At 42.8% G+C, this 144,179-nt stretch overlaps 1 protein-coding gene and 1 non-coding gene across 2 annotated transcripts; one reads left to right on the top strand and one right to left on the bottom strand.

The window, feature by feature from the left end:
• Positions 1–39,229: 39,229 nt before the first annotated feature.
• Trnas-gga lies at positions 39,230–39,313 on the bottom strand. Its single transcript is given in 2 exon segments — positions 39,230–39,264; positions 39,274–39,313. It is a non-coding gene; the product is annotated as a tRNA-Ser (tRNA).
• A 13,505-nt stretch (positions 39,314–52,818) lies between these two features.
• On the top strand, positions 52,819–128,361 carry LOC124595652 (dehydrogenase/reductase SDR family member 11-like). Its single transcript, XM_047134493.1, has 6 exons — positions 52,819–52,989; positions 74,609–74,771; positions 84,278–84,407; positions 104,675–104,804; positions 108,432–108,584; positions 128,038–128,361. The coding sequence occupies exons 1-6, from the start codon at positions 52,852–52,854 to the stop codon at positions 128,077–128,079; spliced, it is 756 nt and encodes a 251-aa protein (XP_046990449.1). The 5' UTR covers positions 52,819–52,851; the 3' UTR covers positions 128,080–128,361.
• Positions 128,362–144,179: the final 15,818 nt, after the last annotated feature.

Here is a 144,179-nt window from a genome sequence, read left to right as displayed (position 1 = left end):
TTCTTCTACTGTATTTCTTTCCCCCATTCCTGTCAACTGTTCCCTTATGCTCTCCCTGAAACTCTGTACAACCTCTGATTCTTTCAGTTTATCCAGGTCCCATCTCCTTAAATTCCCACCTTTTTGCAGTTTCTTCAGTTTTAATCTACAGGTCATAACCAATAGATTGTGGTCAGAGTCCACATCTGCCCCTGGAAATGTCTTACTATTTAAAACCTGGTTCCTAAATCTCTGCCTTACCATTATATAATCTATCTGATACCTTTTAGTATCTCCAGGGTTCTTCCATGTATACAACCTTCTTTCATGGTTCTTAAACCAAGTGTTAGCTATGATTATGTTGTGCTCTGTGCAAAATTCTACCAGGCGGCTTCCTCTTTCATTTCTTAGCCCCAATCCATATTCACCTACTACGTTTCCTTCTCTCCCTTTTCCTACAGTCGAATTCCAGTCACCCATGACTATTAGATTTTCGTCTCCCTTCACCATCTGAATAATTTCTTTTATTTCATCATACATTTCTTCAATTTCTTCGTCATCTGCAGAGCTAGTTGGCATATAAACTTGTACTACTGTAGTAGATGTGGGCTTCGTATCTATCTTGGCCACAATAATGCGTTCACTATATTGTTTGTAGTAGCTTACCCGCATTCCTATTTTCCTATTCATTATTAAACCTTCTCCTGCATTAATCCTATTTGATTTTGTGTTTATAACCCTGTAGTCACCTGACCAGAAGTCTTGTTCCTCCTGCCACCGAACTTCACTAATTCCCACTATATCTAACTTTAACCTATCCATTTCCCTTTCAAATTTTCTAACCTACCTGCCCAATTAAGGGATCTGACATTCCACGCTCCGAGCTGTAGAACGCCAGTTTTCTTTCTCCTGATAACGACATCCTCTTGAGTAGTCCCCGCCCGGAGATCCGAATGGGGGACTATTTTACCTCCGGAATATTTTACCCAAGAGGACGCCATCATCATTTAATCATACAGTAAAGCTGCATGCCCTCGGTAAAAATTAGGGCTGTAGTTTCCCCTTGCTTTCATCCGTTCGCAGTACCAGCACAGCAAGGCCGTTTTGGTTATTCTTACATGGCCAGATCAGTCAATCATCCAGACTGTTGCCCTTGCAACTACTGAAAAGGCTGCTGCCCCTCTTCAGGAACCACACGTTTGTCTGGAATCTCAACAGATACCCCTCCGTTGTGGTTGTACCTACGGTACGGCTATCTGTATCGCTGAGGCACGCAAGCCTCCCCACCAACGGCAAGGTCCATGATTCATGGGGGGGGGGGGGGGGGGGGAGGATTATTTACATAATATCATTTATAATAACATTTCATATCTTAACAGTATACATTTCTTACATATGCTTGTATACATATCTTTCCTTTGAGAAACAATTCTCTGCCCTTCCTTGCACAATCTTTGGCTTATTTTTTCTCTACTCTTTTCTTATTTTACTTTGTTATTAAGACATAAGCATTTATTCGTTGTTTTAGTCAGCTTTACTAATGTTTAGTAATTGTGAGAACTCTTTTTCATTTCTTTAATTTTTTTTCAATCGTAAACTTCAGGTGTTTAGGACACATGAGTAGCCTTTTTTCTATTCTTACCTTCTGTATTACTTTCTCCTAGTATGCACCATTTTCAATGTTTTTAGCTTGGAGGAACTCTGGGAGAAGTGAAAGTGTTCTTTTCACACTCATTCTCTTTCACGAAACATAATAGTGCAAGTCGTTGATAGAATTTACACTTTCCAGAGTAATTCATATAAAATTTGTGACTTTTGTCACGATACTATCCCCTTCTCCTAGGATCAGCTCCTATTCCTTGCTTGTGGATTGACCTTATGAGAGCACTTTCTCTTTTCATTCTGGTAACTATGCCCCTTACAAAACATCTCTATTATTTAGAGCACAGATCATCCTAGCTCCACGTAGATACGTCTGCCACTTATACTCAATGAAAGTCGAGTATGCCCCCCTTATCCTTTCTGAGTACGCTTCACAGTTCATTACCCTAATATACGTTTCTATGTATACCATAATTAAGTATCTTCTGGTAAAGCTATAAATCTGTTTCATACTTCTCATTCATCCTTTAATATACCATTCACTGCCTACAGTCCTCCTCTACTTATCAACTTCTATACTTTCAGTAGATATTATGTCCATATACAGGGTGTTACAAAAAGGTACGGCCAAACTTTCAAGAAAAATTCCTCACACACAAAGAAAGAAAATATGTTATGTGGACATGTGTCCGGAAACGCTTACTTTCCATGTTAGAGCTCATTTTATTACTTCTCTTCAAATCACATTAATCATGGAATGGAAACACTCAGCAACAGAACGTACCAGCGTGACTTCAAACACTTTGTTACAGAAAATGCTCAAAATGTCCTCCGTTAGCGAGGATAAATGCATCCACCCTCCGTCGCATGGAATCCATCGATGCGCTGATGCAGCCCTGGAGAATGGCGTATTGTATCACAGCCGTCCACAATATGAGGGCGAAGAGTCTCTACATTTGCTACCGGGGTTGCGTAGACAAGAGCTTTCAAATGCCCCCATAAATGAAAGTCAAGAGGGTTGAGGTCAGGAGAGCGTGGAGGCCATGGAATTGGTCCACCTCTACCAATCCATCGGTCACCGAATCTGTTGTTGAGAAGCGTACGAACAGTTCGACTGAAATGTGCAGGAGCTCCATCGTGCATGAACCACATGTTGTGTCGTACTTGTAAAGGCACATGTTCTGGCAGCACAGGTAGAGTATCCCGTATGAAATCATGATAACGTGCTCCATTGAGCGTAGGTGGAAGAACATGGGGCCCAATCAAGACACCACCAACAATGCCTGCCCAAATATTCACAGAAAATCTGTGTTGATGACGTGATTGAACAATTGCGTGCGGATTCTCGTCAGCCCACACATGTTGATTGTGAAAATTTATAATTTGATCACGTTGGGATGAAGCCTCATCCGTAAAGAGAACATTTGCACTGAAATGAGGATTGACACGTTGTTGGATGAACCTTTCGCAGAAGCGTACCCGTGGAGGCCAATCAGCTGCTGATAGTGCCTGCACACGCTGTACATGGTACGGAAACAACTGGTTCTCCCGTAGCACTCTCCATACAGTGACGTGGTCAACGTTACCTTGTACAGCAGCAATTTCTCTGACGCTGGCATTAGGGTTATCGTCAACTGCACGAATAATTGCCTCGTCCATTGCAGGTATCCTCGTCGTTCTAGGTCTTCCCCAGTCGCGAGTCATAGGCTGGAAAGTTCCGTGCTCCCAAAGACGCCAATCAATTGCTTCGAACGTCTTCCTGTCGGGACGCCTTCGTTCTAGAAATCTGTCTCGATACAAACGTACCGCGCCACGGCTATTGCCCCGTGCTAATCCATACATCAAATGGGCATCTGCCAACTCGGCATTTGTAAACATTGCACTGACTGCAAAACCTCGTTCGTGATGAACACTAACCTGTTGATGCTACGTACTGATGTGCTTGATGCTAGTGCTGTACAGAAATGGGTCGCATGTCAACACAAGCACCGAAGTCAACATTACCTTCGTTCAATTGGGCCAACTGGCGGTGAATCGAGGAAGTACAGTACATACTGACGAAACTAAAATGAGCTCTAACATGGAAATTAAGCGTTTCCGGACACATGTCCACATAACATCTTTTCTTTATTTGTGTGTGAGGAATGTTTCGTGCAAGTTTGGCCATACCTCTTTGTAACACCTTGTATACTACTTACGTCGTACTATCCTTCAGTTCATCAGAATTTTTATTGCACTGACGTTTCTTAATCATCAACCTGACTAATTCTTCTCCTACTTTCGTCTTCTTTCTTTGCTCACGCCTCTCTCTTATTTATCCATTACTCATTACTACTATACAGTTGTTCGTTATGTATTTGCACCTCTTCTTATGTATATTCGATGTAGAATCGTCATAACTCCCCATATATGTACACATAATTCCCTATGTACACACCTTTTCCCCATAACACATGTCTTCTATAATTTAATGTTTGCATAGAAATGTATATCTGTGTGAATGTGGATGTGTGTTCGTGTAGTCTGATTGTTCGGCCTTCTTATCTAAAGATAAGATGTAGGTTATTAGTAAGACAGGTTCTCAATATGAGAAGTAAGAAAGGAAAAAATAGATGTGCTTGCTAGGAAGAGAAAGAAGATAGCCCCTAAGACAGGAAACCCTTCCCACACCCCTTCCCCAGGATCCCTACTTCTCAGGTACTCGAGTGAGATGCTGGAGGAGGTTTGGTGTTAAATCGTCTCCTACGGAACGGACTTGTCCCACATTCACCCTTTGAAGTCCCTGAAGGAAATCCTAGCAACCCTAAGCAAACGGCAAATGAAGAAGAATCAGGCACACATGTTTGTGACGGTTGCTTGAAAGTTGTGATGTGTGTTTTGTGTTAGTCATGATTTATTTGTTGTTGCAAATGAAGCTTTTAGCTACAATATCCACCCCTTTCAAAATTTATACAAACCCTCCCATCTATATCACATCCATAAAAGATATAAAATACTCTATAGAAAATAGAAAAACTGTACACTTCGGTATAAAAGTTGTTCAGTTAGTCACATCATATTATATTTTCTACAAACATAATACCCTGTTCTATTTATTTCGTCTAGACATCACTTTTTTGTGATTCTCTTTAGTTGTTTATATTCAGTTTCCTTTAAGCAATAAGATTACAGGATAGTTTTAGATTTTAAAGGAATTCGGTGCAGGAAAACTATTTTAGAAGAAACACCGAAAACAACTCCGCCCGTTAACTCAGAATGTTAACGTCCCTGGGGGATATACAATTTTATATTCTGTACATTGTATTTCCCCTTTTCTAATCCAGTTGTGGGATCTACCAAAAATAACGTCTCAGGATGAACCACTGTTTGTACCCAGTATGGTCCCTCATATTTTTGAAAAAACTTATGAGTCTCTTTCTTCAGAGTCAATCTGGGTAGATGTTGTTTTATAAGAACGAGGTCATCGACTTGGTGCTTACTTACTCTTTGTTGCGCCTTTCCAATCAAATTCATAGAAATTATATCCTGATTCACTTCGCAATTGACACTAGGTTGTTCAGGTCAATTAAAATACTTCATTAAATGTTCTCCTACAAAAGGTTTGCCTATAACATCTAAAGGTGTCAGTCGATAAATGGGGTAATTCACTGAGGATAAATTCAAAGTCTTTAATTTTCGTTGCCCACGAAGTATGTTTTTCATGGCAGTATGTACGACATAATTTCCCAATGTCCTTCATTACTTGTTCACGCTGATTTGATGACGTGTTATAACTGGATGTTAACACTTGTCGAATACTTTCCTACACTAGGAATTCTCTAAATTCGTTGCTCACAAATTGTGGTCCGTTATCTGTAACAAACCGTTTTGGTTTACCTACTTCTAGAAAGTATTGTTGTAATCAGTGTGTAACTGTGCATATTTGCTCTCTTAATAGGACATAGTATAACATATTTTGAACATCATTCTATGATAACCAAAATATATGATACTCCTCCCTTTTCTTGTGGAATTGGTCCAAAGAAATCTGCTGCTGTAAGGTCGTGTCATGACTTAGGGATAATAGGATACATTCTGAATTTCACGTATCACTCTCTTTTACTTTCTGGCAAGTTTCACAGGTTCTAATCAAAGATGCTACTTTATGCCCTAGTTTCTTGAAATAATAAAATTGATTCATATGAGATATACATTTTTTGATTCCGAGGTGTCCATACCCTGTGTGAACATACCATACAAGTTCGTCTTCCATTACCTTCGGAATACATAAACGCCAACGCTGTGATGTTACACTGTCTCTCCAAAACAAGTTATGATCTACAATTTTCCGTTTTCCCAAGTAATTAGGAGGTAACGAGTTCTGGATACACATAGAAAATATTTCTGTGAAATAAGGACCATGATGGATATTCTGTGTTATTCTGTGAACCATCTCTTTTATCCCGATGTTCGGATATTCTGCTGACAAAAAATTAACGGCAAAAATGACGCCGGGCCTTTCCGTACGTTTCAAGTCTTCCATTCCTATGGGTAGCCTCCATAATGCATCTGGTACTATATTTTCGGAACCTTTTACGTATCGTATCTCGATATCATGTTCCTGTAGGAAAAGCATTCAGCGCGTCAACCTGACGATCTGTGGAAATATGGATTTCTGATCCCCATACTAGTGTTTGAATACATCACATAGTTACCAATAGTCCTCATACTAGTGTTTGAATACATCACATAGTTACCTATAGTTCGTTTTCGGTAGCTGTGTAGTTTAGATCCTGCTTATTTAGTCTACGACAAGCAAAAGCTATGGTTCTGTGTTCTACATTACTCGGATCCCATTCTTTTTGGAAAGGTTGGGCAGCAAACCCCTAATCAGATGCATCTGTCGAAATTTTAAAAGGTTCGCTCTTAACTGGATGATGTAATATGGGTGCCTCAACAAACACTCTTTTAACGTTTTCAAATACATCATTTGCACCTAGAGCCCAAGTCCACGGTACTGACTTTTTTTAATAAATGTAAAATTCTCGGGACATTTAACTCCTGCCCTCGTACGTACCGTCGATAGTATCCGGCCATACCCCTAAAAATCCTTTAAGTGGTCTTACATTTCTGAGGTGTGGACATTCTTTGATAGCTTTTATGCGTTCAGAGTCTGGTCTAATTCTCTCTACCCCTACAATATGCCCTAAGAACTTAAATTCTTGGCGGGCAAAAAGTGATTTTGACAGCTTCAACGAAATACCTTTCTCTTAAATTTTTTCAGAGTCTTGTACAAAGTTAGACAATGTTTCTTCTACATAGTTATCAAATCCTTCAATAAGTCTCTCCCTCGTGCTTCACTAATGCACATTTAAATACGGACACGGAGATATTAAGTCCAAATGGCAATACATTGAAATGATTTGATTTTCCATCAAACAAAAAGGCTATATACGTTTTTGATTCTGGATGTAATTTTATCTGCAATATCCCACAGTCAAATCCATCGTGCTAAAGAATCTTGCCTTTTCAAATTTGGATAACAATTCGTCGGTATTAATCGTATGGTCCCTCTCCGTCTCTATATGTCGATGCAATGTACGAGTGTCTAAGACTAATGGTATCACGCCTGTAACTTTCTTCACCACTAACAGAGGATTATTCGTTACACTGAAAATTCGTTCTATAATACTGTTATCAATCATTTTGTTAATCTCATCCCGAACTGCTTCCTTCAAACTCACTGGTATTGGATACGGTTTGCAAAAGAATGGAGTGTCATTTTTGATTTTGAAGTTACAAATCTAGTCGCTGATGTTACCTGGACAATCGAAAAATACCACTGCATGCTCCATTAAAATTTTATACAAATCTCGTCTTTGTTGATCAGTTAATATTAGGGATTCATAAACTTCGTCTTGTATATCAGTCCGATGCGTTCCTTGATCAACATTATCGATTTTTTGTGATAATTGTGCTGTAGCTGTTAATCGCAGACACTGGCGCTCTGTAGTTTGTTCCTCAAAGTGACTATTTGTCACAAAAGGTGTCGAACATCTACTGTCCCCTTTACTAAACCAAAGATGTTCGTCAAAGTTTAAGATGACTATGAACTCTAACAACCAATCTAAACCAAACAGTACGTCTCTATTAATATTCTCTACCATGAACAGCGTTTGGCGAAATAACATATTTCCAATACTGCAGTTCACCTGAGTTTCGTATTTTACAAGCTAACATTTTGTTCTCGTGATTCCTATTATGTATACTCCAGTCACTGGCAATAACGGTAAGTGCTGTTAATTCCCTATCGAGTTAAAAAATGCGTTTGAGATGAGTGATACCTCACTTCCCGAATCTATAAATATGTTAACCTTGGAATTTTCCACTGTCTCTGCTATTATAGGTTGTGGATTATTAGTAGTTAAGCTTGGTTCTTCAAGTAACAACCATTCCTTTGTGTGTGTATTTTGTACGTAAAGCTAACATACTTATATGGAATACGGCCACTTAATATATTTCCACGACATGGACCCTGGCTCTGGATCCAGGTCGAACAACGTTTTCCTCATTATACTAATTACGGGTTGGTTACCGTAACGAGGTACTACATTCCTATTTTCTGTTTTTTGGTTACTAGATACAAATTTTTTAGAAGTTACTGGATCTAAATTTGAACGTGGATTCTTCTTTTGATAATTACTGTTACAACTTTTCTTATTGCACTTGTGTACTTTTGCTAAGTTTGCCTCATACCTTTTAAAATTATTCCCTCTAATCGTTTTATAGTTCGAACTTCACTTTGGTGTAAAATTTCGTTGCGGTCCTTACTGATTGCATCAAGTGCATCAACAAAAGGTAAGAACTCTTCTACCGTTTTCCAACAACTACATAAGATGTCTTTTCTCGCATAGGTGGCCAATCGTCTAATTAAAATACGTACTAATCCCTCTTCTTCCATTGGCTTATCTAAATACTTTGCTCGTGTTAATTGCCAATCGAAATATTTCCTCATAGTACACCAAGTATTATTGTAATACTTTGGGCCCCATAGATCTGATATCAACTTTTCTTGAGCACTGGCAGACGAGTATTTCTCTTTAAATTTCTTTTGAAAGTCCTCCCAAGAGGAAAAATTCTCAATATTTGCTGTACCCCATTCTGAGGCTTCCCCTAGAAGGTACCTCACAAAAAATTCGATCATCTTAGAGTCTTCCCAATTTTTTGGTAATACTTGGTTAATCCTTCTTAAGAAATGAGTCGGATGTACATCTCCGTCCGACTTAAATTTAGGGAATTGTCTAGTTAACCCTGAATTAGCTCTCCATTGCAAATCAGTCACAGCTTCACTAGTTAATACAACGTTAGGTGAAGATACATTTTTTTCTACTTTATCTTAGATGCGCTTAATCTCTTTCCACAGGTTGTCCATGCCCTTCCTGTCATCATTAAGTTCAGAAGAAAGAATACGCGATACATTCCCGGATGTTATACACTCGGTAACTTTTCGATCTATAATTTCCCTAAATTGTTCGTCCAAACTAATTGCATTTATAATATCAGAGTTAGCTATTTTCTCTATGAAATTTCTTTCTACATTATCTACCCGTGTATTGACAGCTGTAATTTGCGATTGGATGACTGGCTTTAACTCATTCTGCTTGTCTACACTCTCTTCCAAAGTATACAACCCATGCCTTACAACATTATACTTAATATTGTACACTTTTTCAAAGGATCCTAACTTTTCAATAAGTCCCGATTCTACACTATTATATTTGTTCTCAATGTTAAGTTCTAACCATTTTGACAAGGCCTGAGAGGTATCATTCTGTTTCTTACTAAGTTCGGTAAACATATAATTTATGTGAGTAGTCAAAGAGTTTGTCAACTCATTCTTTAGATCAGCTTTTATATTCTCTACTTTACTGCTTATAGCGTCGAAATCATTCTTCAAAGCGCCCATGCCTTCGTGCAGATTACTAAATTCCTCGCTTTAAGAGTCGACCTTGACACTTAACAAACCTAAATTTGTCTTTTGAATATTTACAGTTTCCTTCTGAGCATTTAAAGCTTCACTCTGGGTATTTAATTGAGAATTTACTAAGCCTAGTTCTTTACTTACGGTCGCACTTTGAGCTTCGATTAAATGAAGGGCTTATTTCAATAGTGGTACAAGTCCATTGTTGTTCATTGTGAGATACAGAGTTCTAACGTTAAATGAGCGCTGAAAAATCTGCAGTTGAGATACCAGAAATATTCAAACATATGGCTTCTTGCTAGAGATGAATCTTTCTTTCTGTTTGTTTCGATCACTAATTGCAGAAACATTATTGGCAGAAAAGTGGAGGTAATGGACTTGTACCACTACTGAAATAAGACTTTCAAATTTACCAACCCAGCCCAGGCAGACACTTCTTTGCTAATTTTTAAGAACATAGCTGCGTCTTGAGTTTCCACAACCTGTTGTATATTTTCCATACTCTTGTATGCTTAGCTCTTCTAAGCATTTAAAACTAACTTTAAATATGATAAAGTTCATTCAACAGTATCTTGTACCACTAAGTCCTAAAGTAAAGAAGTTTTGTTTCACGCTCACCCGGCATTGAATTCGCGTAGCGTAGGTGAGCGGATGTGGAGGCAGGTCAGCACCGGTGAACAGGTGCTGTTGCCGGAGGCGTCGGATGTACGTGTGTTTCCGCGTCTGCGTCCCCGCGACGTGTGGGCGAGAGCTGTATTGTATACTCGCCGCACTGGATCTTCTTGGTTGAAGCGTTCTATCCGTATTTCTTCTTAGACAAATACGTCGAAATCTTCTTTGCTGTTATATCCTCGTGAATTTCTCACGTTTTCACCAAATTTTGCTGCATTAGATACCTGAACATATTCCAATGTCTTAGCTTGTCGTATTATGTTTGGTTGCTATGGCAACACACAACACCACCTTTTCTCGTTTTTGACTGACAATTCCTGGTTTTTTTTTCGGTCCTTTCACACAGGTCGCCACGTTCGAACGTTTTGACGACTTAAAAGTGTGAGTATGGGTCTGGGTTATACTGATTTATTTCCCCAAACCACATTCCACTTCTTTACGAGATGACTTACTTGGGGTTTGCGGCCACTCTCCTTTACTGAACAGCTGGCTCCTGGAAACTCTCTTGGCTTCTTCTCCGTCGAATAACCCTAGGTACAGGAACTTTCAAGCCTCTTTCTACTATTGAAATAAGTAGCCATACAATTTTACACTTCGACAATCAACGTTGTATTTGACTTCCAAGCACAATAAAAATTTTCACTTTCAACATACGAGGTGCATTCAAGTTCTAAGGCCTCCGATTTTTTTTCTAATTAACTACTCACCCGAAATCGATGAAACTGGCGTTACTTCTCGACGTAATCGCCCTGCAGACGTACACATTTTTCACAACGCTGACGCCATGATTCCATGGCAGCGGCGAAGGCTTCGCTGAGGCAATAGCAGCACGGCTGGTGAATGTGCGGCCACGGAGAGGGTCTTTCATTGTTGGAAAAAGCCAAAAGTCACTAGGAGCCCGGTCAGGTGAGTAGGGAGCATGAGGAATCACTTCAAAGTTGTTATCACGAAGAAACTGTTGCGTAACGTTAGCGCGATGTGCGGGTGCATTGTCTTGGTGAAACAGCACACGCGCAGCCCTTCCCGGACGTTTCTGTTGCAGTGCAGGAAGGAATTTGTTCTTCAAAACATTTTCGTAGGATGCACCTGTTACCGTAGTGCCCTTTGGAATGCAATGGGTAAGGATTACGCCCTCGCTGTCCCAGAACATGGACACCATCATTTTTTTCAGCACTGGCGGTTACCTCAAACTTTTTTGGTGGCAGTGAATCTGTGTGCTTCCATTAAGCTGACTGGCGCTTTGTTTCTGGATTGAAAAATGGCATCCACGTCTCATCCATTGTCACAACCGACGAAAACAAAGTCCTGTTCATGCTGTCGTTGTGCGTCAACATTGCTTGGCAACATGCCACATGGGCAGCCATGTGGTCATCTCTCAGCATTCGTGGCACCCACCTGGATGACACTTTTCTCATTTTCAGGTCGTCGTGCGGGATTGTGTGCACAGAACCCACAGAAATGCCAACTCTGGAGGCGATCTGTTCAACAGTCATTCGGCGATCCCCCAAAACAATTCTCTCCACTTTCTCGATCATGTCGTCAGACCAGCTTGTGCGAGCCCGAGGTTGTTTCGGTTTGTTGTCAAACGATGTTCTGCCTTCATTAAACTGTTGCACCCGCGAACGCACTATCGACACATCCATAACTCCATCACCACATGTCTCCAACTGTCGACGAGTTTCAATTGGTTTCACACCACGCAAATTCAGAAAACGAATGAATGCACGCTGTTCAAGTAAGGAAAACGTCGCCATTTTAAGCATTTAAAACAGTTCTCATTCTCGCCGCTGGCGATAAAATTCCATCTGGCGTACGGTGCTGCCATCTCTGGGACGTATTGACAATGAACGCGGCCTCATTTTAAAGCAATGCGCATGTTTCTATCTCTTTCCAGTCCGGAGAAAAAAATCGGAGGCCTTAGAACTTGAATGCACCTCGTAATATGCAACTTCAGTAAGTCTCTCGTACAGTCGTATGTTACAAACAAATTGATTTACATTCGAAAGAAAGTCTGTTTAGACATCATGACTTTCAGAAAAGGAGATTGAAAAAACGTCTTGCCTCTAACAATGCTGAGTAAAGAGTCTATATGAGTACTTTTTCAATTGTTCTTGTTGCACATAACAATAGTCAGTGACACAATAAGCACAAAGCTGTATATAGATTCCATGGTTCTTCCATACACACTCACTACCACATCTGTGGATTGCCCAACAGGTACTTGTTGGTGCCGTTCGACCGTCGCGTCTACTTTCTTCCTGTGACTGGTTTTAAACCTGCACACACAAAGATGTGACGCGCAGTAGGTAGTATTTTACCACCCAACACTAGTATCTAGAATATCGTGTGTTCGAGACGGTAGAGGGCTGAGTGGTTCCAGAATGTACACAGAAATTCTTCAGTCACTACAATGTAAAATGTGGAAAACCACATGATTAATTTTCCTTAACGATTAAAATGAAATATGCCAATCCAGAAAACCTATCTCTACATACCTTCACACTAGCACGATGTAAAAACGTAATTCTTAGATTATACTTACTTCCGTCATCAGTGCCCAATAGACAGCACTCACGAATCTCATTACTACCAATTTTAAATGCAAAACTCAAGAAAATACAAAAATTAAATGGATCCTTTTTTATACTTTCTACACAGATCCTATACTGCAAGAGGTATTACTTGCTATAGCAAACAAATTGTCGGGATGTCAGGTTCAACACTGTTTCTGTTCATTCTTCTAGCATTTATATCATCACATTAAATTTTAAATACAGACTACAGGCAAAGTTTATGTCCATAGGTCACTCTCTCTTACAAAAATATATTACTATCTTTTTGTCACTTATTACTGCTTATATACACTATTGGCCATTAAAATTGCTGCACAAAGAAGAAATGCAAATGATAAAGGGGTATTCATTGGACAGTATATTATACGTGTGATTACATTTTCACGCAATTTGGGAGAATAGATCCTGAGAAATCAGTATCCAGAATAACCACCTCTTGCTACAATAACGGCCTTGATACGCCTGGGCATTGACTCAAGCAGAACTTGAATGGCGTTTACAGGTACAGCTGCTCATGCAGCTTCAACACGATACCACAGTTCATCAAGAGTAGTTCAAATGGTTCAAATGGCTCTGAGCACTATGGGACTTAACAGCTGTGGTCATCAGTCCCCTAGAACTTAGAACTACTTAAACCTAACTAACCTAAGGACACCACACACATCCATGCCCGAGGCAGGATTCGAACCTGCGACCGTAGCAGTCGCACGGTTCCGGACTGCGCGCCTAGAACCGCGAGACCACCGCGGCCGGCTCATAAAGAGTGGTGGCTGGCGTATTGTGATGAGCCAGTTGCTCGGCCGCCATTGACCAGACGTTTTCAATTGGTCAGAGATCTGGAGAATGTGCTGGCCAGGGTAGCAGTCGAACATTTCCTGTATCCATAAAGGCCCGTATAGGACCGGCAACATGCGGTCGTGCATTATCCTGCTGAAATGTAGGGTTTCGCAAGGGTCGAATGAAGGGTAGAGCCACGGGTCGTAACACGTCTGGAATGTGACATCCACTGTTCAAAGTGCCGTCAATGCGAACAAGAGGTGACCGAGACGTGTAACCAGTGGCACCCCATACCATCTCGCCGGGTGATACGCCAATATGGCGATGACGAATATACGCTTCCAATGTGCGTTCACCGCGATGTCCCCAAACACGGATGCGACCATCATGATGCTGTAAACAGAACCTGGATTCATCCGTTGAAATGACGTTTTGCCATTCGTGCACCCAGGTTCGTCGTTGAGTACACCATCGCAGGCGCTCCTGTCTGTGATGCAGCGTCAAGGGTAACCGCAGCCATGGTCCTCGAGCTGATAGTCCATGCTGCTGCAAACGTCGTCGAAGTGTTCGTGCAGATGGTTGTTGTCTTGCAAACGTTCCCATCTGTTGACTCAGGGATCGAAAAGTGGCTGCACGACCCGTTACAGCCATGCGGTTAAGATCCCTGTCATCTCGACTGCTAATGATACGAGGCCGTTGGGATCCAGCACGGCGTTCCGTATTACCCTCCTGAACCCACCGATTCCATATTCCGCTAACAGTCATCGGATCTCGACCAAGGCGAGCAGCAATGTCGCGATACGATAAACGGCAATGAGAAATCGGTTGGAAACTTTCCTCATGTCAGCACGTTGTAGGTGTCGCCACCGGCGCCAACCTTGTGTGAATGCTCTGAAAAGCTAATCATTTGCATATCACAGCGTCTTCTTCCTGTCGATCAAATTTCGTGTCTGTAGCACGTCATCTTTGTGGTGTAGCAATTTTAATGGCCAGTAGTGTACGTTCTCCTTTTACATACGAAAGAAAACAACCATGAGAGAACGAGTATTTTACATTATTGAATCCATATCTTTTCTAGTTGACATTTACGGTCTTCCGCTGCGCGTGAGTAGTACACATTATGCAATTCATAGAGTATTCTTTGAAAATTTATGCCGCATCTTTTTCTTGTTTTCATTATGTCAGACATTTCTCTAAAATTCGCAAGGCCAGAAGTAGATTACGTACGTTTATGGAAATAAATTATACACTTATGTGAGGGCAATTACATTCTTCATTGCATATGACAAAAATCAACGAAACATAAATTTACAACTTTGTATGTTTACCAGTTTGTGTAAATGGACATAGGTTGTTACCACAGGTGTGTCTTCTGCAACATTCGTGCGCCATTCAAAGAGCGAAAATGTGAAAGAAAAAGGCTGGTATCTCAGAAACGCATGTTAACACGTAGTCTTAATGTTTAACGTCTTTTAGTAATAACTTATGAAGTCGAATTTGCGACTGATTAGGTTTTAAATAAAAATCAAAGACTATCGATACCTAGGAGTGAGCGCATGTTGTGAATGTCCCAGGCCTGACTGTATACACATATACTGGATGAAACCTAAACTACTTTATACTAATTTCATCATCCTCTTCATCTTGCTCTTCAAGCTTCCTTCAAGCCATTTCGGGTGTCAGTCCTGTACTCAGTCTTCAAAGGTCTTCTTTTCCAGAAGATCGAAATAGCAAACGTTTTAGTGGTAGCCAGTTTGCGAAATACACGTAATATGATCTCTCCATTGTGTTCTGTGTTCCCTTAATTCGCTCAGCACGTTGTATACGTTTAATTCCTTGCGGATATCCTTGTTTCTGATCATGTCTTTTTCAGAGAATCTCTCACACAGGTCGCAAGAGCCTCAGTCCAGTGGTCTAAGGCTGTAATCGCTATTTTATTCTAAAATTTTGTCATTGTAGCCTTCCTCGAATCGTTTGTCAGGACCTTTTGTGTTGGGCCACACATACGACTGAACTTACTCATTTTGATAGTGGCATCAGTACGTAAAAGTCAAAATTCGAGATATGTCGAAAAAATTCCGGAACTTCGTCCACAAAATTTTTCTGCGCTCACCTTTACGTATTGTGCTTGGTCTCCTTCAAAATACTATCCTCCCCAATTGATGCACCGCTCCTAACGCCGTTTCCACTTGCGGAAGCAGTCTTGGTACGCCTCTTGCTGGCTCGCGCGAAGCGCCATCTGCGAATTGTCTTTTATTTCGTCTATCGTCGCAAATCTTCGTGCTTTCAACGGGGCTTTCAAGGTCTGGAAAGTACGGAGGATGGTGCAGCACAGTGATTTCGTGTTTCGTGCAGTAGTCACGCCCAACACGGATGAATGTGCGGGTGCGTTTTCGTGATTCAAGAGCCATGATTTGTATCGTCACATTTCAGGCCACTTCCTTCTCACATTTTCACGCAGGCGTCGCAACACATCCCTACGATACCATCGATTAACAGTTTGTTCCTGTGGCACGAATTTATGATGAACTGATCCTTCAGATTCAAAGAAAACTATCAGCATGGCTTTGATATTTCAGCTGAAGAGCTTTTCTTGGTTTTAGAGAACCTTTCCCGACCCACTGTGAAGACTGAACCTTGGTCTCAGCATAATAAGCGTTGACCCGCGTCTCATCACCAGCTACGATTCTATTAAGGGACATCTCGTTCTCAGTTGTGCGATCCAAAAGCTCTTCACATATTGCGAGGCGGAGGTTTTTCTGATCTTGACCCATGAGCTATGGAACAAACTTGACAGCAACACGATGCGTTCCATGATGCTGTGTCAGGATTTCATGACATGATCCAACTGAAATGTTACGTTCTTCTGCAATCTCTCGGACAGTCAGTCTTCGATTGGCAGACACAATGCCGTTGACGTTTCCGATATGAGCGTCGTCGGTAGATGTCGAAGGAGGTCCTGAACGAGGGTTAGCTTTAACTTCCGTCTGCCTATTTTTGGACCTTGTGAACACTGAATAAGGCTTAGGCACTCATCGCCACAGACTTCCTGCGCCATTTGACGTGTCTCTGTAAAGGTTTGAGTTTCACGCACAATTCAGTGCAGATGCGTTGTTCCACTAACTCTTTTTATCTCGAAATTGGTGGACTGTGCGACACAATGTTCTACTAATACAGCACTGAACAATAACTAATAAACATACAAAATGAAACTCCCGGCAGTTACACATTAAACACAGGCGTGTGCAGGGATGTCAACCGCATTTCGCCCCAACACACCATTGGCGCGAAATTACGGATGTTCCGGTATTTTTGGAACAGACCTCGTATATTGTAGATATTTGAAACCTGAAATGTTGGTCACTTATGATGCACTAGCACTATTTTTGATTGTACACGATACTTATCAAGGAAGTCTATAATATTTGTTTTGCTTTTCGATATTGATAAGTCATTACCTTGAAACGTCATTTTGAACTCGCTGTATAATTGCCGTATAGTCGGCGTTTAGAGAGAATTTAAGATTGTGTCAATACTAATGCAGAATCCGCTCGTTGTTTCATTGTTTCTGTTATTTGTAGGAATCCTACGTACTTGGTTCGCTAGACATACAATCAAACAATTGGTATTAATCAGTTTTATTACAATATGGCAATTACAATACTTAACTTTGATATGTATCACAAGCAAAGGGCGACATACAAAATAATCAGTCTTCTTCAGAATAGAAAAACATAACTGATGATGGTCGAAGTAGAGAGGATATAAAATGTAGACTGGCAATGGCAAGGAAAGCGTTTCTGAAGAAGAGAAATTTGTTAACATCGAGTATAGACTTAAGTGTCAGGAAGTCGTTTCTGAAAGTATTCGTATGGAGTGTAGCCATGTATAGAAGTGAAACATGGACGATAAACAGTTTGGACAAGAAGAGAATAGAAGCTTTCGAAATGTGGTGCTACAGAAGAATGCTGTAGATTGGATGGGTAGATCACATAACTAATGAGGAGGTATTGAATAGGATTGGGGAGAAGAGGAGTTTGTGGCACAACTTGACTAGAAGAAGGGATCGGTTGGTAGGACACTTTCTGAGGCATCAAGGGATCACCAATTTAATATTGGAGGGCAGCGTGGAGGGTAAATATCGTAGAGGGAGACCAAGAGATGACTACACTGAGCAGATTCAGTAGGATGTAGGCTGCAGTAGGTACTGGGAGATGAAGAAGCTTGCACAGGATAGAGTAGCATGGAGAGCTGCATCAAACCAGTCTCCGGACTGAAGACCATAACAACAACAAGTCGGTGCTACATAGAGATAGTTAACGAAGTGGTTAACAATGAAGCTGCCATCGAAGTGTGGGCTTCACCAGTCAGGTGCGGCGCTTATGTCCTCTTGCGATAGAGGCCGCTGTTGTCGCGTTGTCGTCCTGGAGAGAGGTCGATCAGCGTCCGATTGGCTGACCTTCTCACAGCCGCCTCCTCTCTTTCGTTCCCGACAGGTGTGCCGGCGCTGATTTCACGCCGTAACACTTTCACTGACTGCAGTTAGTCCGCATAAATATTAAAAACTGTGGGACATACAGAGACAGTTACCGTGTCTCATATCTTTGTTAGTAAATAATTTCTTTTGTTATATGCCCGTTTGGATGTAAGTTTGGTAGCGTATTTTGGTAGACTTTTGCAATGCTTCGACAGCTGTATGCGATACCCTCTCCGTTAGATTAATGTCCCCAGTTTAGCTTTCAGTACATTATCGACAGCTTTTCGGAAGTATCACAGCACTTCAGGATGTAAGTTACACACTGTTAAAGCAGACCAAGTAACTATTATTGAATGCTCCACCACACTTCAAAGTGACACAGATACATGACTCTATTTTCTGTTTCTCAACATAGCTACCAAATCTCTGCAAACAACAGTGGGAACGTTCTACATATTGTTCAGCTCCTCAATGATAGAAATCCACTCCTTGGTCACGGAGTCATTCGATAATCGCTGTGTGAATGTCCTTACAGTTGGTCTAATGCTTTCGCATGTCTTAAGGTAGACTGGAATATGTGTCACAATAATTACGTTAAGCCTACATGACTGCATGTAACATATTGTCGATAGCTGCACTGTCAACTGAAATCTAGATCTACAGCAAAAAATATGTGATATTATGCCTGATCCTGACCTTCTTTCTTTCCTGTATTTATAAATATTTTCATAAAAGGCTTTAAGAGGAAAGGCAAAGGGAAATTCGCGAATGAAAATTAAGCGCTTCTTGCGGGAGAACAAATTTCTTCTGTTAATAGTATCGTAAGGGATAAACAGATCCAAGATTATTCGGCGAGATTTTTCAATATGTAGAATGATTGTCATCGTGTAGTATTGAAGTAATTAGCCAAAGTACACTGCCCTACTGCAACCCTAAGATGTCTATTTTTGCCTGTACTTTTCATGCCTTTTATGAAAGTATTAGTAAATACAGTACAATGACCATTGTTTCGGTTTACTTGGAGTAAAAGTAAGTAAAAAGTGAAGATTAACAAAAGAAAAAAAAAAGAATTTCCGCACAAAGACTCAACCCCATGACCCTCGGATTACTATTGTGTACACTTTCCACTTTTTTTTGAAAATTCTGTATACCAGAATTCCAGGACTGGCTAGCGCCTTCCGATTGGCGGAACATCCAAACGTGTTTTCTCGAAATTTTGATGGAGATTCCGTTTGTAGTGAGTTCAGAACATCATGTCGGCAAAAAAGGATCAGCATCTCATGGCATGGACGTTCCAGCTGGAATGCGGGTCATGAAAGGCGCTCCGTAGAAAACTGGTAAGGAACAGCTTGTATCTGGTGTTGCGAACAAGTGTACAGTGTCGATCGTTAAGGACGTCCAATAACCTAGTTCTGATTTCTCGACGGGGCCAAAATGGTAGCGGACCGTATGACCTCTTATCTGATTCACAGCGTTAGTTTTTGTTGCAGGGTAATGAATTACATCTGGGAAAAGCGTCAGGAAAGTGATCTCAGCAGGTGTCTGTCAGGCAAGAAAAGTACGGCGAGCCTCCGTACTTCTGACGACGGTCCACAAGAGAATCAGTGCGCGCCTGTGTCTCCTACACCACAGCGAACACAGAGGGGTATGTCAGGGAGGCAGATGCGGTGCAAACGAAACTGGTTGACATGCTTTTCATTGACGGTGATATAACAGATGGACTGGACGCTGGCGTCGAGATAACCTGCATGCACCGCTTTCCACGCACGACGCCCCAGATGATCTGCAGAAACTTGTGTTCGATGGGGTTGGGGGTTTGACACATTTGTTCAAAAATAGTTCAAATGGCTCTGAGCACTATGGGACTTAACATCTGTGGTCATCAGTCTCCTAGAACTTAGCACTACGTAAACCTAAAAAACCTAAGGACACCACACACATCCATGCCCGAGGCAGGATTCGAACCTGCGACCGTAGCGGTCACGCAGTTCCAGACTGAAGCGCCTAGAACCGCACGGCCACACGGGCCGGCGACACATTTGTAATGTGTCTTGTACAGTCTTCGTCTGGAGTAGACGTGGAAAAGGTAAGGAGTGGAGGTTGTACCTTAATTCAAGAAAGAAGTGCCGAAACCGATAAAAGAGGGGTGGAATGTCTGATAACATGACCGGGGCTGACATGAAGACTGGCGTGTATTCATGCAAAAGCAGTCCGGTCAGGCTCGTCGGCGAGCGACGCCGGACTTCCAGTTGGGAGCTAACAAAAAGTGTCTTAACTCTGCCTGGCACATGGAATAAGCCCACTCCACCACACTCCCGTGGGAGGGCAAGAGACGGATATTGAACTTTAAATAACATTGGCTTGGCAAGACAGCCAACCCACTATGAGAGGAAGCCGAAAGGCACGCGTTTAAGCTCACGCAGGCTGGCGTGAGGTCTGGAACAGGACAAGGTAATTATACTAGCAAAAAAAGTACATAGCTGCGGGAATACTTAACTTTAATCCATAATTGGTGAACATCGCTCTTGACGTTACATGTTTTACAATATCAATAGTAACTGGTAATGGCGCCTTGCTAGGTCGTAGCAAATGACGTAGCTGAAGGCTATGAACTATCGTCTCGGCAAATGAGAGCGTAATTTGTCAGTGAATCATCGCTAGCAAAGTCGGTTGTACAACTGGGGCGGGTGCTACGAAGTGTCTCTAGACCTGCCGTGTGGCGGCGCTCGGTCTGCAATCACACGGGTCCGGCGTATACTAATGGACCGCGGCCGTTTTAACGGCTACCACCTAGCAAGTGTGGTGTCTGGCGGTGACACCACAAGACATCTACTGCTTTTTTCCGCTGAACGACGGAGGTCAATCATAAAATCAGACCCAAAAGGCGAACGCCGGTGACCCCACTTAGAGGAACGACACATCTCTGAGGTAGTCCCCCACCAATGAGCAGAACCTTCGACTTCGAAGTGTTAAGAGAACTACCCGATTGAGCTGTGCGCGGCTAGCGGTCATGGCGGTTGTTGCTCGTCATCTTTTTTAGGTGGTTCCGTGCCTCGTTTTTTCTTTTAATTCGATTTACTGGCGTCACTTGGTTGCTGGTTTGCTTGACCGTGAGTGGCAGCAGCAGCGCTTATCGATAAGTGCACTGTTGTACCAACTCCTGAGCGACCGACAGCATTTCCGGGTCGTCGTATGTGAGAGTTCGGCCCGGACGCCCTGAAGTCGGGGCGGAGCGCCAGTGAGGTGCGGACAGCCAGTGCTCGCCGGCCGCTGGCGACACACGTGAACTGTCCGACGGAAGGAAGGGATACTACAGAGGGATGACCGTTGGTCGGTCGTTCGGTTGGTTGTCTCGTTGGGCGACGTGTATTTGGTCTTTTGACCGTTTCTAGGCCTCGTCACTTGGTCATCTTACCGGACCTGGGTCGGTTCCTTCCTCGTGCAGAGATGTCGTGGCCACTGTGCAAGTGTTACCTCTGCATGATTGGGTCGGAGCCAGGGTGCCCGGGTCGCCGTGTTTCCGAGTTCGGAGCGGACATGGAGTTGAGTTGGCTTAGAGCTGCAGTCAGCTTCGGTCAACCAAGACTCGCCTGACTGTCGCCGACACGTAACCTGAGTGGGAACAAACTGGGTTGGTCGTTCGGTCGTTCCTCTCATCGGACGACGTGTATTTGGTCGCCGACCGCTTGTGGAAACTCTCTGTGCGTCGAACTGATTCGTCCTTGTTGTTCCACAGTGATTGCTTCCACTATTGTGCGAGTTCTTGTGCAAGTGTGTTTACGACGAAGTGTGTGTAGCTTCTGTGATGTCCACTGAGCACATGAATTCTGTCTGCGTACTGGAATAGGCAGTTGGTCGGTAGTGACAGAGGGAATTGATTAGGCTGTTGGTTGGTTCTTCAGCCGTCCCTAGGTCGTGTTGCAACCCGATTGTTTAGCGTTATGCTTGGATGCCTGTCTCACCGAAACTGTGGTTAGAGTTTCCTCCCCAGGCCGACCCTTGGAACACTTCCGAGCACCACTTTGTTGTTTGTGATTGTCATTTTATTTGGTCGCAGGTACTGTGCCAGGCCTTCAGCCGTGTATTAATATTGTATGTTTTATGTTTAGTATATGGCCTTCAGTCGAACTTCATGACAACTATTTTAAGATTAGGCCTTCAGCCGTGTTTTGTTTAAAATTCTTGTTCCTCTGTTTTTAGTCCTTCAGCCGCGTTTGTTTCAGAATCTGTTACTTTAATAAGTAAATCCTTGTGTGTAAGGTTCCTCGTTAATTATCTTGAATTCTTGAAACGGTCTTCATCCCTGTTCTGTAAATCTTTATCTTAAGGTGGTATTTAATTATCCGTCAGTAATTGTTTGGACCTACAGCCGACAAGATGCTTCAAGTTTTATTAAGATGTTTTTCTGTTGTACTGTGTAAAACCTTACCTGTAAAGCCTCTCTTTTATTATGCAAAATTTTTTTAATTGCTCTGTCAGCCAAGGAATTAATTTGAATTTTCCTTAATAAGGCCTTAGCCGAAATTTGTAAATGTATGGCTTTTAAAGTATTTCCTTAGCTGATCTGAAATATTATTTCGGCCCTTAGCCGAGAAGATATTGCAATTTTGCTTAAGTAAGGCCTTCAGCCGTTACACTAAATCCAGCTGTTTTAAAAGTAATCATTTAGACTTATTCTGCAGAAGTTAGTTGGTCCCTCAGCCGTCAATTGATTTTGTTGTTTTAAAGAGGAAACTGTGCATTGGTTTGAGGAATAAAGTTGTGTGTGTTCTTGTATAACTAACAGTAATTGACCTTGGCCCATTTCCACAACCTGATCCGCTCTGTCCTGCGAAACCAGATTTTACCGATGCCTCCTCGTTTGTCGCCACCCAACTCAGAGCCGCGCGAAAATCGTCTGCATTGCGGAGGTACAGGACTAGATCGTCAGCGTCGGTTGTACAAGAGAAGCTCCTGTAGGTGGGGCTCTAATGCCGAAGCATACAGTATCGTGGAAAGTGGGCAAACCTGTCAGCCAGAACGCCCGACCTCTAGAGGCGCTGTGAGGCAACCATTATAGAGTATTCCTGAATCCGCGCTGCACAAGAGCTGCATTGCCACTGTTACTATACCAGCTGGAAAACCCATGTTTAGCGCACCAATTTCAGAAACGTATGGTCGACATGATCGAATGCCTGACTGAAGTCAAGCAGTGCTGATGCGTCAGATAAATGTTGCAATGGCGCGAGCGCGATCATGTCCCTGTAATGGCAAAGGGCCGTATGGATGTTGTTATCACCACCTGGCGAAGTCCGATCAAGGGAGGTGACGTATCTTGCTGCCTTCTTGAGTTGTGAGGCCAACAAACGCGTAAAAATTTTCATGTGCCTGTGATTACCAGCCCATCGCCTTAATCAACAGAGACATGATCACCCTTGTAGCTTAGGGACCAAGATGATGACCCCATCGAGGAAGGTGGCTGGGATCGTCGTTTTGGGTGCCATCAGTTTACGACAGATGGACGTCCAACTAGGTACCAAAAGACAGCTAAAATCCTTGTAAAGCGCGAGTGGAGGCCGTCAGGTCTAGGGGACTTGTTGGCAACTTCCACCTTGATAGCATATAGGACTTCATCGGGGTCACATTTTCCTAAAGTTCTTGAGACACATCCTCTGGCACGGCGTTGACAGTCAGTGCCGCTACCTCCTCAATTAAGGTTGGACAGCAGCATACAGCTGGCGGAAATGAGAATAGAAAGCATGACCAATGTCGCATTGCGTAGTGTATCGTCGTCCTTCCACACTGGTGAGGTCGTGGATGAGAGCTCGACGACGACGTCGGTGTTCTGTGAGGAGTTGCTACGTCGATGGCGTTTCGTGAGGCATATGGTTGTGGGTGCAAGACCTGACAAGGGACCTATCAAAGCGTTGTCTCATGAGCGAAGTAATCTGCACATTAACACGATGCACTGTTGTCGGACAGGAAAGAATGCCGCTGAAGTGCAGTCATCAAGCACCACATAATAAAAAGTCCATGGTGCTCGCTTGCCAAGCTTTGACGTCTTTGCCATATCCCATCAGTGCCCTGTGTAGAGCTGGTTCCACACAGGATAGCCACCAGGATGAGGTGGATGAGTATGCAGGGCTATGTCAACGACAGAGGGCCCACGCATCCTCAACAATCCGTCGGCGATCAGGGACAGTCAGGTGGGAAACGTTTAACTTCCACAGGCTGCAACTGTGCCACACCTGTTGGCAGGCGAGGACGACATCGTAGATGTACGCGTCGCGGTCAGAGAAAGCCAGAGGCCATACTTTGGCATGTCGAGTTTCACCAGCAATGGCATGGATAGGATTGGATTATGGGGGTTGAAGGAACCAGACTACAAAGGCCATTGGTCCCTTTTTCCATGATCATGAAACCCCCCACAAGGAACAAAAACAAGCAACGGAGATGAAAAGGGACAATACAGAACAAGAGAGACATAGACAAAGACCAGAAAAGAGGAATTAAAAAAGCACACAGATTGTTACAGTGGTTGGCCGACCATGGTAACAAAAAAAGGAAAAGCCAACCACCAAGACACACACCAAAAACCCCAACCTAAAACCGTGGGCCAAAGGCCAGACTCAACGCAAAAAAAGACACAAACCCTCAGATCGAGCGATAAAATCCCACTTCACGAATAAAACTCAAAACTAAGCCTGCCATTGTAGCGTCATCTGTTAAAAGTGCAGGGAGCGTATCAGGCAGCGCAAACTGCTGCCTGAGCCCAGTTAAAAGCGGACAGTCCAACAAAGTGTGAACCACCGTCAACGCTGATCCACAGCGACACAGAGATGGGTCCTCACAGCACAATAAATGCCTGTGCGTCGCCAGGTATCTCCAGTGTATAGCTGGCAGAGAACAACTGAGTCCTTGCGAGAAGCTCGCATGGAGGAGTGCCACACACCTTTAGTTTCCTTGATAACCCGCAGTTTGTTGGCTGAAGGCATGGTGCACCATTCATCACTCCAGGTACCAAGGACCTTCTGCCACAAAACTGGAGATCACACTCCGAAAGGCCAATCTCCAGGGCCGGTGCATCGACAGCCTGTTTGGCCAGCACATGAAACCATTACCTGGCATGCCAACATGACCCGTGTGCACACAAAGACAACGGGGAGGCTGCAATGGGCAAGAGTATGGAGGGACTCCTGGATAGCGATCACCAGACGAGAGCGAGGAAAACACGGGTTGATAGCTCATAAGCTGCCGAGGGAGTCACTACGGATAACAAAGGACTCACCCGAGCAGTAGCGGATATACTGTAGGGCGCGAGAGATGGCAACAAGCTCTACAGTGAAAACACTCCAGGCATCCAGCAATGAGCGTTGTTCAGATTGTTGCCCAAGAGTAAAAGCATATCCAATTCGACCAGCAACCATCGAGCCATCTGTGTAGACTGTGGTAGAGACAGAAAATGCGGCAAGGATGGAAAGAAAGCGTCAGCGGAGGGCCTCAGGAGGGGCTGAGTCTTTCAGGACTTGTGCCAAATCCAGGCATGGGTGGGACACACACCACGGGGGTAGACGTAGATGGGCCCAGAAAAGAGGTAGGAGAGGGAAAAACTCAAGCCCAGAGAGAAGAGCCTGGACACGAACCGCGATTGTACACACTGACCGGGGCTGCCTTTCTAGAAGATGGACGACCGAGTTGGGGAATAGGTGATGGTAATTTTGAAGCCCAGGCAAGCTACAAACATGTGCAGCATAAGCGGCCAGTAGTCGTTGGCGCCGGATCCGCAATGGAGGGACACCAGCCTCCATAAGTATGATGGTTACAGGGCATGTGCGGAAAACTCCAGTTGCGAGTCTGATCCGGCAGTGAAGTATGGGGTCAAGCAACTGTAACGCCGAATTCGATGCCGAAACGTAAGCGGGGCTCCCGTAATCAAGAGAGGACTGAATCAACACGTGATAAGTTGTAGAAGGGTAGACCGATCGGCACCGATGCTGGTGTGACAATGAAGACCGTTAAGATGGCGCCATGAGGGACCCAAGTCAACTGGGCATCAAAAACCAAGCCCAAAACCCGATGCGTCTCCACCACGGCAAGAGGTTTTCCATCAAGATAAAGCCGTGGCTCAGACTGAACAGTGCAACGCCAGCAGAAATCCATGACGCAACTCTTGATGGCCAAAAAACTGGAAGCAACGCGATACGGTCCAAGACTGCACCTTGCGGATAGCACCCTGCAGCTGCTGCTCAGCAACGACAATGCCAGTGGAGCTATAGTACAGGCAAAAGTCATCAGCATACAAAGAAGCTGAGACGGATGTTCCCATAGCTGCAGCGAGCCCATTGAGCAGCTAAAAAGAGGCAGACACTCAAGAAAGGGCCTTGCGGGACCCCATTCTCCTGGACTCGGTAGGAACTATGGGAGGGACCAACTTGCATGCGGAAGGAACGAACCAACAGAAAATTTTGAATAAAAATCAGGAGCGGGCCACGAAGACCCCACCCACGAAGTGTGGTGAGGATGTCATGTCCCCATTTTGTATCGTATGCCTTTCGCATTTCAAAAAAGACGGCAACCAGATGCTGTTAGTGGGCAAATGCCGTACAGATGGCAGACTGGAGGCAGATCAGATAATTGGTGGCAGAGCAGCCCTTACAAAACCCACCCTGGGACAGAGCCAGAAGGATCCGAGACTCAAGTAGCCAACTCAGCCTCCAGCTCACCATGCGTTCGAGAAACTTACACAGAACATTGGTGCGGCTAATGGGCCGGTAGCTGCCCACCTCCAGTGGGTTCTTGCCAGGTTTCAACACGGGGAAGACGATGCTTTCTCGCCATTGTGACGGAAACTCACCCTCAACCCAGATAGAGTTGACAAGGTCTAGGAGGCGTCGCTGGAAGTTCGCCGAGAGGTACTTGAGCATCAGGTAGAGGATGCGATCCGGCGCAGGAGCCGTATCGGGACAAGTGGCTAAGGCACTTTGGAATTCCCACTCACTAAATGTACGATTCAGAGTGGTGTATATGGAATGAAAGTCTCTGATGTTCCAACCGCTCTTTCAGGGAGCGGAAGGCCAGCGGGTAATTCGTAGAAGCGCAACTCCGAACATAATGCACCGCTAAGAGTTCTGCAATCGTGTCGGAGTCAGTACAGACTGCTCCATTCAGGGAAAGCCCAGGTATGCCGACAGGGGTCTGATAGCCATAGATTGGCCTAATCTTGGCCCAAAGCTGCCTTGGAGCTTTAGAAAGAACACAGAAAATGTTGTGGCGAAGGCGAAACAGACTGCGTTTTATTGGCAGAAGATTTAGAACATGCAGCAGATCTACTAAAGAGACTGCCTACGCTACGCTTGTCCATTCTCTTTTGGAGTACTGCTGCCCGGTCTGGGATCCGTACCAGATAGGATTAACGGAATACATCAGGGAAGTTCAGAGAAAAGCAGCACGTTTTGTGTAAGTATTATCGCGAAATGGGGAAGAGATAGTCGCTGACATGATATAGGATTTGGGTAGACATAATTAAAACAAAGGCTTTTATCGTTGCGGCGGAACATTCTCAGGAAATTTCAATCAGTAACATCCGTAGCGCAGGAGTAGCATTACTGCCTACCACGCAAGGGGGCCCGGGTTCGATTCCCGGTAAGGTTGGTTCAAATGGCTCTGAGCACTATGCGACTTAACTTCTGAGGTCATCAGTCGCCTAGAACTTAGAACTAATTAAACCTAACTAACCTAAGGACATCACAAACATCCATGCCCGAGGCAGGATTCGAACCTGCGACTGTAGCGGTTGCTCCATTCCAGACTGTAGCGCCTAGAAGCGCACGGCCACTCCGGCCGGCTCCCGGTAAGGGACTTGGTGTTGTGTGTCCTTCATAATCATTTTCATCACCACTGACACGCAAGTCACCGGAGCGGCGTCAACTACAAAGACTTGCAATACGGTGGCCGAACTCTGAAAGGGGTATCCCGGCCAGTAAATACCATACGATCATCTCATTTCATCTTCGAATGCGATGCAGTGGAGGCTATAACAATGGCGTCGGGCGGGGGTGGGAGGGGTGGGGGGGGGGGAGTATGGCGAAGAGGGTAACATTTCAGTCGTTATCGTAATGCGGAAAGGGAACGATTTATCTGACTTCCAGAAGGGCGTGATCATTGGCTTTCGAGCAGGAGTAGAAGCATTTCCGAAATGGCGAAGATTGCAACATTTTCGCTCACCGCTTTGGTGAAAATACACCACGCATGGGAAAATGGTGCTATGAAAAACCGATGATGAGGCAACTGTGATACACCACCAGCCAGAGGTGGCAGGGGGGAACGAACAATACGGATAGAAGTGCAACTGTTGAGCAACTGATCGCCCTCGTGGGCCAAGGGAACACCTACAGTGTCTCCTTCACGACCGTTCAGCGAACGTTGCTGCGTATGGGTCTCCGCAGAAGGCGCCTGGTTCGTGCGCCCACGCTGACGGCTGTTCATCGGCGAAGGAGGCTGTAATTTGGATATACATACAGGAACTGAATGGCGAAAGATGGGCTTTTCAGATAAATCACATGTTACGCTCCAGTGGATAACTGGCCGTCGGCGCGTACGCCCTGGAACAGTTATCGGAAGGGTCCAGGCCGCGGAAGCAAGCTTCAAGGTCTCGGAAATGTTTTCGTGGCATTGCCTGAGTGATTTCGTCGTTCTTGAAGGCACAATGCGTCTATCCCTGGATACCCCTATAAGCAGTTTGTTTTTCCTCAGCTCGATGGCATCCACCACCACGACAATGCAAGATGTCACACAGCTCACAGTCTAGGTGCATGCGTCGAAGGGCACCAGTATGATTATACTGTACTTGCATGGCCACAAAATTCCCTGGATTTAAACCAAACTGAGAACTGTGGGACCACCTCGATCGGGCTGATCGCTCTATGGATCCTCATCGGGGAGGCTTAGCGCAGCTGCCCATGACGCTGGAGTGGACATGGCTCCACGCCCTTGTCAGTACCTTCCAGAACCTCACTGACTCTCTTCTTGCAGGACTCGCAGTGATCCGCGCTGCAATATTTGGTTATTCAGGTCTTCGACAGGTTGGTCACATTAATGTGAATGCACACTGTAGTAGGGACGCCAGAGTTTGTGCGCAATTCAGCCATCGAGAACACATGTTTATATAGATGGCACAATTGTAGAGAAAAAAATATATAAATGCATATTTAGAGAACTGAAAGGTCGAGACGTCAAAAAAATGTTCTACCCCAATAAAGTTTTAACAAATAGCATGACAACTAAGCTAGACTTTTGATGTTGTTAATCCACATTACTTCTTAAAGTTAATGATAAGCAATACAGATAAAAGAAGGTATGAATACTATTAAAATCTACTAATTTTTTCCCTAACTCGCTTCTTAAAGGCGAATGTTCTTAGTAACAGATTCGGAATTAACTGGGGGAGGAGCTAAACAGTAATCATCCAAATCTTCAAAACTTCCGATCGTTCATTGCCAAATATTGAACATGAAAACAAGATGTAGTTCCCATTACCTTCTGACTGAGGATCGTAGTCAGTTGCAGGCGAATCAGAAACATTTATTCTGTACGGTTGTGCAGGAAAAAAGGCATGATCAAGGAGAAGTCTAATGCCGCTGGAAATCGTAGACCGGTCCAGATACACCCCCGCAAACCACGGCCTTGCTGTAATTTGACGTTGCATTGCCGTATGATACCCACCTTTCGTTTGTTGGGACACATTCCGCATCTGTTGCCATTGCTGTTTTCCGTGGCCCTTGATTTCAAGCAAGTAGTATGCATACGGTAGTTTTGAATCGAGAACAGTTCCTGTAGATGCAGCTTGCTTTGCTAAGACATCAACTTACTCATTATATGTTCCCACAGCAGACTGATTGTCTGCCCTCTCCGTTTACGGCGAATATATTCCAACTCCACATCCAAAATATAGCGGTTAGTAGCTTTATTTCATCTTCGGTGTTGAATATTTCGAATAACACTCTGGGTGTCGGATATGATTAATATCTTTAAGAAGGTAGTTGAAGACGCAAAAAATCATTCCTTCCGAAATTGTCAGTCTCCGCCGTAAAAACTAAAGCATTTTGATGAAGATGAAGCCTTTATTGGCCACGATATGAGGACGCAGAATTTCGTATCCAGTATAATCCTCTTGTGTTATTTTGGAGCCATCGGCGTATGTACAGATATAAACAGGCCATCGATTTCAACGAGACGATTAAATCTGCACTTACATTAACTCCCACAAAGCTTGGTGTATTATAATAATGAACTGGAATCTGGCAGCAGATTGTGTCAATATTATATTCAAGCAAAGGCAAATGGGAAGAAAATGACATAGAATATACGATAGGAGACCGGGAGTTAAATTTGGTACAGACGGCCGAAAATTGAGTTCTTTCCTTGGAGCCAATCCGTACTTCGTAAATGCGCTTTCTAATATTGTTGACAGGACTATTCCTGAACGCCACATATGAATGAAAAATTTGTCTGACAGCATCTGACGTCTAATTCTTAATGGCATCTCTCCTGCCTCCAATAAAACGGGTTCTCTAGGTGTCGAACGCATGCCTGCTAAACAGTTGCGAATGGCTTTTTCCCAAAGAGTAATTTGATAAGTCTTAAGCGTACTGTGATACAGTGTGCACCAATAGTCTAATCTAGATGGAATAATCCCTCGGTACGTTATGAGCAGAATACTTTGATGTGCTCTCACGACACACGAAGTGAGAGAGCAAATTACATTTAATCGTTTTTCGCACACATCAACAGTAGATTTCATGCAAGGCGCCCAGCTGAGCCGAGAGTGTAATAGTATTTCGAGGAATCGTGCATTAGATTTTGCGTATCAGGAGAGTATACTTTCTGCATATCGCACGACCAACAACGCGAGTAGCGTTCCGTTTATAAAAAAGGTACGACAACCGATTTTTCAGCTGAAATGTCCACTACAGTGTTACACAACTAGTCATCAATATGATATATAGTTGTAATTCCGTTTGTGTGTGTGTGAGAGAGAGAGAGAGAGAGAGAGAGAGCTATTACTATTAATTAATGAACAAAAATATTTTAATAGTAAGTAGCTATGAATATACTCAGTAATTAATGGGCCTAATCGCAAAACATTAATCTGCTACACTCAGATGATAGCGGTCACATGTCTTTCAGGTTTAGTTCCAGTAATTACGTATACAGAAATGCACGATAATATTTACTGGGAGAGTAAATGTGCGCCCTGCAATATTTGATGAAATGGAGGGGAAAAAATGCAAAGTTATGTCCTAGTCGTTATGAGGAAAGTGTCACATATGTTGTACTTTTCCGGAGAAAGGATACAGGTGACCCATAAAACTCAATCACTTCTATAATCGTGTTTGTATTGTATTGAACATATTACTTTAGAGATTACTTTGGTGTTAATCGTTAGCAACATTTTAACATATTTTATTTTATTGGCAGGTGTATGACATGGTGGTCATCCCAACTGCAAATGCACTATAAAACTGACTGGTCTGCTCAGCACCTTGTCCACAATACGTTTATCAACAAGAAGATATGGTAAAACTGATGTGATAATTATGTGGTATTTGCTTCGTGAAAAAAAAAATAAGAAAGTGGGAGCAAAATATTGCACGTGTTTCCCCTGCTACTAAATGTAACATATCTAAGACAGTTTTCATCTTGCACTGTGCGCGCAATGAAACATTTGTAATAAAAGTGTCTTATGAAGAGATGTTCAGCTGTTCTTTCCAGTTGTATCAAGTTCTCAAATAAAGACGACATGTCGAATTCTCCTGTCTATATTTTAAAAATTTAATAAACCATACTAAAGATGTGACAGCTATGAGATGTAAACACGTTCTTGTACTTATGTTTTCTTTGTAGACCTTCATTACTAACCACCGAATAACGGGCGTGAGTACATATTAATTATTGCTGAGAATATTATAGATCAAAAGATCCTCTATGTGTATGTCGAACCTTGTGTTTAATATCATCTGCTAAGTAGTAACATGATTCCCATGTAAAGAATACCCACAAAAGTTACTGTTACAGCAAAAGATTACGGAGGCGGTTTCTTAGATCAAAAATCATAAGAACTATACTCTTATGAATACAAATATTTGCCATATCTGTTATACATTTGCGTTGTAGCATCACCAACTGCAAACGATATCGCAGTCTCAAGTCTGCCAAACATCAACAGATTGATTAAATTATAATTTTTTATTGTAGTTGGAACCACAGTCATGGTAAATTTTTTAATGGTCCTGCCGCCATTAGGTTGAAATAATTTTTATTTTTTGTTATGCGATTCAGATTTCGGTCTTAGGCCATTTTCAAGTACAAAAATCGATATTCACCTCGGGTATCAGTGGCAAGAGCAGTTCCGTTTTCGTTTCCGTGTTTCTGCGTAATGCTACACTTTTCAGCGCAGACGGCAGTTAATTCAGAGTCCATGGCTCTTCAGAAGTACTGTGCTCCTTGACCAAAGGCTGCAGCATTCCCTTCTTTGCTGTCTGGATAAATCACCAAATTTATCCCTGGCAGCAGTGTACGAAATATGAGTCTGCTCGTATAGCTTAATCCAAGTTTCGCCTCGGTGGTCTTAGAGGTCGTCCACACGGTTGTTTGCGTGCGCCGCATCTAGAACTTAGCAGTTACGCATTATTCGTAACGTCTCACGTAGCGTATTACACAACTGCGTTACGTGATACGTACTTACGATTACAGTTCCTTAAGTATAAACAATGGCAACATACCCTCAGAAATAGGCAGTGAACTGGAATTCGACAAGGACAACGAGCGGCCAATAGATCTCGAAAGTTATAGGTAGGTTACTACTTTCATGAGATTAGCAAACATTGGCAGTTTCAGATTTGTACGCTTGGGGTGCTGATGCAAACTCGTATACGATAAGTGTGTCGTGCAGTACCGGCTTAAGAAGAGGTCAGCTGGAAGTGTGCAAATTAATACTGACAAGTCAACCTACTATTTCAATCTCCACACTACATTTATGTAAGAGATAGTAATCTGTAAAGTAATTTTAGCAACAGACTCTGTCTCAAATTTTACATTTAGTCTAATAGAAGGCAGCTTGACAAAGACGCGGGTTTTTAACATTCTCATGGAAGTTGTAAGTGAAGGAATAAAACTCAGGTTGCTCACCTATGGAAAAGCTCATGCAATTCGAAACTGATTTTTGGTAGACTGTTTACTCGCCCCCTGTCCGAAATGCAATAAGAGCTATAAAAATGTAAGTTAAAGAAACAGATCCCACCACTAATGAGCACTGGGTGCTATCAACCCCACGTTACATAGTGCGGTGACTACCAAAATGCTTCACTTCGAGTCGAGATAAGATGACGACACTGAGCAGCGAGAGTCGGGGGAGTGTGACCCGGAAGACGACTACGACAACGCGGGACAACTACAACAAGCAAAACCGAGCTATTCATCTCCCGCGCTACGATTTTATAATCAAAATTGAGTAGCGTTACAAGGCGGATCTAATCCAAGAACAGACGTTCGGTCTATTTGGGAATTAAAACAACTATTTCGACCTTAGATGTTATCGTATCTCCTATCAGAGGCCAAAACCGAACATAAAATTCTATGGGAGGCCCATCCAAATACGGCGATTTGCAGGAAGCGGAGTGAACTACGGTGTCAGACACCTTAGCGCGGTTAAAAGCTGCCAAAATTCCTCGTGGAGAGGTGGCGTAACAACACCATCAAGGAGGGAAGTAAAAGCAGGTTGTGGTGATAACTCACGTCATTCAATAGAACGAATGGCACTGACACACGTCCTTTGAGATTGCGTTCGAAGCTGAATTAGATGATACAGAGACGCCAACTCACCGGGGAGAACCGAACGTGGCTGGCATCGCAAACGAAGACCCTTTAATTCTAATCTTTTAATGTCGTTGTAGGTGACAGATAAGCTGAAAAGCTGGTTCCCTTCTTTTACACCAAAAGCTGTCTATCCCCGTTTTTTGTGCCATTGTGGGGCATTTTTACTCTGTTTCCCATCTTTTACTCTACCATAATTTTGACATTAGATCGCGAACGATGTAGATTTGTATTTACTTGGGCGACGACTGACCTTGTATCTGTTTACTGTATTGTCCATGGATCTATTTTGTTTATATCGTGTCAATGGATAAAACTTTCACAAGGGAACAAGGCGACCATTAATTACATGTATTTTCCTATCTTACTACAAATTTTTAACCGATTTGCACATGTCTGAAATATATAAGTGGCGCGCACATAAAAACTCACAAAAAAGTGTTTATTGCAGGCAACATCCGAGTGAAACTGAATTTTTGAGCAACTTTTCCATTTTATGGTAAGAATGCATTTTAAACTGTTTCCGCGTAATCAGTCCAAATTAGAATGGTTTCTTTATGTTACATTTAGCTCGACTTTTTAGCATAGTATCTCCGCAACCGATAAAGATTGCTGGATACGAAGAATATTGGATTAAAAAATTTTCGTTTTGGGCTTATCTATTTATCTACCTACAAAGTTTGACCCGATTCGTACAAGTTTAAAGTATAGAACTAGCGCGCTTCAAAAACCACCCAGAAGATGGTTCTTTCACGTAAAATCCAAACGGAGGAAAATTTTTTTTTTCAAACTGTGAAACCTTATATTCGGCCGAGATCCGATGCGTTGGTGGACCAAATTTGAACCATCAGTCTCGCTCTAGTCCGGACATATATAAGGCTGACTGTTTTCACACGTAAAATCCGAACGGCGCACATACAAGTAGTGCCATTAACTGAGCATTAATTTCAACCCAATTAACATCTTTTCCAAAAGCGCACAGTTTGCCTAGACCCCAGCTCCGCTTCCTCGTCCAACGGAACGGTTGCGGTGTAGTAGTGACGGAAACGCGGCGGCCCGCGGACAACAACATAACGGGAGAGGACGGACACGACCAATCAAGGACCTTACAACACAACAAGAACAGACAACACAGTAACGAACCAAACAAGACAACCACGTCCATTGGAATAGAAACACTAAAGTAAATACGCTGAGGCGATATGTCCTGAGACGCACGCGATGTTAAGACTGCTGGCTGGGCGCGAGGCAGGCGCCTAAGTATGTTATCGGGGGCGCCGCTATTGGCCGCAGGGACCACGTGTTCCACTGTGCCGCCGTCACAAAGCGGGCCGAGAGACGCGCGCCGCCACAGCTTATCGCGCGATGGTGCAGAGACCTCTATGGGTCTTCGATGTCCATGACGCCTCGCGCGGATTCAAATTCCGCGGCGCGCAGTACCAGAGTTAGTACGCTGGACTCGCAAGCAGGAGGACGACGGTTCAAACCCGTCTCCTGCCATCATGATTTAGGTTTTCCATGATCTCCCTAAATCGCTTCAGGTACATGCCCAGATGGTTCTTACTCCGATGGGACCGACGACCTCGCTGTTGGGTTCCCTCCTTCAAATCAACCAACGAACCAAGACAGCTGTTCGAATGGCGACACAACAGGGCGCTTGTCCGGGCCAAATCAAAAACATATTACCCCATGTTCGTAGTTCAAACAGGAATCGAGCACCAAGGTCCTCCCCTCCACCACCACCGCCCCTCACCCCTGCAAAAGCACTATTCTGTGTGTGGTCTTCTCAAACGTACTTGTGACAGTGTTCAAGTCCCGCCAGTGACACAAAATGTGATTGCTATCTGTTTCGAAAATAATGCTGAGACTCACATGTCGCTAGCAAAATGTAATTCCATTAGATATCAAATGCGTTGTGCCAAAAAATCTTTAAAATATAACATAGTAAATACACTAATGGCCATTAAAATTGCTATACCAAGAAGAAATGCGGATGATAAACGGGTACTCATTGGACAAATATATTATACTAGAACTGACATGTGATTTCATTTTCACGCAATTCGGGTGTGTAGATCCTAACAAAAATCAGTACCCAGAACAACCACCTCTGGCCGTAATAACGGCCTTGATACTCCTGGGCGTTGTGTCAAACAGAGCTTGGGTGGCGTGTACGGATACAGCTGCCCATGCAGCTTCAACACGATACCACAGTTCATCAAGAATAGTAACTGGCTTACTGTGACGAGCCAGTTGCTCCGCCACCAATGACCAGACGTTTTCTATTGGTGAGAGATCTGGAGAATGTGCTGGCCAGGGCAGCAGTCGAACATTTTCTGTATCCAGAAAGGCCCGTACAGGACCTGCAACATACGTTCGTGCATTATCCTGTTGAAATGTAGTGTTCCGCAGGGATCGAATGAAGGGTAGAGCCACGGGTCGTAACACATCTGAAATGTAACGTGCACTGTTCAAATTGCCGTCAATGCAAACAAGAGGTGACCGAGACGTGTAACCAATGCCACCCCATACCATTATGCGTGTGATACGCCAGTATGGCGATGACGAATACTTGCTTCCAATGTGCGTTCACAGAGATGTCGCCAAACACGGATGTGACCATCATGATGCTGTAAACAGAACCTGGATTCATCCGAAAAAATGACGTTTTGCCATTCGTGCACCCAGGATCGTCGTCGGGTACACCATCGCAGGCGCTCTTGTCTGTGATGCAGCGTCGAGGGTAACCGCAGCCATGGTCTCCTAGCTGATAGTCCATGCTGCTGCAAACGTCATCGACCTGTTCATGCAGGAAGTAGTTGTCTTGCAAACGTCCCCATCCGTTGACTCAGGGATCGAGACGTGGCTGCACGATCCGTTACAGCCATGCAGATAAGATGTCTGTCATCTCGACTGCTAGTGATACGAGGCCGTTGGGATCCAGCACGGCGTTCCGTATTGCCCTCCTGAACCCATCGATTTCATATTCTGCTAACAGTCGTTGGATCTCTACCAACGCAAGCAGCAATGTCGCGATACGATAAACTGCAATCGCGATAGGCTACCTTTATCAAAGCCGGAAACGTGATAGTGCGCATTTCTCCTCCTTACGCGAGGTATCGCAACAACGTTTCACCAGACAACGCCGGTCAACTGCTGGTTGTGTATGAGAAATCGGTTGGAAACTTTCCTCACGTCAGCACGTTGTAGGTGTCGCAACCGGCGCCAACCTTGTGTGAATGCTCTGAAAAGCTAATCATTTGCATATCACAGCATCTTCTTTCTGTCGATTAAATTTCGCGTCTGTAGCACGTCATCTTCGTGGTGTAGCAATTTTAATCACCAGTAGTGTAAAACATATTACCACTTGTACCTGTTTTACTCTAAAAACTTTTAAAAGGTGTATAAGTATTTTTAATACGAGGTTTGTTCAAAAAATTTCTGAACTTTCTCCGCCAAATTTATCTACAGTTACTTTCTACTTCCTTTGCGTGATCTCCTTCGAATTCTCTCCTCCACAACTGACTCACCGCTCCCATCACCTCTCCCAGTCTTGGCACGCCTCTTGCTGGATTGCGCGATGTGCCGTCTGCGAATTTTATCTCGTCTATCGTTCCAAATCTTCGTGCTTTCAACGGGGATTTCAACTTTGGAAAGCAGTAAAAGTCCGCAGGGCCAGGTCTGGAGAGTATGGAGGATGAGGCAGGTTGGTGATTTCGTTTCTTGTACAATAGAGCGGCACCAAAAGGGAAGAATGTAAGGATGTCTTGTCATGATCCAGGATCCATGAATTATCTCACCATATTTCGGGCCCTTTCCTTCTCACATTTTCTCGCAAGCATCGCAACACATCCTCATACTACCGTCGATTAACAGTTTGTCGCTGTGGCACGAATTCATGGTAATCTAATCATTCAAAGTCACAGAAAACTGTCAGCATGGCTTTGACATTTGACCTGATGAGCTTTTTTTGGTCTTGGAGAACCTTTCCCGCACCATTGCGAAGATTAAATCTTGGTCTCATCATCATAACTGTAGACCCACGTCAATTCATCAGGTTGTTGTTGTTGTGATCTTCAGTCCAGAGACAGGTTTGATGCAGCTCTCCATGCTACTCTATCCTGTGCAAGCTTCTTGATTTCCCAGTACCTACTGCAAACCCACATCCTTCTGCATCAGTTTAGTGTACTCATCCCTTGGTCTCCCTCTACGGTTTTTACACTCCATGCTGCCCTCCAATACTAAATTGGTGATCCATTGACGCCTCAGTATATGCCCTACCAGCCGATCCCTTCTTCTAGTCAAGTTGTGCTATAAATTTCTCTTCTCTCCAATTCTATTTAAGAAACATAGCGTTCTCACTTGCGCGATCCAAAAGCTCTTCACTGATTGCGGGGCGGAGGTATATCTGATCTTGACTCTTGTGGGACGAACTTGGCAGCAACACGATGCATTCCAAGATGCTGTGTCAGGATTTCATGACACGATCCAACTGAATTGTTACATTCTTCTGAAATCTCTCGGACAGTCAGTCTTCGATTGGCACGCACAATTTCGTCGGAGTTCCTGACATGCGCGTCGCCAGCAGACGTCGAAGGGCGTCCTATACGAGGGTCACCTTTGGCTTCCGTCCGACCATTTTTAAACTGTGTGGACGATTCGTAACACCGAATATGTCTTAAGCACTCGTCACTCTAGGCTTCCTACATCATTTGGTGTGTCTCTGTCAAGATTTTCTTGAGTTTCACGCAAAATGTAATGCAAACGCGTTGCTCTCTAACTCTGGCGTCTCGAAATTCGTAAATTGTGCGACGCCGCTTTCTACGCAATTCAGCACTGACTAACATAACTACGACAATTAAACTCCGGGAGTCACACGTTAAACACAGGCGGATGCAGGGGTGCGAATAAAATTTCGCTCCAACTCGCCATTGGCACGAAATTACGAATGTTCCGGAATTTCTTGAACACATCTCTTATATTATAAAAAATAATGCCGGCTCACTACAATCTCTAACTATATGTAGAACTATGGACAGATTAACTGACCATTAGAAAAAAATATGTTTCTATAGTAAGTCATACATTTATAACTAGCCATCTAACTTTGACAGTCATTACTGAATTTGCTTCGTCAAGCACTTGTATCATTTGCACTCTCAGCCCCTCAGTTATCTTTTACACCCTGTATTATAGCCTTTTAATTTATTACTACTCTGTACTGATGCCCTCATAGTTCAAATGGGTCTGAGCACTATGAGACTTAATTCTGAGGTCATCAGTCCCCTAGAACTTAGAACTACTTAAACCTAACTAACCTAAGGACATCACACACATCCATGCCCGAGGCAGGATTCGAACCTGCGACCATAGCGGTCGCGCGGTTCCAGACTGTAGCGCCTATAACCACTCGGCCACCCGGGCCGGCGATGCACTCATGACTTAGTTATGCCACGCGAGTGGCCGCGCGGTTTGAGGCGCCATGTCACGGACTGCGCGGCCTCTCCCTCCGGAGGTTCGAGTCCTCCATCGGGAATGGGTGTGTCTGTTGTACATAGCGTGAGATAGTGTCTGCCCCACGTATCTGAGTGCTTAGCGCGACGGAATGTCATGGCTAACGGCCCGGGTTCGATACCCGGCTGGGTTGGAGATATTCTCCGCTCAGACACCGGGTCTTGTGTTGTCCTTATCATCGTCATTTCATCCCCATCGACACGCAAGTTGCCGGACTGGCGTCAACTGCAAAGACTTGCACCAGACGAACGGTCTACCCGACGGGAGGCCCTAGCCACACAGCGTTTCCATTTTAGCGTAAGTTAGTTTAAGTAGTATGTAAGTCTAGGGACCGATGACCTCGGCAGTTTGGTCCCTTAGGAATTCACACACATTTGAATTTAGCTATGATACCTAGTATGTGATTCAACTGTACAGCAGGATAGTAAGTGTGGCTTACACATCGTCTTGTGATCTAGATTGTATGTCAGTTAGCCGCAAAGCAAAGCGGGAAAGAACTTGTGGTGGTAATTTTAGATTACGCAACTGTTTCGCCATGTGACGCACCGTGAATTACCACGGTGAGTCAGCAGTAATGCCCGGAACATAGCTGTAGAGACTGTAGATAGCGTATCAATGATCTGATGGGTCACCTCTCACGTCTAATCGGCCGCAGGAACACAGTGGAAGGCAGCCGTCACAAATGCGTTAACGATACTCATTTTCTTCTTGTCACCGATATCCATATTTATGCTCTGTAAATGTCGTACGTCGCAGAAAGTGCGCTTCGTCATACCTACACCAAATTTCTTCCTGTACGTATTGATGGATGGAAGCTGAAGAGAATCATTCCGTATACTATATCACCACAAAAGAAATTCAGTTAACTCACTGGACTAGGAGACTACTTTGCAATATGTGGTGCGTGGCTTTATTTCCACCTCGATATGCGTCGTTATGCTGTAATACGTTTCATCAAAAACTGATCTATTAAGTGACAACGGACGGACAGACTGCTACATGTTTCTATAATTTTCCGGAAAATGTGTGACATACACACAGACGACAAAAGCACTGACAGGATTCATGCTGCAAATCTGATGTTAGTCGTGTTCCGTCGTAACGGCAAGCGCCCGGACGAAGATTAAGAACGTAACCACAGAGAAGGCTGCGAGACGACGCCAGCCAATAGCACGCTGGCTAGGCCGTCACCACGACAGTTGCGACCTCTACAAGAAGACAATACAAGCGCCGCTGCTGCTAACCTCGGCAGGACAGTAGTAGACCGGGACTAGCAAAAAAAATGTTCAAAAGTGTGTGAAATCTTATGGGACTTAACTGCTAAGGTCATCAGTCCCTAAGTTTACACACTACTGAACCTAAATTATCCTAAGGACAAACACACACGTATGCCCTATGAAAGACTCGAATCTCCGCCGGGCCCAGCTGCACAGTTCATCACTGCAGTGCCCAAGACCGCTCGGCTAATCCCGCGCGGCCCGGGACTAGCAGATCCAGACTAGAAACCACACAGTAGAACAGTCGTCATCCTAACTGTTATACTGAGACAAGTGCCTTATATTAATTTCTTGCATGGACATTGTCTATAGCGAAGCATATTGATTATTTGCATGTCGCCCATAGCTTGCGACAACTCCTTGTAGCCGGCCGCTGTGACCGAGCGGTTTTAGGCGCTTCGGTCTGGAACCGCGCTGTTGCTACGGTCTCAGGTTCGAATCCTGCCTCGGGCATGGATGTATGTGACGTCCTTAGGTTAGTTAGGTTTAAGTAGTTCTAAGTCTAGGGGACTGAAGACCTCAGACGTTAAGTCCCATAGTGCTCAGAGCCATTTGAACCAACTCGTTGTAAACCAAAGTTAAGCATTGTCAATCTACTTTATTGTAATAAAAACCATTAGCGTGATTTGCTTGAATTGTTGTATAGCTATCCGAGAAAGCAGCATCCTTTAGGCATCCTTTAAAAGGCGAATGGGCATTCACTGTGGGCCCTATTTGATTCACAAACTGCAGTGTTCATTCTTTCCGCCCCTCGGAATATTCCTGCGTTAATCCAGAGGTTGATCACGAGTTCTAGTGCGTTTGCCTTTCGTCGGCAGTAAACTAATCGTCAACTTGCAAGAACCGCCCACTCATAGTATACCTCCAGAAATGTCTCAGTTTAGCCGGTGAGTCTGTAGATGGTGATATAAGGGCCGCACAGTAACACCGGCCACGCTTTCCCACACTTTCCTGCGATAATTAAGCCACTCCGCCCTTGAATTGACTTTGTGAGCAGCCGCGCAGGAATTCTTCTTTCCTGTTATGTGGAGGTGCTCTCGTAGTTTTATGACTCCTTGCAGAGGCGTAGCAGCACCGTCGGATTCAGAAAGGACAACGCTACTGTGTATGTTGTTACGGCGAAGTCAAGCGCCGGCACGCCAGTAGGGAACAAAGAGAAGAGAAGGCTGTGAGGTGAAGTCAGCCAGTCGCACGCTGACCGACCTACCTTCCAGGACGACAACGCGACACCAGCGGCCCCTACGTGAAGAGGACATAAGCCCAGCGCCCGACTGGTGGCGGCCCACTTGGATAGCAGCGTCAGTGTTAGGACTTCGGTAGCAGTTCAGGACAGACATATGTGAGTTAGAGATCAGCAGTCACTGCAGTTCAGTTTCTTTTGTATGTCGCCCTTTGCTTGCGACTCATTTATCAAAGTTAAGTATTGTATTTGTTCTGGTTGTAATGAAACTCATTAATACTATGGCAAGGTAGAAAGAATGAACTGATTGTTGGTTTGAATAACGATCATCCTCCTTTACCTCCTCTGCAATACTGCAGATGACGTTTCACTGAGCACATTTGTTCTGTGCATGCAGTACACAAGAGGTGCCTAGTTGTTTCCACTGCACTGTGTGGAATACGAAGGTTCTGTTATAGTTCACTAACCTGCTGTCTTCAAGTTGATGTCCCCAGCGCAGAAAACAGCACGCAGGTCGTAGGTTCTGTATCGTGAGGCTGAAACTGACTTTTGGCGAGGTTCTGTTCTGAAATAACGTATCACTTCTTTGGGATGCCACTCGCGTATTTTAGTGTAGCCACACGAGAAGACTACACGATCCTAATACAAGACCTTCCGATACAGTAAAGTACATGGTCAAACACAATGTTTACGAAAATGTATCTTTACACTATTTGTGGCACGTGTCTTTGCCTCATGACTACCGGAGTGAATCTTTTAATACTGAATACTGGCAAACACATCCAGCCACAGACAGCATGACTGTACATCTCGACTGTCTAATCCAGAGTGACGAACAGGAACTTAAATAAAAATTGGAAACACATCCTACGACAGGCAACATGTCTGTTCTTCTCGACTGCCTAATTCAGAGTGACGAACAGCCCGAAACACTTCGCGCGCCATACCAGAAAAGGCGTGACCCGAACGCTTCCGAAGTTCTTCGTCTGTAATTTCGTCAGTCTTTTGTTTTTGATTTAAATTGTTTTTAATCATTCTAAAATGGCCGATTGATAGTCAGCTGTTGAGAGTTATTTATATTAAAAAGTGAAGTCTTTCCAGTGAGTAGTTGAACTAATAATAATAACTATACTTGTAACGTTTTGGCGCCCTTGCTCCGAACACAGCAGCCAATCACAGAGCAGTAGCATTATGCAGGCGGTCTTTCTCACGGGAATGGTACCGAATCTAACATCTGTCACAAGTACCTCACACCACATTTCGTCATCTATATACTTCTTGCGTCTCCACTGCTCTGGGAACAGCTTCTTGGAGCCGATTATGATGGCTGACTAAGCCAGAGATATTACAATACGAATTGTTTCATTGTTTGTCTAGCAAACGAATAGGCAGGATTCCTAGACACAATACATGTTTTACATAATGAAGCGAGAATGAGTCTGTTTGTCCAAAATATTTTTTAGACGGGATGCTGTTACGGTGCGTTTATTTAAGAAACACCATAAAATGAACTTGTTCACTCTGATTATAAGCTAAATATTAACGGTACGAAAGAATGGTCTACTGCAGGACTAGACCGAAAGGTATCTTAACGGCGAACTCGGCGACTACCGACTATGGCGCACAGTCTGTAACTCGAGCATATAGTCGGTATAGTTCGTATAAGACCGTACAACTTCGGTTATGCCAAAGCTATTCGTTAAATATCGACGTTTCCTGGAATTGTAAAGTTTGTTTTTATCACCCATAGACTCTTCCTAATGCCTGAGTGACAAAAGGCAACATTTGTTAGCAAATATTTATTAATAACAATTACTTGATTCGCTCCAGAATAAATGTACTTTTCCTACGCATTTCTTAGCTGACATCACGAGCGATTTCTGCATCGGCACCTCATCCCACTGGCTCTGAGAGCGCCAGATGGCCAACGACTGCTAGCCTGTGCGGGAAACTACCGCTCGCTCCTCACTCCCCACGTATTAGATTCACTTCACATACGTCAAACAGCAAAATGGGAAATAAAGGAAAATGCTCTCCTATTTGCAAATAAGGAGTACCTTACATACCGTCACTGGTTTGAACGATTCTGAAGAAAAGTCTTGCAACGTACAGGTACAGTCTTGTAACTGTTATATTTGAAACGTCCCCTTTTGAAAAATTATACATGACTGTGCTTAAACTGACACACAATATTTTTAGCGCAACGCAATCTGACTTTCAATAATCCCTACAAAAGAATGGCCCTGACTAACATTAACCTATACCTTTCACAAATCACTTACCTGCTGTTAACATCCAGCTGCCCAACACTACAATGGCAGACAACAATGCTAACTAACCACAGACTGCACACAGCACAGCCATTGATTTTCATACAGAGCGCTACGTAACGTTGCCAATAAGAAAATATAAACAGCCTACTTACATATTTTACTTTGTCCGTCTTGTATGTTGATGTTGTACTCTGATCTCCTGTTCTTAGCTTTCATGTATGGCTGTGTTGAACGTTAACCTGAACAACTGAAATGGCGTGCCTACGCAAACGATATGTGTTAAAAGGGCAGCCAGAGCCATCTGAAACTGTACAACTATATTACAATTAACTTTTAGAAAATGTAAAACTGAACCCTAAAGGAGTTGTCCTGTGCAGTTCTGTACTGCACAGTGCAATGAACAGTGGTACAACGTGTGACGTCACAGTACGCGACTTGCGGTTGTGACACACAAAATCAACAGAATATAAATTGTACAGAAAATAGGAATAGAATTCTAAAAGAATAAATGTCCAAAATGCTTTTATAATAATTCCACAAATAAAATTCCCGAAATTAAATAACGCTCCCACTAGCGTAACTCTGCACTGTAACAACAAGACTGTCTGACAGAGAGGACGAGATCTGGAGTGAACTTTACCTAAGCTGACTGCAGCCCCGGATCAACGATATTTGGGAACCGGAGCAAGAACTCGACAGTGGCGCCTCCCCTCCCTTCCCCTCGTACGTTTGAGATAGGACGTAAAAATCCATAAAATCGATTTTTCAAAAATGTTAATTTTGTAGCGCACATCTTTCTGAACAGTTTGATGTGTGAAACATGTATTTTCGAGGAAATGTAAAGATGTTATACAGTCCTACGTGTGCTAAAGTGCAGTGCCATGTCTCTTCACATAGAATTCTTCTATCACACGTCACTGTATTTTGGTATGTGGAATTCAAACGTGTACATTGTAATGGAAGCTATCAAACATATATTCAGGACAGTGGAAATTAAAATGTCTTGTGGTGCCTGTCCTGCGCCGATTTGATATCCTAATATCCTTAAAAAAAACACAATTAGTAGTGGGTCGGATTATCTTTGACCGAGGGAATAAGAACTCATCAATAAATTTCCACTCTTCATTGCGTATTAGCTAATAACTTCCCCTTTTGTGAGTTATAAAATTAAACATAGTAAATATAAAACGAGTAAAGACAAGAGACAAGCAAGACAGTACACATTTATTCAACCTTTAGGTAAAAGAATTTTTTTTCTCTAATCTTGCCACAGCTTTGCACGGCGTGCTTTCCTTTCTGCGAAAGAATCTATTACCTCATCTAAGTTGGTCATACGTTTTGCTACACGAAAAATCAAAATGCCGTTGTCTAATACTGAAAAAGCTGTTAATACGAATAGTACCCAAGACTGGTGTGGTTTCTCGATTTGATTACGTCTATTTCGTCACTGTTAAATAAAACTAAATAGACCGTTCTAATATTGCACACCAAATAAGCAAGACTGTTTTGGCACAAGTCGTTATTTTTATGTACCTCATTTGAATAAATGACACGACAGAACGTAATTCACCAACTACCGACATCAAATGCCTCTATTAGGCTTACTACAAGGAAAAACGTTTTACTTTAGGAAATGGTTTCACATTTCGTTCATATGCTCAAGCATGAGATCGAAAAATAGTAGTAAGAAATTTTTATATAAATTTGCAATCGTCATATTCTTCCATATAACTTGTGTGATGTCCTCGTTTCTTCCCCATCCTCGTTCTAACAAACAATCTTGTCATCACTAATTCTTTAACTATTCCTGCCATTGTCAAAACTTTTTCTCCGGTTAACTTCACTAACCCTGCCAGAATCAGTAGTTCAGTTATCCCGCATTCATTCTTCGGTTAGGCGTTATTACGTGCTCATACAACGCGTTTTCCGCGCTGTTCTGAGACAAGTACTTAAGCACCTGCTAAGCGAGGACTGTACAACTGGTAGGTGTAGGTGTATACGCCAGCTTTGTGGTATTTCTAAAGCCTGGAATTTCTGTACGAACATTATATACCACGAAATAGCGTGGCAACACCATTATCGTCATCCACGCCATCATTCAAGCACAGTTGTTTTCAGGTTTGAATATTTAGTTGACACCGACTTTTTCCCAGTGCTAGATATTCTGAAAACCACTTTTAAGTGCATGGGAAAATTTTCGGGTGAATTTTGTCATTATATTCGAATTTCTGACTATTTGTAGCCATTTGAAATAAATGTCTGCTATGCTGTGTACCGTTACTTTGCTATTCTACCAGTAACATGATGGTTAAATAGTGCGTGAATTTGCATAGTAGCATCACACTTAACGTCTATAGGGCGGATAAAACAAGCCACCAGTTTTGACAGTTGAGTATGGAATGAGTGGAAGCAAGCGTAGTTAGTGACGTTAAAATCTTCTGGAGTGTTAGGCCACGTCGTATTTCCTCTAAAATAAACGACGTTTCGACCCCTCTGCCTGGATCTTTTTCAGGATCTTCCGATGTTGACTATTGCTAGAACACAGATCTTCCAATGTCCACTATTGCTATAACACCGATCTTCCAGTGTCCACGATTGCTAGAACACAGATCCTCCAGTGTCCACTATTGCTAGAACGCAGTGTTCTAGCAATAGTGGACACCGGAAGATCCTGAAGAAGATTCCAGCAGAGGGGTCGCAACGTCGGTTATTTTAGAGGAAATATGACACTGCCTAACACCGCAGAAGATTTTAACTTTAGTGATAACGGCCACGAAAGCCTGCAGCCTTACATGGAAGCGTAGTTGCCAGCGTGTGCTGGACGCGCCAGCAAGTAAGTGTAAATGTCGTGTGACGGGTACACCGTTCACTGGGTGCAAGTCTTTCGATTTGAAGCCACTTCGGCGACTTGCACGTCGATGGGGATGAAACGATGATGATTAGCACAACACAACACCCAGTCCCTCAGCTGAGAAAATCTCCGACCCAGCCGGAAATCGAACCCGGGTCCTTAGGACTGACATTCTGTCGCGCTGACCACTCAGCTACCGGTGGCGGACGCGCCTGCAAGTACAATGCGGAACCTGTCAGGCTCGCTCGACCGCCGACAAAGCCGGCCGATCTGCGAGATTTCCCAAAAGATTTAAAAGACACTGTCCGGTACAAAACTCGCAATCTCACACATTTCATAGTTTAATTCGTCAGCTTAACGATGAACCGCCTATCATTTCGTTAATGGTCATAGTAGTTGCGATATTTCCGTACTAGGTAAAATGCTGCAAGAAACTCTTAGTTTGAGGTGAAATATAGGTATCGCTGTGCGTTTATGTTTGGTGCATGTTAGGTTACATGTTACTGCGTATTAAATGTAGTAATATATTGAATTATTCTTTAAACTTGGAAGGATATCGCTGTCTGTTTCCAGTATCGAGAAAATGTAAAGCCCGCCATCACGAACTCTTCCGTCAGTGAAAAAATTAGAATGAAATATTCATAAATTCCTCATATCTCATAAATGATTTGAGATATCCAAATAAGATTCTGGCAAATGATAGCGCACAAAGACAAGAGTGTTTTTTCACACGATTAATGTGCGAAACTTCCATATCTACCGCGATATTCAAGTGACTATAAACTTTTTTCAATGAAATAATGTTATTATTAAGAACCATCGATAGCTGGTGACAAGAACAGCTGTGGGTTTCGTAACAATATAAATCAAGAAGTTACACGTTTATTTTTTTGCCTCGAAGGGGCTTTTTCAGAAACTATTGACCTGTCTTGCCCTCAGTTATTAGTTTAATAACACACTCTTTCAGGGTTCTGTAGCAGTTTCAACTGCATTAGAATGTCCTTGTGACGCATATTTGTAAACCCTGCTGTGTTTTGGTAGAAGCAGCAGATTTTAACAAACTTGTCAACAAGAGAAATAAAGTATTCCTCAGAACTCATCAGAATCCTTGGCAAATCAATGTCTCCTAAACTACCTTCTTGGTATGTCTGACAACTCAAGACCAGTGCTGTCGTGTAACATATGCACTGGCTTCTTTTGTCAGCATTTCAAGCTACTCTATTGCTATCAGGATCAACGGAACTCGCAATAAAATAAAATAAGTAAGCGTAAACTTTTTTTTGTCACATTACTTTTCACCTAGGCCCATATACTCTGTCGGATTCAAACGAACATGAAACGGAGGAAGCCTGATAAAATTAATCCCTTTACCGTTAGCCAGTTCGCCGACCTGGTAGCATGATGTCTTGGCTTCTACAGCGGTACAAGTTCCATTAACTTCGCCTAATACATACTAGGTTGAACTTTATCTCATGGAAGATTTCTTTGTACCCAGAGCAAAATATCAGCTTTCTTTCACTGCGTTGTTGGAGTTAAATGCATCACAACAGAGTGCTATGGCGTTTTGCCTTTAATATTGCCAAATTCTGGAGAATGTTTCGCAGCAGAACGTTATATTCTCAACCGGTGTCTGTGTCTTGGACGACACTTTCATTGCAAATCTTCTATTCAGATGTATTGCACTGTTGATACGAATGCAATGCCAGCACAAAAGCCGGTCGAAGTGGCCGTGCGGTTAAAGGCGCTGCAGTCTGGAACCGCAAGACTGCTATGGTCGCAGGTTCGAATCCTGCCTCGGGCATGGATGTTTGTGATGTCCTTAGGTTAGTTAGGTTTAACTAGTTCTAAGTTCTAGGGGACTAATGACCTCAGCAGTTGAGTCCCATAGTGCTCAGAGCCATTTGAACCATTTGAACCTCACAAAACACTTGTTCACAATACCTGCCGGCTAAAGAACACTTCAACGCCAGAAAGTACGACTTCACAACGGGAGATGGCGATCACTGATGTATCTATTGCGTGACACCACGTGGTACTGTTTATCCACGTAGTGGCAACAGGGGCGCTTTACCAGACGAAACGCTGGTGGCGTGGTAGGGAAAGTCAGCTCGCCATTGGTGTTACCAGGGCCGCGGCGTCATTCCCCCCTCCAACCAAACGCCAAAAGTCGCAACTAATTGTAAACGTACTATAATTGAAACATTTTGTGATTTATTTCAAGCAGAGTGCAGAAGTGAGGATGGGAGTATTACTTTCTCGAGAAATTTCACCTTTGTGAATCTGCGCTTACGTAAAAGTGAAGACTTCGTTTATCACTTCTACTGTCTCTCTCTGTATTTCATTTACAAGCATGCATGGTTCTCATTTTTTTATGTTAAGTAATACTGCAATTAACTGATTGAATTCAATACTCACCAGCAGCAGGAGTGTACAGGTTACTTCATAAGTAATCTTGATTTGGACTTTCCATCTCCACATTCTTTTAAATCCTATGTGGATGTTCTTTGGCAATATATGTAACCCATCCAGATGCATTTTTTGCATCTTCTGATGCAAACGCTACCACTACTACTACTACTTAGTGTTATAAGTGTGCATTTATTGTCACATACTAATAGAACCGCCGGCCGCGGTGGTCTCGCGGTTCTAGACGCTCAGTCCGGAACCGCGCGACTGCTACGGTCGCAGGTTCGAATCCTGCCTCGGGCATGGATGTGGGTGATGTCCTTAGGTTAGTTAGGTTTCAGTAGTTCTAAGTTCTAGGCGACTGATGACCACACATGTTAAGTCCCGTAGTGCTCAGAGCCAATTGAACCATTTGCACTTATACAAACAAAACAACCGTCACAACACCGCAGAAAGGTACAGGGGAATTTCCGATCGTCGGGGCGGTTTATTTAAGTTGGCCAGTCACGTTTAATTTTACGTCATTGTTGGCTCCGTGCAGAACTGTGAACTGCGCCAAACTAATAAGCAATTGGGCATTCTAGCCAGTCATCATGCTTCGATTTTTTTCGAAATAAATTTGTTTTTTCAGTAATAAATGTCGGTTACCGTTTGGGGATCTGGGAGGAACTGAGGAGGCGCCTATCGATCTCGGGGTCCTGGGCTCGTGCCCAGAATGTCCAATGGGGAACAGGGAGCTGAGACTCTCCCTACAATGCACGACTGCTCTCGTTCTGATTATTTTCGGTCACATTGTGAGCGTGTGGGTGCTATTCTGTTATTCTGCGCAACAGATTAATCTGAGATGTACCCTTTACCCTGCGGCTCCTGCAAGATGTAATTTCCTCCCCGACATTACTACACAAGTCAGACAGACGCTCCTAACGTTCTAAAGAGAAATGCCTGAAAAACTTTCAGCAATAAATATCTTCTGGAGTCGTCCGCTGTAAGGAAATGACACAAAAATTCACAAAATTTCTTACGTACCTAGTGGGATACTTGGGTACTGGAATAGTGTTAGTTAGTGTAAGAAAAACATGAAGCTAACGAAAATTATTATTCATTCTGAGAAATCACAATGGCACTTTTAGTTATGAACTGAATAAGTTATTTCTGGGTTCTTTTCGGAATGTGAAGTTACCTCTTAAAGATAGGATTCGCTAATGAAATTTCTATACAAAGTTTAAGATTGTTATTGACTTGACAGAATGGCTGAGAGCCACGCCTATTCAACCTGAATAATTATCCGTTAGAACGTTGCTAGGTACGGTCGAGGCTCTCGTGTATGAAATGCTGTGAAGTGTATTGCAGTGGAGGAAATATGGGGCTCGCAAGAGCTGTAGTGCACAATACCGTAAGCTGCGATGACTGCTGTCTGCGCCGCTTCCTGCTGACAGATAAGATAACTCTCGTTCTATCTGGTTTGACCTTCGCCAATCAAACTCTCCCTACGCCTTGATGAAGTCAAGTAGTCCTATTCGTCCCTAGTCTAACTATTGGCGTGGTACAGTGGTCAGACAACCAGTCCACCGCAATGCCACTCAAAAATTCGCTCGCAGGCGTTTAACTGTAACTATGTCCGTTCACACCGCACAATAAGTGTGGAGACCAACACAGTGAACAATGCTTAATCGCAAGCACTCGATATAGAGTCGCACTCTGATTCGCTCTCGACAGAGGTGCTCTCCCAGTGAAGTACTGAGGAGAGACTTGTTCCTCGCTCTTTGAGTATACGTACAAGCGCACACACTCTCGTTACGTGTTCTCGCTCCAAGAGCGACAAAGGAACAGCCCCTCTCCACACGAGATGTGAAGGGGTATATCTTTCAGTCTCTTCCATTACTCCTTCTGCTCAAAGCGTCAGGAATATCGTCTGCCAATCAGCATTGCTCTTCTAAAACGGGAGAATGACGTTTCGTTTAAGGCGACCAACCTGGAAATCTGTAGCATCAGCCTTTGGCGTTTGCTGTCTCCCCGTGAAAACCTCTAAAACTGCGTGCTATGTTTGTAAAGAATGCGTAGGCTGGGCGCTCCCACGCAATGTAGCGGAATTTCTCTTTTAAGCCGAACACGGGGTCGTCCTCCCCTTTCACTCGGGCAAAAGCTGTCCACTCCACGGGCGGTGGCCGTCCGATGTAGATAGGCTGAATCGTCCTCTGAAGGGACCGGCCTCTAGGCGTGCAGTCCGCCTCTTCCGAACTAAATGCTCTTGTGGCCATCGTGTCTTGAATGTGTATGTGTACGCCAGCCTCGAGTAAGCAGAAAGCTTAACCCAAGAACTTGAGCATTTGATGACTGTTTTTAAGTAATGCGGATATACCGAGAAGCAGATTCGTCGGGCTATGGAGTTTGGACCATCTCCGGAGGTGTACGAAGAGGAACATAGATCTGTAGCCTTTCTTCCTTATCCTGGAGGCTTATGGTCTAAGATTGGACGAATTTCAAGGAATTTTAACATTAAGAGTGTGTTCCATCCACCTTCTAAGATTAAGGTTCTGCTCAGCTCTGTGAAGGATGATTTGGGGCTTAGGAAACCCGGTGTGTACAAATTTTCGTGTCAATGTGGGAAAGCTTACGTTGGCCGTTCTATTCGCACAGTGCATGACAGGTGTGTGGAACACCGCCTTCATACGAGGCTACGACAGCCGGAAAAATCGGCGGTAGCAGAACGCTGCCTAAATGAGGAACAGAAAATGAAATTTGAGGAAACTGTTGTGGTTGCCAACATTTTCGGTTTTTGGAACAATGTCTATAAAGAGGCGATTGAAATTCGGTTGGCTGATTATTTAATCAACAGAGACAATGGATTTCCTCTTAGCAAAACGTGGAATCCTGTACTATCTCACATCAAAACTGAACGGTCTTCGGTGCGGCCTTGATTGCGATATATCGTTGCCAGCAGTGTTTCACTAAGGGCGGCGCCACCTCCCTGTTTTGGAAGGCAGAAACCGTGATTGGTGACGCATGTGCCGTGTACTGAACGGTGGCCTATATAGAACGTCGATTTGCAACTCGGCGTCAGTTCTCAGCGGGACTCATCAGCAGAAGCAGCATTTTCCTGAAGATGGCGACCAGTTGGATCGCCGAAATATCGAGTCAAGTTGATTTTAAGATTCGGCAGCAAACCCGAAGAGACTTTCATGACTTATTACGCCGGGAAAGCCTACGTAATCACAAGTTTGTCTCTTCTCCATATCTTATCCAGGATGAACACCGCTAAAAATACTGGGTTTTTCTGCTGCAGTTGTTTATGAAGACGATAACATATCAGCAATTATGTAAAGTGTTATGTCGCGACAGTGCAGCTAATTTTGCTGATAGCTTATCATGTGCATGTGCGCATATATAAGACAGTGTGGTCGTAGTCACTCTGTTCGTTGTGCCTGAGATACTGACTATCTAACCGCTGTGTCCACATAGCCATGGGTATCGAGAAGTACAAGGGACGTGTCGCATTGGTTACTGGCGCCAGTGCGGGCATCGGCGCCGCTATCGCGCAGGCGCTGCTGAAAGAAGGACTCACCGTCGTGGGAATGGCAAGGAGGGTTGAAAAGATCAAGGTACACATACATACACCATGTGTCCTAACTTATATTTCTAGATACAGTGTTACAAGGAGACCATATACCAATCACATGTTTTATTTTATGGAATTTGAGAACTGAAAGTCTTTCCACATCGGCAAGTCTTGTGTGTCTCGCCTTGTGATGCACATAAACTTGGCAGCACGTTCAAGTCTTGCCAGCATGTGTCCCGTGGACCTGCAACGATAGGGTGGGAGTGGTATTGTTGTGTATATGTTTGCAGCTCTTAGTTTTGCTATTGTCTAATTCTTGTGTTACGTGAGTGTGGTCTGAATGCTTACTGTTGCCGAGAGAGTGTTTTAGTGAAAGCGGTTTTCCGTGCAGGAGAAAACTTTATGGAGCATGTGAGGCAGCAAATTAGATTGCGTTTTCCTCCTTCGAAGTGTCCACATCGTGACAATGCGGGTGATTTAATTCGCAAATTCCCGACAACAGGATCAGTTCATGAAGCACCACGAACTAGTAGTCCCAAAATTTTAACAGAATGGAAGATTGACGACATTTCTGACATCATGTTGCGGAGTCTAACAAATCCGTGAAGTGATTGTCGCAATAGGCTGAAATCTCTCCTATGGCAGCACAAAACGCCGTAACCAAAGAGACAGGGATGTATCTGTATAAAATTACTGCTGCACAACAGTTATGTTATATGGAACATGGAAGAGGAATAGCATATTGTGAATCGTATAATTTATCTGTTAACCGTCATTAAGCCCGTTTTAGTTCGAAACTTTTTGCCTGATGAGGCTTTGTCTCACATATCGGGGTGCATTTCTTCTTTTTTTTATCATCAATCATCTGACTGGTTTTATGCGGTCCTCCACGACTTCTTTTCCTGTGCTAACCTCTTCATCTCACACTAGCATTTGCAACCTACGTCCTCAATTATTTGCCGGACGTATTCCAATCTCTGACTTCCTCTATAGTGTTTGCCTTCTACAGCTCCCTCCAGTATCATGGAACTCATTCCCTCATGTTTTAACAGATGTCCTATCATCCTGTGCCATCTCCTTCTCAGCATTTTCCACATATTCCTTTCCTCTCCGATTCTGCACAGAACCTCCTCATTCCTTACCTTATCAGTCCACCCAATTTTCAACATTCGTCTGTAGCACCACATCTCAAACGCATAAATTCTCTTATGTTCCGGTTTTCGCACAATCCATCTTTCACTACCATACAATGCTGTACTCCAGATGAACATTCTCAGAAATTTCTTCCTCAAATCAAGGCCGATATTTGATGTTAGTAGACTCAATTCTCTTATGTTCCGGTTTTCGCACAATCCATCTTTCACTACCATACAATGCTGTACTTCAGATGTACATTCTCAGAAATTTCTTCCTCAACTTAAGGCCGATATTTGATGTTAGTAGAATCAATTCTCTTATGTTCCGGTTTTCGCACAATCCATCTTTTACTACCATACAATGCTGTACTCCAGATGTACATTCTCAGAAATTTCTTCCTCAAATTAAGGCCGATATTTGATATTAGTAGACTTCTCTCGGCCAGGAATGCCTTTTTTGTTGTAGCTAGTCTGCTTTTAATGTCCTCCTTGCTCTGTCCGTCATTGGTTATTCTACTGCCTACGTAGCACAATTACTTAACTTCATCTACTTCGTGACCATCAATCCTCATCTTAAGTTTTTCGCTGTTCTCATTTTTGCTACTTCTCATTACCTTCGTCTTTCTTCGGTTTACTCTCAGTCCATACTCTGACCTCATTACACTGTTCATTCCGTTCAGCAGATCATGTAATTCTTCTTCGCTTTCACTTGAGACAGTAATGTCATCAGCAAATCGCATCATTTGATATCCTTTAACCTTGAATTTCAATTCCACTCCTGAACCTTTCTTTTATTTCCATCATTGCTTCCTCGACGTACAGATTGAACAGCAGGGGCGAAAGGCTACATCCTTGTCTCACCCTTTTCAATACGAGCACTTCGTTCTTGGTCGTCCACTAATTATTCCCTCTTGGATGTTGTACATATTCTATATGACCCGTCTCTCCCTATAGCTTATCCCTGCTTTTCTCAGAATTTCGAACATCTTGCACCATTTTACTTGTCGAATGCTTTTTCCAAGTCGACAAATCCTATGGAAGTGTCTTAATTTTAAAATGGGATGAGAAGTTCCGCTTTATGCGAGACACCTTTTTTCTTTTGTTTCACCCATACATGTTTCAGCACTTTTGTGCTATCGTCAGTGGGTCCTATTTTTTTATTTTTAACTGTAAATTTGTTGTTAATATATTAACGTTTGTGTTGTTTGCAACATAATGTAGAAGTTGCATTTATAACTTAATTGGCGAAAAGCGGGTGTAAGCATTAGTTAACATACCTTAAATGATGTTATTGTCCATTTCTTTTGGTAGCTGTTCTTCAAAATAAATGGACAATAACATCATGTAAGGTATGTTAACTAATGCTTACACCCACTTTTCGCCAATTAAGTTATAAATGCAACTTCTACATAATGTTGCAAACAACACAAATGTTAATATGTTAACAACAAATTTACAGTTAAAAATTTAAAAAAATATAAAAAAATAGAACCCACTGACGTTAGCACAAAAGTACTGAAACATGTATGGGTGAAACAAAAGTAAAAAGGTGTCCTGCATAAGGCAGAACTTCTCATCCCATTTTCTTAGCAAGCACGGAGACAACAAGAAGAACTGCACCACAAGATGATTAAGTCTTGATTTTACTTTAGTCTTGCTTCCATTATTAACCGCAACGTCAGAATTGCCTCTCTCATGCCTTCACCTTTCGTAAGGCCAAACTGATCGTCATCTAGAACATCCTCAATTTTCTTTTCCATTCTTCTGTATATTATTCTTCTAAACAAGTTGAATGCATGAACTGTTGAGCTGATTGTGCGATAATTCTCGCACTTGTCAGGTCTTGCCGTCTTTGGAATTGTGTGGATGATGCTTTTCCGAAAGTCAAATGGCATGTCGCCAGACTCATACATTCTATACACCAACGTGAATAGTCGTTTTGTTGACACTTCTCCCAATGATTTTAGAAATTCTGATGGAATGCAATCTATCCCTTTTGCCTTATGTGACTTTAAGTCTTCCAAAGCTCTTTTAAATCCTGATTCTAATTCTGAATTCCCTACCTCTTCTAAATCGAATTCTGTTTCTTCTTCTATCACATCAGACAAATCTTCCCTGTCAAAAACGCTTTCAGTGTATTCTTTCCACCCATCCGCTCTCTCCTCTGCATTTGACAGTGGAATTCCGGTTGCATTCGTAATGTTACTACCCTTGGTTTTAATGTCACCGAATGTTGTTTTTACTTTCCTGTATGCTGAGTCTGTCCTTCCGACAATCATTTCTTTTTCGATGTCTTCACATTTTTCCTGCAGCCATTTCGTCTGCATTTCCTATTTATTTCATTCCTCAGCGACTTGTATTTCTGTATTTCTGAGTTTCCCGGAACATTTTTGTACTTCCTTTTTTCATGAATCAACTGAAGTATTTCGTCTGTTATCCATCGTTTCTTCGCCATTATCTTCTTTGTTCTTATGTTAGCCTTCCCAACTTCTGTGATGGCCCTTTTTAGAGATGTCCATTCCTCTACATCTGTACTGCCTACGGAGCTATACCTTATTGCTGTATCTATAGCCTTGGAGAACTTCAAGCGTACCTCTTCACTCCTTACTACTTTCGTACCCCTCTTCTTTGCGTATTGATTCTTCCTGACTAATGTCTTAAACTTTAGCCTGCTCTTTATCACTACTATACTGTAACCTGAGTCTGTATCTGCTCCTGGATAAGCCATACAATCCAGTATCCGATTTGGGAATCTCTGTCTGAACATGGTATAATGTAACTGAAATCTTCCCGTATCACCCGGCCTTTTCCAAGTATACCTCCTCCTTTTGTGATTCTTGAACAGGGTATTCGCTATTACTAGCTGAAACTTGTTACAGAACTCAATTAGTCTTTCCCTTCTCTCATTCCTTGTCCCAAGCCCATATTCTCCTGTAACCTTTTCTTCTACTCCTTCCCCTACAACTGCATTCCAGTCCCCCATGACTACTAGATTTTCATCCCCCTTTACATACTGTATTACCCTTTCAATATCCTCGTACACTTTCTCTACCTCCTTATCTTCAGCTTGCGACGTCGGCAGGCATACATGAACTATCGTTGTCGGTGTTGGTTTGCTGTCGATTCTGGTAAGAACGACCCTTTCACTGAACTGTTCACAGAAACACACTCTCCGCCTTACCTTCATATTCATAACGAATCCTACACCTGTCACACCATTTTCTGCTGCTATTGATATTACCCTATACTCATCTGACCACAAATCCTTGTTTTCTTTCCACTTCGCTTCATTGACTCCTACATTATCTAGTTGAGCCTGCGCACTTCCGTTTTCAGATTTTCTAGTTTCCCTACCACGTTCTGGGTTCTGACATTCCACGCCCCCACTCGTAGAACGTTATCCTTCCGTTGATTATCAGATCTATTTCTCATGGTAACCTCCCCCTTGGCAGTCCCCTCCCGGAGATCAGAATGGGGGACTATTCCGGAATCTTTTGCCAATGGAGAGATTATCATAATACTTCTTCGATGACAGGCCATACGTCCAAAATTCACGAATTTTGTCGTAAAAAAATCCACGTGCTTTAAGAGAAACGCGATTGTGCGCAAAGAATATCGAAGTGTGGGTTGCCATAATGCGATCGCGAATTAGAGGACCGATCTTTTCCGATACTACGGTCACTTCCGATGTCTATTGTTCCCATAAAATTTATCCATATATTGCCCTGCTGAATGAAAATCTCCTCATACAGCACACCATTCCCTACGACTGTTAGATGAAATCTTTGGAGACAGAGTAACTATGAAAGGTCTTTGACCCCCACACTCACCTGACCTGTCTCCGCTCGACTATTCGCTTCAGGGTGTGACTAAAAGAGAATATAGGAACTGGAGACACCGATAATTGATTACCTGCATGCGATTACATGTGAAACATTGGTAAAGGTGTTCGCAAATAAATGTAAATGTGCCGAAATGTGCCTTCAAGAAAGAGGAAAACGTTTTCAGCACTGATTGTGATATTTGTGAGAACAGTGTATTTAACTGTAATTAATTAATTAATTAATTTTATTGTAATCATGTTGAATCCCTTCTCTCAACATAGCTGCTGCCACCATCAGTGAATCCTGGATAGTAGCTTATACAGTGATATGAATGTGCTGAAAACCTTAGCGTCCTGTGGAGAGACTTTACGAATACACTGTATCAATTAACCAAAGCAGGACTAGGCGACTCTCAGATATTCCTGAAAGAATCGACTCTGAAGTTTTCCGACCGTCAATACTATCGTCAAGCAGGGTCGATTTTCCTCGAAAGGGAGCTTGGCTCTGTAATAGAATGCCCATCTTTCTTGTGCAGATACTGGGTGCGATTCTTCGCCGACGCAAGCTTTTAAATACAGCTGCACGTTGTGTTAGCATTTTCGTGAAGCGTAAAATACGTATACATGAAAAGAAGTCAGTAGTGCGAGTGACAGGTAATCGCGATTTCTAATCTAGTTTGGGTCATTGCTTTTCTTCCCTGCGGTTCGAATACCTACGTCATTTAAAAATGATATTCATCAGATATATGCAAATTAGCACGTATGTAATTATCATTTTTAAGAGAATGCATGCCTTCCTTATTTATAACTACATATCACACACAAAATTTCAATTTAATTGCAAATAAAGATTTCTAGTTTCCACACTTTTAAAAGATCTTTATTATAGATAGTTCGAATTAAAAAAGACATTACAATTTTTTTTCATCTCCACATGTTCGACGCTTAACGGAAATGGACATGGAACATGCACCTCTCTTTAATATTTTACCTCACGCAGAAATCGAACCTTGGCCACCTACATGTTACGCCGTTATTCCAACGAAGAGCCATAGGGCTCGCCGGAAACGTGAACCCACAGTCTGGAACGATAGTCCTATCACAGCCCCCCCCCCCTCTTATTTGGTCATGATGTGCATTTATTTATTGCGAACATGTCGTAGTAGATGCGTACCAAACGTCGATTCTCTACGTTCCAGCCTGTTTAGAGATCCAGAACGTCAGTATTGGCACCACCATTGTCGCGCCACAAAATGAAGCGGCACTATGTCTTGTGTGAAATTTTCCAAAGTATAGGCATTGTGATTTCCTTGAATGCATCCTTGACAGCTTGCTTCAATTCGTCAGTTGTCTGGTCTCATTGTTTCGCGACACGGTCTTCATTATTCCCCACATGGAATTGTTGCATGGCGTCAGGTCTGACTCCTAAGAGGTCACTCAATTTGCGCTGGCAGATGCACTGATGTGTGTCAGCATAGTCGTTTTTGGAATTCCAAGTTCAGCAGATCTTCCCTACATCGATTTTATGGGTGGTCTAATCATAGAGTCCGCCACTGCTGCACGCGTTTGTTGTCGAATTGATGGTCGACCTGTCCTCTTTCGATCCAAAATGGATCCGATTCTGAAGAGAGTCTCTTGCCATCGTAGTATCTTTCGCTTTCTTACACCTTCTTTGTGCAGTCGTGCCTCAAAATGCTACTGCTCGTCTCTTACAGTTTTGCCGGTGCGTGTACATTCATGAGTCTATACACATGGCGGAACACCTTCTTCCACATTCCAGGTACTTGTGTCCGCCATCAGAAAAAAAGAAAAGACTTACGGTGCATAAATGTACACCATAACCAAAAAAGAGGAGTGTGACAGCACTTTCGGGCCTTACTGTACTTTAAGATGTCAAGAACGCTCGGAAATCTTCAACGCCGATTTACTCGAGAATTTTTGGGAGTAACCTTGAACTGCTTTGGTTAAATGATGTTTGGGATCATAAGTGCATGTACCATAAATAGAAGTATAAAAAAAATACTTTAGTCCGTTTACCATGTGGCCTCCTTCTTAGTTAAAACACTTGTTTCCTCGTCTGCCGGTTGCGGCAAGGCTCTTAAACGGAGGTTGTGCTTGGTTTAAAACACCAGACTATCTTGCTACACTGGATTTACTAACGAAGTAGCGCTGAACTGCTGCTACACTTCAAATATAATCTTCTATTGATTCCAGTCCCTGGCTGGGTCTATTTAGAACACAAATCTCACACACTTTTGCTTTTCTCTATCCACTCCGACCAATTATTCTCCCCTCTTCATCACATATGCCTTCACTCCAGGGATCCACCTGTCTCTCGGGCTCTCTCTAAAACTCTTGTCTGCTACTTTCATTTTCAAGGCCTGTCGTGGTGTCCTACCAACTTCCTAACCCAGGGATGCCCAACCGGGGGCGCGTGGGTCCCATGCGGCCCAAACCAAGGACCAGTTCTCCCCAAGAATCTATCATACGACCGGTAAAAAAAGAAATTGTATAGCGCTGATGACCTCGATGTTGAGCGCCCATCAACCCCCCCCCCCCCCCCCCCCCCAGAACCTGTATAAAATTTCGTTACTGTAAAGTTACGATAAATATTTTCAATCTGCAACTCCTGCCATACGATGCTATTCTCTCATTGTTCTGTCCTGTATTTTTTTCCTCTGCCTTTTCTTCAGCAGTTATCACTAGTAGTGCAAAGTATATTATGTGCGTTCCAAATATACTCGTCTTCTTCCAATGCGGTCAGGGTCGTTTGCAAAGTAATCAGACGCTTAAAGCTGTTTTTTACATGAATTAGGTTCCTTAAGGAACCGTGCAATAACTTGGAATTCTAGTTGTGCAGGAATGAGGTCGCAGGTGTTGGTAGCTCTCGACGATACACAGCAGTGATGCGCACTAACACACACACACACACACACACACACACACGCATGCATGCAGACACCGCGGGCGGCAGTTAGCCTGATGGCAACCGACCCTCAGGATCTTTCTCGCAATTATTTTCATTCAGCTTATCTTCTTCCCTAAAAGGAGAGGACTTTCTCTTGTGAAACATTTGTGTTGATAATACATTATTGGAACTACATTTGTTTATTAAAGTGAATATTTGTCTAACAAATAACTTTTTCTCTCTCCTCTTGCTGCTCTTTACGTAGTCACAGTCAGGAGTTTGCGGCCTGTTGTACTACGGGCTCTGTGCACCCCTGCTACACGGTATACAGCCGCCATAGCTGGGCATGAGACCGTTAATCCGTTAACCATTAATTAACGAAGTTAACTTTTTCGAATAATGGATTAACATTTAAGTTAAATTTAGAGAACACACACACCACTGTTGTAATATTATACAGCATTTGTTACTTATACCGCAAACCGGTTTTCGGCTGTTACGTCATCATCAGGTACAAAGATAACTATGTGGTGCGGTGAAATTTTATTGGATAATAGATTTTAAACTAGTGCATCTACAGAGCAACTTCTTTTCCGGAGTTGAAAAATGTCCGTGTTAGATTCAGGAACAAAGCAAGATGGATTGTTTCACTGTAAACGCGATGTAAGGTTAATGAACCAAGGTAAAATATCTGACACATTGACTAATGAACTACATATAAATTACAAAAGTTGTTAATAGAACAAAACAAACTGAACAATAAACTATGGTGACATGCTGCAAAGATGTGGCTGATCAAAATAATCTTGACTTTAATACGTCTTAAATTACAAACAGATAATAGATACTAGCGTTATTAAGCAGATATGTGAAGCAGCTGTGATTATACAAAGCAAAATTTTTTAACACATCAGAAGAAGCCAGACTAAAATAATAGATTTTTCTGATACATAATAATTTGTAATACATGAAGCGGGCAGTGGTCACGGGTGTGGTCCACGGGGCCAACGAACTGTGCGGGTCCTGCAACGAAATTGTGACGTCACACCAGTAGACTTGTTCGCCATACTTTGGGAACGCTCGGCTGCGTGCAGGGATATCAATATTTAATTGAAAATGAAGCGACTGAAGGTCTTAATTTAGTCGTGTGCTGTCGAGAACTTGCATGCATTCCAATGCGCAGTCAAGACTTACTAAAGTCGTCTGAAATAGTTACTCGCTCGCCACCAGAGACGGCTGATGGCACTCCTGCAGTTTCACGTGCTGTGACTTATGTGCCACGGCCTGTCTTTCTCCTGGGCCTCGTGTGACGCGACCACTGACCGAAAGACAAAATCTGGACTTCTCACTGTCCGGTCATCTTCGCAGAAATCCACTGTGTCATCGGTGAGGGGGTGGGGGAGTGGGGAGCGGGCGAGCTACCCTAGGTGGCCGCAATACAGCGGAATGGGGAAAGGGTGGTAGGCAAGAGAACGACAAATCACACTGACTTGTTCCGTGGCTGTCTGTTCCAAGGGTCACTTGCCACAATGCATCTTAATGATGTGGAACGAGTCATTTTACGGAATATTATGTGATAGCGTGCCGCTCATTTGCAGACTGGTACCATAACAGGAAACAGTTTTCAGTCTTTGAGCACCAGTATCATCTTTGCACTAAACAGTCGTCTGTAGAACAGCAACAACTGCCCAGAAGAAATAATATCGGACTACTTTCAAATATACCATCTTAGGACGGGGGCAGACAGCCGCAATCCGTTCTTGGGAAACGTGCCATTCAGCTATGGAAGTCGATCTACAATCTACATCTACATCTACATGAATACTCTGCAAATCACATTTAAGTGCCTGGTAGAGGGTTCATCGAACCACCTTCACAATTCTCTATTACTCCAATGTCGTATAGCGTGCGGGAAGAATGAACACCTATATCTTTCCGTATGAGCTCCGATTTTCCTTATTTTATCTTTGTGGTCGTTCCTTCTTATGTAAGTCGGTGTCAACTAAATATTTTCGATTCGGAGGAGAAAGATGGTGATTGGAATTTCGTGAGAAGAATCCGTCGCACCGAAAAACGCCTTTCTTTTAATGATGTTCATCCCAAATCCTGTATCATTTCTGTGACACTCTCTCCCACATTTCGCGATAATACAAAACGTGGTGCCTTTCTTTGAACTTTTTCGATGTACTCAGTCAGTCCTATCTGGTAAATGGCAAATTAATCATTCGGAAAATGACTCATTAGGCAGCCCACTATACATTTTCCAAACAGTTTGTGCACAGAATGTGGAAAAAAAAAATATTCCTGCACCAACCAAAATCTAAGCACGTTTCTCATTAATAGTTGTTTCTGTTTGGCGGACATCGGTTCTGATAGTTTGCTTAGCAATTGTATTCTTCAAAATATGACGTTATAGTCAGAGATGAAACTATATAAGAATGTAGATATTCAATTGGCAATAAGACAGCCATGCTTATGTATTGAGGATAAATGCATGTTACCGCCCGAAGCACTTTTTCTTGCTCCTTTAAAGTATGGTTACAAAATACCAGACGAAATCGAAATAATTAGGCCCGGATATTAGGGGTTGGGGGGGGGGGGGGGGAGGTGGTTCTAACATTCTGCGTGGTGTCGTGTCTCCCTACCAGTTTCGCGCAACGACGCTCTGAGCGTGTTTTTTAGGGAATTGACTAGTTTGAACCTGGGACCTGTTGCTGGTAAGGAGAGGCCAGACCACACATGACATGTAGAGTTCAGAAGAGTTCAGTGAGACTAGCGATGATATAACCAAATACTTAATGATTTCAGCGTCAGCTCCACTGCACTCCCTGTAAAAGAATCTTAATACTAACTAAATTTAGTGGAAGGGGTTCAAGGCTTTCCTATTTTTAGTTAGCTGGTAAAATAACGTCTAAAAACCAGTTAAGTTTACCATTGGAAATTTTATTCTACTCACAAAACATTGTTTATAAATTGCACTATTGATAAAAGGAAATATTTTAATACAGGATGATAAAAACCAACTGCGTCCAACAAAAATGTGAACGAATATTCCCTGAATGGGTTTCCAAGTTCTACAATGAATCGAAGGATGACCTATGCCATATCACATCTATAATCTAGGTTTAAATTAAGTTTCTCAAAAGAGAAAACTATCAAAATGGTCTACAGTGGTCCTCAATTATCTTTAATTACTTATCTAACTTGTAAATTACAGTGGCTGATGTGGCTTCTCAATAATTATACACTCCTGGAAATGGAAAAAAGAACACATTGACACCGGTGTGTCAGACCCACCATACTTGCTCCGGACACTGCGAGAGGGCTGTACAAGCAATGATCACACGCACGGCACAGCGGACACACCAGGAACCGCGGTGTTGGCAGTCGAATGGCGCTAGCTGCGCAGCATTTGTGCACCGCCGCCGTCAGTGTCAGCCAGTTTGCCGTGGCATACGGAGCTCCATCGCAGTCTTTAACACTGGTAGCATGCCGCGACAGCGTGGACGTGAACCGTATGTGCAGTTGACGGACTTTGAGCGAGGGCGTATAGTGGGCATGCGGGAGGCCGGGTGGACGTACCGCCGAATTGCTCAACACGTGGGGCGTGAGGTCTCCACAGAACATCGATGTTGTCGCCAGTGGTCGGCGGAAGGTGCACGTGCCCGTCGACCTGGGACCGGACCGCAGCGACGCACGGATGCACGCCAAGACCGTAGGATCCTACGCAGTGCCGTAGGGGACCGCACCGCCACTTCCCAGCAAATTAGGGACACTGTTGCTCCTGGGGTATCGGCGAGGACCATTCGCAACCGTCTCCATGAAGCTGGGCTACGGTCCCGCACACCGTTAGGCCGTCTTCCGCTCACGCCCCAACATCGTGCAGCCCGCCTCCAGTGGTGTCGCGACAGGCGTGAATGGAGGGACGAATGGAGACGTGTCGTCTTCAGCGATGAGAGTCGCTTCTGCCTTGGTGCCAATGATGGTCGTATGCGTGTTTGGCGCCGTGCAGGTGAGCGCCACAATCAGGACTGCATACGACCGAGGCACACAGGGCCAACACCCGGCATCATGGTGTGGGGAGCGATCTCCTACACTGGCCGTACACCACTGGTGATCGTCGATGGGACACTGAATAGTGCACGGTACATCCAAACCGTCATCGAACCCATCGTTCTACCATTCCTAGACCGGCAAGGGAACTTGCTGTTCCAACAGGACAATGCACGTCCGCATGTATCACGCGCCACCCAACGTGCTCTAGAAGGTGTACGTCAACTACCCTGGCCAGCAAGATCTCCGGATCTGTCCCCCATTGAGCATGTTTGGGACTGGATGAAGCGTCGTCTCAGGCGGTCTGCACGTCCAGCACGAACGCTGGTCCAACTGAGGCGCCAGGTGGAAATGGCATGGCAAGCCGTTCCACAGGACTACATCCAGCATCTCTACGATCGTCTCCATGGGAGAATAGCAGCCTGCATTGCTGCGAAAGGTGGATATACACTGTACTAGTGCCGACATTGTACATGCTCTGTTGCCTGTGTCTATGTGCCTGTGGTTCTGTCAGTGTGATCATGTGATGTATCTGACCCCAGGAATGTGTCAATAAAGTTTCCCCTTCCTGGGACAATGAATTCACGGTGTTCTTATTTCAATTTCCAGGAGTGTGTAACAGTAAAATCATCGCGTTTCAGATTTTAACTTACGTAGCAAATGTGAATACCATGAGCTTTAATTGACGATCGACACTAGTATTACGCAAAATGGGTGAGTAACAGATGAGACTTCTGCACTTCTGAGTGAAGCTTTATGCGCTGTTATGCGGGGCAGCGGGCGGCGCAGCTCCACCTTCGCCGTCTCGGAAGCAACTCTCTCCTAACTTCTCGTTACTACAATTTACCGAAGTTTGTTTAAAAAAAAACTATCTGGCTGTGTTTTCATCTGACCAATCAGGGTCTCAATGTTAACCTTAAGCTCCGCCTACAAAAATTCTGTCTATCCAATAGGAAACGTTATACTTTTCGTGGTGGGACAATGTTTTTAAGGTTTGCAACGTAACAGAGACGCGAAAAAGTCTCACGCTAAAACTTGCAGCTGGTGTGGCCCTTTTAGTGTTATCGTAAGATCTATACTGTTCTTCTGGAGGGCTCTATTTTTTAAGATGGGCTGGGGGGTGGTCCTGTCGGTTACTTTTCGTGGTGGGGCAATGTTTTTAACGTTTGCAACGTAACAGAGACGCGAAAAAGTCTCACGCTAAAACTTGCAGCTGGTGTGGCCCTTTTAGTGTTATCGTAAGATCTATACTGTTCTTCTGGAGGGCTCTATTTTTTAACATGGGCTGGGGGGTGGTCCTGTCGGTTACTTTTCGTGGTGGGGCAATGTTTTTAACGTTTGCAACGTAACAGAGACGCGAAAAAGTCTCACGCTAAAACTTGCAGCTGGTGTGGCCCTTTTAGTGTTATCGTAAGATCTATACTGTTCTTCTGGAGGGCTCTAGCTTTTAACATGGGCTGGGGGGTGGTCCTAGCGGTTAGCTGGAGACGTGGGTGTCCGTCCCTTATCGTAGGGCCTTCTAGCTTAACACGGTTCTGCTCGCGGCTTCTGTTCTCGTTTCTCCCCTCGGAACTGCGTCTGTCTCACGGTGCGAAGGTATGACATGCATTTAGGCATTCTTGTGTTAGTCTGTGGTATTCCATTTGCTCACTCGTTACTCGTATTACTTTGGTTAATTTAATGTCACGATTTATTCGGAGCTATGCGACATACTACTGGATTTGCTTATCATGTCAGGGTTTTCATGGAAGGTGTTGGATTTGTTTGACACCTTACAGGGTAAACAGCCATATCTGCTCCGGCGGCAATTTCAGGGGGCACCAAATTCATATTAAAACTAAACTCCGTGTGAACAGGCCTTGGAAGGCTCAACGGTACCGACCGGCTGACGTGTCATCCTCTGTCCACATGCATCACTGGATGGGGATATGGAGGGGCATGTTGTCAGAACACCGCTCTCCCGTCCGTATGCCAGTTTACGACAACGGAGCCGCCACTTCTCAATGAAATAGCTCCATAGTTTGCCTCACAAGGACTGAGTGCACTCCGCTTGCCAACAGCGCTCGACAGCCCGACAGCGCTTAACCTGTGTGATTGTGGGGTGCATACTGTAAGACCTTCGGTACACACACCATAGATTATTTGACTTGTCGCTCTAACGAAGTAAGCGAGTGTCAGCAATATGTCTCGTGGTCTTATCGTGGCGTGTTTATCTTCTCCCGTTAGGTCAGATGATAGAAATGCCACTTGCATGCTTAGAGTAGCAGATTCACGGTGACCAACTTTAAACAGAACTTTATTAATTTTCAGACACATCTATTAAAATAATAAAAATCATAGATATTATGTAACTTGATTCTGGATGCTGTTTACAATTGACAATCTGAAGTTCCTTTGGTCTTGGCACGTTAATCTTATTCTCACGTATCTCTGATACTTGACACAGTGTCTATATAGTTATCTTCATGGCTACGTACAGGAATATGATAATCTTATTAGGCGCAGACTGAAACTTGACTACAGACTAATGCAGACTAATGCAGACTGACTAATCAGAGGTCTGTACACTCGTTATAATACCTCGCGCGTTCAGGAATCACTGCGCGAGTGTGACCCGTGAGGAGGAAAGGTTCTACGTTAGCAGCAGTCTCATTGGCTGCGTTACATATTAATGCGCGGATCGGCGGAAGCAGGATTTGGTCCGTCTCTAAGACAGCGCGATCTCGAAGTACGGAGACGGACGAGCGCTGCGCCTGCGCTGTTGTGCTTAGCAGGGCGCGCTCTAGTGGGAAAGTTGTCTACACGCTGACTACGCGGAACTATGTACACAACAGTGATCTTGAAGAAAAAAACTTGTTTCATAAAGCGCCTAGTGATGTGGACTGCTAAGGCAGCCAGTCCACAGTGACGGGTAGCCGAAAGAAAGGCACGCGTACACACACGCCGACTGGCGTGAAGTCTGGAACAGGATAAGTATTGAATGCTAATAAGAAAAGTATGCAGCTCCTCGAATACTTAACTTCATTCTTTGTTGGTTTACAACGTTCTTCTTGAGACATTTATACGATAACTATCAAACTATGTAAGGCTAATGGCGCCTTGCTAGGTCGTAGCCATGGACTTAGCAGAAGGCTATTCTAACTGTCTCTCGGCAAATGAGAGCAAAGCTTCGTCCGTATAGTCGCTAGCAAAGTCGTCGTACAACTGGGGCGAGTGCTATTCCGTATCTCGAGACCTGCCTTGAGGTGGCGCTCGGTCTGCGATCACACTGTGGCGACACGCGGGTCCGACATGTACTAAATGGACCGCGGCCGATTTAAGCTACCACCTAGCAAGTGTGGTGTCTGGCGGTGACACCACACCTAGCATCAAGCGCACATTGATGTGTCGATTGTTCATATGATTTTGAAACGCAGCCCTGTTGGCTTTGAATATTTTAATAAAGTCTAAGTTGAGTTCTGAACTAATCGTAAGTTGGTTTTCCAATACGTGCATAGTGTAGGTGATTTGTCTGCCAGGGGAATCTCTGTCACACCAAGAAATAAAAAAAACTTTCTTGCGCACAAAAGAGGCTGAGCCGAATAAACCCAAACGGATGCTTCTTTATGTGGTTGATTGGGTGAGCGAATGAGAAGCGTTGTTATAACTATTAGCGAAATCCATTGATTCATACTACCAGAGTGGAAATAAATGACTGACAGGAATAGCACGTAAGAAAGATTACAAAATGTCTTATCGCTCTATCCAAGAAAATGAATTTTGACAGAAAATGTTTGCCAGAACGTACACTACTAAGGGCCAGTTGTACAGTACATGAAACAACTGTTGCTTAAATTCTATTCTCGGAACAGCGCGGAAAATGCTTTGTACGAACAAGTAATAATACCTAACCAGAGAATGAACGCGGAGTAATGTTTGTTTGAACGAGGAAGGAAAAGACACGGGGATATCACACATATTACATGGAAGAATAAGAAGATTCCAGATTTAAATAAATATTTCGTACTAATAGTACTTTTGGATCTCATGCTTGAGAAACTAGTGTTTGTAGTGGACATGTGAAACTGTTTCCTAAAATAAAACTTCTTGCTTGTAATAGGCCTAATAGGCATTTGATATTGGTACTTCGTGAATTATGTTCTGTCGTGTTATTTATGCAAATGGGGAACATAAAAACTACGATTTGTGCCACAATAGTCTCGCTGATTTGGCGTTTGTTACAACTGCTGCAATATTAGGAACGCCTATTTCGTTTTATCTAGCAGACAGTGACAAAACTGACGTAATCAAATCGAGAAACCACACCAGTCTTGGGTGCTATTCGTATCAATAACATTTTCAGTATTAGACGACAACATTTTGAATTGTCACATAGGAAAACGTTTGACGAACTTTGATGAGGTAACAGATTCTTTCCAAAACGGAAAGCACGCCGTGTAAACCTTTCGCAAGGGACGTAAGGATTGAAGAAATGTGTACTGTCTTCCTTGTGTCTTGTCTTTACTGCTTTTATGTTTCCTATATTTAATTTTGTGTCAAGCAAAAGAGAAAGTTATTAGCTAACAGACAATAAAGAGTGGAAATTTTCTAAAGAGTTCTTATTCTCCCGGTCACAAATAATCTCACCCAGTATTCACTGTGGGTTTTTTTAAGGGTGCTTGGACGTCAAACCTGCCGATTGGGCGTTAGAGAGGCACCACAGAACATTTTAATTTCCACTGTCCTGAATATGGGTTTGATGGCTTCCATTACAAAATATACACTTTGAATCCCACACAGCGAAATACAGTGACGTGCGATAGAAGAATGCTGTGTGAACTTTTCCAACCTAAGACCAAACAGTATGTCTTACGTTTTCTCAGACACATATATTTTATACATTAATCACTTTAGAGAGACTAGCTCTACAAAATGAACATATTTTTCGAAAGTTGTGTCTTTTAATTTTTTTACGTTCTATCTCAATCGCTCGAGTGGGAGGGAGGGATATGGGGGATGGATCCAGTTTTTGCCCCGTTTCGGAAATATTGTAGATCCGGGGCCTGGAAATAACTGAACAACTCCTAACTAACCTCTGAAATAGAAGCACGTGAGTAGGAAGAGGAATTTTGTTTGATCATTATTCTTTATATGCTTTCATTAATGTTGTGTTGGCAGAAGAGCCAACACCGTGTTACTAGTGGAGGCCGAAATGCACGCGTTTTAGCTCACGCAGGCTGGCGTGAGGAGGGAAGGACTAGACTGACGTGAGGTCTGGAACATGACAAGGCATGAGAATTCAGAAAGCGGACGTAATTAGTTTGATACTTAACTTTAATCCATTAATCATGAACGTCGCTCTTGACGGTACATGATTCACAATATTATCTGTTCAGAATACATTCATAGTAACTGAATATGGCGCCTTGCTAGGTCGTAGCAAATGACGTAGCTGAAGGCTATGCTAATCTGTCGTCTCTGCAAATGAGAGCGTATGCAGACAGTGAACCATCGCTAGCAAAGTCGGCTGTACGAGGGAGTCCTAGGGAGTCTCTCTAGACTAGACCTGCTGTGTGGCGGCGCTCGGTCTGCAATCACTGATAGTGGCGACACGCGGGTCCGACGTATACTAACGGACCGCGGCTGATTTAAAGGCTACCACCTAGCAAGTGTGGTGTCTGGCGGTGAAACCACAATTAACATTGTCGGTACTTCAGTTTGACGATATACCGAAGAAAACTGTTAAGATTCACTTAACATCTCACAAGTTTCCCCCAGTCAACCATCTGTTGAGTACGAAGTGACTTTTTACTACGCCATCAATGTTGCAGATTCACCTCGACGTCAAGTCTCAGAGGTCGCAGCCGCTCACCTGCCACGGGTCTGCACGTTAGTCCACGTGTCTTCCCCCCCTCCCCCCCCCCCCCCCCTGGCCACAGCCACAATTTCCCCTTCACCACTCTCCACGCTGCAGCTTCAGGAAGAATTCAGCAGAGTCGGCCTGCGCCATTTGACAATCGGAGCTCTATTACATTTTTAATAAGCTTTCATATCGGGCGGGCCACAGAGATCATTCACTGCTATTCGATCGATAGTGCTGTAGTAGTCGTCAGGAAAGTAGGCAGCTCATCTCTGCCACTTACAATATTGCCAGTTAGTGCTAACTTCAAATGTTAGCACTTTTTTTTTAATTGTACATCTTTATTTTTAGTCCAGAATGTAGTGCAGTACTTTTCAAATGAAACTTCTTACGAGTCACTACGAGAAAAAGTAGAAACTGACTTTACACTATATATATATATATATATATATATATATATATATATATATATATATATATATATATATATATATATTCTTCAGTCTGTGGAAATAGCCAGAAACAGTAACGTATTTGAGGTCAAAAAATATAAGAAATTTCTAAAAAATTATAGTCACTAAGACATATTTTACCGTGAAAACGTAACACTATTCAGGGATAAAAAATAAAATACCGTGATGGGTGTCAAACCGTGGCGCCCATGTAACGAAAATCGTTGTCGCTGATAAATTTTTGTGGTCTGTTTGACATTGTACAAAACTTCCGGCGAGAAACTTGTTAAGAAAACTAGAAAATTAATTTTGATACCATCTGAGAAATTAATACTGTATCGAACGCAATTTATTTACGAGAGTCTCCACACTTTACAGCGTGTAAGGACTTGCTAGGTGTGTCGACCATTCTGGTTCCGGCGGTTCGCCCTCATGCGGCCCAGAATATTTCCCAGCTACCAGAGAGATTGTGTATATGGATCCGTATTACAATGAGGTGATATAACTCACGGGACAGCGATATCTACATATGCAGGTGGCGGTAGTATAGCGTACACAAGGTAATGTATGGAAGGGGAGAGCATTGGAGGAGCTGGCGTTTGAACTCACGTGATTCATGGGTAAAAGTTTCCGACGTTATTACGTCCGCACGACGCGAATTAACAACTTTGAACGTAGCATGGCAGCTGCAGATAGACGCATGGGACACTGCATTTCGGAAATCGTTAGGGAATTTAATATTCCGAGACCCACTGCGTCAATGAGAATACCAGATTTCAGGCATTGCCTCCCAGCATGGACAACGCACTGACCGTCGGCCTTCACTTAACGAGCGAGGGCAGCGGCGTTTGCGTAAAGGGTGGTTGACTCAGGGGAGGGGACCAAACAGCGAAGTCATCGATCCCTACGGCTTAGGGAGGGCTGGGGAAAGAAATCGGCCGTTCCATTTCAAAAGAACCATCCTGGCATTTGCCTGAAGCTGTTTAGAGAAATCACGGAAAAACTAAATCAGGATGGCCGGAAGCGGGTTTGAACTGTCGTCCTGCAGAATGCGAGTCCAGTGTGCTAACCACCTCGCCACCTCTCTCGGTTTTGCGAAGAGTTGTCAGTGCTAACAGACAAGCAACACTGCATGAAATAGCTGCAGGAATCAATGTGGGCCGTACAACGAAAGTATCCGTGAGGACAGTGAAACCTTCCCTTAGAAAAATTTTATAAATGACAGTGCTGGAAAACCTCTTACGTTATTTGATTTTCAAACAGCTGAGCAAAGCTGAACGTACTCAGACATTTCTCTCTTTACTTATTCTGATCATCACTAAACTGACACACAATATTTTTTTAGCGCAACGCATTCTGACTTTCAATAATCCCTAAAAAAGAATGGCCCTGATTAACAATAACCTATACCTTTCATGAATCAGTTACCTTACAAAAAATCTTCGTTACTCAAACTACTGCAATACAGCGTGCGCCTATACTGCCAGCTGAATAAAAGATTCTAACTACTGAAGGCACGAACTACTGATAGGCATAGTTAGCAAATGAAAGATTTTGATGGAGAACAAACAATGTATTTACCCTAATAATGTTCAAAAGTCATCATATTTATATCAGTTCATGATATCCAGTATTACAAATTTACTCTTTCTGATGGATCGTCCGCTCTCAAAATTCTGCCATCTCTCTCCCCACATCCACCACTGCTGGCGGCTCACCTCCAACTGCGCAACGCAACGCGCTGATCACATCCAAATGCCCAACACCACAATAGCAAATATTCCAACAATGCCACCCAGCCACAGACTGCACACAGCGCAGTCAGCGATTTTCATACAGAGCGCTACGTGGCGTTACCAACATAAAAACCTAAACAGCCTACTTACAACAGTAGGGCGAAATTTGGCGTGGATGGGCTGTGGCAGCAGCCGACAGACGCGAGTGCATCTGCTAGCAGCACGACATGGCCTCCAGAGGGGCTCGTGACCACATGGATTGGACCCTAGACTACTGGAAAATCGTGGCCATATCGGATGAGTCCCGATTTCAGTTGATGGTAGGAATCAAGTGAGGCGTAGACCCGACGAGACCGTGGACCCAAGTTGTCAGCTAGAAACTCGAGAAGCTGGTGATGGCTACATAGAGGAGTAGGCTGAGTTTACGTGGAATGGACTGGGTGCAATGGTTCAGTTTAGCCGATCACAGACTGGAGATTGTTATGCTTCGGTACTTGGAGACGATTTCCAGCTATTCACGGACTTCATGTTCCCATGACAATGCGCCATGTCATCGCACCGTAATTGTTCTCGATTGGTTTGAATAATATACTGGACAATTCGAGAGAACAGTTTGGCCACCCAGATCACGCGACATGAATCGAATCTAACATTTGTGTGGACGTAATCGAGAGATCAGTTCGTGTCCGAAATCCAGCACCGGCAACACTTCCGCAATTATGGACGGCTGTAGAGGCAGAATGGCTCAGCGCTGAGGACTTCCAACGACTTGTTGAGTTCATGCCACGTCGAGCTCCTTCGCTATACTGGGCAAAAGGAGATCCGACCCGTTTTTGGGAGGTATTCCATGACTTTTGTCACCACAGGGTATGTTAAAAATGTTCTGTGGGTACCCCACACTCAGTTTTGTGCCTTCTAGATCTATGTTTTTCAGATCCGAAACCGGTACTATGAATGAATGCTCTACCAAAGCGATGGTGGCTACGTTGATCTGTTACCTCTCTTTTCGTATCAGTCATGCCCCCCCCCCCCCCCTCCCCTCCCCCAGAGCGAAATAATGTCACTGACAATTTGCGTACAATAGTAGAAGTAAAACGTTAAAACATATTTTTGTAGGAGGACACCAAGCATTGGACTCAATGAGTGCCGCTCTGCATTAGCTGTATCACTGCATTCAAAATCAGTGACATGAGTGCGGAAACGGAAAATACTCAATCGAATCAAAACCAGCTTTTGATGTAAACTCGATACTGCATTCATTCTCTTTCGGTATGTGATACACACTGCAACTCAGTGATGTTGGAAATAGCCACGTCAACCCGTTCTCTTCCGAGAGTATCTGGTGAAAATTTGTAATCGAGCATTTGCCTCACTCACCTTTGTCGAATATTTGCTGGCGGCCTGTCCTTCACGACCTAGTGTAGAGAGGCAGTTGACATCCAGCTACTCCACAATCCACACTGAGACAGTGGAAAGAGACTGAGGGTTTGAACACAAAGTGGTGAGAATTAAACGTGTTAAACTCACTGCCAGTTTCAGGATATGAAATTTTGAATCTGTCAGTATTCGAGCTGGCTAATGTTGAGTGGATCGTTTCAATGTATGAGTAGTGGGCTAAAGAGGCAGATACGCTCGCCGTCAACAAACACAGGTAAGAAGCGTCTCGCGAGTTCTCCGTAATCTCTGTCATGACTCTGCTGTTTCTCTTTTGACAGGAACTTGAGGTGAAGGGCGCTCCCGGTAAACTTCACGCCATCGCCGGAGATGTGGGTGACGAAGGTAGCATCCTGTCTGTCTTCAAGTGGATTAAGGACAACCTAGGAGGCGTCGACGTCCTGATTAACAATGCTGCTTCTTTTCCACACAACCAACCGACCGGTAAGGAAAATTTATTATTAATACGAGGGTTGGAACTTAAATAGTGGCAACTATTTATTCACAACCGATACGAAAGAGTTTCATATTTGCACCTGTTACTGTCCTTCAAAGTAGTCACCGATGTGGAAGGGGCAGTATACCGTTAGCACAGCCTGTTCTGTTGATGGTGGAATTGCAGCGATCTACTGCCTGTCGAATCTAAGGAACAGTTCTGAAGCGAATGCCACGAAGTGGTTCCATCTTCTTCGGAATCAAATCAAAGTCACAAGGACTTAAGTCCGGGGAGTATGGTGGATGGCACAGTACTCCCCAGTCCCATCGAATGAACAGAGCAGCCACAGCTTGCGCTGTATGCGGCCGCGCATTGTCGTGCAAAATGAGGGGTGGGTTGCGCAGAAAGTGTCGCCGCTTCTTTCGCAAAGCTGGTCGTAGGTGATGCTTCAAAACCGAACAGTAGTACTGTGCATTGACGATCTGCCGTGGGGGAACGTAATGCGTTAGGATAACACCATCACAGTCGTACACGAGAATCACCTTAACTTTCACCATACTAGGGCTCTGATGCACTTTCGACTTTCGCGACGCCCCATAATGACACCATTCGTTGGATTGGCGTTTCGGTTTTGGCTCGTACGATGTGGCCCATGTCTCATCCAGTGTTACGATACGGCATAAGAAAGCTTCTCCTTCGCTCCAAGTGCGTCTGAGCAGCGTCGTAACACATCCGTTTCTGCATTTCCGTCAAGTCATGCGGCATACCCAGGCGTTCCTTCAGGATGTGAAGCACAGTCGTATGCGCTAATCCGCTTTCGTGGGCGGGCTCACGAATCTTATGGCGTCGATCACTGTCCACTAACGCGGCAACAGCATGCACTTCTTCTGCAGAGACGCTAGGAGGTCCTGCCCGATGCATCTCTGCCACTGTTTGCCGACCTTCGTTGAAGGGTTTTACCCAACGTGCCACTGTTCTGTACGGCAATGCCGATTCCCCGCACGCCTCTTGAAGACATTGATGACACTGTCGTGCTGTACGACAGTCAATCTTGATCCAACTCCGTTGTTCCTGTTTCGGAAACATAGTGGCACGGTTACGTTAGACCGCTCGCTCACAAGTGACTGTGTTTCCCTCGATTGTGCGCACGCCGGTGACGTGGGACGGGCGAGTTCATTTGGTCGGAGGTAAGGTAGGTATGTTAACAATGTGCGTTGTCAGTGACAGTAGTAGATTCCATGGAGTAGTATCTCCACAGTTGTGTTGCCACTATTTAAGTCCCAACTTACGTATTATATATTTCTTGAAATATTGGTGTAAATAGCTGTATGCACTTATATTAGTGGATAAGAAACGGTACGGCACATCGGAATTTCTGTACACACTGCCAAACATTTAAAAGGACTGATCTAGTCCCAAATTGTGCAATGAATATCTGTCAAACAACACAACAAGTACCGAGACATGTTGTGGACCTGTCAGTTAATGGTCGGGCGACTGATGTCAGTTAAAACAGTTACTCAGACATTACCCGCAAAGACAAAATTGCGAGATCGAACGGTAGATTCGTTGGTTGATTCGCGGGAGGGGGTCCGAACAGCGAGGTCATCGGTCCCATAGGATTAGGAGAGGGTGCGGAAGGATGTCGGCCGTTCCTTTTCAAACGAATCACCCAGGAATTTGCATGAAAAGTATGGAATGGAATTCAGTGCAGATCTACCAGAATAAATGAGCAGTCGTAAAATACGATCCTAGTTTTTGAGACGGTCGCAATTTTGTACTGTCTGTTTAACAGGAAGGAATTTTTCATCGACGTTATCATGCTCACTTAAGATGAGGAAGTTAACTCAGTAAGACCTTCCCAGTTGCCGTGGGACCAATTCAAGCAGAAATGGCGTGGATTCCCGGCGGGGTCAGGGATTTTCTCTGCCTCGAGATGACTGGGTGTTGTGTGTCTTTCATCATCATTTCATCCTCATTCACTCGCAAGTCGCCGTGGTGGCGTTAAAGAACTTGTGGAGCGGCGGCCGAACCACCCCGCGAGGAGTCTCCCGGCCACCAATGCCACACGCTCATCATCATCATCAGACGAAGAGATTGATGCTCCGTAAGTTTTGAAAATCGTGAATGCTGAGTACATCCATACTGTGTTCACCCATTCTGGATTTTAAAAAAAAGGAAAGAAATATGGTACATCCGAAGTAATGACAGAATCGAACATGTGTGCCCGACCATTTGCAGAAATTTTACAGTACTTCTCAAAGGCGTTTCTATACTGTGCTACACACAATGATGTAAAGCATTCAGAGAAAGCAACGAAACTGGAATGTTTTTGTCATAATACCAGCTTTTCATTTGATTTTCATTTGAACGAAAGCCTAAACGTTGCTGATTTTCTGAGAGATGTTCGAAATATTAGGACACTTTTCCAAAATCTGGTCATCCGTAAATATTTCACTACTGTAGACCAGAAACTGCTAGCTACAGGTCATAGTTTTCTACCACATGATAGTGATATTGCCCTTATAGAGAGGTACAAAATATTCTTTCACGCACAAAACTGAATTCCAGTCAATGTCAAGCCAAAGGACAACGGATTTCTTCCGTGTAAGATGTAATCAGAGGATATCAGCGGTCTTAGCACACTAGACGACGGGATACATAGAGGTCATTCAAAATAACACCGTATGTCTGGCTACACATTTCAACTGACAACTCTAGAAAAGTCATGTCATCCAGCGACCGCAGGTTTGTCAAAGCATTGTACAGAAGCCGAGAGCCACTAGGAAAATAAATCTGCCGATACATAACACATCAGTTTTTCCTATCTCCTGCGATAAAATACTGCCAGTAAAAATTAGGTTTCCTAGAAGAAGCCTTACTTGACATGTGACAGTATACTCCAGCTGAAAAACGGAATTTCTATCAGTAACTACCAAGTTAACAGTGGATTTTCACGTCTGTCTGCCAAAAGCAAATTGATCGAGGACAGAAAATGTAATGGTGTCAGTACATGTTTAGTGTAGTTGCAAGAAGAATAGTGTTAAATGTTTCCGTATCTGCTGCTGCTGCTCGTGCAGATTTGTATTGCAGTAAACAATATGTGTTTTGACCTGTGTTATTCTACTTTCCCAAAGAAAGGCTTCTATTTCTGCAGTAAGTAACAGAGAAAAAGTTGACTGTATCATCAGCACAATGTTGTAGCTGCACAGATTCAACGTCCTTCGTCCAGGAAAATAAAAAAGAGTGCTATTTTCAAAGATAACGTAATTAATTGTGTAATGAATCTCACATAAATATCCGAAATTGCGTTTTACCTCAAATACACTGCCTGCAGCAAGGAAGCCCACCTATGTCAGCATAAAATCTGTACACTAATTGGTAAGCATAAAACATCCAGAATACAGAATACTTTGGCTATAGCAATATCAAAATCCCATTTCTCATCCGTTGTTCGCTGGAACACACGCCAAACACGAACGAAAACAGTCATTGAATGTTTCATGAATGAAACTGTTAGAGTAGACGAGAAAAAATTATGTATTTAGGATACAGAGTCTTCGGAAATTGCTGTTACAAACTTCTGCGCCTTGTAGAATTAGAACTGAATTAGAAACCATGTCAGGAAACATATATATACGTTCTTTAATAGTGGACAGGTGGGTCATTCTGGAGACGAAACTGTATAATGTTTTATATAAAAATAACCTACTGCTGTGTAGTAGGTCAGCATTAAATGTGTGTTCCAACGGATCAAGTGCCTCGAAACGATTATCATCATGTGGATGCCGGTGTACTGCAAGAATCTGCGAGATTTTTCTGTTTTTCGTTAACTGAGAACGTGAAATATGAATACAGGATGTTCAGGCCTGGGTTCGACTCCCGGTCAGGTGGAAATTTTCTCCACCCTGGGACTGGGTATTGTGATATCCTTCTCTTCATTTGTACTTTTTTAAGCTTTTTGAGCTTTGTAAGCTACATTTGATAGCCAGTTGTTCCCGCAGTATGTTAAACGGCGTTTTATATTTATTTATTTTAACTATTGTGTTACTTAGTATGTCTCATAAAAGAACTTCATTATTGGGACACAGAATTTGAACTGGAAATTACACTGTACTTAGAGGTTCTCAGCAAGAATAGGCGAGATACATTACTATGATATGGCACTGATGTAGATTTTACTACGAAGTAAGAATACTTACAATACCATCAAACAAGTCATCATGCAAATCAGATCGTCGTCTACTGGACGTGTTGACGTCACAGTCCAAATGATGAAGATTATTACTGGTCCACTAATTCCCTAAGGCCTGGAAAACGGATTAGTTAAACCACTACTAAAACAAGACATTGTCACTGCACCTTCTGATTACCGAACTATTTGCTTACTTCCTGCACCTTAGAGTATACAGTCCACTACCAGCTAACAAACTTACTGACTACAAACAATGTACTAGGTGAATACCAGTCGCCTTTCTGTGAACATGGTAGCACAAAATCTGCCTTAATGAAGGCAACAGATCATCTGAAGCTTGATATGGATGCACCAGAGGTGCCCCTTATAGTTTAGCAAAGCCTCTGACATTATCGACTTCGACATTTTACTTGCCAAACTTAGCAGCCGAAATTTCTCAGTAAGTGCAGTGCAATGGTTTCGCTCGTACCTGACTTCTCACAGTACCATAAAGTCACAATGGAGGCAGCGTCTATCAAGCGTACCCCTGGGTTCAGTATTAGCTCCTGTACTCTTTTTATTGTATGTAAATGATGTGTTACCAGTTTTCTCCTGTAAAATTTGAAAATTTCCCGGCGAATCAACTGTTCAAAAAGCCTTGTTCGGCTCAACTGAAGAAGGCTGGCAGTTTTCCAGCCGAAATATCGTGCAATGAAGTTTTCGACGACTGGCTGCAGGCCTGAAATCATTTTGAACAGTTTTGTCTTATTGCATTTACCACAAGGACCCTGATGACGTGGAATTGTATCTAAGTGCAAAACCGACATACCTTAAGACATCCATTGAGAATCACAGTACTGACCTATTTTCACTTTCAAAATGACAACAGGATCAAAGGTCAAAACACAGCCCATCCAAAACCCAAGTGGTACTGGTTGGTCTTTCTAGGCTCATTAGCCTGAAATGTCGGGAATCTCTTCCATCTTGAGCCCCAAAATGTGACAAATATCAGATTGTCCCATTAGGAAGTGTCGAGGAGTACTAGTAGATGGGAATATACATTGAACTGAGCACATAACTGCAGTGTCCAATGTGCAAGAGGGCATCAGCATCTCTCCATACCTTACAAAAATATAAAAAGCTGTTCCCTCTTGATCTGAAAAAGAAGCTTGTACAAACACTTATACTTCCGATGACAGATTACCGCAATGTTATCCTCCAAGGCCTTTCTCACGAAAGCTTACAGGGTCTGGAATTGGTTATGAATGCTTGCGTTCGTTATGTATGTGATGTTCGACTCTTTGATTATATTTAATTGGCTTATGTACAGATATCCTAGCTGTGGGCGGACAAACGCAGAGATTTCCATACCCTCTGTCTCTTCTAATGTCTTATCAACGGACACTGTCCTCTTATCCTTCCTTGACATTAACGCTCTTACTTGAACAATATGGCGTGAATACTCGTTCGCATTAGATAAAAATCTTTTCTGGCCCACTCCATCGTTCTGCCACTCTCTCGAAATCCTTCTCAGAAGCAGGAACCCGACTCTGAAACGACCTCTCCAAATGGTTCAAATGGCTCTGAGCACTATGGGACTAAACTTCTGAGGTCATCAGTCCCCTAGAACTTGGAACTACTTAAACCTAACCAACCTAAGGACATCACACATATCCATGCCCGAGGCAGGATTCGAACCTGCGACCGTAGCGGTCACGCGGTTCCAAACTGAAGCGCCTAGAACCGCACGGCCACACCGGCCGGCTAACGACCTCTCGCGTTGTATTACAGAACTGAATCACATCTTCAGCTTCAGAAGACAGTTAATGACGTATCCACTAGAGCAACAATAAGGATTACCATTGTTCTTGTACAGCCGGGCGTTGTGGCTGAGCGGTTCTAGGCGCTTCAGTCCGGAACCGCGCTGCTGCTACGGTCGCAGGTTCGAATCCTGCCTCGGGCATGAATGTGTGTGATGTCCTTAGGTTATTTAGGTTTAAGTATCTCTAAGTGTAGAGGACTGATGACCTCAGATGTTAAGTCCCTTAGTGCTCAGTGCCATTTGAACCATTTTGTTCTTGTACACACCCGGTATTCCCTTACATTCTTCTTCCCAACCAGATCTTTCTCTTTTCAGTGTCTTCCACATTTCGGCCGACAGTCTCAAGGCGCACACCCTGAAATCTTTCTAAAACTATTTTACGGATACTATTCGGTAAAAAATTTCAGTTTTGCTTTAGCTTTGTATGTCAGTTTCATGATGTGTAACCTTTATTTCGTTAAAGATTGTAGTTATTGCGATATTTACATGGAAGTAGGATACTATGAGAAATTCGAAAAAAATTTCTATGAAAATTGGGGGTTGTTACAATTTTGCTTTCGGCGCATGTTACATAATATGTTGCTGCATTTGAAATTTATATAAGGTATAAATTTTTCTTTAGACTTGGATGGAGGTCTGAATATGCAACCAATATCAAGAAAATTGATCTTATGTAGCATACTCATTTGCTGTCGCGCAGCGCCATCGATAAAACCAGCTTGAAATATCCATACATTCCTCATATTTCGTCAACCATTTGAGATATCGAAAAGAGAGTATGGTAAATTATAGCACTCAAAGAGGAGAGTATTTTACCGCAAGTTTATTATACAAAACTTAATTGTCTATTGTGTTATTTCATGAACACAGACTTATTTAATGGTTATTTGCTTTTAAGGGCCATTGGCAGCTGATGAAAGAAGTGCAATAGGTTTGGGAATGACATAACTGAAGACAGAGCACATTTATTTTGAACCGAGGATGTGGTTTTATATAATATACTGGCCTCACTTTTCCTCAGTTCCTCATGTAATAAACTGAATAAGCCAGTGTTTCAGTGTTTCTCTCGCAGTTGCACAACATGTTAGTGAGGTGACATTCTGTAAACTCGGCTGTGTTTTGATAAAGAAGAAATTTTAACACGACAGCTAGAGAAAAGTGTAGATTTTAATCAAGATTCGCCACTCATGGCGTTTGTCTGAAAGTTACAAATGGTTAATGAGCCAAGCGAAAACAAATCGCTGTATTTTCAGCGGAATTTTATTTAGTTACTAGCCGAAGAGGAGGTGACAGATCTTTTTGAATGACCACCATGCAAGTGTGGATGTGCAGAAACCGCGCTTAATATTTACAAAAAATGTGAGTTTCAGTTGAGAATGTCCCCACCTCTCCAGCAATCAGCATTTCCCCTACCACAACTGCTCTCCCCACGCCTGTGTTGCCGACTGCGCATCTGTCAGCCACGTTATTCTGTGCGGTCTACACCTTTCCCTAGAACGCTGTATTTCAGAAAACATCTATCTCGAACATCTAAAAATTCTTTCTACAAGGGGCGTTTAAAAAGTCCATGCAAAAATTAAAACTACTTATGTGTTTGGGGTAAACCTTTTTTATTTTTCAACATAGTCTCCTTTTAGACTTATACACTTCGTCCAACACTGTTCTAATTTGTTGATCCCTTCTGAATAATAGGAATTGTCCAAGTCTGCAAAATAGCTATTAGTGGCAGCAATCAGCTCCTCGTTTGAATAAAATCTTTATCCCGCCAGCCATTTCTTTAAAGTGTGGAACAAGTAGTATTCTGAGGGAACCATGTCTGGAGAATAGGGGGGATGTGAAACGAGTTGGAATCCTATTTCCATTATTTTTGCGACCACAACTGCTGAGGTGTGTGAGGAGTAATTGTCGTGATGGAAAAGGATTTTTTGCGGTCCAATCGCCGGCGTTTTTCTTGCAGCTCGGTTTTCAGACGGTCCAATAACTATGAATAATATGCACCTGTAATAGTTTTACCCTTTAGCAGATACGTGTTGAGGATTATCCCTTGCGAATCCCAAAAGACAGTTGCCATAGCCTTTCCGGCTGAAGGAATGGTCTTCGCCTTTTTTGGTGCAGATTCTCCCTTGGTAACCCATTGTTTAGATTGTTGTTTGGTCTCAGGACTATAGTAACGTATCCATGTTTCATCCACAGTGACGAAACGACGCTTAAAGTCCTGCGGATTCTTCCTGAACAGCATGCAAACCATCCTTGCAGCACTTCACACGATTCCGTTTTTGGTCAAGCGTGAGCAATCGCAGAACCCATCTTGCAGATAGCTTTCTCATGTCCAAATGTTTATGCAAAATATTATGTTCTCGTTCATTCGAGATGTCCACAGCACTAGCAATCGCACTCACCTTAACTCTTCTGTCATCCATTATCGTATCATGGATTTCATCAATGATTTCCGACGTCGTAACCTCCACAGGGCGTCCAGAACGTTCAGCATTACTTGTACCCATATAGCCACTCCGAAAATTTTGAAACCACTTATAAACTGTTCTCATCGAAGGTGCAGAATCACCGTAATGTTTATCAAGCTTCTCTTTAGTCTCCTGAGGTGCTTTGCCTTTCATAGCGTAGTATTTAATCACCACACGAAATTCTTTTTCGTCCATTTTTTGACAATCACTCGACTTCCTTTATTCACAAAAGTGCCAAACACAAAGAAATCGACCAATATGGCTGAAACTTGGTGTGCGTTCATTCCAAAGATGCTAGTAGCTAAACATGACCGCGATACGCGCCGGTGGTGCCATCTCTCGGACGTATATCTGAAACTATCATCATTGTTATTATTGTCATTATTATAATTATTATATTATTATTATCACTGAAGTGGCAGCAGCTGAAGCATTAATTTCATTAGTCGTAGCCTGTAATATTTGCTTAAATTGTCACTTCAGACACTCAAATCATTTTAATCCTGTCATATCAAAATTGTTTTTTCTTAGGGAACTGTGATTTAAAAAATGTACTCTGTGTGTCAAACCCAGGTTCGAAGTAAGAATCGGCTTGATAGCCCTAATCAGAAAAGGTTAAGTAAACAAATACAAGGATTATGAAGGGTGGAGGGATGTGCAGTCAAGTGAACAGTCGAATGACCAACGACTTACTCTACTGCATTCCAAGACATAAGAATGGACTGAGAAGACAATCTTATGGAAATCGCGTTTACGAAACCAGATCTTACAGAAGGCGCCTTTACGATGCCAGAAAACACTACTTAACAACATGCATGTACACAGCTGAAGCCTGTAATGCATGAAGAAATCATGGCAGTTGTTTACTGCATTGTCATCACGACAGGTTTTGTAGTATATTTTAAAAAATAACTGCGCAACAGCAACAAAATATGAGGAAAATTTTAAATGGGTGGAGGGTACATCTAAAACTCTCTACATATTCGTATTTAATAAAAATTATTCCATAAATATACCGTTTACCAACGTTTAATTTCTTTTCCTGACAATCAGATGGCAAGACAGAAGACTGGAAGAGTATCCTGGACGTGAATGTGCTGGGTCTGAGTATCTGCACCAGAGAGGCCGTGCAGGACATGCTGGGCAGGGGCGTCGATGACGGCTTCATCATCCACATCAACAGGTGGGTTACTCCCACCCTACTGGAAAAATGGAATCACCTCCATTCCCCATCACTTAGTATCACCTGTCCATAGTGATATAGCCTGTTAACAGCCATTAAACATCAAGTGTATCCAACATCCATATCTGTTGTTGTTGTTGTTGTTGTTGGGGATCTTCATTCCTTACACTGAATTGCATCTCTGCGTGGTAGTCTATTCTGTGCAAGCCCCATCATCTCTGAGTAACTATTACAGCATGTATCTCTTTGTACCTGCTTACTGTAGTCTGGTGTTTGTCCCCCTGTACATTTTTTCTGTTTACAATTCCTTCTGTTACCACACTGACAATTCCTTGGCGCATAAAGATGTGGCCTAGCAAACAATCCCTCCCTTTACTCAATTCGTGTTATGCGCTGATTAATTATCCCAGTGCCATCAATCGTCCTTGCGCAAGAACCAATAGAGACATTGTGGGGTGACACCTGGAGTCGCTTATGTACCGATATTATTAATTAGTGATAACCTACATAAAGTAGTATGTTATGAACCCCCAATTGACTAGCTATGGAATGGACATGACATGCTGGCCACCGGCCCTCTAGGACAGACCGTAAAAAGTCTGCAGCATTCGGAAAACTTCGTGTCGACTGTTCTCCTTTTCATATTGCTGCGAGCCTAAGACACCTGAAAGCTGTCACTCTATAATTCCTTGTTGTGGTGTTGTTTTTGTTATGGTGTTGTCTGTGTGAGTGAATGACTAATTGGTTATTGATAGTAATTTTACTTATATATAAAAGCATTATGCAGTTTGATACCAGATGATAAATGTTTACTGAATGTTCTGAATGTCTTTTTTTTCTACTCCTTGCGTTGTCCTATAACAGCCATAATTTAATTTCATATTCCTTGCTACAAACATGTACCACATTTAAAGATGATTGTCTCTATAACGGTCAATCACAAACCCATGTTACTTGCGTTTGAAATTCATACACCCACGTTCAGAAAAAACGGAACACCGTGAACGATGAGAGATAGGATGTTGATATTCACAGGACATATACATTAGAACGTTCTGCAGAAATGATTAGCATCTCAGGGGCAGTTTCAAGGTCAATATCGTCAATGCAGTGCAACACGACTCACCAGGAAAATACGCATGTGGCTCTTGTTGCCGCTATAAACTGAAGGTAATGGATCGGTGTGACTTGACCAGACGTGCAGGATGTATCTCACACGTATGCGCGAACTGTACCGCCAAATTAGTGAGTTTGGTGGAGCGCGCATTATTGGCATGAGAGATGTGATGCATCCATCCAGGAAATTTCTGTTCTTGTAGGACAAAGTCTTTCGGCAGTTAAGCGGATGTGTGCACAGCTGTTCGTGGAAGGCTGTAGAACACAACGAGATGCGTCAGGTCGTACCATGCAGACCATACCCCGAGAAGATCAATGCTTCATCTGAATGTCAATGCAGGACATACCTGTGTCCTACTCGGCTCTGGCGCAACAGTGGAACAGTGTAACACATAGTACACTATCAGGGGTGACAGTCTGTCACCGTATGTTATGGCATGGGTTTACGAGCACGTCGTCCGCTTCTCCACCTAACATTGACGAATGTGCGGGAACATGCTAGGCGGCAATGGTGTATGGAATGACGTCACTGGGGACGGAAAGGGGATCAGATAGTGTTTTCGGACAAGTCCAGCTTCTGTTTGTGTGATAATGATGGCCGCATTTTGGTTCGCGGAAGACGGGGGAGCTGCATTTGCACAAGACATACAGTGCCATTTTAAGGCTTTATGGTGTAGGGTACTATTGGTTACAACCACAAATCACAGTTGGTGCATATCCAAAGCACTGTGACCAATGTGACGTACGTGAACGACACCCAGTGACTCGTAGGTGTACCCTTTCTGCACAACACCCCAGACGCCATTTTTCAGCAAGAAAATGAACAGCCACTTGTTGCTCTATATGTGTCTTTTTGGTGTCGCAGGATGTTAGTCTATAGCTCTGGCCCAGCTGGTCACCCGACTTGTTGCCAATCGAAAATGTGTGGGATATGGTGAAACGACATGTGCAGAACTGTGACACAGTGCCAACCATCACAGATGATCTCTGGAAGTAGGTGAACGCACCATGGATGGCTATACCATAGGGCGCCATTCGCCCATTATATGCATTGATGCCATCACATATGGTACAAGTTATCAGGGTGCATAGCCGACTATGTGCCTACTAGACAACAGGACACATGCTGAACCTGAAATGCTAACTCTTTCTGCAGAACCTACTAATGTACATGTCCTGTGAATATGAACATCCTATCTCTAGATGCTCAAGGCGTTCTGCTTTTTCTGAACGTGGGTGTACCATAGCAGCTGATCGGTATGAGTTGCGAACACCCATGACTTGTCAGTACTGGAAGGCAAACAGTAAAACATTTCCCCTTGCACATCGTCTAACCCCAAAGTGGCAGCGCTACCTACCCATCTGCCCCTGACGTGAGCAATCAACTGTTCTTACTGTTAGCTCTCAGACAACTTGGTCAACGTCAACTACAATAAAGCACACCTTAAAAATTACTGTCTATTTAAGTATTTTTGTTTGTTGCTGAGCAGGAAAACAACGCTCTGAAGAACCGCTTAACAGTAGTAGACATTTCTGAATTCGGCTGTTAATTGCTAGATGCATTACATTATTAAGTATAGCTAACGACTGTGGACCACACTAACACTCGATTCGGATCACGTGCAGCCCATCGGCTACAGTTTGATGACCACTAAATTATCTCTTTTACCCATCCACAACTTACCCATTTATGTAGCACAACATTTTAAAAGCTTTTATTCTCTTCATGTCTACACTGTTTATCATCCATGTTTTACATCTGTACAATGCTGCACTCAAGACAAATACAGTAACGAAAGATTCGTATAAACATTTCTGTTTTTCAGGAACGCATGGTTTCCGGACCTATGCAGTGTGTAATGGGTATAAATGCAAATATTCTAACATGTGGTACCTTAACATGTACATACATCAGTGTGATGCTTACTTTTTTCTGTGTCGAACATTAATCCCACAAACATGTCACAAAATTACTTCGTGATGCTTTCTGCATTGAAATACTGCATCATTAATGAACAACGCCTATCAGTATAGACTAACCGTTTTGCATCCACGTGTCCACACTTCAAGACCTGACCTGCTGTCCAGGGGAAGAAAAGCATTAATGGTTTGCTCTTGCTACATGTGCTTGGAGGTACTAACCAACCTAAAAACATATGAGTTCTAATGGCTATAATTATTGGTCTGAAAATGATTTAAATACTGATGTAATGATGTTCAATATACTTACCTCATCCGCCAATAAAAATATCAGCACTTACACACGTTACACCATGCATTTATTAAGATTTTTTGTTTGGTGCGTTGTCCTGTACTAGCTGCACTCTTCTCTACCTATAATAGTCAAACCCTCATACACGTGGACTACTGTAATGGGCCTGTCTTGGTTGTGATAACACGTACACTATCCAGTTCACATACAAGTGGTCTACTAGAGTAATATCTGTGGATGGCTTTTAGAGTATGGAACTCAAATCAGAAGTTAGTTGGAGGCTCTAGTGAAACATAAGAAGCCTACATCAGTATTGTTTCTGAGCAGTCACAATAATGCCGAAGTCTCAGATCACTGCAAAAGCTATAAAAATGAGCACTTGTTGATTTTGTTCGAATAGCAAGCCATCAGGCAGCAATAACACGCACATTCATTGTCAGTCACCCCTTAGATATAAATTAGAATGAGCATTTACTTTACAATGGCGTCAGAAGTGTAAAGTAACATATTTAATTCTCAGGAATACGTAGTTCAATCGAGAGATTTTGTCTCACATACACGTTTTTTAAGACATATCTGATTCAAAATCATCATCATATTGTACAGTTTCCTTCCACTCGCAGAGTATCTTAGATTACAACTCCTTCCATTTTCTGCAGTCTTCCGACCACCTCTCAGTTCTTACACTGAATTCGTTTTTTTCCTCTCTGCTGAATGCTGTCCTCCATTGTTTTAATTACATTATCCCTAGGCCTTCCTCTTCATCTCTTGCCAGGGGTAATATTTGCCATATGTGTCTTCCCACCACTCCTCAGTTCTTACCCTGGCCTCGTTTTCTCCTCTCCCATAATACTTTCTTCAACCAGAAGTCACATTTTCGATAATGGCACCCCTCCCTCCCCACTCGTTCTAAACGGTGAACACCTCAGGGAGATCAGCATTCGCTTGCTGGGTGTGGACTTGGCAGACCTGGGTTTCCTGAGCTGGGAACTGGTGAGCTCCACCCGTCCTCTGGAACTGTAAGCTCTGGATATGATTCAGCTGTCACCGTGCAGCGTTACGCTGGAACGTTGTATATCACAGAAAGTGAGGATCTCGGTTTTGCCGCACTTATCACGAGGATGTTACACACCTCGACAAGAGAAGCCTCAGTCGCAAGGTGTGCTGCACGCTGATGAGATGCATGGTTGTTGAGGTGGAACAGACATTAGCGGGCAACGTCTAGGAAACATGCCGCATCTCAGTTGTGTAAGGCTTACACAAGTATGTAGAGCTCTGTCTGCGTGAGCCTATATGGTAGAGGAAATCAGTGTAAAGGCATGGACGTTTATAGGAAAATTAACGTAGTCAAATCAAATGTTCAAATGTGCGTGAAATCTTATGGGACTTAACTGCTAAGGTCATCAGTCCCTACGCTTACACACTACTTAACCTAAATTAACCTAAGGACAAACACACACACCCATGCCCAAGGGAGGACTCGAACCTCCGCCGAGACCAGCCGCGCAGTTAATGTAATCGGTTGGAATAATTGTTATTTATTATTTATCGAATGGCAATACAGACACATAATAAAGAAACAGACAAATCACTAATATAACAGACGTTAATAGTTGCAAACCAACATTACTAATATAACAAAGTTTACGGATTACAAACAAACATCAAGTCTATTAATGTAATCTATCGACTCTGGAGTTGCGAGCAGGAAGTCGTCTGGTCTCCCATTATAGGCTCTTCTGGAACACTCTTCAACATTGTGGCTGACGGTCTGACTTTCTCCGCAGTCACACTGAGGGGATGGTATTTTACCCCATTTATACAAGGAGTAAGCACATCTGCCATGACGAGTTCTAATCCTGTTTAGAGTGGACCACGTTTTGCGTGGTAGGTCAAGACCAGGTGGCTTTTGTGTGATGCAAGGCATGTTTTGATTTTGCCATGCGTTCCATTTTTCAGACCGTGCGTTTGTGATACTGAAACCGTCTTGTACACAGTTCCTTGCTGTTCTTGTTGGCGGGTTCCTAGATCGAAGCCTGTTAGTGTTTGCAGCCTCAATGTCTTGGTGGATTGGCAGGCTTCGATTTCCCATGATGTTTTTGTATTCACGTACAAGGGCGTCAGTACGTCGCAGGTGTGGCGACGGGATGTGGCTTAATACTGGGAGCCATTGCGCTGGAGTGGGTTTAATTACTCCATAAATCATCCTTAGAGTGTTATGCAACTGGACATCCACCTTTTTTACATGTGGGCTGTTTAGCCAGATCGGAGCACAGTATTCGGCAGCTAAAGCAGAGGTGCAGAGAGTGGAGGCCGTTGCTCCCCAGGTAGTACCACAGAGCTTTTGAATAATGTTGTTTCTTGTCTTTAATTTTTCGGCAGTCTTTGTTAGGTGCTCTTTAAAAGATAGTGTTCTGTCCAGCGTCATGCCCAAGTACTTCAGCGTTTTATTATGCCTGAGATCGGTGTTTTCAAATCGAATGTTGAGTTCCTTTCCAGCGAGTTTGTTGTTGAGATGGAAGCAACTAACCTCTGTTTTGGAAGCATTTGGTTGAAGTGTCCACTTACGGAAATATTCACCCATTATCTTCAGGTCTTTCGTTAGGATATCCTCAGATGCTTCAATTGTGTTGCATCTTGTAGCGAGGGCCCAATCGTCAGCATACCCGAACTTTATTGATTGTGTTTCCAGCAGCTCTGCAATATAGAGGCTAAACAGCAGTGGTGCAAGCAATGATCCTTGTGGTAAGCCATTCTTTAGTTTTTTGATGGAGCTGTAGTCAGGGTCCATACTTATTTGGAACACCCTATCATTGAGCATGCTGTCTATTAAGCGTGCTATAGATTTGCTAGGAATTACTCGAAGAATTTTGTACATGGTGCCTTCTCTCCACACTGTGTCGTAAGCTGCTGAGAGGTCAATAAAGGAGACTGATGTTTTCAATATTCTCTGGAATCCCTCCTCAATGTAAGTAGTGAGTGACAACGCCTGGTCAGTACAACTTCTTCCTGGCCGAAAGCCTGCCTGTTCAACTGGGATTGCCCTGAACAATTCTGGGCTAATTCTGTCTCTAGTTATTTGTAAATTACAAACAGCAGGGCAATTGGTCTGTAGCTTTTTGGGTTGTCAGCTGGCTTCCCAGGCTTTAGAATAGCTATTACCTTAGATCGTTTGAGTTCTTGTGGGATACTGCCAGTTTGCATTATGTTTGTGAAAAATTGAGCCAGCCATACTTTTGTATACTTGCCACAGTTTATTATGAATTCAGGGTGAACGTTGTCGAAACCTGGTGCCTTTGTTGGTTTGACATCTTTCAGTTGTGCACTGTGTATACGTAGCAGTACGAGATCCAAAATACTGACAAATGCAGTCCAGTGGTAACGCATTTGATATCAGTAGTACAGACAACAACGATTCAGATGGTAGAGGGTAGAACTCAGTACAAAGGCAGTCTACTCCGTCAATGTTAGTGTAGGAAACAGACACTAATAACGACAGCCCGTGTTGTGAACATAAACCACAATTGTGGCAATGTCACGTGGAAAGCAGTTATCATGAGACGAAAGTGCAGAAATTGGTGCGTACAAGGAAATGGAACTCTCTCATTGCCAAACCGCGAAGAAGTAGAACTGCACATGTACAGTGAGCGATAATTTCGTTAGATTGGCGGGCCACGGTATAAACAGAACGTAAAATACCGGCAAAGTGGAGATTTATCTGAGCCATCGAAACGGTCCCTTTTGCGCATAGCGAGGGCCACAAACCGTTATTGTTCTCAACTTGTTTCTGGCTTAAACTTGTTTGACTTGTTTCCGACTTAAAATTTTCGGTAACTGCCAGACGCGAACAACAAATTTTATCAAATGAAAACATGTTCCGTTCAGGAGACTGCAGAAACCTGTTCTAACATTCAAAGATAAGCAGGCTGGATTGAAGTTTCCTGAGAAACGTTTGTCAGGGACTTCAAAATAGGATAAAGTGATCTTCAGTGATGACTAGAAGTTTAATTTACATGGGCTGGATGGATTTCAGCATTATTGGAATGAACTGAGAACAGATCAGCAGGTAAGAGTGAGCAAAAATTTTGGTGGCACAAGTGTTATGATTTGGGCGGCCTTCTGCGCTAAAGATAAATCACTCACTGCTTGACTCAACAGAACGGTGAACTCTTACATGAACAGTTGGATTCTAGAGGCAGAATCGATTAGAATGTATGAGTTCATGGGGAACGAAAGCGTAATGTTTCCACAAGATAGTGCATCTGTGCATGTTTGTGCTACATCTAAAAGCGGTTTGAAGATAAAGATACGGATGTCTTGCCGTGGCGTGCATGTAGCCTGGATATGCATACTATAGAAAACCGTTGCGGAATACTTGAAACGCGTATTTATCGCAATTCAAAGGCAATATGAGGCTGTATGTGGGCTGAAAAGTTCGATACGAGAAGGGTGTGCGACAGATTCACTACAAGAACTACAAACCCTAACGAAATCGATGCCGAAAAGAATTTTAGAGGTAAATAGGAAGAGCGGAGGTTCCACAGAGTACTAACAACACAATAACACAACAAGCAAGTGAGAGTCTTTATACCAGTCTCCACCCAGGAAATGCATACACCTTATTTTGCTACTCGTTTTATGAAAGAAGCTATGTAATTCCGTCGTGCCTGTTTATGTCTTATTTTATCTACTACTTTCATAATAAATACGATACAGGATGCTACAGACATTGGCTATTACTTTAGTAGGAACACCCCCCCCCTATAAACTGATTTTCACTACTGTATCTCCCTAACTGTTCGTGGGAACATCATGGCAAATCATTTTATTACCTTCACTCCTAATGAAATTCAAATTACCGTCTGGGAGTATTCACATCCACTAATCAAAACAAATGAGGGAGGCTTGTGAAAAATAAGATTGTATTTACCAACGGGGCTGAAGGCGTCATTAATCAGAATGTATCTGTAGCGCTGAAGAGGAAGAATGTGACATTTGAAAATGTGTCCCCTTTCTACAAGTGCATTCATAAACGCTTAAAAGACGATTAAACGGTTACGAAATAGTACATTATTGTTTGAGACTAACTGGCTAAACCTGCTGGAACTTCTTAGGAAGTCACAAAAATTGGGTGACTATGATAAGGTTTAGCATCTTTTACTAGTAATCTAAACGTTCTCGTTCTCAGGTTGAATCTTGCCACTGTTTACATTATGAATAAAATCACCAGAAATGGCGGCTGATGACTTCCAGCGCGAGATGTCACCCTCGTTCTGCTACCGGTTTTGCCAAAGAAGGCAGACAAGCGGACAGAGGTTCGGAGCACTTTCTTGCCCTTGGAGTGGGAAACAGTCCGTAAGAGGCGGAAGAATCAGCAATGATCTATGGCATGAGAATATAGAAGGCAATGGAAACTACTGCATTAAGGACGTGTAATGTGCACCCACATAGTACGTGGACTGTAATAGGAAAAGTGTCACGACGATGTCTCCATTGGCAAAAGATCCCGTACTATTCTTTCACTCAGACAGCCAATGGGGAAGTGATCATGAGAAAACTATTGAATTACCAGCAAAACGATAACGTTGTACAAGTCGGAGCTTGGAATGTCAGAATTTTTAATGTGGTAGCGACCCAAAAAATCTGAACGGGAAATGTAAATATAGTGACGGTCAGAGAAATGAAGTGGAAACTAGATAAGGATTTCTTGTCGGAAAAGTATGGGGTAATATTAACAGCAACAGAAAATGGTGTAAAGGGAGTAGGAAACACTGTGAATAGGAAGGTAACTTTGGTGCCTCTTCTGAATTTAAGCCTATTACTTCAAAATCATTCTTAACCGAATACAGGTACTTTCTCCTTGGTCTACCCCGACTCCTCCTACCCTCTACTGCTGAACCCATGAGTCTCTTGGGTAACCTTGCTTCTCCCATGCGTGTAACATGACCCCACCTTCTAAGCCTGTTCACCCTGACTGCTACATCTATAGAGTTCATTCCCAGTTTTTCTTTGATTTCCCCATTGTGGACACCCTCCTGCCATTGTTCCCATCTACTAGCACCTGCATTCATCCAAGCTACTTTCATATCCGTAACTTCAACCTTATTGATAAGGTAACCTGAATCCAACCAGCTTTCGCTCCCATACAACAAAGTTGGTCGAAAGATTGAACGGTGTACAGATAACTTAGTCTTGGTACTGACTTCCTACTTGCAGAAGAGAGTAGATCGTAGCTGAGCGCTCACTGCATTAGCTTTGCTACACCTCGCTTCCAGTTCTTTCACTATGTTGCCATCCTGTGAGAATATGCATCCTAAGTACTTGAAACCGTCCACCTGTTCTAACTTTGTTCCTCCTATTTGGCACTCAATCCGTTTATATCTCTTTCCCACTGACATTACTTTCGTTTTGGAGATGCTAATCTTCATACCATAGTCCTTACATTTCTGATCTAGCTTTGAAATATTACTTTGCAAACTTTCAATCGAATCTGCCATCACAACTAAGTTATCTGCATATGCGAGACTGCTTATTTTGTGTTCGCATATCTTAATCTCACCCAGACAGTCTATTGTTTTCAACATATGATCTACAAATAATATGAACAACAGTGGAGACAGGTTGCAACCTTGTCTTACCCCTGAAACTACTCTGAACCATGAACTCAATTTACCATCAACTCTAACTGCTGTCTAACTATCTATGTAAAGACCTTTATTTGCTTGCAAAAGTTTGCTTCCTATTCCATAATCTCGTAGAACAGACAATAACTTCCTCCTATGAACCCGGTCATATGCCCTTTTCTGGATTTATAAAGCAGAGATACAATTCCCTGCTCCACTCGTAACACTTCTCCATTATTTGCCGTAAGCTAAAGATCTGGTCCTGACAACCTCTAAGAGGCCTAAGCTCACACTGACTTTCATCCAATTTGTCCTCAACTAATACTCGAACTTTCCTTTCAACAGTACCCGAGAAGATTTTACCCACAACGCTGATTAAGGAGATACCTCTGTAGTTGTTATAATCTTTTCTGTTTCCTTGTTTAAAGATTGGTGTGATTACTGCTTTCGTCCAGTCTGATGGAACCTGTCCCGACTCCCACGCCCTTTCAATAATCGTGAGTAGCCATTTAAGACCTGACATTCCACTGATTTGATGAGTTCCGACTTAATTTCATCCACCTCAGCCCCTTTATTGCACTGCAATCTATTGACCATTTTCTCCACTTCCTCAAATGTGATCCTATTTCCATCATCAATCCTATCCCATTGCACATCGAAATCTGAAACATTACTGATCGTATTTTCACCTACATTGAGCAACTCTTCAAAATATTCCCTCCATCTGCCCAAGGCATCAACAGGATTCACCAGCAGTTTTCCTGACCTGTCCAAAATACTTGTCATTTCCTTCTTACCTCCCTTTGGAAGACTGCTAATTACACTCCAGAATGGTTTTCCAGAAGCTTGACACAAAGTCTCCAACCTGTTTCCAAAGTCTTCCCAAGATTTCTTCTTGGATGCTGCAATTATCTGTTTGACTTTGTTTCTTTCTTCAACATAACTTTCTCTGTCTACCTGAGTTCTAGTATGTAGCCATTTTTGATACGCCTTCTTTTTCCTTTTACAGGCTGCCTTGATTGTGTCATTGCACCAAGCTGTTTGCTTCATCCTACCTTTACACACTACTGTTCCAAGAAATTCTTTAGCCACTTCTAGTACTGTGTCCCTGTACCTTGTCTATTCCTTTTCCAATGACTGTAATTGACTACATTCAACTAACTGGTACCTTTCTGAGATCACTGTTATGTACTTGTACCTGATTTCCTTATCCTGAAGTTTCTCCACTCTTATCTTCCTACATATGGACATGACCTCGTGCACTTTCAGCCTCACAATGCCAATTTCAGTGCAGATTAAATAGTGATCAGTGTCATCAAAGAATCCCCTGAATACAAGTGTGTCCCTCACAGCCTTCCTGAATTCCTGATCTGTTATTATATAGTCAATGACAGATCTGGTTCCCCCGATCACTAAGCTCATACTCGCACAGAGTTGTTTCCCGTTCCTGTTGGCCTCCATATCCTCTACAAATTTACTCATAACCTTTTCAAACCCTTCTGTTCGATTTCCAATCCTGGCATTAAAATCACCCATGAGAAGCACACTGTACTTGTCCTTTACTTTAAGAACTACATCACTGAGTGCGTCGTAAAAACTATCCATCTTATCTAGACCTGTCCCTTCACAATGCGAATATACTGACACAATCCTAATTTTCTTGCTAGACACTGTCAAATCTATCCACATCAGTCGTTCGTTTTCATACCTTATTGCAACTAAGCTGGGTTCCATTTCTTTCCTGATGTAAAGCCCTGCACCCCATTGTGCTATACCTGCTTTGACTCCTGACGGGTAGACCTTGTATTCTCCCACTTCCTCTTCTTTCTCACCCCTTACCCGAATGTCACTAGCTGCTAAAACGTCCAACCCCATCTTACTTGCAGCCTCTGCCAGCTTTACCTTCTTCTCAGAGTAGCCCCCATTGATATTAATAGCTCCCCATCTCGTTACCTTTCGTTTGCCGAGTTGTATCTTAGGGGTCCCTGGTTTGTCAGAGGTGGGACTCCGTCAGCTCCAATGGTTCGAGGCATTTTGCTCCGATTGTTGCCAGCATCATATTTAAAGTACCAGGGAAGAAGGTTGCTAGCCTTACTTGCCCTGGGTCCCATTGAGTTTTACCCCTAACAGTTGATGGACTAACAGGTGAATTTGGTAGTCTTTGCCGTCTGAGCACAAAGGTGACCACGACTTAGAATATGTCCGAGATGCCAGCCTTATTCCAAAGTAACTGATATCCCGACTGTCAGGACCACTTACTTGGTCACTCATACGTTGCCTGTGGGTCATGAACTACAACATGACAACAGGAACCCACATCCTGAACCAAGATGCCGATACAAATTCAGATCACAATTTAGTAGTGATGAAGAATAGGCTGAAGTTCAAGAGACTAGTAAGGAATAGTCACTGTGCACAGAAGTAGGATGTGGTAGCACTAAGAAATGAAGACTATGCTTCACATTCTCTGAGGCTATAGGCACTGTGATAATGAAGAGCCCAGGAGGTAGTTCAGTTGAAGAGTAATGACATTTTTAAAAGGAGAAATCACAGATGTTGGAAAGAAAACCATTTGTAAAAGCAAGGCAACTGCGAGGAAACCATTGGTAATAGAAGAAATACTTCAGCTGATAGATGAAAGAAGGAAGTACAAAAATGTTCAGGGAAATTCAGGAATACAGATGTACAAGTCACTTAGGAATGAAATAAATAAGAAGTACAGGGAAGCTAAGGCAAAATGGATGAATGAAAAATGTAAAGAAATAGAAAAATAAATAATTATCAGAAGGACTGACTCAGTATGTAGAAAAGTGAAAAAATTATTCGATAAAATTATAAGCAAGGGCGGTAACGTTAAGAGTGCAATGGGAATTCTACGGTTAAATGCCGAGGAAGGAGCGTATAGGTGAAAACAGTACACTGAAATTCTCTTTGAGGGGGAGGACTTATCTCATGACATGATAGAAGAAGAAACAGGAGTCGACAGAGAAGGGATAGGTGATAAATATTAGCATCAGAATTTGAAAGACTTTCGGTCAAGTTAAGGTCAAATAAGGCATAAGTAATAAATAATATTCCACTGCAATTTGAGAAATCATCGGGACAATTGGCAACAAAACAACTATTCACATTGGTGTGTAGAATGTTTGAGACTGGCGATATACCATAAGAATTTCAGAAAGACATCACCCAGAAAGTTCTGATGATAGCAAGAGCCGACAAGTGCGAGAATTATCGCAGAATCAGCTTAAAAGAGCTGTTGACAAGAATAATATACGTCAGGATATAAAAGAAAATTTAGCGCCTGTTAGATGACCATCAGTTTGGCCTGGTGAAGACACGAGACAGTAGTTGTGATACTGCAGTTGATAATGGAGGCAAGAATGAAGAAAAATCAAGACACATTCATAGGATTTGACGACCTGGAAAAGGCGTTTGACGACATAGAATTGTGCATGATGTTCGTAATTCTGAGAAAAATAGGCATAAGCTACTGTGATAGACGGGTAATATACAGTATGTACAAGAACTACCAAGGAATAATAAGTCTGGAAGACGAAGAACGAAGAGTTCATATTAAAAAGGGTGTAAGACAGGGGTGTAGCCTTTCGCCCCTACTTTTTAATCTGTATGTCATAGAAACATTTAAAGAAATAAAAGAAATAAAAATTTGGGGTTAAAGGATATCAGTGACGAGTTTCGCTGATGAACTTAGTATCTTTTGTCGAATGAGTATGGAATATGGATTGAGAGTAAATCGAAGAAACGAAAGTAATGAGAAGTAGTAGAAATGAGGACAGTGACAAGGCTAGTATCATAATTGGGGATCATAGAGTGGACAGAGTTCAGGAACTCAGGTACCTGGGCAGAGGGCTGGACGAAGAAAGAGGGACAAAAAATCGGACTAGCAGTGGCGTAGGGAAGTATGCTAGGATGAAACAGACCTACATCTGAGGAAGGAATTTCTGAGAAAGTACGTTTGGAGTGTAGCAGTATATGGGAGTGAAACGTGGACTGCTGGAATGCTGTAACAAAAGACAAAAGTAGCATCTGAGATGTGCTGGTAGAGTAGAAAGTTGAAAATTAGGTGGACTGATAAGGTAAGGAACCAGGAGATTCTCGACAGAATCGGCGTGGACAGAAATGTGTGGAAAATACTGACAAGAAGAAGGGACCGGATGATAGGATATCTGTTAAGGCACCAGGGACTAACTTCCATGGTACTCGAGGGAGCTACAGAGATTAAAAGCTATATAGGAAGACAGAGAATGGAAGAAATCCAACAAATAGTTGATGACGACTAAGAAAGAAATGACGTAATTTTTTAGATGCGTAACTCCCTCATTTCAAGCAAGGCTGTGATCGCATACCATGATATTATAGACATCTCAGAACTCAATCACGAATAGTCATTACAGAGGATAGTAGAAGTGAAACAATGGAACCAATGGAATAATAGAGAGATAAAAAAAATAGAAAGATGAGAAGACTGCCACTTTCGTTGTGACCTCAGTTCTCTGAGATGACCTGAATACACAATGGCAGGGCTCCTCTGGCTTATAGCTAGCCCTGATATATGTACCCAGCCCCATGAGGCGTTTCAAATGCCAGTGATCTGGCGACACAATGCTGAGTTGGGGAGGGGAAGCAGCTTGCAGAAAATGTGAAAAGGTAGCCAATGACTGACACTGACTGATCATCTCCAGCAATATGCATTAACTGTGGTGGGAATCACCCTGTCTGAAGCTGAGATGGGCAGATTTTCGCTCAGAAACGAAAAATTCCCGAAATGAAGGATGGAGTACATCCCTTCGCTGAAGCCAAAAAAGAATATAAAGCAAAGAAACCTCCGCTCCTGCTGTTCTTCAATTATTTTATGAAGAAACCTGTGTGCAAGTTAGATACTATGACACAGATGGTGTCGAATGAACTATAAACCACTGCCAGCACTTGTAGTTGCACCTGTACATGCCAAAGTAAACATCACCACTATTACACATAAATGTTATGAACTGCCTCACATATTGAATGTTACACCAAAATTATAACAGAGAGCCCAATACATTGCCATTTTACAGCAAAATTGTAACAAATTGCTCTATACATAATGATGTTACAGCAAAACTGTAAGAAATTGCCCCATATGTCACTATGTTAGAGCAAAATTGTAACAAATTATATGCTATATAACTATGTTACAGAATAATTGTAACAAAATGTCCTCCTACACCACTGTTTTACAGCAAAATTGTAACAAAGTGCCTGACATTTCGCTATGTTCCAGCAAAATTGTAACAAATTACCTTGTACAGACCAATGTTAACAAAGTTGTAATAGATTGCTCCTTACAATGAAGATGGTAGTATGTACTACTGGGTCAATGATTGTCATTATAACCTTGGCAATAGGACTACACTTCACTGGATGCTTGGTGGATACAGTTCTGGTGGCAATGATGGTCAGTTGATGTAGTGACTGTCATTAGCCCAGATGCAATTGGGACAATTATTGTCAGCTGATATGGGGAGTCACAGCACTTCACATACTATTGGCTGCAACAGTGAAGGTCAGTTAACATAGTTACAACAGTTACCCCACTGAATGTGACTACCATTATCACAAATGCATTGTGATGTGTGCCATAACCAGACAGTGGGTATCTGCTATTGGAGCTCAGTCAAACAAAATCTATACATCACTTGAGAGCTTGGTGACTAAACATATATACACATCTTAGCACACAATCTCTCTTACAAAATCATGTCATTTCCAGATACACCTCCTACATTTAGAACACATCTCAACTTGTGTTGAAAGTGTGCTGGCTAATTATACTCCCATTTGAATTAGTAGTTTTTTCTGTATCACCGTTACGAATTTGATACGAAGTCATTGAGGAGAGGGTGTTTCTCACATTCACTTATTTTTTAACTATATGATTATGTTAGTATGTACTAGATTTTATAGGGTAGGAGCCTATAAAAACACACACACATAGCTTCTGAACTCCTTTTTTTTACAAAGTATTACATGTCCAATATATATGATTCATAGTGTAAGAAGATGCACATTACTTAGCGATTTCGTTTTGTTTATGAACTATCACATATTGCAGGACACATGAATAATCTTAAGTATGATTGCAGTTCCAGACCCACATTTGGTATGGTGAGTTCACACGTATAAGCATGAATTAATGCACTGCATTTTTCATTATAATCCCTTGTGTGTTCAGATGTAGGTTGTACAGTTTGATGTGTAAGTTTCGTCCATTTGGTCCATAAAGTTCCAAAAAAACTAGACATTTATGGCTACCTGCTTAGTCTTTCGTCTGTAAATCTTTTTATGGGATAGCAAGTACACATTACATTCTTAAATATTCATTGTTGCAGATGTTTGGGCTCTGTTTCATTGAAGTTTTCACCATACAAAAAACATTGCAAGTGCAAATTGTATATTGTTATAATTCCTCTGAGGAGGGTTGTGTATTTCTGCTAAGCATTAGGACTGAATTATCATGTAATGGCTGCCATTTAGAGACAAACATAGTCACCATACCAAGTGACCATCCTTGCCCAATCAATAGTATCTAGTGTAATAGTTGCAACTATTTCAATTGACAATAATTGAACCACCATACATAATTGAGGTTTATGGTGAATACCATTACCAACTGACCATAACTGCCCCATCCACTAGTTTGCTAGTCACCATATCAGCTGACCAGCATTGCCCCAAAAATGAATTGAGGTTAGTGTCAGTCACCATATCAACTGACCATTGCTGATCCCAAAATGGTATCCACCATACTATTGGAGTAATGCCTCTCACTATTATATTGGCAATGGTGTCCATCATTTCACCAGTTTTATCCAGTATATGTCTGTGATGATTGGTGTAAATGTTAAAAATTAGTGTACGCAACGTTGATGTATGGGATATAACATTTTGTAGGGCTACTCGTTACAACTTTGCTGTAACATGACAATGTATGCAGCAATTTGTTACAATTTATTTTGATGTTTATCTGTAACCAAATATAAAATAGGAAAATTCTTACAAATTTGCTGTAACATGGTGATGCATAGGGCAATTTCTAACACAGTGATGTACAAGGACAAATTGTCTTGGTGTTTACATTGTGCAATAGCACTAATTGTCACTATCAGCAGAAGCTGACAAACGTTTCTTAGTTAAGATATAGAATAATATCATAGCATGGGGATCATTACAATGTTTATTGAATTTGATAAACATTTTCACTAAACAAAGACGCATTTTTTACTAACAACATACACGATTTAGACATGGGAATGACATTATTATCATTTATACAAACAGAAAATCATTCTAACTGTAAGTTCGCATTAAGCCATATGTTAGATTATTAGAAGTTTAATATGTGTTTTGTAATGTTACAAAACAATTCTGTATGTATTTTGACAAGTAAGAGAGTTAAGTTTTTTTTGGAGCAAGAATGAATTTTCGTTCATGATTATAAATCTGTAAATACCCTTGCATATTAAGATAAGCAACCTGCATTTGTTTTGTACTTGAAATCTTAATATATTATAATAAATTATTTTTTGTGCAAAGTTAATGCTTTTTAGATCTCGTCTTTTCCTCTCTGTATGTAGAAGCTTGCTCCATAATTCTCTTTGGCCATGTTATGTTATGGCTACAACCTATATTTTGTGTATCGTACTACGAGAATATAAAGTTTAAGTGATATAACGAATTAAACACTTTGTCAAAATGCATCATTTTTAGTACAGTTTCTTGTGATAAAGTGTTGGGAAACGTGACGTCATTGCACTGAACACCAGTAGAACAAAACTTCAGATATGCCCAAGTGAAAAAGTCATCAGAAATATGAATTAACTAGTCAACAATGTTGGTTATATTTTCTAGTGTAGAACATGATGCAGTCTTTTCTTTCCCCCTAAAAGAGTGCTTGTTGGAGTGAAGCATTATTGAAAAACACCTACAAATGTTTATCCACAGTAACATAGCATCACATGTACCTCAGATTAAATGTTAACACTCTTTACGTTTTTCACGGATATTTTGGCACTCAGTTTAAACTATCTGTTGCCAGTTTATTTTCACATACATTGTAGAAGTGGTATTACTGGATGTTACATCATTTACATACTGTAAATGTGGTAATAACAGTATGAAAAATAAAAGGTGTGTACATACCTGATGTGTCTTTTACATACCTTCCTTTTAGATGTAGAATTAATGTTGATCACCAGATGTAATGTGTCTGTGTGCATGAGTGTGTGTGTGTGCATGTGTGTGTGTGTCTGTATACATCTGTGGCTACATACTTTTAATAAATCATACAGACAGTCTGGATATAGATATATTTAACTTATGGGCTCCATTATACTTTACACCAAGCGTCGTACAAAGATCCAATAAGCTCTTTGACAAGTGCTGCTTAATTTGCCAAGTTACACTGGTTTTAACTATATCTTTATATTTTTTCATAATTAATCGATTGATTTTAAACATGATGCTGTATTCATTTTGGGTGAGTACGTTTCAACAAGGCGAAGGTGGAGGTTCAACAGCTATGTTGTGATTAGCTGCTTCCTTTTAATGGTCAGTAGGATACTGTAATGTCATTGTCTGTTTCGTTTGATTTGCCACAGTTGTTCCAAGATAAAAGGTGTGATTTCTTCGGTTGTAACATCATAGAAATGGATTATAGCTTGTGACATAATGGATACGGTAAATGACCTGTACATATGGCTGCAGGTTTGTAAAAAAAGTGCTGCAGAAATCCCATATACATCCTACTTGGATCTATTGTTGGTTTTGTGGGTGTATTACAGTTTCACCAGATCTCTGATTTGCTGGCACTCTTCAAGGATCCTTTGAGCTACCATAGCAGTTATAAGTCATGACTCCAACTGCACATGACTGGAATGAGAAGTTGGACTTTGGAAGACATATGTGATAAAAAGTGCAGAAATCCATCATGAATAAGACGTATACAACGTCTAACAACAAGTATTGGCTTATATATTCGCTTGTTAATCGATATCTCGAAATACCGATAGGAGGAAGTAAATCTTCTGTTGTCATTAACGAGACAAATTGCGAACCAGTGGGAGAATAATACTTCTCATAAGGGTACATTACTGCATAGTTGGAGCGATAATTTATAGACCACTGCAATATTATTTACAGCAACGATAACACAGACAAAGTCGTATCGAGCAGGAGCTTCGATCTTGCATTTAATTTTGTGTTCAATAGTATGTGTTACGCATGTGAGTCCTGTGAGAGATACGTTAGAGACAAATTGTACAAACACCAGAATGCAGTTCCAAGAGTCCAAGTTCATGAAAAGCACAGTAATTGAGAAAAGAATAAAATAGGTTTGGAACTCATCTCTTATGCCACTCAGTCTGAACGTTGCGGTCACACGAAAGGAAACTAGGGAGAAATGAAGGGAATTAAAGTTCAGACAGAAGTAATCCACGTTTACCGTTGGAACTGTAATTCGGTTGGAGACGATAATGGGAGATGAGTTAAAGTGAATGGTTTAGTGTCCTCAAAAAGATTACAAGGTAAAAAGAAATGAAAGTAAAACATGGGTAATTGAGGGTATTCGAATTAAGTAAAACGATACAGAGGGAGTTAGGTGATAAAACAAGACACTAAAAGTAGTGGACAAGTTTTGGTCTCTGTGCATTCAAATAGCTGATGACGGCAAGGAAAAAAAACTCTTTTTAAAAAGAGAAATATGTTGACATAAAGGCATAAATTTGGGCGACAGGAAGCTTTTTATGAAAGTATTAGTTTGGAATGTAGCCTCTTGTGTACGAGAAATGTGGGGAACAAACGGATAAACGATGATGGTTAGTCGAATTTTGGAGAAAAGAGGTTATTGGAATTGCTTGACCGAAAGAAGGGATAGATTTATAGGAAGCATCGTGAATTAGTAATTTAGTATTTCAGCACAGAGTAGGGGAATCAACATTGTAGAGCAATCAAAGGACTGAATATAGTAAGCAGGTTCAAGTGGATATCCACTTTAGATTTAGCAGTTACCCTGCTATGAAACTACTTATATAATGTAGAGTAAAATGGAGAACTGCATTAAGCATTCTTCAAAGTGATGACTACAACAACACCTGATATACAAAACTGGAATATCAGGCCTATGACTCTTTATTTGAGAAATGTTTTAGTTGTCTGTACAGGTCGCTCTAGAGTAAAGTATCAGAGTGCAGCTTTTCTCCTCATAAGGCAGTCAGCTACTATGTCAGAGTCCTGCAACTATCTGTTCAATTTTCCAGCATCGCAGGACACATGCCGCCGTTCTTAGCCGCAGGAGCGATGTACAGTGCCAGCAAGCATGCAGTGAAAGTCTTGCTGGAAGGGTTGAGGAAGGACCTCACGGCCAGGGGTAGCAAGATACGAGTAGGGGTAAGTCACCTAATATAGTCACAACAATGCAGCAGATGGGTACAGACCCTGCTATTGCACTGAGTGAACCTGCATAACGCCAGGGCAGTCTGAATTGTCATAGTAATATTCGTTCCACTTGCTGGGACGGATCTGAACTGGTTGTACACACTAGTTTGTAAGACAGAGAGGTGAACTGGCGCCCCAAGGATATGTTGGGAACAGTTATTCATTCTTTCCCTTAATTTTTTTCCTGAATAATACAGTGAATCCAGGAATGATGCCTCTAACATAAAAATAGAAAATAAATCAATAATGTAATTTCTTTAAGACAGATATTGCCAAAAATCTGATGAGCAACGCCACTGCAAGAGGAAGCACTCTCAATATGAATCCCAGAAATTGAGGAGGAAGAACGTGATGAAGGAAAGAGCAAAAGGAAGAGACAAGCAATTAATGTTTGTTTTACACCACAAACAGTCGTGGGGGCCACAATCACTCAAACAACTAAATTTTTAAAAGATTACGTAACTAGTTTCGTCACACTGAGTTATCATTTTAAAATGTAATCACAAACCTGGAAAACTGACTTAATAATTGCAACCACACTTCTTTGAAATATTACGAAGAATACATTAAAACCTTAAACCGAAGCAAAGCCTTCTTTGAAATATGATGAAGAATACATCAAAACCAGTAAACTTACGCAAAGTCAGCAGAAACGGGTCGCGAGACGTCACGACAATTTTTGGTCGATAAGTCATTTCACACTTTAATGCAGTGTAGATGAAAACTGCATCTGGACGAAAGGTATTATATGAGTAGCCCCGATGCAAAAATAGGTTTCAGTGCGCGAAACCCGCTATAAACCTTTGAAATTGGCTGTAGAAGATGTTGTTTGGTTTGCAAAAGCCGCTAACTGCACGATGTCTTCTGGTGCAAAGTCTGATAAATGTCCAAAATTTGTAAAACCTGCGAAGTTCAATAGGCGTCGCAGTTGCTGTACCAGATCCTGATGCAAGGAACGCGAACTGACACCAGTGTTACCAATCTAGACATTCAAAGCTACGTTTCAGTTTGTTACGATTCGAAGGGACATTTTTCTCATTCAGAGTTAGGGTGGCTACGCTGTAACGAACGTGTACGCAACAATGAAGCTCTCGCTGCCGATTACTTGTTGAAATATGCACTAGTGAGCACAGTTCAGCTGGTCAGTAGGATGTTTGTTGATGTATTTGCGTGAGTCTTTTGAAGAAAACAAGTTATTTTGTGGGCGGCTTAAATGCAGCAGATGGTACAAACAAAGTTTGCATAATTGAAACAGTAGGAATTCCACAAGAGGTCGAACCTGTCGTAGCAGTTGCAAATGACCAGAAGGAGGGCGAAAGCCCCTCATGGAAAAGCAAGAGGCAGCCTGATCAGTGAGAGAGAAATGTTACCAGAAGAAAAATGTAAGAACATGAAAAGTATTACTAAAGCAATATTATGCAAAGAGTACTCTGTTTACACTAATTGTTATGACATACGTGGAAGGATTAGAGAAAGGTATTGATAAGTGACATTTACAGATTCAGAAAGCCAAAAAAATGGTGTTCACGAAAAGCATAAACAAGATGATTTCTCTAGTTCGTGGAGAGCCCTTCTACAACTTTGAGACTGGAGACGGGAAGAGTATCCTGAAAAGGAAAAGACCAACACCAATCACAGCTGGAATAAAACTTTCAGAAGTCAAACTCGGAAACATCAAAAAGCTTTTATAGCTTTTATAGCTAGTCTTCACGACTAGGCGACCAACAGCAAACTCAAATTCTAATCGAGGTTTTACACGAGCAGGCAGGGACACCGCTGCACCTGAAGATGCGGCAAGCGATTTTGAATTAATGGGTAGTGTTGAGGACGATGTCACTTGAAAGCAATTTTCAGCTGATTTCATTTTGTAGAACTTTTTGTTGCTATTTTAACTAAGATGCAAATTCCCGCCAATTTTATTATTTTCCAAATCGATTTCGGTGGTTTACTAAGATGCAATTACAAGCTTATTTTATTTTCTGTTATATCTTTTGATGTGAAAAACGGAATGGTATATTTTTTTGTAAAAAACCACAATGTTGAGCATTCATGTCTGTTCTCTTTCTGACATTAAATAAGTCAGTTTTTCCCGGTAAAATAATGTTCCCTTCGTATTTTTATATGCCAGTTTCGTAGAATTTTCAGATTTTTCTTTGATATAAAACGTGTTGCTTTTATACTCGCAATAAGTGAATTCCACCTTACGTCATTCGTAACTAACACCGAGTAGCGGATTTTGCAGCCGAATATTTTTTAATACGTAACTAGATCGATACATTTGCAAAATCCACTAACTGGATAAATCTGGTGAAAAAAACAGCTAAGTCAATAATTCACTTACGATTTTAACGTATAAAACACAGTTACAGATTTCAACCATTAATACCGTGTATCTAATTATTTTTCACCTATTTTTAGAAAAGAATTGAAGTCTTTAACTTCAATAGTTTGGGTGAGATGAGTTTTTCGGGATATTTCAGTTTCGCTTATCATGCCGTTAGCGGCTTTCGCATCTGGGTTACACATATACAGTACTATTGTATTACGTCCTGCAGTGATGCAACGATCATTTTTGTGTTAGCCCAAATGGGAGTGCATCGTCTTTGTAAGATTTCACTAGGAGAACACAGTACGATTGCGTGCTGTGTTCTAGTTTTGGACTTGCTGCACGTTATAGGAGTGGGACGTGTGATCCTACGTTTGCAAAATGATTGTTGTATCGCTGCAGGATCGTATCGTAATGCAAGAGTATATAATGTCTTTCTTCCTGATGCAGTTTTCATCTACAATGCATAAAGTGTGAAATGACTGATCAACCAAAAATTGTCATTGCGTAACCCGTTTCTGCTGCCTTCGGTTCAGTTTACTGGTTTTATTGTATTTTCCGTAATATTCTAAAGAAGTGTGGTTGCAATTATTAATGCCGTTTTCCAGGTTTGTGATTACAATTTGAAAATGACGACTGACTGCGCCAGAAGTAGTTACGCAGCCTTTTAAAAATTTCATTGCTTTAGTAACTCTGGCTTGACGACCGTTTATGATGTCAAATGAACATTTTAAATTTGAATAGATTTGTTTAGGTCCCTCCAATTGTAAACCTGAAAATTATAGTTGACGCTCTTCTATTGCCATACATACACGAGTAAAATTAATGTCTTCTCATTATAAACCTGTGACATGAATATCTTTTATACACTGGGCAAAAATATGTTATAACCAATATCACATCGTAAAATGCCAAAAGCAAATTAAAACGATAATCGTGGGTCAAGGTTTCACGTAGAGCGGGCGCTGTATGAAAATGTCAATGGACGCCTTGGGGGGGGGGGGGGGGGGGGAGGGGAAGTGATATTTTTGTCACATAAGAGAATCATCCATCCTATCTCCTGTAAAAACTCAAAAATTTTGCGTATGTAGTTTTGTTACACCTGTATTTTGCACTCATTTTTATTGTAAAATTGCATCATTCTTCAGCTTCATGTTATAATTAGAATCGTATTCCACCGATTTTCGTTCAAAGACCAAATTTTAGTACATGACTATGCTAGTTGTAACTAAGTAATGAACATTTCATTGCAGCAAATTTCCCCTGGTATGGTGGATACCGAAGGACTGAGGAGATCGTTGCCGAAGTTCGACTTTCCCAAAGAGGTAAAAGAGTCGCCTGCCTTGCATCCAGAGGACATCGCTGACGCTGTTGTTTACATGCTGTCGCGACATCCGCGCGTACAGGTCAGTAGTGGTGTTTCCTACGACCCGCAATCCTGGTATCACATTCCGAGTAACTGAATGAAGCTATCAGGGAACAGCTCTGGTATCAAGACGAGTCGCATAAGAGGGAACACACAACATTGCGGCAGGCGGACATCGCACTATTCCGCTACCAGACACTTGTATTGCATGGCGAATAATCCCCTGTTAATTTCTTCCCCTTCACTGTTAACGAACGTGACTCTATTTACCATTTACTGCTGTGACATTGCTAATTTCGGATCGAACATGAGCAGGACTTTTTTGACTGAAATTAAAGCCAGTCTTGCAGATGATACACTCTGAATATTTTCACAAAGATCGTACGAATTTAGCATGTATTTAAAAGATTTACTCCATGTACCAATAACCATCGTCATTCCGTTTCATACTCAGCCCTAGCAGTTCCACGAACAGACTCGTACTGCACTGTACTGCCAGCCGTTACATCCAGCTCGCCTTTCGTCATCATCAATGTCACCCTATCCCCGTTATTATTAGACAAAAGTCTGCCAGATATGACGGAAGACGCTATTTTCATTCTAAGCTTACTGGAAAGTGACGTCAAAATGGCGTATACTCGTCCAGCCAATTTGTCGACAGCTGTCAGGTTTCTTTGTCACATCGAGTTTTCTGGAAGTCGTCATTTTGACGTCACCTTTCAATAAGCTGTATAAGCTTTGAGAGCTGCTAATAGATATGGCACTTCACTCAGTAGAGCTAAAAATAAAATAAAAAAGATGTCATAGCCCGACGTGTAAGGATACGGGATCCACATAATGCATCTTGTTTAGGATCGCGTCAGTGGCCGGCACTAGAGCAAACCGCAATCTGGGGTGCTGTTTTAATATTTCGAAGGTTGTCGCTTAGACGTCAAGCTATGGAATACTACGAAAAACTGAAAGCGGTCACGACACATCGAATGCACTAACAACGTCAATAGGAAAGTTGCCTACCGTTTATCGATAAACGAATTCGTTATTAATTAAATGGCTTCAATACAGTGCTGAGTTGCGAATGACATTTGATAATACAACATCGCCAGATCAGGCACTCCTATTTGAAAGTTATCTCTACATGACGCCAGAGAGTATCGTATATTAAATTCATGTACAGAAAGATAATATTTTGTTTGTATTCGATGACCAACAAGTGTTGCCGGCCGGTGTGGCCGTGCGGGTCTAGGCGCTTCAGTCTGGAACCGCGTGGCCGCTACGGTCGCAGGTTCGAATCCTGCGTCGGGCAGGGATGTGTGTGATGTCCTTAGGTTAGTTAGGTTTAAGTAGCTCTAAGTTCTAGGGGACTGATGACCACAGATGTTGAGTCCCATAGTCCTCAGAGTCATTTGAACCATTTTTTTTTTGTGTTTTTATCAAATTAATGTTTGACATAAACCTGATGCTGTGCCAGATATGTAAAATGTAATAAGGCACTTGATTAATTTTTTTACCGATTAAAATGAAATTCGTCAATCCAGAACTATGTCTAGATATCTTCACATTATCACGATATCAAAACGTGATTCTTAGATTATAGTTAGTTTCCTGATCGGTACCTAACAGATAACACTCACGAACCTCCATACTACCAATTTTAAATGCAAAATTCAAGAAAACTGTGTTCTTTGAAATACAAAAAAGTAAATGGATCCTTTTTTATACTTCCTACACAGCATCCTATACTGCAGACAGTATTACTTGCAATAGGGGTGTTAGGTTCAACACCACATCCAATAGATGTAGTGGTCTTATAGATGTAGTGATTCCAGTTATTAGCAACATAAAAAATTGCATTCCATCATTCTCTTTTTTTTTTATTTCATCAAAACAAAGTTGTGACGTCACTGGTTGTAACATAAGTGACTGGTCACATACCTTCTCCTTCTATATTAAAAAAAAAACTATCATGAGAGAGCATTATTAAATCCATATCTTACAATATTACAGATAGACGTTATCTAGTTCATATTTATGGCATTCCATCGCACATTAGTAATGCATATTATACAATTCATCGGATAGTCTTTGAATATTTAGCCCGGAATTTATTCTTATTTTCTTTGGTTTACAGCTTGAAAAGTGTTACCATCTGTTGCACTACAGCAGTACTCAATCCTCTCAGCTTCCATAATGAATTCCATTTCTTGTGCGTGTCAGTACTTTTCTCTAGAATTCGCTTGGCCAGACGGATATTACGTAGCATTTACGAAAATAAATTATACGCGGTTACATTCTGCACTGCGTAGACAAAAGACAACGAAACATAAATTTACAACTTTGTATATGTACGCATTCGTGTGCACGGCTGTAGGTTGTTACCACATGTGTGTTTCCCGCAACATTCAGGACGCCTTAGACGAACAAAAGAAAAAAACTGGTCCCTCAGAAACGATGTTATCACGTACACTTAATGTTTAACATCTTTTAGTATTAACTTACGGATTCGAATTTCAACATACCTACTGCTTGGATTTTTAATAAAAATCAGTCTTTCGATACCTGCAAGTAGTGAACACATGTTGCGAACATCTCAGGCCTGACTCCATACTTAGGACGTACACTGGATGAAAGCTAAACTGCTTTCAAAATTTGATCGTCTTTCGTCTTGTTATTCAAGCATTCCTCGAGCGACTTCTGGCGTCAATCTTGTACTCAGTCTTCCAAGGTCTTCTTTGATAGAGGGTCGCAATCTCGACGTTTTCAGAGTCAGCCAGCTTTCGAAATACATGTAATATGATCACTCCATTGTCTCCTGTATTCTATTAATTCGTTCAGCACGTTGTAAACGTTTAATTCCATGCGGATATCCTTGCTTCTGATCACGTCTTTTCTAGAGAAACTCTCACACAGCTCGCAAGTGCCTCAGTCTAGTGGTCTAGGGCTGCAATCGCTATTCTTTTGTAAAATTTTGTTGTTGTAGCCTTCCTCGAATTGTTTCTCAGGAATTTTTGTGTTGGGCCACACATGTGACTGAACTTTCTGTTTTGATGATGGCGTCAGTACCGAAAAGTCAAAATACGTTGTAGATATCTGAAACCTGAAAAGTGTGGCACTTATGATTTATTAGCACTGTTTTGGCTGCTACAAAATTTTTATCCGCGAAGTATTTGTTTTGCTTTTCAATATTGATAATTCATTACCTTGAAACGTCATTTTGAATTCGTCGTATTATTACCAAATCGTCGGCATTCAAAGGAGAATTTAAGATTGTGTCAATATTAGAACAGAATATGGTTGTTGAAAGTCTTTTCGGGTTTGCTGCCGGATCCTAAAATCACCTTGACTCGATATTTCGGCGATCCAACTGTTCGCCATCTTCAGGAAATGCTGCTTCTGCTGATGAGTCCCGCTGAGAACTGACGCAAGATTGCAATTCGACGTCCTATATAGGCCACCGTTCAATACACGGCGCATGCGCCGCCCATCACGGTTTATGACTTCCAAAACAGGGAGGTGGCGCCGCCCTTAGTGAAACACTGCTGGCAACGATATATCGCAATCAAGGCCGCATCGAAGAACGTTCAGTTTTCATGCGAGATAATACAGGATTCCACGTTTTGCTAAGAGGAAACACATGGAGGACTTCGAGGCTATGGCACTGAGGACTTCAGCTTTGCAACCAACGTGCTTCTGGAGATACGTGGACGATACCTTCTTCGTATGGCCGCATGGACGTGATGCTCTTAACAGGTTTTTGGACCACTTCAACTGTCTTCATCCCCGTATCAAATTTACTATGGAGGTTGAAAATGATGGGATGCTTCCATTTTTAGACGTTATGGTTTATAAAAAACCAGATGGAACTTTGGGACACAGCGTTCACCGAAAGCCGACACACACAGATTTGTATCTGCACCCTAAGAGTTGTCATCCACCACACCAACGTAGTGGCGTCCTTAGGACTTTGGTACGGAGAGCATATGCCATTTCCGATGCAGACAGCTTAACCCAAGAACTTGAGCATTTGATGACTGTTTTTAAGGAAAATGGATACACCGAGAAACGGATTCGTCGGGCTATGGAATGTGGACCGTCTCCGGAGGTGTCCGAAGAGGAACATAGATCTGTGGCCTTTCTTCCTTATGCTGGAGGCTTATCGTTTAAGATTGGACGAATTTTAAGGAGTTTTAACATTAAGAGTGTGTTCCGTCCACCCTCTAAGATTAGGGCTCTGCTCGGCTCTGTGAAGGATGATTTGGGACTTAAGAAACCCGGGGTGTACAAAATCCCGTGTCAATGTGCAGAAAGCTTACGTTGGCCGTTCTATTCGCACAGTGAATGACAGGTGTGTGGAACATCGCCGTCACACGAGGCTACAACAGCCGGAAAAATCGTCCGTAGGAGAACACTGCCTGAATGAGAGACATAAAATGAAATTTGAGGAAACTGTTATAATTGCCAACATTTCCGGTTTTTCGAATAGTGTGTATAAAGAGGCGATCGAAATTAGGTTGGCTGATAATTTAATCAACAGGGACAATGGGTTTCCTCTTAGCAAAACGTGGAATCCCGTATTATCTCGCATCAAAACTGAACGTTCTTCGATGCGGCCTTGATTGCGATATATCGTTGCCAGCAGTGTTTCACTAAGGGCGGCGCCACCTCCCTGTTTTGGAAGTCAGAAACCGTGATGGCCGGCGCATGCGCCGTGTATTGAACGGTGGCCTATATAGGACGTCAAATTGCAATCTTGCGTCAGTTCTCAGCGGGACTCATCAGCAGAAGCAGCATTTCCTGAAGATGGCGAACAGTTGGATCGCCGAAATATCGAGTCAAGTTGATTTTAGGATCCGGCAGCAAACCCGAAAAGACTTTCAAGACTTATTACGCCGGGAAAGCCTACGTAGTCACAGAATATGGTTGTTGTTTGGTTGTTTCACTCTCGTCCGTATAAATATTAAAAACAGTGGGAGTTACACAGCTACCTTGTCTCATCTCTGTTAGTCACAATTACTTTTGTTATATGACGGTTTAGGTGTACGTTCGGTAACGTATTTTGGTAGACATAACTGCAGTGCTCCTACTGGTGTATGTGATACCCTCTCCATCACATTACTGTCCCCAGTTTAGCTTTAGATATATTGTCGACATATTTTCGGAAGTATCACGGGACTTCAGAAAGTAAGTGAGTTTACAGTATCACTGCTCAAAACATTTGTGGACTATTACGACAGTTATTTCGGAAGATCTCCATTTTAAAGTACGGCTACGTTGTCCTGACGTATGTATAACATCCGGTGTGACTATATCTGGTGACTGTCCTCGTTATATTTCAAGTGAAATTCTAAAATATCAATGTTACGCACATTTTGAACTGTTTTATACAGTGTGGCGTAATATTTTCATATAATATTGTAGACATTTCCTATAATTTTTGACAGTTCATACCATACATGTGAACTAGATGACTACATATGACACACTGCGCCTAAAATCTAGATCTGTAGTAAGAGAGACAGATGGTATTATGCTCGGTGCTGACCTTCTTCCTCTCATTCATTTATTACTGTTTTCATAAAAGAGATAAAATGTTAATAGAAAGGAAAATTTGCGACTGAAATTTAAGTCCTGAGTGCAGGAGAACAAATTTCTCCTGTTAACTATCTCATGGAAGGGGAGGGGGGAGGGGGGGCTCACAGATCCACTATTGTTCGGCGAGAGTTTTCAATATGAAGAAAGACTGCCATCGTATGGCATTAAAGTAATTACCCCAAGCACACTCCGCTACTGCAACCTGTAACATTGCCCTCCCACACATCACTATTAAAATTCTCCGTCTTTGTATAAATTTTGAAAGCTTTGCGAGGCGTAACATATACAAAAGAATAACTTTTTACGTATCTTCATTGTCTCTTTGTATAGTCTTGTATAGTCTTGTATAGGGGTACATTCTTGCAACTGAAATTTCGAATTTGTAGATTCTTGATGATTAAATAACAGAATATGATCTGCCTGTATTATTCTTGAAATTTATTCTTCATCACACCTTTCAACATCTCACCGGTTTTACATTATCCACATTAAGATAAAACCAATAATTACATTGTTGATGACAAACTTAGAAAACGTCCGCTTCCATCAGAGGCATTTCCACCACCACTTACATTCGGCGGTACTCACATTATTCCAAAGAGTTTACAAAGCAAAAGAGTTTACAAACTTTCTTTGCAAAAGAAGAACCTTCACAAAATTATATCTTTAGTTTATAAGTAAATCCAGAAATAAATTTCGTAATTAGAGATAGATTGTACAATTAATAACATGAGTATTAGGTATTCCAGAAATTTCGTGATTTCAAATATTTTTAAAAGAAGAGTAATTTTATCTGTTAGTACATATCGACTGTAACACATTTATTGCTTTTTTATAGATTTTAGCCGGAAATATAATACATCGTATATAAAATCATAACAAATCTTTTAATGAAACAGCTGAGATAATCTCCACCTACGCAAGAATCGATTGTATAGATAGTACCCGTTATCCCCATAAAAAAAAGATAATGTTAGAGGAGAGTGATTCATTATAAACCCTAAGATCTCTATTTTTGCCTTTAATTTTCATATCTTTTATGAAAATATTAATAAATAACGTTTACTAAGCATTTTTACGGTTTACTTGCAATACAAGTAAAATAGAGCCTGAAGATTAAAAAGGAAGGTTCCACGCACGCTCTCAACCCCACGATCCTCGGATTACCAGAAATTTTCCACTACGAAAACAGCTTCATAGGACGTGGCGCTTACATAAATGGCTCATGGCTCGCCATACCCACGCCAGTAATACCGGTTTCAAGGTTCTGTACCTCAGTCGGTACAAACCTGTCTCTTACAGGCTTACCTTGTCGTCGGTCTCTCTATCTTTCTGTCTGTCCGACTGTTAAAAACCATTTTTCTTAGGAACGGGTAGACGCATCAAGTTGAAAGTCATGACACATATTAGGAGCTACAGGGCCTTGGCGGTGTAAGACAATTGGATCTACCACGTGAATGCAGTCAAAAGTTACGGCCATTTATGTCACATATTATGATGGTTGCCAATTCACTCATCAAAACCTAAACGCGTTGACCTAGAATCATGAAATTTACAAAAAAAAAAAAAAAAGAAATCTCAGTAGACGTAAAGGAAAATATCAGAAAACTTTTAATCTATAATTACATTACGTGAAGAAAATATATTTTAATAATTTGTTATCCACCTGTCTGCCTGACTGTTAAGAATCCTTTTTCTCAGGAATGCGTGGACGTATATAGCTGAAATTGACATCACTTGCTAAGGTCTCTGATCCCTTGGCGTTATAAGAAATTTATCCTTGTAAGTCAACATAATCAGAGGATAAGGCTATTTATGTCACTTATTTATATATTCGCAAACTCAATTGAACCGTACAGGGTACTTCTCGTTGACCTACATTCAAGAAATTTGGCGTGTAGCAATATTTCACAGCAGAAGTGAGGAAATAAATCCGACAATTTTTAATTTGTAATTGTATCACATGAAAACAAAACTTTTGTCATCTGTTTTCCAACTGCCTGTCCTGTTGAGGAATAGGTAAACGTATATCGAGCCTGTATCGATATCGGTAACGGGCAAAAATCGCCGAAATTCTCGATTCCCGGAATGGATGAATTGTCTACAGGATGTTCCCGTAAGAGCGTGCAAAAATGTAACAGGACATAGAGAATGCACCACTGAATAATTTGAGGTAGGGAACCTGGGATGGGAGAAACCATTTTACGGAGATACTGAAGTAAACTTGTCTGCCGTTTTGTCCAGATTTACTGTTTTCTAGCTTATTTGCAACTAACGTGCGTACAAGTTTACGCGGTACTATGCTGTTTGCTTAGATGTACATTCTTTATTTCCGAAAGGAAACAAGGAGGACGAGCCTGAATACTAGGAAGTCGTGATACAGGTTTTGTTTACCTTACTTGTCCATAAGGTGGCTCTGTTGTATCGTATTTACATTGTATCATGATGGAACGTTCTATGACTCATCGACATACCCAGTCATTACCCAGTGCTATTCAGGGACGTACTTCACTACATGATGGAGCAGTACCGGAACAGTTTCGCAGAACTCACTGACATGCACTTTCTGTGTATGGGGAAGTATTTTGCAATACTTTAGCTGCTGAAAGGCTCTGCAGGGAAAGGTTCCTTAACAGGCATCTCTCGACCGACAAATGCGGGAGACTGGTTCATTGAACAGAAGAAACGAGGGACCTGGCAACATGAGGAGCACTCGCACACCCGATTTTGAAGCGGAGGTGCTGAAACGTGTTACAGCGGACTCCGCTACAAGTGCTCGTCCTATCGCACGCCAAATGGGCGACGCACCTTCTAGCGTGTGCCGAGCACTCCACGAACAACAATTACACCCATATAACCCACAATGGATCCATGCACTAAGGGTCGCGTTGTGTCAGTGGATGCACCAACAGTGGATTGATCGACCAGATTTCCTCCAAATCGTGCTGTTTACTGACGAGACCTCATGCGACCATGATGGTGTTTCGAACAGCAGGAACAACCATGTGTAGGATGAGGGAAACGTCCACGCTGTAGTAGGGTCACATAATCATGAAGGTTTGGTGTGAACATCCGGACCGGCATTGCAGGCGACAATCTGGCCGTGTGAATGGCCACCTGTACTGGAGGTTTGTGCAAAGAGTTCTACCTGAGTTGTTGGAGAACGTACACTTGGCTGTTCGTGAGAGGATGTTGATACCACATGACGGTGCATCGCCTTGCTTCAATGTGGGTGTCCGCAACCATATCAGTGCTGCATTTTCTAGTCGCTGGATTGGAAGGGGAGGTCCTGTCCGATGGCCTGAGAGGGCACCTAACCTGAATCCCCTTGCTTATTTCTTATGGGGATATCTAATGTCATTTGTCTGTGAGACCCCAGTCGGTACGGGGAAGGAATTAACTGCCATAATTGTAGCTACCTGTGATGTGATTCTAAACAGACCAGGGATGTTTGTTAGGCTACGCCAGAATCTTGTTCGCCGATGTCATAGTTGCATTGAGGTTGATGGCTGTCAGTTTCAGCTCATTTAGTGAGATAGAGTACAAATGGTACACACATCAAAAACAGTCTTGCATCACCCGGTTCCCAGAATTCCCGAAGATAGGCGATGACTGTGCACATTGTATCAGAGACACAGTTCCTTTGACTGTTCAGAGATGCCAGTAAATCCGCCCAAAGATGTAAACAACCACGCATCAGCAGCGCCTATTAGAAGGAGGGGATCCGAAAGCCAATCAATCCCTGTCATTCCACCAGAACAGAGGTACACGGCACATGTTGTCTGTCGTTCAACCCTGCCTAGATGATCAATACCGCAGTTCGATCGCGTCCGCATTGTTGCTTTGTGCCAAGAAGGGCTCTCCAGGCGTTTCGGACATGGGGGACATACAGAGAGACAGGAACAGTAGATGATATACCTCGCTCACGCCGCCCAAGGACTACTACTGCAGTGGATGACCGCTACCGACGGATTTTGGCTCGGAGGAACTCTGACAGCGACGCCACCATGCTGAATAATTCTTTTCGTGCAGCCACAGGACGTCGTGTTACGACTCAAACTGTGCGCGATAGGCTTCACGATGCGCAACTTCACTCCCGACGTCCATGGTGAGGTCCACCTTTGCAACCACGACACCATGCAGCGCGGTACAGATGGGCCCAACAACATGCCGAATAGACCGTTCAGGATTGGCATCACCTTCTCTTCACCGATGAGTCTCCCATATGACTTCAAACAGACAGTCGTCATAGACGTTTTTGGAGGCAACCCGGTCAGGCTGAACGCCTTAGACACACGAGTGAAGCAAGGTGGAGGTTCCCTACTGTTTTAGGGTGGCATTATGTGGGGCCGGCGTACGCCGCTGCTGGTCATGGAAGGCGCCGTAACGGCTGTACGATACGTGAAAGCCATCCTCCGACCGTTAGTGCAACCATATCGGCAGCATATTGGTGAGGCATTCGTCTTCATGGGCGACAATTCGCTCCCCCATCGTGCACATCTTGTGATTGACTTCTTTCAGGGTAACGCCATCGCTCGACTAGAGTGGCCAGCATGTTCTCCAGACATGAACCCTATCGAACATGCCTAGGATAAATTGAAAAGGGCTGTTTATGGGCGACGTTACCCACCAACCACTCTGAGGGATCTACGCCGGATCGCCGTTGAGGAGTGGGACAATCTGGACCAATAGTGCCTTGATGAACTTGTGAATAGTATGCCACGAGGAATATAAGTAAGAGGACGTGCTATAGGTATTTAAGGTACCGGTGTGTACAGCAATGTGTGGTTTTCATGAGCAATAAAAAGGGCGGGAACGATTTTTATGTTGATCTCTATTCCAATTTTCTGTACAGTTTCCGGAACTCTCGGAACCGAAGTGATGCAAAACTTGTTTTGATGTGTGTAGATTCATTGTGTTAATGATGGTATCTGCAGTTAACTATAACTAACGTACATAAAAAATAGACATATTATTTTATTCCCATTATCTCCTTAAGCTGATCCTAAGACCCCAGGTTCGCTACGTCAAATTGTTCAGTAGAGCATCCTCTATGTCCTGATAAATTTTTGCACGCTCTTCCTGAAACTCCCTGTAGGTAGGCCTACATAATTAAATTTGTACGGAACCCTTGGCGCGTGAGTCCTGCTTGCCCTTACTTGGATTTTTTTTTGTAGACTCTTGTCCGTCTGGAGCTCCCACTTGTGTCACTTTCATCTCTGGCCAAACATTACATGTACCATAAATGCGGACGAAACCGGTTATAACGACCACACACGTTTCCCTTGTAAGTAGGATTTCAAGGGTTATTTAGCGTCTATGTTCAGGCGTTTGCCAGTTAGTTCTGGTCTTGCAGCATCTCCCGAACGCTCTACAATGGGTCAAGCAAACCTGTCACTTAATATGGAAAGGCTTTTTTTTTTAGTTACCGCTACCAGTCACAAATTTTGTCAACCACTGTATTACTTATTTATTTAGCGACATGTTTCGAGGGTTAAACCTCACCTTGAGGCTAAATGGCACTGCAAAAACAACTTTACAATAAGGTCATACTGACACTACATAGTCTTTTCGTAAATGCTCTGGACATCTTTGTTCTTCTGGCGTGGCGGTCTCGTGATGCGTTGCGGTGTATCCATTTCCGTGGCTCTCTTAGTGATAATTTGTGAACAGTGACCAACATAGCAGTAACTTAGGAACACGATCACAAGCAGTTCTGCAGTGCAGTGATGTTTTACTGCAGCTCGAAACCTAGCGTGGATTTTAGTAAGAGATGCCTTTAATAGCTGCCACAATGAAACTCTGCCTCTAAAACTGAGAGAAAATTGATAGAGTCGTAAGTAAAGAACAACCACGGCAAGGGACAAACAACACCTTCACTGCGCAACAGCAATGTTAATATTACCGATGACAGGGCCACTAAGGTGACTTTATTTCACAGTTTTCCGAGATTCCATCACCAAAGAAGACGAAGTAAATGTTCTAGAATTCAAATGAAGAATAACTTAGAAGTACACTACTGGCCATTAAAATTGCTACACCACGAAGATAACGTGCTACAGACGCGAAATTTAACCGACAGGAAGAAGATGCGGTGATATGCGAATAATTAGCTTCTCAGAGCATTTACACAAGGTTGGCGCCGGTGGCGACACCTACAACGTGCTGACATGAGGAAAGTTTCTCATACACAAACAGCAGGTCATCGGCGTTGCCTGCTGAAACGTTGTTGTGATGCCTCGAGTAAGGAGGAGAAATGCGTACCATCATGTTTCCGACTTTGATAAAGGTCGGATTGTAGCCTATAGCGATTGCGGTTTATCGTATCGCGACATTGCTGCTCGCGTTGGTCGAGATCCAATGACTGTTAACAGAATATGGAATCGGTGGGTTCAGGAGGGTATTACGGAACGCCGTGCTGGATCCCAATGGCCTCGTATCACGAGTAGTCTAGATGACAGGCATCTTATCCGCATGGCTGTAACGGATCGTGCAGCCACGTCTAGATCCCTGAGTCAGCACATGGGGACGTCTGCAAGACAACAACCATCTGCACAAACAGTTCGACGATGTTTGCAGCAGCATGGACTATCAGCTCTGAGACCATGGTTGAGGTTACCCTTGACGCTGCATCACAGACAGGAGCGCCCGCGATGGTGTACTCAACGACGAATCTGGGTGCACGAATGGCAAAACGTCATTTTTTTGATGAATCCAGGTTCTGTTTACAGCATCATGATGGTCGCATCCGTGTTTGGCGACATCGCGGGACACGCACATTGGAAACGTGTATTGTCATCGCCATACTGGCGTATCACCTGGCGTGATGGTATGGGGTGCCATTGGTTACACGTCTCGGTCACCTCTTGTTCGCATTGACGGCACTTTGAACAGTGGACGTTACATTTCAGATGTGTTACGACCCGTGGCTCTACCCTACATTCGATCCCTGCGAAACCCTACATTTCAGCAGGATAATGCACGACCGCATGTTGCAGGTCTTGCATGGGCCTTTCTGGATACAGAAAATGTTCGACTGCTGCCCTGGCCAACACATTCACCAGATCTCTCACCAATTGAAAACGTTGGTCAATGGTGGCCGAGCAACTGGCTCGTCACAATACGCCAGTCACTACTCTTGATTAACTGTGGTATCGTGTTGAAGCTGCATGGGCAGCTGTATCTGTACACTCCATCCAAGCTCTGTTTGACTCAATGCCCAGGCGTATCAAGGCCGTTATTACGGCCAGAGGTGGTTGTTCTGGGTACTGATTTTTCAGGATGTATGCACCCAAATTGCGTGAAAATGTAATCACATGTCAGTTCTAGTATAATATATTTGTCCAATGAATACCCGTTTATCATCTTCATTTCTTCTTGGTGTAGCAATTTTTGTGGCCAGTAGTGTAGATACCTTCAGCATGGTGTATCAGCTTAAATCAATCAAGGAAAGACGTTCGGTCTGAATTTTGTATCAGGCAGGTTGCTGTCAGAATATACTGATACAATAGCTCCATATTTAGCAATCAAAGACAACCGCTCGCTCGACTAAAGATCCCTACTTGAAGTCTGAAAACCTGTACAGATCACACCAATACTCAAGAAAGAAAATAGGAGTAACCAGCTGAATTACAGATACATATCACTAACGTCGATTTATAGTAGGGGTTTGGAACACATACTGTTTTCGATCATTGTGAATTACCTCCAAGAAAACGATTTATTGACTAAACAGATGTAGAAGTTAATTCCTGCATACCCTCGAGTAATGTGGTAGTACCCTTGTTGTGCATTAGTGACCTAACAGGCTATATTAATTCTAAGCTCAAACTTTTAGCAGATACTGCAGTTACCTATATTGCAGTACTTCTACAATAAAAGGATTTATTGACAATAACTCGTTTTCTTGGAGGAATACTTCATTATAGATAACTGCATCGTCTGCGAAAAGGGTGAGGCTACAATTTGTATTGTCTGCTATGACACTGATACACAACGTAACAGCACGTAACGCAACACATTACTCGCGGGCTCGCAGGGAGTAAATTAAACATCTGTTGATGACCCTCCATACAATATAAAATAAGGCGTACTCCCTACCAAGAAATATCCCAGATAATATCGTTCTTGTGAAACAAGACTAGTTCTCATTCACACGAAGCAGTGAGTGCTATCGGCAGTGTACGGAAGTTAATTCCATATTTCTATATGTCCAGAAAGCTTTTGACACCGTCCCTCACAAGCAGCTTAAAATCAAAGTGAGTACCTGTGGAGTATCGTCTCAGTTATGAGACTGGATTCGTGATTCCTGTCAGAAAGGTCACACGGTTCGCAGTAATTGCTGGGAAGTCACCAAGAAAAACAGAAGTGAAATCTGGCTTTCTCCAAGGCAGTGTTATAGGTCCTCTGCTGTTTCTAATCTGTATGAACCATTTAGGAGGAAATCTGAGAAGCCCTCTTAGATTGTTTTCAGATAATGCTGCCATTTTCTATCTTGTAAAGTGATCAGAACCAATTGCAGAATGATTTAGGTATCTGTATGACGCGAAAAATGGCAGTTAAATCTAGATAATGAGAAAATGGAAGTCATCCACATGAGCACTAAAAGGAATCTGCTAAATTTCGGTTATGCGATAATTAACACAGATCTAAAGTTTGTGAATTCTATTAAATACTTATGGATTACAGTTACGAATAATTTCAATTGGAGCTATCACACACACTATGGGATGAATAGTAGCCGATTGAAAATGACTTACAAGTTCGTGGCGCCCTCCATCGGAAATGCTGGAATTCAGTATGGTGTTGGCCCACCCTTAGCCTTGATGACAGCTTCCAATCTCACAGGCATACGTTCAATCAGGCGCTGGAAGGTTTCTTGCGGAAAGGTAGCCCATTCTTCACGGACTGCTGCACCAAGGAGAGGTATCGATGTCGGTCGGTGAGGCCTGGCACAAAGTCAGCGTTCCAAAACGTCCCAAAGATGTGCTACAGGATTCAGGTCAGGATTCGTGCAGGCCAGTCCATTACAGGGATGTTATTCTCGTGTAACTACTCTGTCAAAGGCCGTGCATTATGAACTGGTGCTTGATCGTGCTGAAAGATGCAGTCGCCAGCCCCGAATTGCTCTTCAACAGTGAGAGGCAAGAAGATGCTCAAAACATCAGTGTAGGCTTGTACTGTGATAGTGCAAAGCAAAGCAACAAGGTGTGCAAGCCCCCTCCATGAGAAGTACGACCACACCATAACACCACGGCCTCTGAATTTTGCTGTTGGCACTACGCACGCTGGCAGATGACGTTTACCGGACATTCGCCTTACTCACACTCTGCCATCGGATCGCCACATTGTGTGCCGTGATTCGTCACTCCACACAACGTGTTTCCACTGTTCAGTCGTCCAATGTTTACGCTCCATACACCAAGCGAGGTGTCCTTAGGCATTTACCCGCGTGATGTGTGGCTTTTGAGCATCCGCTCGACCATGAAATTCAAGTTTTCTCAACTTCCGCCAAACTGTCACAGTACTTGCAGTGGATCCTGAGGCAGTCTGGAATTCTCGTGTGATGGTCTGGATAGATGTCTGCCTATCACACATTACGACCCTCTTCAAATGTCGGCGGCCTCTGTCAGACAACAGACGAGGTCGACCTGTACGCTTTTGTGCTGTACGTGTCCCTTCACGTTTCCACTTCACTATCACATCGGAAACAGTGGACCTAGGGATGTTTAGGAGTGTGGAGAACTCGCGTACAGACGTATGATACAAGTGTCACTGAAGCATCTGACCACGTTCGAAGTCTGAGTTCCGCGGACCATTCTGCTCTCTCACGATGACTACTGAGGTCGCTGATATAGAGTACCTGGCAGTACATGGCAGCACTATGCACCTAATATGAAAAAAGCATGTTTTTGGGACTTTCCGGATACTTTTGATCCCATAGTGTAGATAATGTTCCAAGGAAAGCTAACCAAAGACTCCGATTTATTGACAGGACACTTAGAAGATGCAATAGGTCTACTGAAGAGATTGCCTACCCTATTCTTGTCCTTCCTCTTTTGGAGCACAGCCGCGCGGTGTGCGATCCGTATCAGATAAGATTGACGGGCAACATCGAAAAAGTTCAAAGAATGGCAACTCGTTTTGTATTATCGTGAAGGAGAGAGTGTCACGGATATGAGAAGCAAACTGTGGTGGCATTCATTAAAACAAGGACGTTTTTGTTGGGATAGGATCTTTTTACAAAATCTCAATCACCAACTTCCTCTTCAGAGTGTGAAAATATTTTGTGGCGTCCACCTGCATACGGAGAAATGGTCGTTGTAATAAGATAAGGCAAGTCAGAGCTTGCCCGGAAAGATTTAAGCGTTCGTTTTTCTCGCACGCATTCGAGAGTGGAACGATAGAGAGATATCTTGAAGATAATTCGATGAACCCTCTCATAATTTATGGTGTATTGCAGATTTATCATTTATATGTAAATTACGCCTCCCTAGTATTCAACCAATCAAACGAAGTATCCCATTTTGTTTACCATCGACTGAGTCTACAAGGTCGTTACATTTCATATCTTCGCAAATTGTTACGCCCAGATATGAGTTGACCGGTTCCATCAGTAACTCACTAATATTGTAGTCACCCATTACGTTTTTTCGTTTTGTGAAGCCCCAAATTTTACATTTGTGAACATTTAAATCAAGTTACCAATCTTTGTACGACTTTGAAATCTTATCAATATCCGACTGAATATTTGTGCAGCTGTTTTCAGACAGAACTTCATTACAGATAACAGCATTATCTGCGGGATGTGTGAGGTTACAATTAATACTGTCTGTTACGTCACTGGTATAAAACTTGAACAGTAAGGGTCCCAGTACATCACTCTGGCGCGTGCCGGAAGTAACTACTACATCCAAGATAAAATGAGGCCTCCTCCCTACCAATAAATCCCTAATCCACTCATTAATTTCTTCCGATAACACAAACGATCGCATTTTGGATAAAAAGAGTATATGTGGTACTGAGTCAAATGATTTTCGAAATCAGAGAAAACTTAATCTACCTCACTGCCTCGATCCACGGCTTTCAGTGTCTCGTACGTGATAAGGGCGAGTTCGGTTCCACTTCGTACGTTGTAAGAGTCACCCTGAGACACAGGGATCTCACAAGTGCTGAACACTTCATCCACTTCCTGATCGATTTTTCTTATAGTGGAGAATACACTTTTGCGTTGGATATTTGTCGTTGCCTCTACACCAGAACTATGACGTATTCCTTCAAAGCGTTAGGGGATATATTATAGTTGACACCCTGGCGTCAAATTTCTCGTAATATCAATTTATACTACAAAGACAAGTCATCGTTTTACTTTATAAACAAAAGTCTCGAAATGTGCTTGACAGTTAACTTAAAATTTTTACGCAATACCCTAATGAACATTCGACCGGTCTATAGGCTATATATTTTTCAACATTTAAATATAAGTGTAATATATATTTGGGAAAAGTTTTTACCAAAAATGAGAAACGTTTTTGATCGATTTACTTCAAATTTCACACGATACTCTAAAGAAGATTCAGACGGAGATATGTTACATATTTTTAATGTACATAATATATAAATATATATTTAATATAGAAAGGGGAAATGTTGGATGCAAAAATCCTGAAAAGTTGTTGACAGACTTACTACAAATTTCACGACAGTGATATAAATTCAGATGGGCATGTGCTATATGTCTTGTTGTAAACGACAATAACGACAATTTACAGGTTTTCTATTTCAACTGATTGCATGAAGAAAAATGCTGTGCTGTGTGCTACATTGATCGTGACCAGGCCAAATATCTCACGAAATAAGTATCAAACGAGAGAACTGCAAAGAACGAAACTTGTCTACCTTGAAGGGGGAAACAAGATGGCGCTATGGTTGGCCTGCTAGATGGCGCTGCCATAGGTCAAACGGATATAAACTGCGTTTTTTTAAAATAGGAACCCCCATTTTTTATTGCATATTCGTGTAGTACGTAAAGAAATATGAATGTTTTAGTTGGACTACTTTTTTCGCTTTGTGATAGATGGCGCTGTAATAGTCATAAACATATGGCTCACAATTTTATACGAACAGTTGGTAACAGGTAGGTTGTTTAAATTAAAATACAGAACGTAGGTACGTTTGACATTTTATTTCGGTTGTTCCAATGTGATACATGTACCTTTGTGAACTTATCATTTCTGAGAACGAATGCTGTTACAGCGTGATTATCTGTAAATACCACATTAATGCAATAAATACTCAAAATCATGTCCGTCAACCTCAATGCATTTGGCAATACGTGTAACGACATTCCTCTCAACAGCGAGTAGTTCGCCTTCCGTAATGTTCGCACATGCACTGACAACGCGCTGACGCACGTTGTCAGGCGTTGTCGGTGGATCACTATAGCAAATATCCTTCAACTTTCCCCACAGAAAGAAATCCGGGGACGTCATCCGGTGAACGTGCGGACCATGGTACGGTGCCTCGACGACCAATCCACCTGTCATGAAATATGCTATTCAATACCGCTTCAACCGCACGCGAGCTATGTGCCGGACATCCCTTATGCTGGAACTACATCGCCATTCTGTAATTCAGGGAAACATCTTGTAGTAACATCAGTAGAACATCACGTAGGAAATCAGCATACACTGCACCTTTTAGATTGCCATCGATAAAATGGGGGCCAATTATCCTTCCTCCCATAATGCCGCACCATGCATACCATACATTAATCCGCCAAGGTCGCTGATGTTCCACTTGTCGCAGCCATCGTGGATTTTCCGTTGCCCAATAGTGCATATTATGCCGGTTTACGTTACCGCTGTTGGTAAATGACGCTTCATCGCTAAATAGAACGCGTGCAAAAAATCTGTCATCGTCCCGTAATTTCTCTTGTTCCCAGTGGCAGAACTGTACACAACGTTCAAAGTCGTCGCCATACAATTCCTGGTGCATAGAAATATGGTACGGGTGCAATCGATGTTGATGTAGCAACCTCAACACCGACGTTTTTGAGATTCCCGATTCTCGCGCAATTTGTCTGCTACTGATGTACGGATTAGCCACGACAGCAGCTAAAACACCTACTTGGGCATCATCATTTGTTGCAGGTCGTCGTTGACGTTTCAACTGCGGTTGAACACTTCCGGTTTCCTTAAATAACGTAACTATCTGGCGAACGGTCCGGACACTTGGATGATGTCGTCCAGGATACCGAGCAGCATACATAGCACATACCAGTTGGGCATTTTGATCACGATAGCCATACATCAACACGATATCGACCTTTCCCGCAAGTGGTAAACAGTTCATTTTAACACGGGTAATGTATCACGAAGCAAATACCGTTCGCACTGGCGGAATGTTACGTGGTACCCCGTACTTATACGTTTGTGACTATTACAGCGCCATCTATCACAAAGCGATAAAAGTGGGCCAACTAAAACATTCATATTTCTTTACGTACTAGACAAATATGTAATAAAAATGGGGTTTTCTATTTAAAAAACGCAGTTGATATCCGTTTGACCTATGACTGCGCCATCTAGCGGGCCAACCATGGCGCCATCTGGTTTCCCCCTTCAAGCTAGACGAGTTTCGCTCTTTGTAGTTTTTTCGTTTGATGCTTATTTCGTGAGATATTTGGCCCGCTCACTATCAATGGACCACCCTGTATATATGTGTGTGTATGTGTGTGTGTGTGTCTGTGTGTGTGTGTGTGTGTGTGTGTGTGTGTGTGTGTTTGTTTGTTTCAGAAGTGATGGTCAGTAATTCATACATAGAAAGTACAGACCAATTTTTTGTAGAAATTACTTTGTTGATGATTGTTAGTAATATTTCAATTTATTTTGTTTTATTTGCAGGTCTATGAAATGCTGGTCATCCCGACTGCAAGTCCACTATAAAACGAACTCGCCTTCTCATCACCTCCTGCATAATACGTACATCAACCAGAAGATATGGTAAAACTGACGTGATAATTGTGTGGAATTTGCTTCGCGAAACAAAATGAGAAAGTGGGAGCAAAATATTGCTAGTAAATAAAACATGCCTAAGACAGTTCTCGTCTTGCACTTTGCACGTAATGAGACATTTGTAATAGAAGGGTCTCATGAAGAGATATCGATTAGTTGTTCTTTCGAGTTGTATCAAGCTCTCAAATAAAGACGGCATGTTGAAACCTCCTGTCTGCGTGTTATAAATTTAATAAACCACACTAAGTGTTCACGTGTGTGCACGTTCTTGTGCGTGATTGGTAGTTTACTGACGAGTGAACCAGTAACCGACTACTTATCAAAAAGTGATTCTAAATGCTAACTTAAATATTCTTTGTAGAACGTCAGTACTAACCCCTAAATAGCAGGCGCAAGTATGTATTGATTATTGTTGAGAATATTTTAGATCAAAAGATCGTCGACACGCGCGTATAACATTCTATTTAATTTCGTTTGCTACGTAATAAATGTGATTCCCATGTATGGATAACCATAAAAGTTATCGTTATAGCAAATGGTTACGATGGCGTTTTTTTAGATAAAAAAATATAAAAATACTCTTATGAATGTAAACATTTGCTATATGTTTATATGTCTGCGTTGAAGCTTCACCAACTGCAAACGACATCACGGTCTCAAGTCTGCAAAACATCAACAGATTGGCCAAATGATAATTTTTATTTGGACTGTAGCCACACTCACGGTAAATTTTTTGAATGATGCTGCCGTCATTTGGTTGCAATAATTTTTGTTTTATTGTTATACAATTTAAATTTCTGTGTTAGGACATTTTCAAGTACAAAAATGTATTTATACGTCAAAAGACATCAGACTTGCATGAAATAGCAAGTCCTTGTCGGAAAAGCATGTCTGGTAATGTAGGCCAGTTTTGTCATTAGTAAAAGTGAGACTATATCTAAAACTTCTAAATACAGCGCAAACTTTCATTTCTATACCCTGTAGGACAGCTGTTATATGAAACTGCTAAACAATAAACAGGTATATGTGACACTGTTGTGTCGCCCCCACTTCTATTCTGATCGAAGAGCTGCTCCACAGTGCTTTGTCAGTGGATCCTTGCGTGTCGCTGCAATCGATGCTCACCTCGGATGTCAGTGGCAACAGCAGTTCCGTATTCATTTCCGCGTTCCCACGCAATGATCCACTTTTCAGATCAGACGAACGTTAATTCGCAGTCCATGGACCTTCAGAAGTACGTCGGCCGGTGTGGTCGAGCGGTTCTAGGCACTTCAGTCTGGAACCGTGCGACCGCTACTCGCAGGTTCGAATCCTGCCTCGGGCATGGATGTGTGTGATGTCCTTAGGTTAGTTAGGTTGAAGTAGTTCTAACTTCTAGGGGACCGATGACCTCAGATGTTAGGTCCCATAGTGCTCAGAGCCATTTCTTCAGAAGTCCTGTCCTCCTTGGCAAAAGACTGTGGGGGCTGACGATGCTGTAGTTTGTCCCTTCATATCCCAAAGCAAGCAACCAACCAACCAAAGACTGTGGCATTTCCTTCTTTGCTATCTAGACAAATCACCAAATTTGTCCTTGGAAGCAGTATAAGAAATATGGACCTGCTCGTATAGCGTAATCCACAAGTTTCGTCTCAGTGCTCTTACCGTTCGGCCACAGGGTTGTTTATTTGTGTGCGCCGCATCCAGTATTTAGAAGTCGCGCATTATTTGTGACGTTTCGCGTAACATATTACACAGCTGCGTTACGTGAAAAGTCCTATGATTTACACTTCCTCAAGTGTGTAAAAAAAGTGTAAACAATGGAAACGTATCCTCAGAAAAATACTGTTAAACTAGAATTCGACAAGGACCTCGCTCGAGCGGTTAATACCTCTCAAAATTTACAAGTTTAACTACTTTCATGATATTAGAAAACGTTCGCACTTCCAGACTTGCACGCTTGGAGCGCCATTGCAGACTTGTATACGATACGTGTGTGATGTAATACCTGCTTAAGAAGAGATAAGCAGATAGTGTCTAAATTAATACTAACGGAACAGCCTACTATTTCAATCTCAGCTCTACGTTAATGTAAGAGCTAGTAATCTGTGAGTGGACTGGTATCTTTGAGTTAACTTTAACATCAGACTCTGTCTTAAAATCACAGTTAGTCTAGTCGAAGGCAACCTGATAGATTTGCGAGTTTTTAACATTACTGTAGAAGTTCTGAAGAAAGGAATAAAACTCAAATTGCTCAATTATAGAAAAGTTCTTGCAATTCGGAGTTAATTTTTGATAGATTTTTATCCGCTTCCTGTCCAAAATAGAATACGATCTATACAAATGGAAGTTAGAAAAACGAATACCACCAGTAATGAGTATTGGGGGCTATCAACCACACTTCGCAAACGTGCGGTAACTACCAGCATGCTTCACATGTAATGAAAAAGATCATATTGAACAACAGTGTCCCAGAAGAAAGTTTCGTCTTCAACTCGACCTAACTAAACGCACACCCTTGTTTGCCCACCTCGTGGTGGGAATGACCTATCAAAATTATGAAATTCGTTCTATAAATCTGCAACATGGGTATACAACAATGATACAATACGATATAATTGCTACAACAGAGCAGAATTATTTTTAACAAGAAGCAAGAATTTCAGTTTCTACAGTAGGTAAGTGATTGGAGTTACGCAGAACAACAGAATGCTTTGTTTTTTATAGAACAGAGCGTGACATAGACATAAAGAATTTCAGAAGAAGGCGAGATTACTTTAAATTGTAAGAGTAAACGCGTCCACAGTCTCTTTTTTCTTCCATTTTCACGAAATGAACAACTTCCCTTACGATTTAATTTTCTATTAAGATGACCTTTAATTTAAACAAAATATAAAAAATAGCATTTGATAAAAAATAAATTATCACATCAGACAATTTGTTAATCAATTATTTTCTGCCTTACTTCAGAAAAACTATGATTTTTAAGAAACAAGATGAAATAAAGCAGTCTTGTCACTTAACAAGAAGTACCCGTAATAAAATGGCACAGATGCTAGAACGAGACGGCAACTAGAGGTGAGCGAAAGGAAACGGAGGTAAAAGCCTCCTACCCGCTAAAAAAATAAAGAAATAAAAAGCACACCGCAGTGGATGAATGACCGTTGTTCTGATACTCCGGCCAGCCTGCGTGTGGTTTTTGGCGTTTTTTTAACGCTCTGCTTGGGAAATGCTGGGGTGGTTCCCAATCTCTGCCACAGAAAACACGACAACGAAACAGCTACAGTACGATAAGACAAGGAAAAAAAAACTTTTTGCACGATTTTCAGACGGTTGGCGTACGTTACTTTCGTCCTGGAAATTTCACTGAACTATGCAGCTACTCCGTATCCTAGGTATAAAAGAGTGTGTCTAATTGAAACTTACATCCATACTGGTAAAATGTCGAAGATGAAAGTGGTCCCACTCCGAAAGGAATACGTTGTAAAACTACTGTTTAGAAAGACAAACAGTAGGGTACGGAGTGCGTACAGTGACTAAGTGTCTATTGTTATAAACATTGATCGCCAGTACACAGCTACACCTGCAGGTACATGATTACTCTGTACATTGCACTTAAGTGTTGGCAGAAGATGCATAGTACCACTTTCACAATATTTATCACGTTGTGAAGGTGAATACCTAAATGTTTCCGTGCGAGATCTGGTTTCTCTTATTTTATCATGGTTGTCACTTTTATCTGTATAGGTGGTAGTGAACAAAATATTTTGCCGTTCAGGATGGAAATTTAGCAATCAAAAATTTGTGACTGGATCTCATTGCAACGGAAAGGTGATTTCAAACCAGACTCGCATATCCTATCCGTGACACTCTCTTCCCCATTAGGTGATAATACAAAACGAGCCGCTCTTCTGTTAACTTTGCCGGTATCCCTCGTCAGTGCTACATGGTAAGGATCTCATACGGCGCAGCAGTACACTAGAAAAGGACGGACAAGTATGGTTCGAGTGTTAACCGTGGAATTGCCCCAACCTGCGGGGTGCACGTTCCTGACACTCTTGGTTGTTCTCTGGTATCTAGAATAGGAATTGGTTCTTGAGGAGTTACTGTAGTTGTCTGCAAAAAACCGTACTCCAGTGATTTCAGTGATTTCTGCCTCTTCCTTGGTGTAGCCTCCCGTAATCCAAAAAGCCGTACCACGTTAATAATCATATCTGCAATTACCCTTTCAAAATAATTTGCAGAAGTGTTCATGACTGGAACTGTCCATGAGAAGTTTGATTACGGAGCACTGACACTTACGAAGGTGATGTATTTCCTGAGCCTCATTAATTCTTTTCGGAGATAGAGAATTCTCGGTATTGTAGAACACTCAGTATAATGTCGTCTATTGAAACTGAACTACACTTCTCGAACAATCACTATATACACACAAAACAAATAACTTGTAGACGACCATTCATCAAGAACGTCGGTGGGGTCTGTCGGAGCTGGTCCTACCTTGGCGAGAAACTGGCTGTACTGCTGCTGCGCTGGCCTTTTAAGCCGGTGGAGGCCGGCGGAGTACTCCAACTTTCCCTATATCTGTGAGGCGACATCTGCAGAAAAAGGTTCGCATTAGTCTCTAGAAAGTTCTGTTTGTTTTGAAGAATTGTTTTCCTCTTGGTTGCACCTGCCAAGTGCTTGAATATGTTATATGGTTCACAGGGGTGTCTTGAGTGTAGTCTGTCTGGCAGGGGCCGTCTGTGGCAGACGTAACAGGAGATGTATGTACCAATGATTCGTCTTTCTCAAGTAACAAATCTATTGTTGATTTTTGAATCTTTCGGTATTCTAATGCACTGTTAACCCACATGTAATCAGCACCCCTCCACCACACACTGTATTCTATCACCCTGATACACGCAATACCCAGAAAATTTGAGAGAGGTCAAAATAATTAAAAACGGGTTAGTATATTCCCCACTCACATTTCGTTTACGTGTCATCTTTCTGATTCCAGACATGCCGGTTGAGAAGTCAATCTTTATCATCCGAGGTACCTGCTGCTCATAATAAATGTTGAAATTCCTTTGATGTATGGGCTGTTTTTGGTACATGGAGCGATATTAATGGCTGACAGGCAGGCACATCGTTGCTGTTGACGGATACAGCCATGTAAGTCTGGATATTATCTCCTAATAACCGCATCCGAAGTGGGGTTATTATTATCGAAGTATTGGTAACTTCGATTGCACCAGTCTTTCAGCATTTGATGTGATAGTGATTTTGTTTTGGTCACACACCAGCTGTTAACCGATAGTAATCAACTAATTGTGAAGATGGAAATCTGAATGAAGTGGTTTAATGTAGGTAGCATAAGATGTTAGGTACCTTCGTTGATTCAAAAGTTAATTTGGTTTGTGTCGTTTAATTCATTGGGAGATGATTAGTATTCAGTGCAGTGTTGTCTAATTTTTTGGTTCGTAGCGTTAAGCCTGTACGAAATCAAGTAAGTTCTTGCAGCAATCAATTTTTTGATTACAAAACAGTGAGAATTAACTTGCTTTGCTGACACTTGTCCACGACACAGTTCATGTTATCTTTTTTATATTTCTGAGCATTATTTGAGTAGCTTCTTGATTTCATTTTGACTGGAAAAACTTTTTCTCAGTGTCGTACAGCTATAATAGCAGGGCTTTCCCGTCTTGGATGTCAGAAGTTTTGCTAACGAGTAAATTTTGTGCTCAGCATGCATTGCTTGCAGATATTACTAGCTGTTTGCCTGTGTGTGGCCATTGGAAGTTCTATTCTTTGATTGTGTCAAATCTGGACTGCGGAGAAGGTGGGTATTCAGACACATGTAAATAATAGGTGACTAACTGAGTGAATTTTTGTTTCCAGCTACAGTCATGTCAACGGTGGTGGGAGTGTTTGAAAACAGCGCCAACAATCTGAGCTGCGTCATTGTAACAAACCTGAGTGACGCCTATGAAGAAAGCAAATGGGTTGTGACCGTTGTATTTCTGTTACAATGAAAAGTGCAACGAAAAAAGTGCACCCCAAGATATTGGTGAAATCTCGGACATAATGGACTTCTGCAAGTGAGCAACGGCGGTAACTTCGAGCAATTATAAAACACAGCTCTTGCGACTTACTGAATGAGTAAATCCCATGATATGTCTTTTTACCAAAGGCGCCGAAAAGAGAGTGTTGGACTTGAAACTAAGGAAAAACATAGACGACTTAATAGACGTAATACCAGAGGAATACAAGGAAACGTAAGCGGTGCTCATAGCAAATATGCTGCTGGGAAAAATTAGTACATTTCCAAAGACGCTGTCGATCTTGATCCGATGACTGTATGTGCCACCTGGGGAATAGAAAATGTACTGATAATGATTTCAACGTACCCCGCCAACACGTAGCGTAGTGCCATAGATAGCAGAGCGCCACCTTCGTCTACCTTTTAACAGGGAACGTTCACAGCCAGATGGCTTGATATGATGCAGACGTGTGAAGCCAGCAAGGAACCAATCCACAGAGACACATTTCTGCTTCCTACAGCTAACTAAACTAGTTTAAGAGGGGCCAAATTATAGCCTGCCGATTGGCGGGATACTCTTTCCGGAGAACTGCCACACAGCCTTGACGTGCTGTGCCAATTTTGCAATGACGCTGTTATTAATTGTCACGTGAACATTCTCACATCTATAGACAACGTCAAGGACAGTCACACAGCACAGACGCCCACCATGATCATCGTATTGAAAGGACATCAGTGGCAGATCGTACAATCACCACAGTAAGAACTCTTGCGGACCAGTTATTAGCACTGGGATTAAGGGCATGCACATCTACGGCCCGTCTTCCACTCATGCGACAGCATTGAAGTGTACGACTCGACTGGTATTTTCAGAGGATCGCATGGAAGATGGAATGGCGCGCCTTGGTCTTCGGTGCTGAAAGCAGATTCTGCCTGCATGCGAGTGACGGTCGTTTGAGCATACAACACACACCTCGTGAACGCTGTCTCACTGACTGGATTCGGCCAAGACACACTGGCCGCACCCCAGGGCTTATGGTCTAGTCTGTGATAAGCTACAACTTTCGTTCACCTTTGGTCTTTCTAGATGGGACACTCACTACCACTCAGCACGTGCAGAATGTTGTTAGATCCGTTCTTTTACCGTTCTTGCGAAAAGAGCGTGGTGTGTTGTTCCAACAGGATAATGCTCACCCATATACTGCCCATGAACCACTATACGCTCCGCAAGGCGTGCGTGAACTCCCCTGGCCAGCATGAACTCTGGACTTGTCTTCAACCAAGCATGTATGGGGCACGATGGGACGAGCATTGAGTCGTGCACTCATCAACCAACAACTATTGTAGAACTACTCGAACAGGTCGAGCAGGCATGAAATAATGTATCCCAGGACAGTGTTCGCCATCTGTACGATCGAATGGATGCCAGAGACAGCGCCTGGATTGTCGCCCATGGGGGCTACACTACGTACTAATAAGGGTATTTCAGCAAGGGTCAATACCTGGTACATCAGAACCACTTGTGGTATTCATCTGTAAATGTAATAATTTCATGTAATACCCATGCACTGTTGCAACAGTAAATCTTGAGTGAATTGGAAACCTCTGCAAGGATGTAACATTTTTTTCCGGCACTGTAATACAAAAAATCGAATATCTTTCAGAGGATTGAACGCATCCACAAAGTAGCCCTTTCCAATATGTGGCATGTTGCACAAGTCCTACCCATTGATTGAAAACATGTAGCACAAATAAAAATACGTAGGACACTTCATTTGAACAGGCATGTTGTTTCATGGATCAGATGACGAAATCACCTGCACAAGGTGGGCTAAGTTTAATAGATTGTGAGACAAAATGTGTAGCCTTTGCCGTGAGGAATATAATAAATACGCTGAAGCTGTCTGTAAGTCGGTCGGATTTACTAAAGACTGCACGGGGTATCACAGCAGAAAATACACAAGCTACACATGCTAGCAACTATATCTCAGACTCTACAAACCGCAGCGTATGTATTATTCCCAATGAAAGATAATTTAATGAAAAAGCCAGTTATTTTAAACATTCATAAAACAACTCCTTGCCGGATTAAATATAAAGGTTGAAACTGGAAGACCTTATGGATAGAACTCGTCGACAAATACATTGGCTCACACACACCCTTAGTGGCGTAAATGCTTGTAAATGATCTAACCTGAGAGCATTACGTCGCCACAAAATGAAACTGGCAAGTCACCCTAGCGCCAGCACTGCAGTATGGTTAACACACCCATACACAAAGCAGTAAATTGCCACAAAGTTACGTACCTGTGTGAGTGAGTAAAGATTAAATCAGTGAGATTACTGTCAGTGAGTGTTAATGAAATTAACACAAAACAAGCAATGTGTGAGGACATCAAAGCATTTCCAGAACTCAAGACAAGAACGTGGTTTATACTGTAATATTAAGTCTCAAAAGAAGAAATTAACGTTTTTAAGCTGGCAATATTAAACTCGTTGTTAGTGAACTAGTGTGTGTAGTGTCTCTGTTTGTATGTCTGTAAAGGACAACATTAACTTCCAAAACGGCGTCAGCTACTCCCACAGCGTACGTAATTTCGTACACGTACAAAAGTAAATTTCGTCGTGTAGAAGCAGCTGCCGACTCCAACGCTCGCCCTTAAAATTCTTGAAGTGGAAGAGAAAGAAAAACTCTGTAGGATCTTCTCGAATTGGGGGACTGCCATTCGCATTTGGTCATTGGATGATTGTCTGCGAGTGAAATGAGTTCGTTTTAGCAGATAAAACTTTCTCTAAGCTATCGATCGTGTTACTGAAGCAGGTTCTACAGCAAACATCGACCACCAAATGTTCGAAGTCGTATACAAGCTTGTCGTACATTATAGCTCATCAAAGAATCTTTTGATCAAAAATAAATACTTGAAATTACCTTTGAAATACGTCAGACTGTATTATGGCTGTTACTAAACTCCACATTAACTTTACTTATCGCTCGCGAATCTCAAAAACACAAATTATACAATATGACGGCTAAAGTGAATGTTTCATTGCACGCACTTCATACACGTCCTCTAGTTATCCTGCCTCGCTACTAAGTCCCGTCACATACCGATTTTCTTACTTTTTTTCTCTCGCCATGGAGCAACGCTAAGTCAAGGAATAAATATTTCGCTCGTGCAGGAGAAGCGCGCCACCACGCGGTATACACTCCTGGAAATTGAAATAAGAACACCGTGAATTCATTGTCCCAGGAAGGGGAAACTCTATTGACACATTCCTGGGGTCAGATACATCACATGATCACACTGACAGACCCACAGGCACATAGACACAGGCAACAGAGCATGCACAATCTCGGCACTAGTACAGTGTATATCCACCTTTCGCAGCAATGCAGGCTGCTATTCTCCCATGGAGACGATCGTAGAGATGCTGGATGTAGTCCTGTGGAACGGCTTGCCATGCCATTTCCACCTGGCGCCTCAGTTGGACCAGCGTTCGTGCTGGACGTGCAGACCGCGTGAGACGACGCTTCATCCAGTCCCAAACATGCTCAATGGGGGACAGATCCGGAGATCTTGCTGGCCAGGGTAGTTGACTTACACCTTCTAGAGCACGTTGGGTGGCACGGGATACATGCAGACGTGCATTGTCCTGTTGGAACAGCAAGTTCCCTTGCCGGTCTAGGAATGGTAGAACGATGGGTTCGATGACGGTTTGGATGTACCGTGCACTATTCAGTGTCCCCTCGACGATCACCAGTGGTGTACGGCCAGTGTAGGAGATCGCTCCCCACACCATGATACCGGGTGTTGGCCCTGTGTGCCTCGGTCGTATGCAGTCCTGATTGTGGCGCTCACCTGCACGGCGCCAAACACGCATACGACCATCATTGGCACCAAGGCAGAAGCGACTCTCATCGCTGAAGACGACACGTCTTCATTCGTCCCTCCATTCATGCCTGTCACGACACCACTGGAGGCGGGCTGCACGATGTTGGGGCGTGAGCGGAAGACGGCCTAACGGTGTGCGGGAACGTAGCCCATCTTCATGGAGACGGTTGCGAATGGTCCTCGCCGATACCCCAGGAGCACCAGTGTCCCTAATTTGCTGGGAAGTGGCGGTGCGGTGCCCTACGGCACTGCGTAGGATCCTACGGTCTTGGCGTGCATCCGTGCGTCGCTGCGGTAGGGTCCCAGGTCGACGGGCACGTGCACCTTCCGCCGACCACTGGCGACAACATCGATGTACTGTGGAGACCTCACGCCCCACGTGTTGAGCAATTCGGCGGTACGTCCACCCGGCCTCCTGCATGCCCACTATACGCCCTCGCTCAAAGTCCGTCAACTGCACATACGGTTCACGTCCACGCTGTCGCGGCATGCTACCAGTGTTAAAGACTGCGATGGAGCTCCGTATGCCACGGCAAACTGGCTGACACTGACGGCGGCGGTGCACAAATGCTGCGCAGCTAGCGCCATTCGACGGCCAACACCGCGGTTCCTGGTGTGTCAGCTGTGCCGTGCGTGTGATCATTGCTTGTACAGCCCTCTCGCAGTGTCCGGAGCAAGTATGGTGGGTCTGACACACCGGTGTCAATGTGTTCTTTTTTCCATTTCCAGGAGTGTATATAAACTTCGAAGCTCACATCTGGTAACACAGCACGCCACGGGACTATAAGTCCCACCGCCACACCTTCACCTGCTCATGTTAAGGCAAAATTTTTCTGCCTGATTCATGTAGTACTATCACCGTCAGAGGGTGGTACGGGACTACAAGTCCCACCGCCACACCTCCAAAGTGAATTGCAGTGACGCAGTCACTGCCCTGTGGAAATTTACTGCCTCACCAACACAGTTAGACCGCAATAGACCGGTGATGCTGTATTGTGACATATCACCCCGGACTACAAGTAACATCTGGTATTTTCTCCCCTCAGTCGAAACAAGTCAAGCTGATTGCGATCCCCAAGAGGTTTAAGGACCCTACAGTCCCCACTAACAACAGGTCCATCAGCCTCCCAAACACTATGGCGAAGGTCCTTGAATCTGTAATCCTTCACCGACTTTCCCATCCTCTTGCGGCAGCTGGGACGATCCGTCCTGAACAGTTTGGATTCACGTCGCACCTCTCTGCTGAACTTCAGGTCTTACGGATCACTGAACACATCAGCAAAGGCTTCAACACTGCCAAGTCGACAGCTGCCGTTTTTCTGGACTTGCAAAACACCTACGACAAGATCTGGCGAGACAACCTCGTACACAAGATGCTGACACAGACCGCTATACCAGATATTTATGTCAAGATCGTGGATGACTTCCTCCGTGGTAGGACTTTCCTAGTGGCTCAACGGGGAATGCGTTCTGGCATTCGCCAATTGTCGGCAGGCACTCCGCAAGGCTCGGTGCTATCTCCCATCCTTTTTAATATCTATGTCAATGATATGCCGGTCATCCCCGAGTGCCACCTTGTACAATACGCTGACGACACAGCACTATACACCAATGGCCGCATTACTGACGCCGTCGTCGCCCGCCTCCAGAGACAAGTGGACACCTTATCACCTGGTGCCGGACAAACAAAATAGCTCTCAATGCCGCCAAAACTACGGCAGTTTACTTCACGAAACGGCGCCCAGTCCTCCGCCGCAATATTTCGATTGCAGGTGTGCAGGTGCCCTGGTCCCCGACAACCACCTATCTCGGGGTCCAGGTGGACCACAAGTTGCTCTTCCACTGTCATGCGGAGTATGTCACCAACAAGGGGCAAAAGCTAACCAGGGCTTTGTACCCGCTCTTTCGCAGTAGGGAACTTAACCTGCATACCAAGCTCCGCATTTACCGAACACATATCATGCCTGCCCTCACGTATGGATCTGCTGCATGGGCCACGATTAGTGTCACCAGGATGCGGACATTGCAGCGCCTGCAGAACAAGGTGCTCAGGTGAAGCCTGCACGCCCCGCCACTCACGAGAATTGTCACTCTCCACGAGGAAGCGGATATCGTCCCCCTAAAGACGACCATACGCAACAACGCGCGGCGGCTCTATGAGAAAGTGGATGCCTTGCGGGACACTGTCCATGGGTTACGCCAGTTTGGGACCACACTTCCACGCCGCTGGCATCGACATCCGGTTCCCCTAACCATCCTAGAGGAATCGGATTCCGACCATGACTAACGATAGGCCTGGCACGCCCACCACGGACGCGTCCTTTGGCGGGACTAGCCCCCATTCTACACGTCCAATACTTTCCAATCATACCTGCCCACGTTAGGCTAAATTTTTCTGCCTGACTCATGCAGTACTGTCACCGTCAGAGGGTGGTACAGGACTACAAGTCCCACTGCCACACCTCCAAAGTGAATTGCAGTGACGCAGTCACTGCCCTGTGGATAAATTTACTGCCTCATCAACACAGTTAGACCGCAATAGACCGGTGACGCTGTATTGTAACATATCACAAAAAAAGGTAAGTCGTTAAAGCAATCAGCTAATCGATTTACTACAGCAAATCGTTCGAAGGGGATAAGGAATACCATAATGAGTGGCTCACCACTGCCACGTGGAAATCAAACCACTGATTTCATACGTGTACAATGAGTTTTAGACAAGAACTAAAGAATGTTACACTGATGGAAGAGTGCCTACTTGTGATGGAATGATTATAATAACCATTGAATTCAGGAAATGTTGTTGGGAATTAGATCTGTAATAAAAGTTATTAAAGCAGTTAATGCACATCATCCTCTTCTGTTGATGGTATCTCTGACGGATCGGTCTGTTGGCCTTACGGTAGCTGGAGGGGAGCCTAGTGTTACGGCAGTTCGCCGCTTCAGTTGTAACAAAGAGAGGAAGTATTCTCCATCTCACTCCACTCGATCTATCAGCAGTGTAGGTGGTGTTCGACCATTGTTGGTGAGCAAGGTGCATGATTGCCCTGATTTTCCTGAATGCTACCTGTGGATTACCTGATCTCTCTCTCTCTCACTCTCTCTCTTTTCCCCTACTCTCTCTCTTTCTCTATCTGTGTATCTGTCCACAGTAAACTGTTATTCCCCAACCATAAGCAGTTACGATATATACAGGGTGAGTCACCTAACGTAACCGCTGGATATATTTCGTAAACCACATCAAATACTGACGAACCGATTCCACAGACCGAACGTGAGGAGAGGGGCTAGTGTAATTGTTGATACAAACCATACAAAAATGCAAGGAAGTATGTTTTTTAACACAAACCTACGTTTTTTTATAATGGAACCCCGTTAGTTTTGTTAGCACATTTGAACATATAAACAAATACGTAATCAGCGCTGTTCGTTGCATTGTAAAATGTTAATTACATCCGGAGAAATTGTAATCTAAAGTTGACGCTTGAAACCTCCGACGTTCAGTTGCGTGTTGTAACAAACACGGGCCACGGTCGGCGAGCAGCATCTGCAGGGACATGTTTACGATGACGACCGTGTTTACGAGTGTGGCTGTAGTGCACTGTTGTGGTTTGGTCTAGCTGTCACAGTGTCCGTATGTAGCGCTTGCTGCTATTGTTATTCTGCATTCGTCTCCGCACGCAGACCAACTGTAGTACACCGTTTTACCAGACGTCTGTGATAGTGTAGTGTTGTAGGAACTGTGACCATGGTTTATTCGAACTCTGAAAAGGCGGAGATGATACTCACCTATGGCGAGTGTCGACGAAATGCAGCTGAAGCCCGCAGGGTGTATGCAGAACGGTACTCGGACAGAGAGCATCCAACGTGCCGCACATTGCAAAACATCTACCACCAACTGTATGCAACAGGTATGGTCGTAGCACGCAAACGGGTCCGTAACAGGCCCGTCACAGGAGAAGCGGGTGCAGTTGGTGTGTTAGCTGCTGTTGCCATGAACCCACACATGAGTATACGGGACATTGCGAGAGCCGGTGAACTGAGTCAAAGTAGTGTCATGCGCATACTGCATCGTCACCGCTTTCACCCGTTTCATGTGTCGCTACATCAGCAATTACATGGTGATGACTTTAGTCATCGAGTGCAATTCTGTCAATGGGCATTAACAGAGAATGCGTTGCAGTTCTACCTGTTTACCGATGAAGCGGGTTTCACAAACCACGGGACAGTGAATCTACGGAACATTCATTACTGGTCCGTGGACAATCCTCGCGGGCTCAGACAGGTAGAGCGACAGCGACCGTGGACTGTAAATGTATGGTACGGAATCATTGGCGACCACCTCATTGGTCCTCACTTTATTGCAGGGGCCCAAACAGCTGCAACATACATCGTGTTTCTACAGAATGATCTGCCAACGTTGCTCGCAAATGTCCCACTGGAAACTCGTCGACGTATGTGGTATCAGCATGATGGTGTACCTTCACATTCCGCAATTAACACTAGGCTGACCCTTGACAGCATGTTCGACGGGCGTTTCATAGGACGTGGAGGACGCATAAATTGGCCAGCCCGTTCTCCTGATCTTACACCTCTGGACTTCTTTCTGTGGGGTACGTTAAAGGAGAATGTGTACCGTGATGTGCCTACAACCCCAGAGGATATGAAACTACGTATTGTGGCAGTCTGCGGCGACATTACACCAGATGTACTGCGGCGTATACGACATTCATTACGCCATGGATTGCAATTGTGTGCAGCAAATGATGGCCACCACATTGAACATCTATTGACCTGACATGTCGGGACACACTCTATTCCACTCCGCAATTGAAAACGGAAACCACGTGTGTACGTGTACCTCACCCCTCATGGTAATGTACATGTGCGTCAGTGAGAAAGACCAATAAAAAGGTGTTAGTGTGGTGTCACCGCCAGACACCACACTTGCTAGGTGGTAGCCTTTAAATCGGCCGCGGTCCGTTAGTACACGTCGGACCCGCGTGTCGCTACTGTCAGTGATTGCAGACCGAGCGCCGCCACACGGCAGGTCTAGAGAGATGTACTAGCACTCGCCCCAGTTGTACAGCCGACTTTGCCAGAGATGGATCAATGACAACTACGCTCTCATTTTCCGAGACGATAGTTAGCATAGCCTTCAGCTACGTCATTTGCTACGACCTAGCAAGGCGCCATAGCATTTGATATTATTTTATATTGTGGTTACAACATGTACCGTCAAGAAAGATGTTCTACAATTGTGGATTAAAGTTAAGTATTATATCAACTACGTACTTTATTTGCTACTATTAATTCCTTTAACTGTTCCAGACCTCACGCCAATCTGCGTGAGCTTAACGCGTGCCTTTCGGCTTCCTCTCATTGTGACTTGGCTGTCTTGCCAAGTCACAACAGTTAGCATGTGGACGTAATGTGCTATTCCAGTCTCTTCTGTACCTAAGGTCCATCACCGTTCCCTTTGGATCCCTACGTAATTCGGTGCTCTCCGATACACACGATCGAACAGCGGAGGAGTGGTACTCAAGCGTCAACTTTAGGTTACAATATCTCCGGATGTAATTAACGTTTTACAATGCAACAAACGGCACTGATTACGTATTTGTTTATATGTTCAGATGTGCTAACAAAACTAACGGGGTTCCATTTAAAAAAACGTAGGTTTGTGTTAAAAAACATACTTCCGTGCATTTTTTTATGGTTTGTATTAACCAGTTACACTAGCCCCTCTCCTCACGTTCGGTCTGTGGAATCGATTCGTCAGTATTTGATGTGGTTTACGAAATACATCCAGCGGTAATGTTAGGTGACTCATCCTGTATACTTGAGGTGCCTGGTGGTGAGGGAGTGGCGACGATATTCTATACCCGGTTTGCTGCCCTTCATTGTAAGCCATCCTGGGCTTACATTTCAGCAAGATAATGCCTGCCCGCACGGCGTGAGTTTCTACCGCTTGTCATCGTGCTTTCCAAACCTTACTTGGCCATCATGGTCGCCAGATAACTCCCCAATTGAGAACGTTGGGAGCAATGTGGGCAGAGCACTCCAACCAGCTCAGAATTTTGATGGTTTGACGTGCCAGTTGGACAGAATATGGAACTATATCCATCAGGAGT

The sequence above is a fragment of the Schistocerca americana genome, chromosome 2 (genome assembly GCF_021461395.2).
Source record: "Schistocerca americana isolate TAMUIC-IGC-003095 chromosome 2, iqSchAmer2.1, whole genome shotgun sequence".
NCBI classification, from domain to species: Eukaryota; Metazoa; Arthropoda; class Insecta; order Orthoptera; family Acrididae; genus Schistocerca; species Schistocerca americana.
The sequence above is the reverse complement of the archived record's forward strand: the minus strand, read 5'-3'. Positions and strand labels throughout refer to the sequence as shown.

What these genes read in the sequence shown, in the direction of transcription:
- LOC124595652 (XM_047134493.1), top strand. Translation starts at nt 52,852, where the DNA reads ATGGGTATCGAGAAGTACAAGGGACGTGTCGCATTGGTTACTGGCGCC. An exon ending in GTAGCAAGATACGAGTAGGG is followed by an intron (nt 104,805 to 108,431) that starts GTAAGTCACCTA and finishes ATTTCATTGCAG; the next exon opens with CAAATTTCCCCTGGTATGGT. An exon ending in CGCGACATCCGCGCGTACAG is followed by an intron (nt 108,585 to 128,037) that starts GTCAGTAGTGGT and finishes TTTTATTTGCAG; the next exon opens with GTCTATGAAATGCTGGTCAT.